Source organism: Lutra lutra, chromosome X (genome assembly GCF_902655055.1).
Source record: "Lutra lutra chromosome X, mLutLut1.2, whole genome shotgun sequence".
Classification (NCBI taxonomy): domain Eukaryota; kingdom Metazoa; phylum Chordata; class Mammalia; order Carnivora; family Mustelidae; genus Lutra; species Lutra lutra.
In genome coordinates this window covers 80489088-80633266 of record NC_062296.1, presented here as the reverse complement: position 1 = coordinate 80633266, position 144179 = coordinate 80489088, and the positions used below count along the sequence as shown (strand labels likewise).

General features: G+C 43.0%; 1 protein-coding gene across 1 annotated transcript; it reads left to right on the top strand.

The window, feature by feature from the left end:
• Positions 1 to 81094: 81094 nt before the first annotated feature.
• On the top strand, positions 81095 to 137140 carry PTCHD1 (patched domain containing 1). The gene is made up of 5 exons (XM_047716692.1): positions 81095 to 81160; positions 81376 to 81451; positions 81871 to 82222; positions 119862 to 120522; positions 132334 to 137140. Exons 3-5 carry the CDS (start codon positions 81872 to 81874, stop codon positions 133986 to 133988), a joined length of 2667 nt encoding a protein of 888 aa, XP_047572648.1. The 5' UTR covers positions 81095 to 81160; positions 81376 to 81451; position 81871; the 3' UTR covers positions 133989 to 137140.
• The last annotated feature ends 7039 nt before the right edge of the window (positions 137141 to 144179 follow it).

Here is a 144179-nt window from a genome sequence, read left to right as displayed (position 1 = left end):
TACTACTTTCTAGAACACATGCATTTTTCTATGATCATAAGCTGCAACTCAGACTTCCTCTCTCCTATGCACTCCATATTGCCTAAGTGATCTACATCCATCCCCCACAGGACCTGCTTTTTCAGACAGTGATCTCAGGTACATATTAGGAGAAAAGCAATCTGACTGTGCTCACTCATATCAGCTGTGCATCACTGACAGCCCCTTTATGGGTCCTGGGTGCTCCTGTCTCTTTTATTTATGTATTATCTTTCAATTCAGAAGAATTTCACTCTGGATACAAGTTGAGGAAGTTCAGAATACATGTAAGGCATCATACCTCTCCTCTGAACCCAGTGGCAAGTCAAGCATGAGTTTATTTATGAACCTAAAAGATCCTTTTAGAAAACAGATTTATTTAGGTATGCTTGACACACAATAACCCACCATGTTTCAAGTGTATGACTTGATAAATTCTGATGTGTGTATATTCATGAAATCATCGAGACAATCAACATTTCCAACACCTTAAAAAGTTTTCTGTCTTGGGGTGCCTGGGTGGCTCAGTCATTAAGCCTTCAGCTTGGGTCATGATCCCAGGGTCCTGGGGTCGAGCCCCACATCGGGCTCCCTGCTCAGCAGGAAGCCTGCTTCTCCCTCTCCCACTCCTCCTGCTTGTGTTTCCTCTCTCACTGTGTCTCTATCAAATAAATAAAATCTTAAAAAAATTAAAAAATAAAAGTTTCCTGTCTTTTTGTATCCACTGATCTGCTGTCACAATATGTTAGATTGCATTTCTTATTTGACATAAAGGGAATCACATAGTATAGATAGATAAGGATAGATTTTCTTTTGGATTCTTTCTATCAGTATAATCATTTTGATACCCATGCATGTTTTTTATTTATTTTTTTTTAAAGATTTTATTTATTTATTTGACAGAGAGAGATCACAAGTAGGCAGAGAGGCAGGCAGAGAGAGAGGAAGGGAAGCAGGCTTCCTGCTGAGCAGCAAGCCCGATGCGGGACTCGATCCCAGGACTCTGGGATCATGACCTGAGCCGAAGGCAGCAGCTTAACCCACTGAGCCACCCAGGCGCCCCATGTTTTTTAAAATATATCAATAGACCATCCCTTTAAATTGCTGAGCAGTATTATATGGACATACCATATTTTTCTTATCCATTCACCTGTTGATCGATATTTGGATTTTTACTAGCATTTCCAAGGTATTAGTATCAGAGGCCCTGTTAACAGGTTGCAGAGGTGAGAGACACTTCATATCATGTATTTATAACTAGGGAATTACTTACGGCTCAGAAACAATTCTCCATATGTATCTCACATTCTGGCAGGTCTTCTGAGCAACGGCATTGACAGCTTTTGTTCCAGAGTATCTCTCCAATGCTGTTTGTGTATCACAGAGCCAGGACTAGAAGGAGGCAAGCATGGCACCTAGGGTTCCAAATTAAGAGAGATACTCACCCCAATGTTTGTGTAAGTGTAGGACCAGCACCAGTGAAGGAACAACTCCTTAAATGTTGTGCTTAGGCTCCTCTCTTGCCTTACTTACCCTGGCCCTGGACCTACACAGCCAACAGTCTTGGCAGATAGAGATAGTGTTTCCCCCCAGAGCAGAAGGCAGGTGCATTTGCTCTCCAGGATTTTGAAGGTACTAGATCCCTCTGGGGCAAAGATAGGCAGGTTTGCCAACAGTCCCCTTTAAAAGACTGCATTTCCTGTGTTCAGAGCTCCTACCCTGGCTATAAATGCAGCATGTATGCAACATTCAGCCAGGCCCACCTCTGTGTCACCTCCACAGGACTTCAAGGAACTGGTACAAACATGAAGCTGATCCTGACAATTGTATCATGAGTAACGAAGTCCCTGTTCTCTGGCTGAGGAACTGGCTATTTCTTTCAGCATCTATGAAACTATGGCTGGGTCCGTTGTTACTTGCAAGTAGGGAGAAATCTCATGCCCTTCAGTTTTGTTAGCACAGAGTGATGCCAAATCCATTATCTTGATACCCAGCTGAGAACGAACTTTTAGGTAGGCACCTCCTGCATGCTCCTGGGTAAAAGGCTTGATAGATTTCATTCTAACCCTTCTGTATACTCCCTTATTGCAGTCATTTATTCACTTGGCAAGCATTTATTAAACTCTTACTACATGCCAAGCACTGTGTTATAGAAAATGGGATTTTTGCCTTCCTGGATTCACTACTTGGTGGAGACAGCAGACAAACAAAAATGGTAATTCATGGAATAACTGCTGTAACCAAGATGAGCTGTCAGGGAAGACTTCAGAGGAGGTGCTGTTTGACTTGAGTCTTAAGAGAACTGCAGGCATTTGTTGAGATTGAAGATGAGAGCTGGGTGGAGGGAAGAGGCACATGCAAAGTCATATGTATATGTATGAGAGAGAAACTTCAGTTCAGAGAATGATGAGGGAATTACTGTGGCTAAAGAAAAGTTTGTGTGTTGAGGGGGAATCAAAAGAGAGGGAGAGACTACGGGAGGAAGGGTGTGGTATTGGGAGAGAAACTCTAAAGAGTTAGATATAAAAGAGAAGGATCTGGAATGCAAATCTAAGGAACTGGGGCTTTAAGTAAAATGGGTTGTTTATTTTTTAAGTAAGGAAGTCTTTACTTTTTAAGTGGGGAAGCCATGCTATTTATGTTTATCACATTGAATTATAACCATTTGTACCAACAGAAATTCCCCCCGCTAGCATTGAGCTCCTGTGGGACTTAAAGACTCCATCTTGTTCACTCTTGCCCTCCAATTCCACCCTAGTTGCTACTCAAAAAGAAAAAAAATGATACTAACAAATGAGTTATTCAGGAAAAATTAACTTCTCCTCTCAGGTAATCTCTACATCTAATGTGCCTCAAAATATCTCATTTGTGAATAATTAAAACAAATAATGAGAAACTGTAATGTTTCTGGTATTTTGGGGAAAAAATTACCATTCCAGGTTATAGCTTACAATTTTTCTTTCACTTTTTATTACTTTATTCATGAGATGGCTTTTTTTAATCACTTTGTGTAGGATACTAATACAGTACTTATCTCTACTCTAAAATTGTATATTCTTTTTAAATATACTTCTTTTAAATTTATAAGGTACCATGTATTATTCATTGACAAGTCTTGGCTCATACCACAGATTATATATCACTTTTTCTCTGTATCATAAGTGGTCATTTAGATTGAAATCAAAATTATATTTAACTGAACTCATAGCTGGTGAGTTATTCTCTCATTTCAAACTTATTTTCTGGCCACTTGTCTCTACCAAATGTTATAGATGAAACATCTTTCATTAAAACACTTGTAGTAAGAAGCTAACATACCAATATTTGTTTTATCCTAAAATATTTTCTTAGTTCTAAAAGTTTTGATATGCTCATACTGTGGAAACCCAGGTTGAAAACATATTCCTTATTCACAAAGAAGTGAGATTATATGTAGATATATTCCACCAAAATATTAGAAACCCAAAATTCACTTAATTCCATCCTTTTTCTTTCACTTCAAATATCTTTGTTCAAATAAAATACTATTATAGAAAACTTCCTACTGATCAAAATTATTCTTGTTTTAAATGCATTGTAACACTTTAAAAAGTTCTTTTGCATATGCATTTGCCTGCAATGACAAGGACTTAAATAAGCACAGAGTCTCTCTAGACATCTTTCCCTTTGAGAAAAACTTGCATTTTCTACTGAGGGTGATCAAACTCAAATGTGAGTAAGAAATACCTAAGACAAGAGTTGATCATCGTAACCAACCAGCCACCTTCTCTTTTCCTAAGGTGATTTTGCACTCTAGAAATAGAAGCCCCAGCTTTGCTCCTCTTTCCTTGCTTCCTTCTTGAAGCAACTGTAATTGCTTCTTAAAAATAGCACTGTTATGTTGTGCCAGCTCTCACCAGTGTTAGTTACTACCACATTTCTCAGGACATTTTGAAGTCTGGCAAAATGAGGGGTAAAGAGTAACCAAGCATGTTTTATTTTGTTTTAATTAACCAACCGTTTTGTTTGGAGAAACTTGTTGGAGGATAAAAATAGTACTGGAAGTTTCATCTATTGGGAACTCAATTTGGTTCCATTCTGTAAGCACAGGCCTACTCAGGTACCCAATTGTGACAGAAGCTGCTTGAGAGTGGAGATGAAACCCAAGTCCACAGCTAGCACAAGTGAATGACCCAGCCTCAGGGGACAGTGTCCTATGATGGAAGGAAAAAAGCCTGGAGTCTTCTCTGAACCACAATGCTTCCTACACATGTCATAAAGCACCCTGAACTTCCCTCTTATGTGGAACATAGAAATAATTAGTGCTTATCTCAGAAGACCGTGTCGAGTTCAAAAGGCACAATTCAAGGAAAAGCAGTTCCTAAGTTCAATCTAGTTTGGCTTCTGTATTTTTCCCTACACACGTGTACTTTCAATATGTCTAACTTCTATACATACATACCTTGTAAAACACCAGACACACTCATATAAATAAAACCCAGATCCCCTGGGACCCCCGGCCTTAATCACAGTATTCATCTCCCCTTTCACAGAGCAACCATTACCAGTGGTTCATTAGCTGGCACGTGTTTCGTGCACCTAACCACATGGGTTGCCTGGAGAGCTCCACTTCTGTACTCTATAACCGCAGTGTGTTACTCCATTTTGTGAAGAGACTGCATCTTATGGATTTACTCTGGACAGATATTTACAGAGTTTCTTACACTTTACCCACATAAATAAGACGGAGATGAACATTCTAGTACTCTCCCTAGACACCAGATGGAGCGTGCAGGGCAAGCCCCTCAAGGGAGAATGCTCAAGTGGGTATTTTATACTTGCAACTCATGGGGAAAGCCTTTTCAAGGGGACTCTACCAGTTGGCATTCACCAGTGGACATATTCTCAGGCTTTTTTGACTGAAGTTTGGTCATCCTGATGCAGAACTGATAGCTTGTTGGTTGAAAGTGAAAATGAACTTTTCACAGGTTGTATTAAATATTTCAATTTCTACTCTGAATTCAAGGTGTACACTTTTGCCTGTGTTTCTCCTGTAAGTTTCTTCTTTTATTGAGGTACAGGGGTTTTTCTGCATTTTGGATACTAATCCTTTGTTATATATGCTAAAAATACCCTCCCCACATGTTGCCTTTCTCTCAGTTGTGTGTTTTTAAGTGTCCTTTGACTTAGAAAAGTCTCCACCTGGACCTACTCAAATGTAGTCTTTTCCTTCTATGCTTAGACATTTGTATTTTAAAATGTCTTCTACTCTTCGTGGTCATAAAGATGTTACTCCACAATTCCTTGTGAATATTTTAGAGTTATCTCTTTAAACTTAAACATCCAGCTTCTCTGGAATTATTTTTTATGTATAGTCTATTGGGAAACCTGATCAAAAAAGTCCATGACCACCTTTTGACCCAAGCACTGGACCCAGGAACTCAGACTGCTCACCCCTCCCCTGTCCTTGGAATGTGGCTTCTGCTTGCCTTTCCCATTCCCAGAGACTGCTCCAAGAATAGAGCCTTGAGACAGTGAGGTTACGTTGAAAACACCGACATGGTATCTGTGACTGAGTTCAGGTAAGGGCATCTCTCTGAACTTTTAAGATCTGGAAGGCACGTGTGGGGACCCATACATATTGCTGGCGCCCCAAGACAAGCTTCATATGAACCTTCCTCTTGCTAGGATTAAAATTGCCACCTACCACCATCGTTGTGGTGTGTTGTTGGTCTCTCTCTGCCTCTAAGAGGGCTGCTTTCAGATTACACAAAGCTCCCAGGAAGGTCATGAACTCAAACAGTCTTAGGAAGCAATCTATTTTTTCAATATAAAAGTCCTTTCCCAACAACATTTATTGAACAATCCATCAGTTCCTCACTAATTTTTAGTGCCACCTCCTTCACAGAGCTATCTTCCATTTCTTCCTACGCTGTCTGCTTGGATCCCGAGCTATTGGTCTCCTCAGGCTCCGACAGCACGCTATGCTAAGTACTGCAGTTGCACGATACGTCCTAAGCTTTGCTAAGTTCCTTTTACACACTTTTTCTGTCCGTTTACTATTCTGGAAGTATTTCAGAATGTTTGGTGAGTTCCATTAAAAATCTGAAGGATTTCTGGTATTATAATACATTCCTAAATTAATTTGAAGATAATCAACATCTGAGTGCTCGAAGTTAGTGTAGCTTGTATACACATTTTTGTATCATAAGGTTTAATTCTTTTTTAGAGATCTTTCACGTGTATCTTAGTAGGTTTTTAGTTTCACCAGGTTTCTATTTTTATTCCTATACTGAAAAGGATATTTTCTCTTATCTCTTTCATTGTTGTTGGTATAGAATCATTTTTTTTAATACTGATCTTATCTCAAAAATCCTGGCTAAACTCCTAATATATGTTTATCTTCTTGGATTTTTCTATCAACAGTCCACAAATAATCAAACTTTAAACACTTAGGAGTTTTCGCTGTTAAATTCAATTCTGAAGACCTCCACTGAAATATTAGGGAAGAGAAACCAACGTCCTCCTCATGTCCCAGACCTAAGCTGAATGGGCATACTTAATTATCAACATGAAGTAGGATGTTTGGGCATTCTTAGTTCCTATTTCCCAGGAGATTTGATCACTAATGGATTTTTAAATCTTTCCTCTTTTCTCAGCCATTGATTGGGGGTAGATGTGTATATATCGGTTTTATTTTACTTTGCTAAGGTAGCAAATTCCACTGATAGGTTTTCTCGTTTCTGACTATTCTTTAATTCCTGGTATAAATTCCCACTTATTTTATAGCTTTGCTGTTTATCCGATTTTTATTTGGATTTTCCTGTAAATGTTCATAAGGTGAGACTGGCCCACAATTTTTATTTGACTTTCTTTGGTTGTAGTTCTAGCCATAGAAAATGTTTTATGCATTTTCCTTTAAATATACTCAATGGCAAGTCTTAAAGAAAAAAAAAGGGGGGGGTTGCTCAGTCCTTTATATTTCCATCCAAGTTTACTACTAAAACTGGATAATCTTCAAGTTATTTTGAGGGAGAGGTGTATTTTAAAGAACAGCTTTTATGTATTATTGAAGTTTTTATTCATATTTGCTACTTCTTGGGTCAAGATTGTTATGCATGCACACATCTATGCGTGTATATATATATATTTACACATTAGGACTTCTCTATGCATACTTCTAGGAAATCTCTATTACCTAAGTTTAAATTCAATGACCCCTTTAACTATGTGTTCATTTGCGTATGATACCTTTCCTCATTCCAAATACTGGTCTTCCCCCAAAGATTTGCCTCGATCACTTTTTTTAAAGATGTAGCTGTTGGTTGTACAGATCCTAAACAGATTTTTCTTTTATTAAATTTTCTCTTTACTTCCTCTTTGGCTTTACTCTACTTTACTGTTTCTCTTTTACCAGTTTCTATAGAGTTCTATCTTAAATATGTTTCATTTTATTTTTAAGGCAAGCAAGGAACTTCCCTCTTAGACCTTCTGTGGTTGTCCACAAGTTATGCAATAGAACTTTTTAACCATTTAATTTGAAATAGCATTTTACTTTAGAGAACATCTGAGTTTTTAGAAATGAGGACAGTGTTCACACAAGGACAAGCTATTTCTTCACGGTTTTTAATTTTGACCTGGAAATGGCCTGTGACTGGTTTTCAGAATTTAAGGCTAACATTTGACCTTGTGCAAACCTCTTGTTTTCAAGAGTATCCTATGTACACTTTGAAGAACGTATGTTCTTTATTATGTTTACGATTCTATTATTGAGATTTTGGGGGGTTTATTTTTTTATTTTTTAAAGATTTTATTTATTTGTCAGAGAGAGAGTGCGCACACAAGCAGGGGGAGAGGCAGAGACAGAGGGACAAGCAGGCTCCCCGCTGAGCAGGGAGCCCGGTGCAGGACTCCATCCCATGACCCTGAGACCTTGACCTGAACTGAAGGCAGACATTTAGCTGACTGAGCCACCCAGGCGCCCCAAGAATTTTTTTTTTTAAACACACCTCTTGAGGCACCTGGTGGCTCAGTCGTTAAGTATCTGCCTTTGGCTCAGGTCATGATCACAGGGTCCTGGGACAGAACCCCGAATTGGGCTCCCGGCTCAACAGGAGGCCTGCTTCTCCCTCTCCGACTCCCCCTGCTTATGTTCCTTCTCTCATTGTATCTCTGTCAAATAAATAAAATCTTTAAAAAAATAAAACCCACCTCTCCATCAGATTCATTTTCATAGAGAGCTACACTGTGCTCAACTCTCCCACCAGAATTATACTTTTGCTTATTTCTTGTAATCTGTCAGTTTTCGTGTTATTTGTCTTTAGGCTATGTTGTAAAGTTCACTTAAGTTTATCATTGCTGCATGTCATCAATTAGTCCTATCTTTTTCAGATGGCCCTCCCTTTTGTGTCTTTCATGTTCGTGTTCCTTAAATTCTACTTTGACGCACCATTAAGGCAGCATTTTTTTTTAAGATTTTCTTTTTTTTTTTAAGATTTTATTTATTTATTTGACAGAGAGAAATCACAAGTAAGCAGAGAGGCAGGCAGAGAGAGAGGAGGAAGCAGGCTCCCTGCTGAGCAGAAAGCCCGATGTGGGGCTCGAACCCAGGACCTGGGATCATGACCTGAGCCGAAGGCAGCGGCTTAACCCACTGAGCCACCCAGGCGCCCCTTTTTAAGATTTTCTTTATTTGAGAGAGAGAGCACAAGTAGGTTGGAGGGCAGAGGGAGAAGCAGACTCCCCACTGAGCAGGGAGCCCAACGTGAGACTGGATCCCAGGACAACGGGATCATGACCTGAGCTGAAGGTAGACACTTAACTGCCTGAGCCACCCAGGCGACAAAGGCATCTTTCTTTGCCTTCTTCTCCTGGCATATCTTGACCCCTTTATTTTTCAAGCTTACTGGTTTTTACATCTTCTCTCACAAGCTGCATATAATTAGATTTTATATTCCAGGCAAACCCTTAACTGAGAATCTTAATCCACTTGTGTTTTTATGACGACTGAATTTCAACTTCATTCTGCCACTCCCTTATTTTCTATTTACCATACTTCTCCTTTCATTTCTAGTTTCCTGACTTCAGTTCAAGTGATCTTTTTCCTTCATGTTTTGCTCCCCCTTACTGATTAAGAGCCATAGTCCATTTCTTTACTTCTAGGGATTACCCTTAAAATTTTAGCATATTTGAGTCTTTCTTTTAAATACCGGGTTAAGCACGTACCTATTTCTTCCTCGACCACAAGACAAAAAACTTAAGCATACTTTCTCTAAATGTCACTGGAATTCTAACACTTACTTGGTTATCATTTCCTTGTAGATTATTTCTTTTTACCCACCTCTGGTAGCTTCTGTTCTTTTTTCAACTGGAGATGGTCTTAAGTTTTATACCAATGGTGTCTAGATGTTTAGTGCTTTTTTTTTTTTTAAGTCCTGCTTCAAACCTGCAATGTTTGAGAATCATACCCGTCCTTCAGTTTGCTACACTAATGCTCTGCATACCACCTTCTGCTTTTGGGAAAAAAAAAAAACCTGTGAGACAGACATTAGATTTTTTTTTCCACCTCCTTAGCTACACTGTGTTTCCTTTATTACTATGTCCATACCAGTTATGGATGTCCTACAAGATGCAGTTCCCACAACAGCATCTTCTAGGCGACGCCATTTCAGGCTTAGATTTGGCTCAATTCCAGGCTATGGCCCATATAGGAAGTCAGTTAGAATTGAAAAAAGTCATGTTTAAAAATCACCATGAGAATTTTCATGGTGAGAATGCATCATTTTATCAGCTAGCACAGACGGGAAAACGGTCTTTGGTGTGGGCAGTGAACACTAGGTTATGACTAATATCTTTATCAAAAATTTAAGGTCTCTCTACCTCTATGAGTTATACACAATTATCTATGAACACCTCTATATAAAACTCAGTCATTATATGAACTTAAGTTATGTCTAGGAAATCTTCGTTTTCTCAATCTTCATCCCTTGCTTTAAGGCCACTATCCCTCCAAACTGCCACATATATCCTCATCTTTTTTTTTTATTTTTTATTTCTTTTCAGCGTAACCATATTCATTGTTTTTGCACCACACCCAGTGCTCCATGCAATACATGCCCTCCCCAATACCCACCACCTGGTTCCCCCAACCTCCCACCCCCCACCCCTTCAAACCCCTTAGATTGTTTTTCAGAGTCCATAGTCTCTCATGGTTCACCTCCCCTTCAATTTCCCTCAACTCCCTTCTCCTCTCTATCTCCCCTTGTCCTCCATGCTATTTGTTCTGCTCCACAAATAAGTGAAACCATATGATAATTGACTCTCTCTGTTTGACTTATTTCACTCAGCATCATCTCTTCCAGTCCCGTCCATGTTGCTACAAAAATTGGGTATTCATCCTTTCTGATGGAGGCATAATAGTCCATAGTGTATATGGACCACATCTTCCTTATCCATTCGTCCGTTGAAGGGCATCTTGGTTCTTTCCACAGTTTGGCGACCATGGCCATTGCTGCTATAAACATTGGGGTCCAGATGGCCCTTCTTTTCACTACATCTGTATCTTTGGGGTAAATACCCAGTAGTGCAATGGCAGGGTCATAGGGAAGCTCTATTTTTAATTTCTTGAGGAATCTCCACACTGTTTTCCAAAGTGGCTGCACCAACTTGCATTCCCACCAACAGTGTAAGAGGGTTCCCCTTTCTCCACATCCTCTCCAACACATGTTGTTTCTTATCTTGCTAATTTTGGCCATTCTAATCTTTAAGGCAACTGCCTTCAATGTGAGGATTAAGACTTTGCAAAGTCAATGAAATCATGTCCTGTGAACACTCACCTCCAAAACCCAATTGTTTGAAGTGCTTTACTGCGTGCGTGTTTGTGGGTCTCCTACTTCCTTTGAAACAATACTCAACACAATCACAATCACGTGAATGCAGCCAAAGCCTTTAAACCAAATTGTCCTGAGCAGACAAAAGGGTTTTAAAGGGATTAGCTTTCTTTAAAACATTAGAGTTCTAGTCCTTAAAACAGTCCCTATTCTTATTCAAATTTACTTTAACAAGTCAGAAGGTTCTAAGTGCAGTAGGATTAAGATAATGCTCTTGAATAAATTTTTGAGTGTGCTTTTACATACATGAAATTTACTATTCACAAGAAGCATTTATTGTTTGTTCTACTGGACTAAGCGAGGTAAAGAGACCCTGTGCAGCCCCCATCAACAGCCCACACTGAACCAAGACTCCCATCTAGGACACTCGGTCCTGGGAGTTTACGGCTTCTCCCAGTCCAGCTTTTCAAATTACTTTGATGGGAAGTAGGTGGGGGAATCACAAGAGCCAACAAAACTTTGAAAGATTCACTTAATGACCCCTTAAAGTTTGCCACAAGAGTTCAGTGCCACTAAACTGCAAGATGCAGGTTATTGTGATCACATCCTATTTGCATTTAAACAGCCAACATTGTGGTCCATGATTTAAGAGAGATTCCACCCTAATGGGAAAATTTCCTTGGGATATCAGCAACAATCACCACCATCCAGCTTTAGAACATCTTCATCCCCTCAATAAAATCCCTCTTGTTGTTTACATATCTGCCCTTCACTTCCCTGTGCCCCAACCCTAGGCAACCACTCATCTCTTTTCTGTCCCTTTAGGTTTAGAATCCAATATGGCCTCTTGTGCCTGGCTTCATTCACTTAGGATGTTCCTGAGGCTCATCCATGTATCAGTAATTTGTTCCTTTTTATTGCTGAATATATCACATTTATCCATTCATCAGTTGGCAGAATTCCCAGCTGCTTCCTCTGTTTCCCCAACACATTTTTATGACAGGGTGGTAGCTTATGGCCCATGCTTTGAATGTTCCTTTCTAGAACTCCAAGTAGCTAAATGCTCTATAGCTACAGAACACCATATCTGATACCTCAGTTCCCTCTGCCAACTCTGACCCCCCTCAGCCACCAATCCAATGGGTTTTAACAAAATTGGCTTTTAAAGGACCATAAGACCATTATAGGACTTCATTCACCTCCGTTTTTAATAACCAACTATGAATGTGGTCATTTATTTAAGGCATTTTTCCAGCATCTGAAGATACGGTTATCATCGTACAACTCAGTGATTCTCCTGAAAGTCATGGAATGAGGTACATAAAATGGGTGCGCTTTATGGTATATAAATCATTTCTCAATAGTTTAAAAAAAAGTTAAGGAAGATAGATGATAGAACCCACAGAATGAGTCAGTTAGGTATTTATGAGATGCAAGGGAATCTTGCCAGTAGAAGCCCACTATTTGCTCTGAGCTCTGTACTGTCACTCACATGCCAAGACTTCGCCTCTCCCACAGTGGCCAAATCCATGCCAGTGGCATAAAAAGGGAACAGCATACTAGGTTATCAGAACAACTTTTGAACTATCAGAACTACCTTGGACTTATACATTTGCCACTTTTAAAGCAAATGAGATTACCCAAGATTTAGGATAGATTTAACAAATGAAAACCTAGGATACCATGTTAAATTTCAATTTCTGATGGGCAATGAACAATCGGCCAGGATATACATATCCCATGCAACACCCAAGGCATATGTAAACTAAAGTGTACTGGGTACATTCTCAGCGACAAGCTATTTATTAGTCTCTCTGAAATGTCAGTATAACCTGTATTTTATCTAGCAACCCTACAAAATCTAGTACCCCCTTGTTAATAGGGGAATATTAAAACCACATTATAAAACAGTGAGATTACACAGGCTATTTAGATACTTGAGCAAGTTATCTCCAAGAATTAGCTTTTCATTTAATGGTGCTTCTGCCTTAACTGCCTGTTCAGATATTCCATCATCCTCTAAGCGTGGAGCCCCATCCTGAACCACAGCTGGCCATGGTGGAATGTTAAATCACTCAGGTCTTGCTCCCTTCATCTCCTAATGGATGAAGTCTTGGTGCCAGACAACAAACCTGGCATGCACCAGCCACTCACGATGGTGTCAGTCCTGGCTGCGGCACACAGGATTTAATTCCTCTCAAGACAGAATCCAGTCTGGTATAGAAAAAACGTGCTTAGAACAGAGAGGAAATGAAGAACATAGGTATGCACAGGACAGCCAAGAGAAAGGAGGGAAGCCATCATCAGATACTGAGTACAGTTCTGGGACTAGCCATCCCGCCCTGGACTCTTAGATGCCACCACCTATTTGTACCCACACTATTTTATGAGAACTTCCTTTTATGGGGACACCAGTTTAAGTCAAGTCCATGTATGCTAGGTTTTTTTTCAGATTATAGATGTATTTTTATTTTTAATGTAAATTCAATTAACATATAGAGTATTATTAGTTTCAGCGTAGAGTTCAGTGATTCATCAGCCTTATATATAATAATACCCAGTGCTCATGAAACCATGTGCCCTCAATATCCATCCCCCAGTTACCCCACCCCCCACCCATCTCCCCTCCAGCAGCCCTCAGTTTGTTTCATATAATACAGAATCTCTTATGGTTTGTCTCCCTCTATGATTTTGTCTGATTTTACTTGTCCCTCCCTTCCCCTATGATCTGTTTTGTTTCTTAAATTCCACATATGAATGAGATCATACGATAATTGTCTTTCTCTGATTGACTTATCTCACTTAGCATAATACCCTCTAGTTCCATCCATGTCATTGCAAATGCCAAGATTTCATTTTTGATGGCTGAGTAATATTCCAGTGTGTGTGTGTGTGTGTGTGTGTGTGTGTGTGTGTGTGTGTGTGTCACATCTTCTTTATCCATTCATCTGTTGATGGACATCTGGGCTCCTTCCGTAGTTTGGCTATGGACATTGCTACTATAAAGATTTGGGTGCACATGCCCCTTCAGATCCCTACATTTTTATCTTTGGGGTAAATACCCAGTAGTGTAATTGCTGGGTCATAGGGTAGCTCTATTTTCAGCTTTTTGAGGAACCTCTATACAGTTTTCCAAAGTGGCTGCCCAGCTTTCATTCCTACCAACAGCATAAGAGGGCTCCCCTTTCTCTAATGCTAGATTTTAGACACAGTTACTGAACTGACTCTCTCAGGGCCTGGAATAGCAACAATGCAAAGCTAGACTCATTCATCTGCCCTGACAGCAACAGAATCAGTAAGAAATCAGATCATTCAAGTAACTCATTCACCACTTTGATTCTAAAAGCAATAGTAAGAAGTACAGAAAATTTTTAAAAAGAATCCACAGGGAACATGCAATTCTATTACCTAATGACAAACTGCGAGAAGAAAAAGGAATGCTACATGCAGTTTTATACATCTTGGATGATATTTTATTTCCCCCCAAATAGTTTCAAAATATTTGAATCTTAATGAGTATGTAATACTCCAGAAGGTAACACTATACAGTAATCATTTTATTTGTGGCCCATTTCCTACTAGTCACTATACTAATAAAATCTAGTCTTGTACATATACCTTTATTCACCTTAACCTTTTCCCTTATGACAAATTCCTAGAAAGCCAATTAGTAGATAAGACAATTGCCAGCTTTCTTTCAAGATAGGTTACAATAATTTATACTCCCTTTTGTACTGAGGATATTTAAGAGGCCTGCTTTTATAATCTCCACATCTCCCTGCCAAAGCCATCTTGCAATTTTAAGGCAAAAAAAAATCTGCTATCCTATTAGTAGCACTAGAGAACTCTGACTTAACCTTTACCCCTGTCCCACGAATGGTCTTGGTCTTCACCAAATAGCTAAGAGGAGGGACCATGGAGTTCACAAATATGAAGCCAATGTCTGCACTCCATCTTCTAGTGCCTACAGACTTCTATGGAAGTCTTTGGGGTTCCAAGTAGACATCTGACATCTGATCAAGAGTGTGAAAGTATATTGGGCCACCTGGGTGGCTCAGTGGGTTGAGCCTCTGCCTTCAGCTCAGGTCATGATCTCAGGGTCCTGGGATCGAGCCCTGCATCGGGCTCCCTGCTCAGCGGGGAGGCTGCTTCCCCCTCACTCTCTCTGCCTGCCTCTCTGCCTACTTGTGATCTCTGTCAAATAAAAAAAAAAAGTGTGAGGGGCGCCTGGGTGGCTCAGTGGGTTAAGCTGCTGCCTTCGGCTCAGGCCATGATCTCAGGGTCCTGGGATCGAGTTCCGCATCGGGCTCTCTGCTCAGCAAGAAGCCTGCTTCCCTCTCTCTCTCTCTCTCTGCCTTCCCCTCCATCTACTTGTGATTTCTCTCTGTTAAATAAATAAATAAAATCTTAAAAAAAAAAAAGTGTGAGAGTATAGCCAGCAAGACAGTCAGAGATCCAATCAAGAGCAGTGCCAATGCTTAGGTATCGGGGTTCCAAGCATGTATCACTGAATGGCCCACACATACTGGCATCTGTCCATTGGAGGATGTGCTATCGGTGAACATGAACAACATGTAGTTCAGAGAAGTAAAAGTCTAAGAGCATTGACAGAGACAGGCACTCATGAATCCCAGTACTCAAAATCCATAACGTGGTCATAAAGAAAGAAAAAACAAGGTCTTTTGTTTATTTTTATTTTGAGCAGCCAAGCAGCTGGCCTATTTAAGTCTCCAACTAGTTCACTCTGACTAGCCACCTATAAGGAGAGAGCTGTAGATCTGTTCGAATGACAGGATATACAACCTTCTTTAATAACAAAAAACAAAAATGTGATTTTAGTTAGGAAAGACTTAAGGAGTCTATAGAACCAAAAGGATTTTAAGACAAGAATCATGGGACCTGACAATTCTAGGAAGCCCAGGCACAGGCAAAAGCAAACCTTCTTAGAGAAAGAAGACTGCTACTTCGAGGCTATCTGCGCTTTGAGAATAAGGGGAACCCCAATACGAAAAGGCAGGGATGCCGTAGCCCAGAAGTCTAAGGATGATGGTAAATGCTGAGAAAGGCCTTCTGGTTGATGCCTTTGGGAGGGGAATAGCTATCGTGTGTAGTTACATAGCATTCTGTAACAGAGCAGGCCACCCGAAGTCTCCCAAGATCAGGGGGATCTACAGGATTGCTGAACACCAAGGTTACATGGCATCAAGACTGTCAAAGCCTTCAGACCCAGGGAACCCCAGCCAGGTGGTGGGTCCTGCCTGGGTCTGCCTGGCTGAGATAAGCTTGAAGTGTTTTGTAACCCTAGACTGCCTGGCATCTCTTAGTCTGGACTATTTCATGTATTGTTGTTGTTGTTGTTGTTTTAATGGGGATTTTACTTCTTAGGAAATTCTCTGAACGTTTTTAGGTTGGATGTATCACACCCCCCCCCAAAAAAAAATACAATCCAGACCTTAAGAATGGATTCTGATAGTTTAAAAACTCCAGACATTAGAGTTGTTGAAACATTAGCTGGCCCTTGATCTTAAAAGAGAAATTATACTAGCAGCCATCAATGCTGACATTTGTAGTTTTGTGTTAAGAGTCCTTATGGATAAGTAAGTCTTAAAATCTTGAGCTATTTATGAGGAGTTATTTGGCTCTAACAGGACTCTGCTACATGCTGGACAATTCTGTATTAAGGATTTTCATTCGTGTGTACCTGCTTATTCATCTTCCCTCTTCAGGCTACAGAGACCCAGAGCAGCACAGGCAATGGAACAGGAGGCCGGGCAACATTTGCTCTTTGGTAGGTCTTTCATCAAGTTCAAGTTGGTCTTTTGCCTGGTCCTTACCTTTTTCTTTTGCTGTTAAGTGTTCTTCAAGAATGATTCAACATTATCTCTGGACAAAAATAGCACTGAAAATTTAGAATCACAGCAGTTCCCTAGATATACTCACTGTCGCTCAACCAGTGGTGCTCATTCTTCATTTTCCTAAGCTCAAATTAGAAGTGTTGTAGTTTTGTATTAATACCATATGCCATTAGTATCCTTGGGCTAAATTCTTTCATTTTAATCTAATTGTCAGAGGAAGCCAAGAGAAAGACAAATTCCAATATAGAATATACTTCTCTAGATCCATTTCTGTACAAGCTTGGAACAGAATCCTGAGTTCTATTTTAATGAGTATTAAAATATGTTGTTAAATCCTTGTCTGTTGCTTAAGACCTAAGTAAACCCAAGCTGGGGAATCAGATCAAAAACCTCTCATGTAAGACAGATGTACATTCATACATGATTATCAATAGCTGGTCAACACAATTTTTACTTCCCTGCTCGGTATTCCATAGTTGAAGTCAAAATAGGGTCTTTGCAGATCAAGTTCAACCTTAAGAGCTATTTAAGACCTTTGACAATTTTCTGAAGTACTTTTTATCTCACACTGGGAGGTGGGAGGAATCCCCTACAGCTCTAGCTTTTCCTGCCAAGTTGGGAGGATCTGGCAACTTTAGGCAACATTCCTTCATGGCAACAGTCAGCTGGGTCTCCTTAGCTGCTTTCCTCTTAAGACACAGCACATGTCTCCATTCACTATAATCCTCTTTTCCCTACCACCACTCGCAGCTCACTTCCATTTATGTAACTTGTTTGCCACTGCAGATCTTTGAATTAGCCACTCACTAACCTAGGCAGAGAGGGCCTCAGGCTTTCTGACTTAGCCCTCAACAGCCACCCTCCCCACACCAGGACAATGATAATGAGGCTAAACAAGACTTACAATATAGCCAGTAGGTGTATCACCATGTAACCCATCTCCCATCTGTCTGGTTGGTCCAAGCTTAACTTCCAGGCTCAGGACTAGACCCAGAAGGTGTCCAGGTAAAATAAGAGACTAGATGGTGAAGAAACCAGTCCAAGGTCATACAGCCCCTCGAAGCTGTGCCAGGCATAGTACACAAGGGCACTTTTTTCAGGTTTTTTGTTTTCTTTTTGTTGTTGTTTTAACTCTCTGGGAATCTACTCACTAGAGGACCAAGAGACAATGAGGAATCTTCCCCAACTCAAGTATGAGGCCTCTCTAGGGTGGCTGACCTGAGGATTCCTAGGTTAGACACAGGGAGGGCATCTGCCTCCACCCCACCAGTGGATCGTCACTGGGGTCAAACAGGCTATAGAGCAAGAGGAAGAAGATTCCTGGAAGAGTCTTTAAGACTCAAATTTTGACATCTGTCACTTCTGTTTTTATTTTCTACTTTGGGTTCCAACAAAGGGTTTAAAGAACAAATCCAGCAGACCTCTGGTTATTGAGCCTTCCACTGATGCTTTTGCCCGGCCTCCGGGAGGTTCAAAGGAGAAGCTCTGAAGTTTTGCCATGAAATAAACCTTTTTTTTTTTTTATTTTCCATGCTCACGATTGCCCAACCACAATGGCATCGGACTCATGGGGTCTTCAGAGTAAGGGTAAATCGTCCCCCAGGCTGACATGAGGGTCACCTTGGTCACTTATTCCCTTATCCTAGGAGGAAAGCAAGTGAGGGGAAAAGGAAGAGGTCTAATTTTGACTGGCAAACAGAAGATGCCACTAGAAGCTGGAGGATAATCAGACTATAGAAAACAGCACACTGCTCTGCTACTCAACCTGGGGCCAGCTCACCCTCAGTATCACCTGGGATCTTGCTGGAAATATAAGTTCTCTGGCTCGACCCCAGGTCCATGCAATCTGAGGATGCAACCCAGGAGTTGAGCTGAGCAAGCCCTCCAGGTGATACATTTGTGTAACCTCTGGAATAAGAAGCACGAAGAAAACAGATCTCCACAGCATCCACACAGTGAAACACATAGGACTCCTGGAGACTACAAAGGCCCTCACTTAGTCCTTGGGTGACCTTCAGTATTATTCCATTGGCATAGGGTTCTGCTATTCACACAAGCTAGGCAAATTCGCTAGCAAAAGAGATCCCATACCGAAGGAGCGTGCTCATGAGAAAGCCACTTGTACATCTACGAAGTCACTGTAATGAAAAAAAATTTCCATCTGCTTTCAGACTTCATCCTTTTTGAAAAGTACTATAGGAGAAGGATCGACAGTCCCTTTCCATCTAGTTTCTACTGCAATGTGACTCATTTCAGAATTTCAGAAGGTTTAAGAGCAGGGATGAGACTCAATTCTGACATTCAGGGACAGTCCATCTCCCTCACCACCAGGGCTCCATCTCGCTGACCACCTGCAGATTGAAGGGGATAGAAGAAGCTACACTTCCAATTTAAGTCTATAAATAACCCCTTACAAAAGCTACATACAAGGATGAAAATTATACTGATTCATCTTACACATAGATTTCCCACTAAATTCCACTATACAAGGAACACCTGTTACAATATGAATTGCCCATTACCCGCAGGGGCATTTCATTCAAGTCCCCTATTTACACATGAACAAAGTGAGCGGAGTATAAACCTACTTGTCAAAAGCCGCAGACCTCAATAGCAGCATACGCATATAATTCAGCCTTTGTGACTACCAGTGGCACCATACTCCTCTCCATTTTTTAGTGCTGCCCACTTGGCACTAAGAGCTCTCATCACCTTCTCCAATATACCTAAGCACATGTGCTTTGAGTATGCACTCTCCATTCTGCCCAGCTAGTGGCCAACAAGGCAGTCCATTAGCTATCCAAACCTCCAACCAACTGTCAGCATTAGTTTTGTTGCTCTAACCTTGGGAATTCAAAGAATTTGAACATTCTTTTTTTTTTTTAAAGATTTTATTTATTTATTTGACCGAGAAAGATCACAAGTAGACAGAGAGGCAGGCAGAGAGAGAGAGAGAGAGGGAAGCAGGCTCCCTGCTGAGCAGAGAGCCCGACGTGGGACTCAATCCCAGGACCCTGAGATCATGACCTGAGCCAAAGGCAGTGGCTTAACCCACTGAGCCACCCAGGCGCCCCAAGAATTTGAACATTCTTGAGGTCCATGTGGTCACCTAAGAATATGATTCTCTTGACCTATAATAAGCCTATTAGCAACTGCAATTTACTTAAGCACATACTTGAAGCCCTTAAGATGTAGTCTCATTTGACTAGGAAGACCATCTGAGATTAGCTGAGTTACTCAAAGTCACACAGCTAGGAGGAAGGAGGCCTGCGAAATGGACCCAAGTTGGAGTCTAGAACCCATGCTCTTTCGACCACACTGCTTATAAGGGCCTGTCCACCTGGTTCTCCATCTCGATGTTTCAGCTATTCTGGCTTTGGGGATGGAGCCCTATTCTGAACCTGGGCAGTCTTGACTGAGGTCCTCAAACTCCACACAGGTCTTCATCACCCTCTCCCCACAATGACTGGCTGCCAACAAGGCAGTTACTTTCACCATTCAGACAACTGGCCCCGTTCACCAAAAAAGCCCTGGGGTAGAGTCAGTTCACCCAATCTGATCCACTTTCAGCACTTTTCCTAAGTTAAATGCTGGTGAGAGAGGTCTGTATGGTCACCTGCTATGGGCCAGCATTAAACTAAGCACCAGGAACATAGCGTTGAGTGTGGGGTGATGCCCATCCACCATGGAACCTCGGGCTGCCTCTCATCTAAGCCCATGTAAGACCATGGCAAACAGGGGCGCCTGGGTGGCTCAGTGGGTTAAGCCACTGCCTTCGGCTCAGGTCATGATCTCAGGGTCCTGGATCGAGTCCCGCATCGGGCTCTCTGCTCGACAGGGAGCCTGCTTCCCTCTCTCTCTCTGCCTGCCTCTCTGTCTACTTGTGATCTCTCTCTGTCAAATAAATAATAAATAAAATCTTTAAAAAAAAAAAAAAAAGACCATGGCAAACAAACATACAGCAATACTCCATATATAGGTTGATGACATTGGCTGGGCCTGGCCAAACAATCATCCCAAGTAAGACGTCTCAGGCATACACAAAGCTCTTCTGGGTTCCTGCACAATTGTGCATTTTTGTCATAGTCCATACTGTCAGTTGGAAACCCACCCACAAATAGTTTGTGGTTATTACATCAGTCGTGATTAAGTTGGAAAAAGTTACAGGCTAAGATGGAGTCACATTTACTCAGGTGGTAGCAATTGATTTTACAGGTGTATACCATGGACGAGTTCTTTCCGATGAGCATACACTACACTTGGAGCTCCTGTTAAAACGTGAATGCTAATTTACTAGATCTGAGGTAAGGTCTGAAGCTAAGGAGTTCCCTTACTCCCATTTCTAAGGAGTTCCCCTCACTCAGCTGACAGTGCTGATCCTCAGACTAGGAGTAGCAAGCTCCTAAGTGTCATTGAAATGGGCTTCCAAGGTAGAGAAAATGGAATGAAAATGCACCATAGGGAATGTAGTGAATAATATAACTTTGTATGGTGATAGATGGTAGCTATGCTTTCCATGGGGAGCACTGTCTCATGTATAAATTGTCAAGTCACTAGGTTGTGCACCTGAAATATGTAACACTTTATCTTAACTACACTCAAATAAAGCAATACCAGTACTAGAAAAATATTTAACTACCAAAAAATAAAATAAAAGGAGAAATTATAAGATACACTTGACCTTAGAACAACGCAGGAGTTAGGGGCATCAATCCCCCCACCCCACCCCGCCACAGTTGGAAATCTACATGTAACTTTTGACTCTCCAAAAAATTGCTATTACTATACAGTTGTCTGAAAGCCCTACCTGTAACAGTCGATTAACTCATATTTTGCATGTCCTATGTATTATATACGGTATTCTTACAATCAAGTAAGCTAAGGAAAAGAAAATGTTAAGAAAATCCTAAGGAAGAGAAAGTACATCCACACTATTATATCAAAACAAATCCTCAAGTGGACACATACAGTTGAAACCCGTGTTTTTAAAGCAACAGTCATATAAATAGTAACCAAGTTGTTCAATGGAATAAATATTCAACATTTACAAAGTAAAAATAAGGGAGCCTGGATTACCCACCAAAGTCAAGTCTGCCTAACACAGACAAATGCCCCATTAGAAAGAAGCAATCCCGAGATGTCAGCCACACTGGCACAAAACAGGCAAACCCTACGGTCTTAACAACAAACAGGAAGAAATCAGTACAGACAAACCCACAACTCCAGAGTAAGCGCAGTCACAAACATAGAACTAGGCCAACAGGCAGATTCGCAGATCCAGGAAGGAAACTTACCTTCTGATCTTCAGCTTCCAGAAGGAGCTCAGCAATGGAAAACAAAGCATTCTTGACCCCCAAGAAATAAAACGTCCTAACCAGGAACCCAGCAAAGGATAAAGTGTGGGAGGTGGAACACTGAGCAGAGGCCCATGTCCACACACTACGGTGAACCACTTGTAAAGTCACACCATACTGGCCCACCTCCAGGCGTCCTATTCCTTCCTAGCTGTGTGGCGCAGAATCACTAAGTGCATGTGAAGTGGCTGTAGTCATGAACAGTGGCCAAGCGCTAGGCATGCTAGTAAAACAGGCTCCCAACGTGCAGTCCCCTATCGGGAGTATGGGTATCACCTGGGAACCTGTTAAGAAATGTAAATTCTGGTAAACGAACTGAGGCTTTTGGAGGGCAGGGAGTGGGAGGTTAATACCTGGTAGTGGGTATTAAGGAGGGCACAGATTGCACGGAGCACTGGGTGTGGTGCATAAACAATGAATTCTGGAATACTGAAAATAAATTTTAAAAAAAGAAATTAAAAAAAAAAGTAAATTCTCAGCCTTACTCCAAACCTGCTGAACCAGAGACTTGGGGAGGACCCCAGCAGTTTGCATTTTAAGGAGCTCTCAGGTGATTCAGATCGTATCCAAGTTCAAGAAGAATCGTTCAGGGGTCCCTGGAAGTCAGGGTGGAAAGAAAAGACTAGGTGTGGCAAAGCCAAGTCTCTGTAAGCAGCCATTAACAAAGGTTCTTGGAAGGAGCTAGTCAAGACTGGAGCCAGTTGCAGGGGGAAGGAAATCCAGTAGAGTAGAGAGAATGTCAAAAAATAATAATAAAGCATGCTCAGGGACTAACAAAGTTGGGCGACAATATTCAAAGTTAAGAGTTTTGTCAGGGTTGAAGAATCATCCAACCATGTGTGTGATACTCATATTTTTATTCTGATAAGGAGCGAAATCAAGAGGGGTCAACTCAAAATATGCTTTCAAAAATTTTCTCACACAGTGAGAAAAGTGAGTCAAGAGACTCACCTAAAAAAAGTCCTATATGGCACAATGCGTGTGAAGATATCTTCTCAGAGGGAGAAAAACAAACGCAGTGGTCTAATGTAATCTACTTGACAAAAATACTGAGAAAGAATTGTTTTAAATATGAATACCGGGGTAGGACAAAATTTAAAAACATGTGCAGGTTTTTAATTATAGTGTTGATTCAGCAAATGCGTGTTGAACATCTACTCTTATTGGACACTAAGTATACAAGACCAAATAGAATGTAATCTCTTTCCAAATATTTGCAGTATAGTGATAAGGGTGTAGAGAAGACAATAAATTAACAGTTGACAGAGCTGCACTAGAGGGTCACCCAAGGAGCTGTGGGAGCATAGAGTTTCTCCAAAAGGCACCAAAAACCTCTTTTCGAAAGATGGTTACGTCTGCTTAGTTTGGGTTTGGAGAACGGGAGGTTGAAAGAACATCTTTAGCAGAGGGAATGACCCGTGGGGAGATATGGAGCCGGGAAATGCCTTCTGGGAAGGAAATATTGGCCACTTAGAATGGCTGGGGGGAGCTGGCAAGAGGCTAGAGCACTAGTAGGCAGCTCCTGGGGACACTGGGTGCCACCCTGATAATACTAGTGGGCCACAAGGAAAAGGAACACATAGGTGTGCCCTTCAGAAAGACCACTCTGTCTTAGTTCTGTGGTGAACGGATGGAAGAGAGGGCCGCAAGGACGGCTGGCAGGAGTGGTAAGGAAAGGTGGCCATAGGACAAGTGACGGGCTAGGACCTCATAGCTCAGGAATACAGAAATGATGCCGCTGTAAGGGGCGGCAAGGCTTAGGACAGGACAGGACAGGACTGAGACACACTGGTGCACCAGGATCAATTGGGGGATGGGCCCTAGCAATTTGTAACCAATATTAGCAACAAGTTGGGGATCAATTTCATTATTTTCAGAGACTAGAAACGATTTAAGGCTATCCCTGTAACAATGTCCTTTTTACGATTCAATCTGCTTCCTGGAGTGGAAGAAGGAGGACTTGGTGAGCCCACAGTGTATTGCTGGACATCTTTCCTGAGCAAGGTGTGTGAGCACACGGCAGGGCCGAGATGGAAAGGCACACCCTCCTTCTCGGAGCTGGCCAGATGGTCACAAGCAGCCGCAGGCTATACCCCTCGTGGCCAGGAATCAAGGTCACCTCACCTCAGGCCATCTGACCCATGTTCCAGCATATCACTGAGAGAAGGGACAGTCAGTCAGGCCACAGGCCTCTACTTCTCCCTCAAACCCCAAGGGGGAGAACTGTGGCAGGCATTGAGGAAGGTCACCTTTAGGACCCCCAAAAAACAGTGCTCTGGCGTTAGACGCTTCTAACCTTCATAACCTTTTTCTTCTTCCTGCTCCTGGATCCCTTCCCCTCGGGATTTGTATTGAGAGATAGAAACTATGGGTGACTTCGGCTTGGGAGAGGGGTACCCTTACCTTGAAAAGCCAAGCAGGGCCAGGGAGGGGTTCTCAGCTTGGCGCTGGCAGTGCCCCAAGTCTCAGGGAAGAGTAGGGGTGAGAGGAGGATATAAAGTGATTTGTCAAGATTCCTGCAAATTCTCAATCAGCTCACCAATTAGGAAAGAAGATAGGATTTGGCTCAACACTGAGGTCTGGGCTATGAAAACAGAGAGGGGATGCCTGGGTGGCTCAGTCAGTTGAGCGTCTGACTCTTAGTGTCAGCTCAGGTCATGATCTCAGAGTCGTGGGATCGAGCCCCACATCCCACTCTGTGCTGAGCACCGAGTATGTTTGAGATTTTCTCTCCCTCTGCTCCTCCCCTTGCTCTCACACACTTGTTCTTTCTCCCTGTCTCAAATAAATAAATAAATCCTTTAAAAAATGGAGATAGCACATAGCACAGGTTATTTTGATTATGTCTTAGACCCTCAATTACAGGGTACTCACACTCCCACTCCGCTCCTAGATAGCTGACTAGCACCCAGTGAGGTGTGGAGGATAGACAGCTTAATATTAAGGAATAGATAGCTTAAATGTTCTAAAGACCCTGGAGGGATTTACACTAAAATATTAAGTAGCAGTTTTTCCTGTGTGGCAGGACTTCAGGTAATTTTAATATCTTCACTTTGATCATTGGAAACTTATATAATGAATATGATTTCCATTAGTAAAAATGGAAATTAAAATTATTTAAAATATTTCATTATTTATTATCATGTTGAACAAAAAACTCAACATTCAGAAATCAGTATCATTCCACATACATATGACGTATATGAGCACATAAGAAAAGAGCAGATGCAAAGGGACAAATCTATAATAGGAAGCAAAGATTTGAGAATAACCGATCATAACTGAAAATACTGGCCATTCTATGACTCAAAGATATGTAAAATCCAACCAAATGCTACCACAAGGTTACTATCCACAGCTGAAAATATACCAGAATGTAAATTGTCATACAGAAGCTCTGACATGCTAGAATCCCATTAGAATGCACTGAATTATATATTAGCTTCCTTAGACACAAGAGCTCTAGTAGAAAGTCAGCAGCTCAAAGACTAATGGAAGTGAGTTTAGGAGCACCTGGGTGGCTCAGTGGGTTAAGCCTCTGCCTTCAGCTCAGGTCATGATCTCAGGGTCCTGGGATTGGGCCCCGCATCTGGCTCTCCACTCAGCAGGGAGCCTGCTTCCCCTTCTCTCTCTCTGCCTGCCTCTCTGACTACTTGTGATCTCTATCAAATAAATAAATAAAATCTTTTTTAAAAAAGAAGTGAGTTTAAAAATGGGAGACAATAAAATACTAATGGTTAAATAAACTCTGGTCTATTCACACAATGGAATATTACTCAGCCATAAAAAAGTACAAACTATCAACATACACAGTACCACAGATAGATCTAAAAGCATTATGCTTAATGGATGCTTAACTGTATGCTTTCATTTACATAAAATTCTCAACATGATAAAACTACATAGACAGAGAGTAGATCAGTAGTTGCCAAGCCACACAAATAGAAAGGGGTAGCACAAGGGAGTTATTCTGTGGTGATGGGATAGTTTTACATCTCAACTGTGGTTACACTGAATAAAACTGAGTAGAACTACACACACACACACACACACACACACAAATGAGTGCATGTAAAAGTAGTGGAAGACATGTAGAACTGTAGTCTAGTTAACAGTGTTTTACCCATGTCGATTTCTTGGTTTGATATTCTACTCCAGCTGTATAATATGCCACCATCGGTGAAAGCTGGAGGAACCATACACAGGACACTACATGCTATTTTTATAACTTTCTGTGAGTCTGTAATTATTTCAAGACACAAAAAATTTAAAACGTGTCTAAATTGGTACATGAATTCTATGCACATATTTTATCTTTCTTCTTTTGCAAATGGAAAATTTCTCATAAAATATTTAATAGTAAAGTAATACAGTATAAAGGTGACCACCAGATAAATTTAGTATTATAGCGTAAGAAATGCCCCTTTAAGAACTGGTGTGTGGGAACAAAGATGAAAATATAGGAGCCTGATAAAAATACACTCACTATAGAAATGGCCAAACACAAATAAAACTAGTTAACTGTATTTTTAAAAAATTATATAGCATACCAATCCTTCCTATTTCCCAAATTACCCACACATAAAAGCCTTATAGTTGTGGTTTTATTTCTGTATACAAAAGCAAAGTGTGTGTGTGTGTGTGTGTGTGTGTGTGTGTGTGTGTAGTGTGTATATAGATGTAGATATATATAAATCTATCTCCAAGTGCTGCTTGGAGAGGGTGGATAGCAAAGAATATACATTTTTTAAAGCACACATCTCTCTTTACAACTTAAGCTTGTAAAGAGAACATAGAATTACAGTGGATGGCAGAGCAGGAGTGGAGGGCTTCACAGTGAAATTGTGAAAGATAAGGAAAGCCAGATAAGCCAGAGAAGCCAGATAAGCCAGATAAGGTCCCCAGGGTAGCATGGAGGAAGAAATTAGCAGAGAGGTGCATAGAGGCATGCCCCAGAGCAGAAGGCGCGAAGGCGCACAATGGGACCCTAAAAGAGTCAGACAGACAGGCAGCAAGCATTTGGATGGAGAATTTTCATATTAGCCTGCAGAAAGCAAAATGGAAGTGCAGACATCTTATTGAAATTCAAGTTCTGCCACAGAAGCAGTCCCCTACTCCAACCCTACACACAGTCTGCGCTTGGTCCTCAGCTTGGCCCTTCTGCCCCATCTTGGGAAGGGGAAGAGTGGGGGATGTGAGCCGTGGTAGACAGACACATCTAAGAGATTGCTGGGCTCCTCTGGGGAACTTCCGGGGACTGGATTACAGGTGCCTCTTTGGAGAACGGAGTTTCACATTGACATTGGTTGAGAACAGGTCCTGTTCCTAAACATGATGCTCAGTTTCTAAACGCTGTATGTTTATAAGAAGCATGGGCAGTAACCATGAGGCCAGTTTCATTTCATTTTAGCCCTCTATGAGGCCCCGATTCTTTTTGAATGGATCTTGACAGAACCCACTGGTCTTTGGCCTCAACATAACCTAGAAATAAACAATAGGCACACAAGGAGGAATGCAACATTTAAAAGGTAGAATGGAAAAAACTAATAGCAAGAACATTTATTTAGCACTTATTAGGTGTCTAGTTCTAAGTGTGTTCAAGTGTTACCTTAGTTAATCATCACAACAAACCTGTGAGGGGGGCACTATTATTATCACTCTCCCCACTGTACACGTCAGGGAACTGAGACACAGAAAGTTTCTGCAACTTCCCTTAAGTCACACAATCCCACATGGAAAATTTTGATTAAGCCCTATCTCAATTTAAATGGGAAATGGGAAAGTGACAAAGAAATAAGAAATGGGGATTCTCCCCAAAAGGGATGATGTCTTCAATCAAATATTTGTCTGTGTTCTAGTGCTGGTATTTCCTACTTAATCCCACAACTTGAATTCATAAAAGCACTTTTCAATAAAATGTTCTTTGCTCAGAAAACAACTTCAAAGAAAATGAGTGCAATAAACCAAAAATAGAGGTCAGGGGCAAGGTAACCAACATGAAAAGAAATTTTTTAAAAAATTCTATTTTTCCACTTTGAGTAATTCAGCTTCAAACAAGCCAAAGTCTCTTGAAATCAGTTATCCTACAGCAGGTCTAGGCTACATTCCGGAAAGAAAACTCAGAAAATAACTGGCACATGCATCATATTAAAAATCTAGTGAAATGGGGGCGCCTGGGTGGCTCAGTGGGTTAGGCTGCTGCCTTCGGCTCAGGTCATGATCTCAGAATCCTGGGATCGAGCCCCGCATCGGGCTCTCTGCTCGGCAGGGAGCCTGCTTCCTCCTCTCTCTCTGCCTGCCTCTCTGCCTGCTTGTGATCTCTCTGTCAAATAAATAAATAAAATTTAAAAAAAAAAAAAATCTAGTGAAATGGTGTGGTGTTGGTCCACAGCAGTGGTTCTGAAACTTAAGCTTGTGTGGGAATCACCTGGAGAGCTGATAACAAACACAGAGACCCATTTTTGTTCAAGTGAGGCAGGGCCTGGGCCTTGGTATTTGACCAGGTTCCCAGATGACTCTTGATAAGCACAGTCTATATGCTTCTGGGTTCTGGTAAACGGTAGAAGAGTCTGGGACAGCAAAGCAGCTCCTTTGGCTGGTACAAGCATCACACATTACAGAGAGCGCCCACCTCTTGGGTGTGTGTGCTCATTGCCGCTCTCACCCACCCCACAGAACTGCAGGTTACTTGTCTGCATCTCTCAATGCTAGCTCAGTCTTGCCCAGGGTTGTGTCTCCAAAATGGAACCCAGGGACTACATATCATAATTACCAAATAAATATTTGCGGAATGAAGGAATAGATGGAAATCTACCAGCATTAAAATTATAGAATGGGAGCATTGAGGATAGTATTCAATTGTCTCTAACATTAACTCCAAATAGCATACAGCTCAAATATTGAAACATTCTTGCAATGTGTGCAGCCACTCCAGGGGTTATTTCCTTTCAGTACCAAGGAACTGACTGAATGACTTGGTAGTGATGCTGGATTCTGAGATGGCATTACGTCTTTCAGTAGGGAACCTGGGTACATATTAACCTCCTAGGATCTCCTTAACTTCTCCCTAAAACAGGGATTATTCTAGTAGTCATCCACCACAGAAGGGGTATTTGAACAAATCAGTTAATGACCTGGCCATTTACAAAAGGACCAAGTGCTTTTTATCAGAGGTTTATTATATGGTCCTGTTCTAATAATGCTGCTACAGGAATTTCCGTCATTGAATTATATGTTGTTCAAATGTAAAAGAATGACCTTTAAATCATGAAACAAATGAATTGCCATCAATTGAACAAGGGTGATCTTTTTCACAACTTGAAATAATCCAGTCTAAATAATCTAATACAAGAAATGCATACAAAAATGGCAACACACTCTCTCTGAATGGCCTCTACCGAATCACAGAGCACTTCCCAGTTCCCATGCGACACGGGCATGGTTGTTCACCAACAGGGAGTCTGTGTTGGGGTGACTTAAGGGCATCAGATTAGAAAAAACAAGATTGGCGCTTGCATTCAGCTTGGAGAGCCACTGAACTAACTGAACCTTTGTTTTCTTCATCTCTAAAGTGGAGAAAATAATTGTGTACTCCTTCATAGGTTATCAGAAGAGACCGTGTGAGAGAAGTGATGAGCTTAACGTCTGACACAAAATAAGTGTTCAATAAATGTTGTTCTGTTGTTACTGCCATTCTTCCACGCCAATCAGTGTCTAGGGCTTGGGTAAGTTAACCAGTCTATGCCTCTGCCTGTTAGCTCCCACCCATCAATATCACAACACCATCTAGGTCAGTCCTATCCTAATGGCCTGAACTGTTGGAAACACTTTCTGTCAATGGTAACACTTGAACGGGACCTTAAAAGAGGAGCGAGATAGACCAAAGAGCTTTCACACTCATCCAGGGTCTAGTCAGCTAGGGTCAAGGAAGGCTGAAGACACATGGAGCAGAATGTAGCCACCTAAGTAAGTTTTCTTTAAGTGCGGACACTTAGTTATAAAATGGGGCTGTGTGGAATGCCCTCCTGAGCCTCCCTGTCATCCTACCGATCTTTTTTTTTTTTTTTAAAGATTTTATTTTATTTATTTGACAGAGAGAGATCACAAGTAGGCAGAGAGACAGGCAGAGAGAGAGGGGGGAAGCAGGCTCCCCGCTGAGCAGAGAGCCTGATGTGGGGCTTGATCCCAGGACCCTGAGATCATGACCTGAGCCAAAGGCAGAGGCTTTAACCCACTGAGCCACCCAGGTGCCCCCTACCGATCTTCAAGCTTAGTTAGCTTTCTATACTTCCTAGACATATTTGTGTGCCTGCGCATGTAATAAACTAACAGAAAATTCTGGTAGCTAATCCCTTCATGTTTTACACAAACTCAAAGACCTTCTTCAAATCCGTAGCAGCAGGAAACATTTCCATTTTCAATATGGGCCTGCCATCTGTCCAAAGCTAGCTTCTAGCTTCTAGCTACCTTTCCCCTATGGCCCTTCCTGACCACACAGGGATGTTTCCAGCAGTCTCTCACAGCACCAGAAGCAATTACTTGCTATTTGCTAGGTGCCTGTTGTAAGCCAGGCACTTTACACACAATTTCCTTGAGGTATGTATAATTATCCCATTTCACAGATGAAGAAACCAAAGGCTCTGAGAGGTTAGGTAACTTGCCCAAGGTCACACAGCTGGTAAAGCTGAGCTGGGTTTGATCTGAGATCTGTTTGCTGCTGTAGCAAGGCCCTTGTCTCTCCCCAGTGCTTGCAGTGGGGGAGTGAAAGGATATTTTGTTTGAGGTATGTTTGAAGCATTTTCTGAGCCCACCGTGTTGTTCTCACGTCACTTTGTTTCACCATAGCCACATAAGCAGAAATTGCTTTGGAACCTGCTGTCCCTGGGCTGGGCTTCCATCCAGCTCCAAGCTGCACTGTGGGGGGAGTAGTGGTTCTATTAAATTAATATGCGCCAACACGAGTGCATCATTCCAGTCACCTGAGAATAGGAAAAGCCTTATCAAGAACTTGCTATTCATTTCAAGCCACTTTAATCCCCTCTGGTTTTGATGCAAATTCATTTCATTAATAATTAACAGTACTTGGCAACGCTTTCCTTCAGTCCCAGTTCTTGGTCAGCATTCCACTTTGCTGAACCTGAGAGAAATGAGGGTCGAACCAAGGGAGAAAAGAAAATGAGGGAGCCGGGATCTAGCATCAACCCACCCACCCCAACCCCCTACAGAAAAGGCAAGCTAGCTATCGAAGCAACAGACATTGGCATTATCTGTGAGACAGTTGGATGATCCCTGTAGTTCATCTTCTTAATATTACATCTTTAATGAGCTCATCCGTGCTTTGATAGCATGGCTTTAAACCTTCCTTTTGGGTAGATATTATAGATCAGTGGTTCTCAGCCTTGGCCAGGAATCAGAATCACCTCTAGCACTGAAAAAAAAAATCACACAAAACCTAAAGCTTAACATCCACATACCTTGTGACCCAGCAATTCCACACTGAGGCATAAGCCCTACAGAAATACACTCCTCTGTGCACTAAAAGATGCATTCGGATGCTCAGAGCAGCACACACTAGCCCCAAACTGGAAGCCGTCCAAATACCCATCAACAATCGAATAGGAAATACATTTTCACACGATGGAATAATATACAGCCTGTGAATGAATGATATACAAATTGACGCGGCGGTGTGGAGGAATCTGATATACATAATATTGAGGATAAAGGCAGGATGGAAGGAGTAGATACTGTATGATTTTATCTAAATAGACAACAAAAACGGGCAAAACTAATCTGCAGTGTTAGAAGGCAGGATACTGATTAGAGCTGGGAGATTAGTGACTGGAAAGGCCTTCCAGGCTGTTGATTATGTTCTAATTCTTGATCCGGGTGCTGGTGACTTGAATGTGTTTACTTGCAAAAATTCAGTCTAGACACTTCCGATATGTTTGTGCCTTTCCATGTATATATCACCCCCAAATATAAAGTTTAAAATATACACACATAAACCCATTGCCTCCAGCCCCGTAACCTCCACACCCTCCAGACGTACCTACGTACACACCAACTTACTTCCCCTAGGGGGCCAAATTCAACAAACTTGGGGCCCTCCCACACCCTTTTCAGAAGCTTCTCCAATAATTTGACATGAACGGTGTCATCTCAATGTCCTCAGCCCTTGCTGGCCTTCCAGCATTTGCAGTAAAATTTGGTGGGAAAACTGTAATTCTCTTAAGAGCTGCATATTAAAACATGGGAACTGAAAAAAATCAAATCAATTTACTGAGCAAAAATATCAACTGAGGGGCACCTGGGTGGCTCTGTGGGTTAAGCCTCTGCCTTCGGCTCAGGTCGTGATCTCAGGGTCCTGGGATCGAGCCCCGCATCGGGCTCTCTGCTCAGCAGTGAGCCTGCTTCTCCCTCTCTCTGCCTGCTTGTGATCTCTCTCTCTCTCTGTCAAATAAATGAATAAAAAAATCTAAAAAAAAAAAAATATCAACTGAGAATATCGTAAAGGACCTCAACTTCAGCTTTTCCTAAAAGGAGGCACAGAGGAACTTGAGCGTTTTGGCTATTGGGGCGCTAGTGAAACTGACATAGCCTGTTCTTCTACCCTGGAACAGTCACAAAACAGTAACGGCGTAATACATGGGCAAGGCATTGCTCTAAATGTATATAAATTTATTCATTTACATATCATAACATTGTTTGAGGTAGGAATCATCGTCTCCATGTTTCAAATGAGGAAACCGAGGGACAGAGAGGTTAAGTAACTTGCACACGACCATGCGCTAGTAAGCCAGAGAATCATGATTTGAATTCTAAGAGTTTGGCTTTAGAATCAATGCTCTTATCCACTTCCCCATATTCCTGTATATGCTATGTTGTTTAGTATCTTCTTCCCATTTTAATTGAACTATATTTAATGCATTTATAACAAGTGGCAAGCTATGTCCACTTGAATACAGGCATCTCTACTGAAAATTACACGTGAAATGACTGAAATCAGTAATATAGGTTTCCACCTCGTATCTGTCAGAATGGCCAATATTAACAACACAAGAAACAACAGGTGTTGGTGAGGATGCAGAGAAAGGGGGACCCTCTTGCACTGTTGCTGGAAAGGCAAGCTGGTGCAGCCATTCTGGAGAACAGTATGTTGGTGCCTCAAAAGTTAAAAATAGAGCTACCTTATGTTCCAGCAATTGGCACTACTAGGTGTTTACTCAAAGGATACAAAATACAGATTCAAAGGGGTACATGCACCCCGATGTTTATAGTAGCAGTATCAACAATAGCCAAACTATGGAGAGAACCCAAATCCAAATGCCCAGCAACTGATGAATGGATAAAATGGATGTGGTATATATATACATGTGTGTGAGAGACAGATACGTAGATAGATATGAATATAATGGAATACTACGACTCAGCCATCAAAAAGAATGAAATCTTGTCATTTGCAATGACATGGATGGAGCTGGAGTGTATTATGCTAAGTGAAATAAGTCAATCAGAGAAGACAAATACCATATCATTTCCCTCCTATATGGTATTTAAGAAACAAAACAGATAAACATATGAGAAGGCGGGGCAGAGGGCGGAGAAGAGAGAGGGAAACATAGCACAAGAGACTCTTAATGACAGAAAACAAACTGAAGGTTGATGGAGGGAGATGGGTGGGGGATGGGTTAGATGGGGTTGGGGATTAAGGAGGGCACTTGTGATGAGCACTGAGCATTTTATGTAAGTGATGAACCACTGAATTCTACTCTAAAACCAAATTGCACTATATGTTAACTAACTAGAATTTAAATTAAAATTTATAAATAAATAAATAAGTAAATAAACCATAGTCACATGTCTTCAAATAATAATGATACAGGTTTCACCTCAATTCTCTTTTTTCCAGCTTTACTGAGATATTATTGATCTATGACATATGTAGCTAAATGTGTACAGCACGATGATTTGATACACATATGTGTTACAAAATGTTTACCACAAGAAGGTTAGTTAACACCTCCATCCCCTCACATAATTACCATCTTATTGTAGCAATAGCATTTAAGATCTACTCTTAATGACTTTCGAGCATACACACAGTATTGTTCATTATAATCACTATATAGTATACATTAAATACCTGGAACTTACTCATCTTATAGCTGGAAGTCTGTAACCTCTGACCAATATCTCCCCATTTTCTCAACCCCTGAGTCCCCAGTAACCACCAGTACTCTACTCTGTTTTTATGAATTCAGTACTTTTAGATTCCTCATATAATTTAGAACATACAGTATTTGTCCATCTCTGTCTGACTTATTACACTTGGCATAATACCCTCCAGGTCCATCCATACTGTCCCAAAAGGCAGGATTGCCTTCATTTTTCTGGATGAATAATATACCACTGTAAATATACACCAAATTTTCTTTATCCATTTATCTGCTGAGGGACACTTAGGTTGTTTCCATGTCTTGACTATTGTGAGTAATGCTGAGATGAATCTGGGGGTGCAAATAAATATTCAAGATACTAATTTCACTTCCTTTGGACATATGCTCAGAAGTGGATTTTCTAAATCATAGGGTAGTTCTATTTTTAATTTTCTAAGGAAAATTAAAAGTTAAAAAAAATTTCTAAAGTGGCTTCACCAATTTACATTTCCAGCAACAGTGCACAAGTGTTCCCTTTTCTCCATATTCTTACCAACACTTGTTGTCTCTTGCCTTTTTGATAATGGCCATTCTACAGGTGAGAGGTGATATTTCAATGTGGTTGTGATTGGCATTTCTTGATGATTTGTTATGTTGATCATCTTTTCATGTACATGTTGGCCATTTGTATGTCTTCTTTGGAAAAATGTCTATTCAAATCCTTTGCCTATTTTTAAATCAGATTATTCAGTTTTTATGCCACTAGCATACACTTTTGATTACTATAGCTTTGCAATAATGTTTGAAATTAGGAAGTGTGATGCTTTCAGCTTTGTTCTTTTCTGGATTTCTTTAGCTACCCAAGGTCTTTCCTGTTTCCATAAAAACTTCAGGATTTTTTTCTATTTCTGTGAAAAATGCCATCTGAGAGCAATTTCTTTAGATGGCTTTGGGTAGTACGGACATATTCACAATATTAATTCTGCTGATCCATGAATACAGAGTATCTTTCTGTTTATATATATCTTCTTCAATTTCTTTCATCAGTGTCTTATAATTTTCTGTATACAGATCTTTCAATCACATCCTTGGTTAAATTTGATGTTATTTTACCAAAAATAATAAAATACTTTGGAATAAATTTAACCAAATATGTCACTGGGATTTTTTTCTTTATTCTTTTTCAGATAGTTCATTGTCTGTGTGCAGAATGCAGCTGATTTTTTAATGTTTTGTTTCCTGTGACTTTACTGAATTATCAGTTCTAACAGTTTTTTGGTGGCATACTTTCAGGTTTTCTGTATATAAGATCATATCATTTACAATCAGAGACAGTTTTACCCCTTCCTTTCTGATTTGAATGCATTTTATTTTTTAATTGCCTGACTGCTCTGGCTAGGACTTCCAGTACTATGTTGAATAGGAGTGATAACAGTAAGCGCACCTGTCTTGTTTCTGATCTTGGGGGAAAAGCTTTCAAACTTTCACCACTGAGTATCATATTAGCTGTGGGCTTGTCATATATGGCCCTTCTTATGCTGAGGTATGTTCCTTCTATACCCAATTTGTTCAGAGATTATATCATGAAAGGATGTTGACTTTTGTCAAATGACTTTCTAGTGTCTATTGAGATGATATGATTTTTATCTTCCATTCTATCAATATATATAGTGACTCCTGCTCTCTTTTGTTTTCCATCCATTCACTTTGAACCTATGGGTATCCCTAAAGCTGAAGTGAGTCTCAGGAAGTCAGCAGTCTCTGGAAGTCTCTGGAAGGCAGCATGAGCTTGTTTTTTAATCCATTCGGCTACACCTTTGAATTAGAGAATTTTATTCATTTACACTTAGAGTAATTATTAATAGGTAAAGACTTACTAATGCAATCTTACTAAAAATTTTTTGGATCCTTCTTAGTTCCTTTGTTCCTTTCATCCTCTTTTGCCGCCTTCTTTGTGAACTGATATTTTTCCATATTGGCATGCTTTGACTCCCTTCTCTTTATCTTTTTTATATCTGCTGTGTGTTTTTGTTTTGTGGTTATCATGAGGCTTACAAAAATCTTACAGATATAACAGTGTATTTTAAACTGATGAAAACTTAACTTTGACCACATACAAAAACTCTACCTTTTTACAACCCACCCCATATTTTATCTTTTTCTGTCATAATTTACCTCTTTTTATATGGTATATCCACTGACAAATTATTGTAGCTATAATTATTTTTTAATACTTTTGTCCTTTAAACATCTTTGCTAGAGTTAGGTGATTAACATACTACCATATTACATTATTAGAGTACTCCAAGTTTGACTCTATACTTACTTTTATCAGTATGTTTTATATTTTCACATGTTTTTATGTTACTAATTAGTGTCTTTTAATTTCACTTTGCTAAACTGGCACTTCTTGTTAAGTCAGGTCTGGTGGTAGTATTCTGTCTCAGCTTTAGTTTGTCTGGGTAAGTCTTTATCTCTCCCTCATTCCTAAGAGACACGTTTGCAAGATGAATCATTTTTGCTTGGTAGTTTGTTTTTTTCTCCCAATACTTCAAATGTATTATCTCATTCTCTCCTGGTCTGCAAGGTTTCTGCAGGGAAATCCACTGATAGCCTTAAATGGGTTCTTTTTCATGTGAAATTGTTTTTTCTCTTGCTAATTTAAACATTTTCTATTTGCCCAAACTTAGACAGTTCTACTATAATGTGTCTTGGAAAAGATCATTTGGAGTTGAAATTCTTAGGTGACCTGTTAGATTCATGAACATGGATGTCCAAATCTCTCCCTGGATTTGAGAAGTTCTCATCCATTATCTCTTTAAATAAGCTTTGTACCCCTTTCTTCCTCCCTTCATTTTTTGGGACTCCAATAATGCATAGACTCATTCTTTTATTTTTTTTTCCTTTTTTCATATTTTTTAAAATTTCTTTTCAGCGTAACAGAATTCATTGTTCATGCTCCACACCCAGTGCTCCATGCAATACGTGCCCTCCATAATACCCACCACCTGGCTTCCCCAACCTCCCACCCCCCGCCCCTTCAAAACCCTCAGATTGTTTTTCAGAGTCCATAGTCTCTCATGGTTCATCTCCCCTTCCAATTTCCCTCAAATCCCTTCTCTTCTCCTTCTTTTAATAGTGCCCTTTAATCCACAAAGGTTTTCTTTGCTCATTTTCATTCTTTTTTTTCCTTTTACTCATCTGCTGATTTCAACTGATCTGTCTTCAAGTTCACTAATTCTTTCTTCTGCTTGACTGAATCTTCTGGTGAATCTCTCTATTGAAATCTTCAGTTCAGTTGCTATAATTTTCAAATCTAGGATTTCTGTTTGCTTATTTTTAACAGTTTCTATTTCTTTGTTAAACTCGTTTTGTTCATGCATTGCTATGCTAATTTCTTTTTATTGTCTGTTTTCTTGTAGTTCATGGAACTTCTTTAGGAGGATTATTCTGAATTATTTGTCAGAAAATTCACAGATCTCCATTTCTTTAAAGTCAGCCTTTGGAGTTTTAATTCGTTTCCTTTGGTGGTGTCATGTTTCCTTGTTTATTCATAATCTTTGTGGCCATTGGTATCTGTATATTTGAGGAGGTAAACAACTCTTCCAATCTTTACAGACCAGCTTGGCAAGCAAAGCCCTTCACCACTCAGCTGGTCCAGAGACCCTGGGTGGGCCATCTACTGTTGTCAGTGGGCTGGCTTGCTGCTAAAGTACTTGGGCAGGCAGATCTTGGGCCTGGGCCAGCAAGTGGGCAGGCTTGGTGCATGGATACTCAGGGACCAGTCTGATTATGTCCATGGGGTGGGTCTGGTGCTAGGCCTGCCAGGGATCCTGGTTCACAGGTACCCACCTGGATCCTATGTTTACAGGGGAAAACTGGGAACTTGAGACCACAGAAACTGCCCAGACCTGCAGAAGTTAGCTGATGCTGAAATATACCAGGAGCTTCGTGGTCCTGAAGCCACCCCATGTTATGGCAATTGGCCAGCACTACAGAAAGCTGGGATCTGGGGTTTATAGGAATCCAGTGGAAGCCCAGTATCACAGAGGCTGCCTGGCAGCCTGAGTTTGCAAAAGCCCATCAGGCCCATGGGTCCACTGGAATCGGCAGGTACTGGGGTGAGCTGGAACCTGATGCCAAAGACACCACTTGGCTCCATGGGAGCCACCTGAGGCCATAGTAGCTACCAGCAGTTGCTGGAGCCAGCATAGACCAGGGTGAGATGGGGGCCTGGTTTCCCAGAAGCCTACTGGAAGCCTACATCAATTCATCAAATGTTGGAAGAAAAGGGCAGGTCAACCATGAAACAAAAATTCCCTGACCTCAAGAAGTGTAGGTATTCATTCATTAGCAAACAGTGAGTGATGCCTCCTCTGTGGTAGGCATTGTATTGAGGCAGTGGACCTAATGGTGAGCACAAAGGCAAGGTTGAAACCACCAGGGACCTACCTCCTCATCCAAGAGAGACTGATTCAATACCAGAGGAGTTATTAGAAGTTATCGCTACACCACAAAAGTATGTAAGATAGAGAAGCATCCTAGTTAGGGAGATCAGGGAATGCTTCCTTGAAGAAGTGATGACAACATGAAATCTGAAGGATGAGTAGGAAGCCAAAGGGAAGGTGGGTGGGGCTACAGAAAGAGCTTACTATGCATGCATAAATAACTGTAATGCAAATCAGAATGAACAAGTACTATAATAGACATAAAAAGCACAATAGAACCTCAGGATCTTGTTCCTTTTTCATTATATAAATCACATAAAATTATCATATTTCAAGTATGAAGCCAGAAACCCTTGCATTAGGTTTGTAATTGTTCTCAAAAGGCTGGAACACAGTAAGACAAAAGCTCTGCAAGACAGGAATTAGAAATACTATTTTCAAGTCAGCAAATATTGAAAGATTCAAGACATCAAAGTGAAATGGGAAATAATGGTATTTACCTTTTCTGAAGAAAACTAGCAACAAAGAAGGAAAAAGAAAAGACTAAGATGCTAAAATCATTAGTCACAGAAGGCCAGAACCTCCCTACTTCCTCACCCACCATTGCTGTGGCTAGTTCTATCTGAAAAGGAAGGACATCTCATTAGGCCAAAAGACCTCATGCAATATATGAAGAATTTGGTTAAGTGAAAGTTCTGAGACTGCTTGATAGGCTCAGAATAAATCCAGATGGAAAGAATGAATAATCTCTGCAAGTCTAAACCAGTTCCATAACAACTCTTGATGTGGCCACCTTCCAAACCGTTCTCTATGTGCCACAATCAACTAATGTGATCTTTTTTTTTTTTTTCCTCAAAGATTTTATTTATTTGTCAGAGAGAGAGGGAGAGAGAGCGAGCACAGGCAGACAGAATGGCAGGCAGAGGCAGAGGGAGAAGCAGGCTCCCTGCTGAGCAAGGAGCCCGATGCGGGACTCAATCCCAGGACGCTGGGATCATGACCTGAGCCGAAGGCAGCTGCTTAACCAACTGAGCCACCCAGGCGTCCCAACTAATGTGATCTTTTGGAAATATAATTCTGTCATGGGCCACATACACCGTACCAAAAAACCCCACAAAAACAAACAAACAAACAAAAAACAAAACAAAACAAAAATCCACAAAACCATCAATTCACCCACTGCTCATAAAGTAAAGATATATAGCTCCTTAAAGTAGCCTGCTGGTTAGCCCAGGGATGGGTATTAAGGAGGGCACATATTACATGGAGCACTGGATGTTAATGCAAACAGTGAATCATGGAACACTACATTAAAATGGCGTACCACGGGGCGCCTGGGTGGCTCAGTGGGTTAAAGCTTCTGCCTTCGGCTCAGGTCATGGTCTCAGGGTCCTGGGATCGAGCCCCGCATCGGGCTCTCTGCTCGGCAGGGAGCCTGCTTCCCTTCCTCTCTCTGCCTGCCTCTCTGCCTACTTGTGACCTCTGTCTGTCAAATAAATAAATAAAATCTTTAAAAAATAAAAAAAAAAAAAAAAATAAAATGGCGTACCGTATGGTGAATAACATTAACATAATAAACAATAAAAATAAAGAAGAAAAAAAAAGTAGCCTGCCAGTGCTGTCTGGTATAGCTTCTTCCAACCTCTCCAACCCTATCTTGTACCCCCACTCACTTTCTCCCTGTGTGTTTCCCCCAATAACAGCCTTCTTTCAGTCTCTCATATTCACCACGGTCCTTGTTACCTCAGGGCCTTTGCATATGTTGCTCCTTCTAACTAGAATGGTCTCTTCATCCCTCGCTTCACCTAGTTGATTGCTACTCATTCTCTAATTCTTGGCCCCTGTTTGAGACAAACAAACCCTGACTGCCTTAACTCTCCCTATTACAAGCTCAGGTACCTCTTCTCCATGGCATTTGTACATACATCATCTTGACTATTCGATTAATGTCTGCCAGGTCCTTAAACATAAAGGCTGGAATTTTGTCTGATTTTCTTGACTTTGTGTACACAGTCCCAAGCATACTTGCTGACTCATAGTAAGGGCTTCACAAATATCCAGGGTATGAATAAAAGGTTTCATGGAGCTCTTCCAGTTCCTGTGAGTCTTTGGTTAACCTATCACTATGCCTCCACATCACTCGTCCAAGAACCAAGTATAAACAAATATATTTTTAAATAACAGTATATTCATATCACTGCAAGAAGCATGCATGAAGGAAGGCAAACAAAAGTTGAGGATGGCTTGCTCCTCTAGTCATATGGCACATTCTAATCATCTTGGTTTCTTTGAAGTCCAGTCCAGTCCAAAGTCTTCCAGTGGAAATGAGAAGGAAATAGATATTTAGCAGCTTTAACGCAATGTCAGTCAAATAATATCACAGCTGTAACTGCATGTGGTACTTCTTTTATATAAACCTAACATGTTTAAGGAATGTTTTTCCCTGACATGAGAAAACACTGAGTTCTTGCTATGAAGTGCAAAGAAAGGGAAAGAAGAGCAGGATTCCAGAAGGGCCTCTGCTGTTGATAATTTACATTTTAGACTAGTGTTTGTTTTTCTCTTTTATAAAATTAAACATAATTATCTGTACTCCCTACCTGTCCCATTGGGAGCTTGAAGGAATTAATGAGATGATGTTTGTAGAGTGCCTGGGGTCCCTTGGATACACTATTATTAGAACCGTTGGGTAAAACATTGCTTTCGGTAACCCATGGGGTGACATCCAGATAAGCAAGGCTGACACCAGAAAAAAATGGTAAAGTGAAATGTTAAAGACAAAGTGCTATTTGATGATTTTTCAGAGATGAAAAGTCATCCTTTCTTTCCGAAACTGTAACAGCACTCTCCCATCCGGTAGCCACTAGCCACCTATATGCATTTAATTGAAACTGAGAAACTGAATTTTAAACAACCTCCCATGACCAGTGGCTTACTCATTGGATAGTGAAGATACAGAGCATTTCCATTATCAAAAAGAAAAAAAATTCCAATGGACAGAACAATAAATCTTGGAGGGTCCTTTCCTATTGACGCTTTGCTTGTGAATTCTGCTGTGTGACACTTTTAAACCCTCATCCAGAGTAGGGGTTTGGAACTTTATCAGCTAGGAGAAAAATTACTCATAGAACGGAAGATACATTGTTCTTAAAAAACAAATGGTTTCCTTTCAAACTCATTTGTTTTGCCTTTCATGCCCTGTCTCTGCCGGGTCAACGCTAAGAATGTGGGCGATGCAGAAGGGGTTAAATGGTTCTCATTCTTTCCCTGTCTCCTGTTTCTCAGGGTCCTATCCACATACCAGCACTAAAGTCTGGGCAGACAATAGACTAAACCCATCGGAATAACCGCGAAAACAGAGTTTCGCAGCTAAAAACTGCTACCTCCACTTGTCCGGAAGATAAAACATAGGCCATTAATATATTCTCATAGGGAATAAATCCCCTCTGGTATGAAACACTGCTGCATCTCATTTTTCTCTTTAAACTATTTTAATCTTGTTGGGTTGGGGGTGGGGTGGGGAGCAGAAATGAGCCCAATGCATTCTAACTTTGTGTGGGTGTCTCCCCAGCTTGGTTACCAAAGAAACCATTATGTTCCATACTCTTCAAATAATGGCTCTACTAGTGCTCTAAATACTCTCTTCTTTTCTAACCTGACTTCGCTGCAGATTTAGAGCCACCATCTGTTGGCCAGCAGAAGAGAAGGGTTTCTGGAAATGCCATGGCCCTTCACACACTGTTTTAAGCCTCGGTCTGCTTAAGTCTGCTTCCCAGGCCAGGATTTCCCAAGCAGAGGCAGGATGCTGTCTCCAGGCACCACTGCGCCGCCAAACCACATCAGTAAAAGGTATTTGCAGCCTCCCTGAGGCTGCCAGAAGCCTCCTGCCACCCCAGGCTGTGAGGTTTCTCTCCTGCTGCAGTTGCAAAGGCACTGCTGCTCCGTCCCTGAAGCGGGCCCGTGGAATGTGGCTGTGAGGTCGTCCTGGGCACCCGAGGCTGCCCTGTCACCCTCCCATGAACACCCACTGCTTGTCTCTAGAGCAACCAACACAGCAGCTGGGACCACCTGTTCCCACGGCTGCCTGGTTGGGCTGTGGCCTCCAGAGAAAAACTCTCACTTCAAAGAAACCCCCCTGGGAGCCCAGGATGCTAATGTCCCTATGGGGTTTTCTAGAAAAGGACTCTGTTGTCAGCCCTTACCAACATTTGCCATCCCCCGCCTGCTTCCCGCCCCCCCATGCTTTATTGAGATATTACTGACAATATGACATTTGTAAGTTTAAAGCATACGATGTGATGACGATATACATATACATTGCAAAATGATTCCCACAGTTAGGTTAGCTAACACTTTTATCACCTCACATAATTAGGGCATTTTCTTTATTTTGTTTTTGTTTTTTGTGGTGAGAACATTTACGATCTCTCTTACCAGCTTTCAAGTACATAATACATGTACTAGCTATGGTCCCCATGCTATTCATGAGATCCCTAGGACACATTCATTCTATGACTGAAAGTTGGCACCCTATGACCAACTCCTCTTGTGTACACGGAGGCACGATGCACTTGGCAAGTTCCCCATAAGTCTGTGGCAGCCAGGAATGAGGGAATGAGGTCTTTCTGTAAACTCCCAGGTCTCTGTAACAAAGGGTTCTGAGCTACTCTCTCAAGCAGTGTGGCTACTCTTTTGGAGGTTTTACATAGATGTTAAAGAGCTTCCAAATTTCTCTGTTATAGGCATCTAAGTATAAATCTGGTGAAATTTTGCAATCTGTTCAACCACAAGAATGTTACTGATTGCAACTTAAGAACAAGCAATTATTCTTAAAGCTAGTCGTTGCTTCCACCAAGGCAAACCCACACCCCTGCTTATAAAACAGAACTTTAAGCAAGAGTCATCCAAATTATTTGGATGAAGCAAACATCCTACCCAGACAAGCGATTTCTGCATACCCCTGTACCTTTACTTATAAAGCACATATTCTATTACACTAGTATATTATCACATTACAAAACATGCTTCCAAAATTGAAACATTAAATACATTAAAAATGAAAATACAATATTTTTGAAAGTATGCTTAATTTCTGTTCACTTATTTGAGGTACAAAAGTTACTCTTGCTCTCACTGGCAAAATATGAAATTTTTGAGAGCAGTATGCTCATTTTCTTCTTTTCTTAATTTAGTTTAGTTCAAAAGTTCTGCTAAGTTCCGTTAAAGCTGATTCTTGGTTTTAAAGTTATGTCAGCTCACAGAGAGAGAGAAAGCCTCCAAAAATACAGATCCTGAAGTAAGGGTCATTTAAGAACCTGGTAATAGCTGCTATAAAAATCTAATCTTTAAAACTTTCTATCATAATAATATGTTCTAAAAATAGATAATATTTATGAGCTCTTAACCAGGTACATGTAAACTTTAGTATGTGGTAACTCCCTGAAATTCCATAGATGAGCCACAGGACCACAGTCAGGACCTCTTCTCCCTCAGGATACACGATAGGAGACCAAGTAACATAGAGACCGAGCGTGGGCATCTGCATCCATCTGGGTATTAAATACTAGCAGTCACCATACTGTGAAAATAAAAGTACTGGGTGCCTAATTAAATTCGAATTTCAAATACCTGACAAATACCACTTTATGCCAACAGGGCATACTTACACTTCAAAATTGTTGTTTATCTGAAACTCAAATTTAAGTAAGTATCTTGTATCTTGTCTGGCAACAGTAAATATTAGAAAAGCTTAACTTATTTCTTCTCTTTTTGTCCTTTTTTTTAAACCTAGTGTAAATATAGATTGGGGTGCTAATAGTGTTTTCCTGTATGCTTAGCAGGGGAGACCCCCTTCTACAAAGCTATCCCCAGAGTCTGGACAAAGCAGTAGCCTCCTCAAAGAGCTAACACAGCCAGTGCTGATTAAAAACACACCCCCGGGGCACCTGGGTGGCTCAGTGGGTTAAGCCGCTGCCTTTGGCTCAGGTCATGATTTCAGGGTCCTGGGATCGAGCCCTGCGTCGGGCTCTCTGCTCAGCGGGGAGACTGCTTCCTCTCTCTCTCTCTCTCTCTCTCTCTCTGTCTCTGCCTGCCTGTCTACTTGTGATCTCTCTCTGTCAAATAAATAAATAAAATCTTTAAAAAAAAACACCCCCTTTCACTCAAGTTCCTTAAACTATTCCCTCTCAACCCTCTTACTACACTTTCCTAGCATCCCAACTCAGGGCAATGATTGACTGATACTGAACCCTCCTTTTTCTGGCCAGTTAAGTGTATTCACGGGCAGAGGAAAATTACAGGTAAAGCCAGAAGAGGTTTGGGCCACAGGTGTGGATGTGGGTATAAACTCGCCCACCCTTGCTCCACCTCTGGTTTCCAGGGGTACCCTTCCACCCCCACCACCATAGCCAGTATGCCGCGATCAACACAGAGAAATGCCCTGATTCTGGCCTAAGGAGCTCAATAGGACATGGGGTTGGAAGATGTGTCTTTGGGCATGAATGCTGTAAAATCCTCAGAGGTAAATTTAACACGACCTTAAAATGACTTATCATTCACACTTTCCTGCATACTTTGTCCAACATCAACAAAGCATGGGAGACAAGCTCTGGGAAAATCCGTGCAGCCCATCTTCGTGGCAGCGTGACGGCTGAGGCAGAGGTAATGAAAGGTAATGAAAGAGCCTGCATTCAATAAAGGGTTCCGGGGAAATGTAGGGCAAGAAGATCTAGGTTGTTCCAATGCAAACAGGTTCCAAAGAGCCATAGCATCGTGAGTCCCTCTCTCTCATGAAGGAAGCAAGGGGTGCTAGGTGACATTAGCCAGGAATGTTGTACTTGACAATAAAGAACACTAATTGGGTGGGACGGAGATCTGAACGAGAAGAGATGATGGCTAGACCCGAAAAAAACCTTCACATGTAGTGATCCGACCATAAACAAATATGTAAACAGCACATCTCTACTCATCCGCTATGGTAAATCTTCATCAGTAAAATGCTATACCTCACATGCGCCCATGCATTTTTATAATACATTTTTTTAACTAAATTGCTTACATAGATAGAGGCCACACACAAAATATTTGTCAGGTGCCCCCACACATTCTAGGGGCAACCCTAATACCCGGCAATCCCAAAGTTCTCCCGTGTGGCCCTAATGGTGTGGTTTCAAAATGGTGCGTAGCCTCGGGATAGTTTCACAGCCAAGGTCATTCTCTACATTTAAGGGACAACAATTACTGAGTGCTGGCTCTGTGCCTGCTACTGTGCTTGAGGCTATGCATACATTATCTCACTGTATACTCACAGTAGGCCTGGGGACAGAGCAAGCTGCTTTGTTTTGAGCCACCCCAGCTGAGGATACTGTGTTAAGCAGCAATATAGCACTCAAAGAGGTTAATCCGAGCTTTTTGTTTTATTCATTTGCCCCGAACTGCTGTGAAGCAAGCAGATCTCAGATCTTTTCATCTCTCCTTTACAATTGCAGAACTTACGTCCTAGGAAGGAACAGGAAAGACACTGGCAAGAGCAGGCTGGCAGATTTCCCAGAAGGAGGGGTGAAGACTGCAGAGGCAGAACGAGAGGCCTTGGACGCCAGACTAGATCCAGACCGTGCCGTTGGACCACCCTGCCTCACTAACAAACGGGAAGTTCTGCAGTGACCTGACTGCCCAAGGGCCCCACAGAGCCTTAAATGTGCCCAGACCCGGACAGCGGCTTTTCCTTGCCTTGCAGCTACACATGTAACGTCCCCACCCGGGTCATCTGTCCCCTGTATCATTGAGCAAACCTTCATTCTTGCTTTTCATGACTTTTTTCAGAGGCAAGAGAGTTACAGAGTGAGTCTGGGCTCTGCAAATGCATCTAGGCCAACTAACATGGAACCAGGGGCCGGTGACATGAACGGCTTCTTCATGCATTCCAGCCAAGATCTCAGTGCTGCTTCCTGCCAGCTCCCTTCTGGCAGAGAACGCAGACGGAGCCTTTCTCCCCTCTCACGTGACCTCAACCAAGACAATCCAAAAAGTTCCTCGTTAGTGCCTAGTGCTGGGAAATGGGGACTGCTTCCCAACAAGTTCACATCGCACAAAAATCTCCAGCGTGACAAGAGACAGGGGAATATTAGGAACTTTGTCCTTTCTCCTCCTTGCCAATTAGTGCTGACCTTTATTTCTAAGGTGTTTTTAATTCAGTAAGACACAGGCCAAAGAGAATAGAAGCCAATTTAGCCAACTTATAATAACAATGTTCCTGTATAATGTGTGTGTGCGTGTGTGTGTGTGTGTGAGAGAGAGAGAGAGAGAGAGAGAGAATGAATATAAACTAAAGGAGGAGTAGAAGTGTCAGTCACTATTGGTCTCCCTGTTCATTCCTCTACAAACTGAAATGTTTAGGAGGGATCAGAAGATCAGAAGATACAGCAGGGAATGAAACAGACAAAAATCCTCAAAGAGCTTATGTTATAATTGTGGGGAGAAGTGCAAGAGATTCACAACAGATAATATACAGAAATCACATAATATGTTAGACACTGGTAAATGACTTGGAGAAAAATAAAGCAGGGAGCCAAGAATGAGGAGTACATGTAGGGAGATTATTTTTAAAGGCGGCGGGGGGGGGGGCTTAAGGAAGACCTTAGTGAGGACAGAGAAAGCAGCATTTACCAAAGTTCTTTGCCCGAGGAAACTGGCACAGAGCAGCTCACAGAAATTAGGAGATGCTGCTTTGAAAAGTAGTTTCAGCTGAGGAGAAGTGTACCAGTTAGGAAGTATTGGACTGCTAGAAAATAAAATATCAGTGGTTTCAATAAGATAAGAGCTTTTTCCTTTTGCATAAAAGAAGCTCGAGGATAGGCACTTCAGAGACATAGGACACCTCCATGTGTCATCCGGGACTTGGGCTCCTTGTACCTTTCTGCCTCACCCTCCTGAGTTCCTGGCTGCCATCTTCTTCCTTCCTTCCCTCCCTTCTTTCCTTCCTCCCTTCTTTTCTTTCCTTTCTTTCTTAAGATTTTATTTATTTATTTGGCACACACAGAGAAAGAGAGAGAAAGAGAGATCACAATGGGGAGCAGCAGGCAGAGGGAGCTGGAGAAGCACTTCCCAATGATGAGCAGGGAGGATGACACAGGGCTCGATCCTGGGAACCTCAGACCATGAGCTGAGCCCAAGGCAGACACTTAACCGACTGAGCCACCCAGGTGGCCCTGGCTGCCATTTTCAAGCATGCTTCAGGCCAAAGTAGTTTCTTTATCACCAACCATCACACCTGTGTTACAAGCAGACCTTTGCCTCTTACACTGTCTTCCCATAGGTCTCACCCAGCATGTTTGGCCTATGTGTCATTGGCCACCCCTAATAATAAGGGAAGCTGAGAATGTATTTTAGCCAGAACGTAACTTCTCATAATAAGATAAAGCTTTATTTTTTATTAACTAAAAAAAATAAAGAAAGAATGGCAGTTAGCCTTATGACTGGGGAAAGGAGGGTAGTTTGGAAGGAATGTTCCAATCTATAAAACGGCAACTTTCTATTCTAACACAGCGGATAGCACAGCCTCCCAAAGACTGCAACTGAGGTGGCAGAGCCCACAGTACCTGCGGGGGCCTGTGCTTAAGGCTTCAGGACACAGAGCCTTTAGGAGCAAGATCACTACACCCACAGCCCCTGGGTCCGTGCCCCACTGTTTTGCCTCTCATCAAATCACAGGCCTTTAAGTTTTAAAGAACCCGAAAGCTCTCCTGGATCAAACCCCACCCAACACTTGGATCCTCCCTCACCATTCCACAAAGATTTCCATCCAGCAGCTCATATCAAACACCTACAAGTAGGGACACCTGGGTGGCTCAGTCATTAAGCATCTGCCTTTGGCTCAGGTCATGATCTCGGGGTCCTGGGATCGAACCCCGCATCCGGCTCCCTGCTGAGCAGGCGGCCTGCTTCTCCCTCCCCACTCCCCCTGCTTGTGACCCCCAACCCCGCTCCCCGCAACCCCAGTCAAATAAATAAATTCTAAAAATCTAAGAAAAAAAAGTCTTTCCCTGACTTACTCTAATGACATTCCATCCCTACTAGACACTCCCTAGCACGTCACTTTACGTTCCTCAGGAATATACGCTAGTTAAATCTAACTTGCTCATACATTTGTTTTCTTGTTCCTTATTACCATTACTAAGTTCCATGAAGGCAGAAACACTGATTCTTTTGTTCCCCCCCACCTCCAGCACCATAGTGAATGGCACATGGTAGGCCCTCAACAGTGTTGAAGAAATAATGTCATTTGAAATGCCCCCACTCTCCTAATCACTCTTCCCTGGACACCCCACAGTTTATTATAAGCCCTCAAACAGGTTCCAAGAAATACAACTCAATTCTTAGAATTGTATCAGTAGTGAAGAACAGCAAAGCACTTTTGGGCATTACATAATAACCCCTGCCCTGGTTCAGTGGTTGATTTAGAAAATGAGTTTTTGATAGGACGCCTGGGTAGCTCAGTTGGTTAAGCGTCTGCCTTTGGCTCAGGTCATGATCTCGGGGTCCTGGGATCGGCCCGCGTTGGGCTCCCTGCTCAGCGGAGACCCTGCTTCTCCCTCTCCCTCTGCCCCTCCCCCTGGCTCATTCTCTCTCTCTCTCAAATAAGTAAATAAAATCTTTAAAGAAAAAAAGAAAATGGGTTTTTCCATATGGATTCATAGATCCATTTTGAGAATTTTCAGGGGTCAGGAACCCAGGTCAGAGATCGCTGCCCCATATCCTGTCCTTTAATGATAACTGATTATGAGTCAAGTCTCCAACAGCCCAACAACTGAGAAAGTCTCCCTAAAACCAGCTTCAGATACACAGGTGTATATTGGGGGAACACCTCAAAGCCAAAATTCTTACCATATAACCATTCTTCTGATTTTAATGTTGACTTTCTATTTTTAGAAGTAATCTAGATTTTAGACTTTTTATTGCATATTGTTACAATTTTTTGAGGTGCTACAGAGACTTTTATGCATTCACAATACATCATTTCTCTTCCTCCTGGGCATATAGCTAGATTATTGACAGGAGGGGCCCACAAAATGTGGGTGGAAGTGATCTATATACCACACGATGGAAGGGGACTGGGTCCTTGAATGATTGAGTGGAACAGAGTCACCTACACCCTCTACCTGAGTTGGAATGTGACATCAGTGAGAAATAAACTCTCCTTGTACTAAACCACTGAGATTTTTTGAATAGTTTGTTATGACACTTATCCTACCCTGATTTACACAGAGGAATAAAATAAAGACCCTGCAATAATAATAATGTCAAATTTTCAAAGAGAAAACAATTCAGCTTTTTACAATCTCAGCCACTGCAGCTGTTATGAATAATGTAGTTTTTACATCAGTGGGTGATGAGCAGAAAACTTGCAGCTTCCCAGACAACATAAACATAGTATATTTGCTCTTCAGGTGCTAGAAATGTGTCTGACTACACATGAAAGAAATATTTTAAAAGGGTGGCTTGGGGAAAATGCTCAACATGGAGAGAACAAAATTTTTCCAAAAAGGGAAACAACTCAATCTGGTCCCAAAGCCTTCCCCAGGCTCTCACAGAGGGACATCAAAAGTGAAATAAAATGTCTGCACTTATTCTGAAATTTAAGGAACATTTTTTCATGAAGGTAGGGTGCTATTTAGTTATTTAATTTAATTTACTTATTTTTCTAAAGTGATTTTTTTAGAGGGAGAGAGAGAGGGGAGGAGGGGCAGAGAAGAGGGAGAGAGAGAAAGAGAGAATCTCGAGGAGCCTCAACACCCAGTGGAGAGCCCAGTGCAGGGCTTGATCCTACAACCCCGAGATCGTAACCTGAGCAGAAAGCAAGGGTCAGACACTTAACCGACTGAGCCACCCAGGCACCCCAAGTGATTCTTTGTATTCAAGGAAACTGTCCAAAGTCTTTATCCTGCACTCTTTGGGGTTCATAGGATCCAACTGAATCACTCTTCTCTATGACCATCACCCTTCAAATATTGCTGGCTAACACTATATAGTCAGGCCATTAGATCTTCCTACAAATCAGGAAATTCTATGCAATTTCAGTTTTTCTTACAGACTTCCTACCTCTCCATATATTTAGTTAAGAATAATAGCAATGAGGGACGCCTGGGTGGCTCAGTTGGTTGGACGACTGCCTTCGGCTCAGGTCATGATCCCGGAGTCCTGGGATCGAGTCCCACATCGGACTCCCAGCTCCATGGGGAGTCTGCTTCTCCCTCTGACCTTCTCCTCGCTCATGCTCTCTCTCACTCTCTCTCTCTCAAATAAATAAATAAAATCTTTAAAAAAAAAAAGAAGAATAGCAATGAACAGTAATGAGACTAGCATCTGCAGTACACATCAGATTTAACTAAAAGCTTTCATGTCCATTATCAAGTTATAATACTTAGTAATACTCTACATAACCCATCTCTGTTTTCCACGTGTGGCATTTGTAAAATTGTAATTTCCCAACTTTGTAATGTTTCCTGGACTACCACAGCCCTACTCACTGATTACATGCAGTAGTTAGTATGTATTATAATTTTATTCGTAAAATATGGATGTATTTTACCAGAAGAGCAAAAGCATCAATTATCTACATCAAAAATTCAACTTGCAATGTTTTTCTAAAAATATACTCACTGCATTTCTACAGTTTCTTTCTTTGAATCCTTTGTTTCTCTTATCATTTTCAATATGCCCCATTCGCTTGTCCAGTAGTATCAAGTTTCCAGGTTTCTGGCCTCTGTTGTGGAGTCCATGGCCTGCAAATGTTCAAATAAAGCAGAACTATAGAAAAATGATTACATGAGTACAGAAGAGAATGCTATCTTTGGGTAGTGTGATTGCTTTCTGACTTATGTTCATTTGGATTTTCCAAGGGTTTTTTGTTTTGTTTCTTTCTTTCTTTTCTTTTTTTTTTCTTTTTGCATTGAGCATATAATTCATTTTGTAAGTAGAGAAAAAGTAAAAGATAATTAACCATAAAGCATGTCTTTGAGCCATTTAGCTTTACTACCTCATTACATATCAGAACTGGTTTTGGTTCATTTTGATCTTAGTTGTCTCTTGCCCTAAACTTCATACCAGAAAGAAATGATACAGCAAAAGGCACTGCCTCCAGCAGAATCCTCTCCCCTCCAAAGAAGACTGTTTAGAAATGAACATTTTTTGAGGCACCTGCTTCCTTTCAATGGGGATGACAGATAAAGTTTGACCGAGAGAAATGCCAATCATGTTATGAGGCAGATGAATTAGCTTTCTAATATTTCTTTCCTGACAGTAAATCTTGAGTTTTACGCCTATGCTTAGCAAAATATTTTTAGAAATATCGTTTGTTCAATAGAGATGATGCATTTTACTACTTTTTAGAGCAAACCATTGATTCCTATCACCATGGCATTAGGTAGGCCTCACAAATCATCCCGGCATCTGCCCTCAGCCTCAAATAAATCATTGACAGAGTGGGAAAGCAAAGGGAAATGCCAATCGGAACTAAGGGGCCAAGAGGAAAAGATTGTGCAGTATCTCTGTTTATGAAATTTCCTTTCTCTGAAAGTCTTTGGATATTCTCATTTCTTTTGCAACTTCCTCTTGAGAACTTCTCTCATGAAATATATTTTAGCATAATACAAATTTTCCCAGCAGGTATTTTTGGGCGTTTGAAAAATTCTATACAGATTCTCACTAAATATAATCCAGAGTGAATCTTTACATAATAGGTCAAGCAATGATCAACAGAATGTATGGACCTTACATACGTGTGTGTACACATACACACATCATTATTCAGTGGCTCAATTTTAAGTTCCTACCTTTAAAAATTACCCATTCTCCAACTAAAAAATTCTCATCTACTTTGTTTACATTCATTTTATTATCAGGGAGGCCTGGGCGAAAATCTTTAGATATAGATGAACTCCCTCCAAGTTCCTCAGGATTATCTCTCAATTGCTGGAGGCTTCCTTCCTGGGCAAAGTAAGTTTCTCCGCATTTCCTCCCAGTTTATTCCATAAAGGTTTTCTCTCCTCAGACCAGGGGAATATACTTCCAGGGCTTTCTTAGCACAAAAAAGAAAGAACAGGGAGAGATGGTGGCCCTCGAACCCAGGACCCATGATTAGGCAGCCCTGCCAAAGTCAGTCTTGGTTCTACAGTGGTCTCTGCTCCCGATCATGGAGATTTCTGGCTACCAAGAACAAGGTCTCGCCTTAAGAAAGTTTAGCTAGAGCATAAAAGGATTAGTGATCTGTTCAGAACCCAATTCTAATAATTTCACTTAAATACAATTATTTTCTGTTATAATATTTCCACAGAATTTCACAGTAACTTTATTCCCAGCGACAAAAATAAAGGTGGAAAAGAGAAAAATAAATCAACACAAGTGTGATCCACAAATCAAAAAAGAAACAAAATTCTGATTAGTAAAGGGGAAAGTCCTACTGCAGTGGTATTTGAACTTGGGTAGGATAAACTGCTGCTGTAAATAGTCTCCCAGACACATAACAGTTCAAACACAATAGAAGTTTATTTCTTGCCCTCAGCATAGTCCACAGTATGTTTCCTGGTCAGTTGGTGGCTCCTCCCCCATGTGGCAATTCAGAAATTCAGACTCCTTTTGTCTGTGGCTCTGGAATCCCCTGGACTTTGTAGTTACCTGCCCCCAGCTGACAAGGAATGAGAGTTATGTCAGAGCTGCCTAAGGGAGCAAGTAACAAGTACCTTCCACTCATACTCCATGGGTGAGAACTAGTGGCATGACCAAACTTAACAGCAAGGGAAGCTGGGAAACATAATCAAGCTGTGTGCTCTAGAAGAAATGGAAAAATAATTTGGTAAACAGCCAGCAATCTCTGCTATAACCAGTCCATATCCACCTGTTTTACTCATTTATTTCTATTTTTCTTTATTCATTTATTCATTCTGGAATCCCTAACATTTTTGTTCAATACCTATCAGGGCAGACATTTGATAAAATGCTCAATGAATGTTGCAAGTCAGGAAATAAATCACCGTGATAGGTCATTCTATTATTTATATTTTAAATATGGTATGTTATGTTATCTTTTTATATAATTTTATGTTTAATATTTAATATTACTCTACTATTAAGACAGTCTAAACCTTAGCCTTCCCTATTTTAAAATTCCAATCCCATCTTTGATTCAGTCTTCCTCCCATCCAGGCTGACTAGTGGCTCTGGAGACTTGGAATGGGGGAAGGGGGTCAGACCAAAGTGAGGGGAACTGTTCTCTCACACACTGCCTTCTTCCCTCCTGAGGGATGAGGTGGCGGAGTGGAGGGAGAAAAGAAAGAAGAGTTCTTTTCATGTCTTCCCTCTCCCTTGTTGGTTATAATCACAGTTCCCTTCTGTGGTGAGGTGAGGTAACCGTCACTTTTCTATTGGTGTCACTGTTATCCTGTGTAAGCCTGACTGCCCTGAGTTCCCTCTGCAAGGCAGGAATTGAAAATGCTGGCTCTCTGAAGAGAGAAAGCACATTGGTTCTTCAGAGGACCCCATGGGAGGTCTCCCCTGAACAGTGCCCTGGAATGGAAGATCCAATTGAGGTTGGCCTCTTTCTCACCCGTGCTTGTGTCCTCCCCACAGTGACTTGCTCATGGGACCCCTTCCCTGGGGGGGTGCAGGTGCACAAACAAGAGAGTTTATGTTCTTGCCACCTTCCATGGCGTCCACGCAGGCACAGCCAAGTCCCACACTCTTGCCACGCCAGAGGGTAGAAATGCTGGCATCACCTGGCACCTTGCCTCTCAGTTCTGACGTCTCCTCCCTGCTGTTACTCTGTGCCCCAGGATCATCATCCCAAAGGGATGAGATGCAGCAAGCCCTCTGCTGGCTCGGGGGCTCAGCGATCTTGGTAGAGGAGATGATCTTACTCTCAGAATTGGAGTGGGGAAGTTGAAGCGGTCCTGCTACCTTCAGTCTTGAAGAAGGAAAGAGACAAACAAATTAGATGCTCCATGGCAGGGTAGAGGGTGGTGGTTGCCGCTCCCTGAGTCTCTATTTGCCCCCCACAAAGATGTCCTCCCACCCTATAGACACATTTTGCCTGACAGAGGGGAAGTCAGCAAAGAGAGGAGGGCACTGGTGCCTGCTCTGTGGAAATGATGCCTCTCAGCAGGCCAACTCTGGAGGAGGCCGCTGCTCCTTTGGATTGGTAATTCTCTGAACTTAAAATTCAGACGGCTTGGTGCCTTTTGTTCTCAGATGTGGGTTCTAGTCAAAATTCTGGGAAAAAGTCTACTTTGCACTTCACACCATGACTCTGAAAGGATTTCTTTGTCAACCAGAGCTTTGACATTTAGGAGCACTGAATGTGATTGCTGGCTGTCTAATCTGTGGGGTACCTCCAAGGGAAAAACAGCAGTCCCTTGTCAAAAAACGTAACTATTCTGTACAGATCGTTCCTGCCATCCATCCAGAAAAATTGCTGACCTTTATATATAGCCCTGCAAAAAGCAAAATCTTGAGCATTTTCACCCAAGATGTTTTATCTAGGATAAACATAGAAATATCTATGTGTAATCCACCTAGCACATGCTTAGAAAATACCACTGAATTGGCCCAAATTATTAGGAAGAAATGAAGCTTTTAATTGCTGCATGTAATTTGACTAGGAACTCTCCTCCCTTTAATCCCTTGGGAAGATACTTGCTAAGAAAAAAAAAGTGTTAAAACTGCTCCAAAATCAGTTCTGAGAAACCCCAAATGAGATCCACGATTTGAGGTTCTAATCAGAAATTGCTTTGGGAAATAAAAATTTTGTAGAGCAACATATAATGGGCTAGACAAACACACCCCTCACACACACACACACAGTATATATGTGTATGTATATGTATATACACACACATATATAGTTCTGTGAGTGGTGGAGTTCTGTTTCAAATTTTGCCATGTCACTTTGCCATATAATATAATCCATGTGGGAGAACTTTAGTTGGAGCTCAGATCAGAAATGGCTCAACCAGGATCTACATGTCCAGGTTTATATTAATGAGGTGAAATGAAACACCGTGCTCTCCACCCAAAGAGAGAATAGGAGATAGGCAGAGAGGATGCAAACGAGGATGTCTGCAAAGTTGGCTCTGGTTCCCCTACGAAGCATATAAAGCAATGTGGAGTGAAGGAAGATGAATGATTTGGGTCCACACTCAAGACTACACTACAACACAGCTGTGGACAGGAGGCCAACAATTCAGGAAAACCTCACCTAAACCGAGGTCCAACTTGCAGCAGCCTCAGCCGGTTGTAACCCAGGGGGCCCCTGAATTAAGGGACTTTGGTGCAGCAATGATGCCCCCAAAAGCTATGAACTTATTAATAATATAAATATATGGAAAGACTACTGGCCTCCTCCAGATGACCATGTGTGTGGAAGACAGCGCTGATTAGCTACAGAACCGCCCGCCGTAGCCAGAGTGTCTACTGGGGTGAAGAACGTGAGACCAGCACTGCAGGGGGAAGCACTGAGGGGGAGCAGCTGGGGGGGTGCATTCTGTGAATGGACCCTGTGAGTCCTCCACCTTCCAGTAGCCGCTGAAGACCTCACTTCGTGGCAGCGCGATAAAGAACCAATATGAGAAGCAGAAAGGACACTGGGGGTCACTGGAGGTCAGCTGGACTCCTCCTCATCTTACAGTTGAGTTCATGAAGTAACAAACTATCGCTGCTCGTAATGACAGCCCTGGGTCTTTAAGAGGCAGTAATGATTCTATCGAAAACCTATGTTGATGAATGCTACCGAAAAGTAAAAATAAATGTAATGGCATTTACACACAGAAACTGAGATGTCCTAAAAACAAACAAACAAACAAACAAAAAAACAGGCTTTTGCAAAATATCTTTCTCTGATGAGGTCAGATCTATTGGTCATTATGGTAAAACTTGGCAATAACATTAGCAGAGGACATGGAGCTTTTGCAAAGTCCACCAGTGCTTTTCATTTTCACACCCTTCCTGCAAAATTACCAGGATATGTATTTGGTACAATTATCCTCACTTTATCCATCTCACTGAAGCCACTGAAGGTCAACAGAGCCACTGTTAAAACCAGAGTCTCCTAACTAACGACCCCAGGGAACTTCTTCCAGGTTTCATTCCCTGATAGCTTCTTGAAAAGTGATAATGGAAAAAGTGATGCTGGCATCTAAGAACAGTTGGCCATGTGACGCCCTTTATGCCTTCATTCTCTCAGCAACTATTCATTAAGCATCTGAATCAGTTAGTCGTTGCCACAAATAGCAATAACAGAGGTATGAGAGATTAAGACTCACTGTCAAGTGCTTTCCAAGCTTTTGGTCTGCCGTCCAAGCCTTTGGCCGCTTAATATTCCATTGGCCAAAGCAAGCCATATAGCCAAACTCAAAGACAAGGGGCAGAAAAACAGATTCTGCCTCTTTAATGGGACAAACTACAAAGTCAGAGACCAAAGGATGTGGATACAGGAGGAATGAAGATTGGACCCATTAGCGCAGTCTACAACAACACCTACCATATTCCAGGCGCTGTGCCAAGCACTGGGGATACAGCGCTGATCATCACAGAAGCTGGCCTCCTGGTGCTTACACTCAAAACCTGAAGATTAAACTTCCACCCCCATGAACTCCACTGCAGCCTGTTACAACTGTAACCAAAATTTAATAATGAACGCAAGTCTACCATCCCTTGTGGCATTTTGCATTTCCGGGAGGAATAAATGCTTTGAGGGATTATCTATTATTTTGAACTCCTTTCACCACTGCTCCCCATGTATTGTCATACATTATCAAGATGGTCTCCTCTGATAGATACATTCAAATTAATAACTGAATTTATTTAGAGAACCAGTCCAATAGCTCTTCTTCGTTCTACTGGAAATGGGTCCATGTTGAGAATCCTCCGGTAGGATGGAAAAGCCTTTAGGAAGCTGAAGATCTGCATTCCAGTCTCCTCCCTGTAAGCGTCCTGTTTGCATCACAAAACTGTTACTTAATTCAAAGAATTCCTGAGAGCCATGTCTGTATCAGTCTCAGGGATCAGGGTTTTTCCATCTAAAGATTCCTCTAACTCTCCCAATAACATTGTGAGTAAAACTAGTGCAAGATTTATCGCATATTCAACAAATGGTTATTAAAGCACTAATTATATGCCAGGCACTAGGCCTGCCAGATGAGAAATATATATATTTCTGGCCATCCAGGAGCTTAGTTTCTATTAAAGGTGACAGACCTGTGAGCAATACAATTAAAATATAATGAGGTAAGAGTCTTTATAGGAGACAATACACTTTACAACATTATGCAAATATAAGGTATTATAATCATAGCTGTAGGTCTCAAAGACCTCATCCTGTTTTCAGAAGCTGCCTAATTTATCTACAAGGAAATCTGTGGTACTGAGACAATTTAAAGCCGATGGAGAAATAACCTGACCCAAAACTATATGCCACCACCATTTCCATCTTTCTGAGAAAATCCAATCAAAAAGGGGGGGAAAGCATGATGCTTGCCAGCTCAGCAGGTAAGTGACAATCTTTGGGGATTCAAGAGAAGACTGAAGAAACAGATGTATCCAGGAAAGGGAGTATGAGAAGAAATTTCAAAAATCCCATAGACTGAGGGAACTCAGGGCATAAACCTAACGAATGGAATTAAAGTATGGCGTGATCTCATCTAGCTATTGGTTCTAATTTCTTTGCTATGAAATCAAACTCTGTGAGATGTGAACATTAAAAAGCAGTTATCAGGGCCCCCACTACACAACCATTTCAAAAAATAACCAACCCAAATATTTCCCCTTCTCCCTATAACCTTTTTCTCTACTTCTTTCATTCCTTCCCCCCAAGTACTTCCTAAAGTAAAACATGCTAATTGCTGGCAGGTACAAGATGACATCAGCCACTGAATCAGCTAATCTTATCAAAAACTGTCCTGACAAATAGGAAATGTTTTTAATAAAGCACATACCCTTAGACGTAAACAGAGTTATTCATCACAAATTTAAAACCCCTGTAAAGGCCAATCACTGATGGTTAGAGATGTTACTCAGAATATCAGTGCTACCATCTCAGTACTGCTTTCATTAAATGACTTTGCCAAAGTTATGAAACCTTCCTAACTCCATGAAAAATGGGTGTCTCTAACAATACCATGTATAATTAAGCATATATTGCTGTGCGGTTGGAAAATTCCATTGTCACCTGCATCAGCCTCGAAGATCAATTTGCATACACGGATCAAAGGGAACCTTACAGCTTGCTGGTTCATTTAAAAGTGAACCAGGGATGATTTTAAGACCTTATTAAATCCCTCAAATTCATCAGAATAAGAGTGTTTTGACTTGTAAACAGCCAAGTATTTTTTTTTAGATGACAATGCACATTTTTATTAAAATTTTTTTTTAATTTTTTTATTTTTTCAGCATAACAGTATTCATTATTTTTGCACCACACCCAGTGCTCCATGCAATCTGTGCCCCAGCCAAGTATTTTTTAAGGGATTATGAGGGAGATGAATTCATCTACTGCTTTGGTTGAACTTTTCTGATGTGTTCATTTTTAATTCCTTATCTCTCTCAAGCCTCAGTATCCTTGGATCTTGTTCAGATTAATGATGTATTTTCCAGTCAAATCAAAATGCTATTGTTCTGTTCCATCAAACATGCATGGCTGCAGCCGGTCCTCTTGGCCAGAGCCGAGAAACACCAAGGCTGTGTGGTCAGAACCAAAGCCTCCCCGGCTTCATTTTGTGCAACATCCTTCTGGAAGGCCAAGCAAGGGCCAGCCCAGGCGGGGGAGTTCTTCAGAGCTAGGACAGAAAGCAGGAAGGCAAAGCACAAAGCGGAGTAAAGGACAAAGGCCCACTCCTGTTGGTGACAGAGGATCACTGTGACTGGCCTTTACCTACTACCCTGACTGGCCTTTACCTACTACCCTCCCACCTTGCCATGAGCCCAGACCAGCACGCTGCAAGCCGAGGTGTCCCAATGCCCATGCCAGCTGGCCTCCAGTGCCACCAGTGGGAGATGGGAGATGGAGGATCTCCCAAAGGAAAGTGGAAGGTGGGAGAGGGACTTCGTCCTTCTTGCCCAGTCGCTGTCAGCGCCATTTTGAAAGCAGGCTCACCTTGCACCCCCAAGGTGCCAGAGGACCAGCCGTCTGAGCTCCCTTACTCTTGGGGCCGGGCCACTTCAGTTTTCCCAGGACCCACCACATCACCTACTTATGGGCTCCAGCAGTGGGGCACCTGCTCCATGGAGACCCAAGCACCCCCCCACACATACACACACATAGTCCTTCTCACTCTTGTCCTCCCAGCCCCGGGTGGGAACTACTTCTTGCTACTATTCTTCTATGGCTTCCCTAGATTTCTCCTTTCTGCTCTCGGGTCTTGTGACACCTGTGTGATGAGTTCCTATAATGCAAAGCTTCCACTTACATTCCGAGTGTAGTTTCTTTTTTCCTAAGTAGACCCTCAATGATATTCTCATCAAGGCAGCAACGGTCAGTGAAAGAAGAAAGTGGATTTTTCCATTGCAGATGAGGGATTTGGGAAAGATCAATATGTTATTTTTAGAAGCTGTAGAGGTGATTCTGATAGTATCACCATCCCTACTATTATTCTCTCTGCCTTTCTTCCTCCTTCAACTGTAATGTGGTTTCCAGGCCATCTTACAAGGGCGTGCTGTGGACATCTAAAAGTGGGTCCAATGGAAGAGATGTATTCGAGTCTTCAAGAAATCCCTTTACCCAACAGCCCCCTTGGTCAGTCCACCCAGTGCAAACGTGTGGACAGTGGAGATTTGTAATGACATTAGACCGTGTACGACCACACCTCCCTCCCCTGTCCTCACCTGCCAGTTATGGCAGGGGCACACGAGGTACTAACCCTCACAGAAATCAGAGGCCACACATGTAATCAAACCTATACTCTGCCACGAGGACACAGTCGACCCCACAGAGAAGAACACGAAACAGAACCTCAGCATGGAGCTTAGGAAAACGTTCCCTGCCCTTGAGAGTTGACAACCCCATCAGTAACTGCACTTTCCAAAACAGACAGAACACCTTCCACGCTGGCATAGAACAGAGCCCAGAAAGGAATTCAAGCTGAAAGAATCGTTTAGAAAGCTGAAGAAGACGCTTGAGTATTGGTTTTTACACACGAATGCCATAATTATGTTGTTATATCTGTAGCATCTCTTTATTTCTGTGTTTTGATCATGTTGTACTTTGATTAAATATGAACCAACAAATATTTCAAGAAATGTAGGAAGATGATTCCCTAAATAAATAACTTAGGTTTTAAAAAAGATCCCCTCTAAAAATTATTAATGCGGTGAATCGAGGTAAGCACTTAAAAACTAAGCTCAAGCAGACGCTGACTGCAGCGTTTAGCTTCCCTTTCTGAGCATCACTGAGCCCCTCATGCCCAGAGCTAATATGACCTCAACAAAATGAAGCCAGTCTTTGGCTCAGTGATTTAGAGCAGTGGGGGGAGTTGGGAATAAACGCTAATGGTTTTCAGGCGAACCCAAAGCACAAAACAAGCCAGCCAAAATAAATACTGTTTTTCCGTACGCTTCCAGTTGGCATTTGTGTGGCAGGATAAGGCCTTACCCTGATAAATAGTTTTTTGAATTAACAGTCCTGCTTCGGCTTACCTTTTCATGGGGGGGAGAAACACAGGAAATCATATAAAGGAGAGAGAATAGAAGACAAATGTTTCACAGTGGTTCTACCTTATATACCAGTTGCTTAGGCTAGCTGCTAGCCCATCTTCAGTTCTTCTCTTTACTTCCACCTGCCTCCAACATGCACACACCCAGAGCTCTGCACATCAACGTTTTCTCCATTATTTACTACTCTTCCTCTCAACTCTTCTTCATTATATGTCTTTCGAGTAGGGCTAGCATAAACCTAATCTGTAGGACGACATTCAGTGTAACAGCTCCTTGACTTGTACGAAGCAGGCAGAAAAAATGTTTTTGATAAGTTTATCAGATTAAATGCATTCATATTTTCCCTAACAATCGGTGGAAAGTTGTACCGAACATATATAAATGTGAGGATGAGTATTTCTCTGACAACTGTTTTGTAATGTCTTGGAGATTTCTTAAATCTGCCTCACACCCAAGACCCTGCAAATTTATCTACAGAATGAGAATGGAGCTAGAGTTGACAGGTGTAACATACTGATTTGTATTCAAGGCACGTTCCTTCTCCTTTGGTCTACGGGTCTGTATTTGCCGAAGAAATGTTTATGTCCTGAACATTTGTTATATATTATGTGTCCTACTTATCTATCGGAGTCATCATCTATCTGAACTCATAAGCGTCCAGCAAAATAGTTAACTTTTTTGCCCCTCCCAACAATGTGGTGCACACGGAGAGAGCCTCAGGATAGCAGATACAGCAGAAGCTGCTGGCACCCCACCCATGTGCTCTTGCCATTCATTATTCCCTTACATGCCCGTGGCTTTCCCAATAAGCCCCTGTGGCCTTCTACCTAAAAGCCTATTCCAGCCACAGGAGCATGCTCTGTCCACACATGGGGAAGGCTAGAAGGGCCAAGAGCTAACACCTCCCCCAGTGGCTGTCAGTCAACCAATGAAGGATGCGAGTGGGAGGACACACCCGCCCCGCTCCCTCCCCACTTAGGTAAAACAACTCTAAACCAGGGTGCACACAGTCTTCGAAAGGCCCACGACAGGACTGAGCAGCAGCCACCCACAACAGTAACGCTGTCGTTAAGGTGTGTCTGTGTAGGCTCCCTCCTCTCCCCTGTCTCACTCTGCCCCTCCTCTACCAGGGCTTCCTGGGCCCACTCCCAAGGAGAGTAGTTGCATCCATAGATCATCTCAAGGTCTGCTTATGAGGGACTCCATACTAAAACCACTAGACAAATGCTTTCAGTGAGATGCATGGCCTTTCAGCCCTACAAACACAAAAGATGGAAGGTTTCATATTTAGGAATAGGGAAATAAAAATGACCTTGGAGCTTTGTTTTCTAAACATGCCACTCATTTCCCCCACAGGAAGTGTAGCCAGGCACCAAAATCATACTATGTATAACTACTAATATAATCCTGCTTCTGACCCATAGACCACTGAAGTATTCTGATAATGAAACGCCTCAACTAAATCGGGGCTTGGGCTAGTGGCATTGAGTCAAGCCCCCAGCATAGACATTGGTAATACTGCCTACACAAATGGTCCCAGCTCCTCAGTCCTTGTACCACTTCCGAGCCAGGAATTTACATAGAAGCTGTATAGAGTCTCTTAGAAAGAGCAGTCTGTTGGGGAGGGGATGTGCTATGGTGAGCGCTGTGAATTCTTTAAGACTGACGAATCACGGACCCGTACCCCTGAAACCAATAATATATTCTATGTAAGGAAGGAAGGAAGGGAGAAGGAAAAGAGGAAGGAAGGAAGAAAGGAAGGAAAGAAGGTAGGAAGGGAAGGCAGTCCAACATTCCAACCCTTTCTGTGTGGTGTTCAACATTATTAAAACTATTTGGTGGTCCCGGCCAAGGCCAGATAACAGAAAAGTGCACAGAGGCCACAAGGGTGGCTGAGAGTCACCAATTGACTGGATCAGGCATCAAGGACCCAGTTTGGAAGACAACAGTCTCAGAGTCCTTTGGGAAGCTGACAGTGGAATGGGTCTCCACCTACAGTACACTCCTGATTGAGTCGAACACTGAGGGATATTGTTCACCCCTGCACTTTCAACAAATCTTGTTGTACTGGGCTAGGCACTGAGGACTTGAGGGAGAGCAAAATAGACCCATCCCTGCCTTTGTGAACTTATGGTAGAGTGTGGAAGACAGAGATTCAACAAGGAGGCATATAGGTAGATAGACACCTACAGAAGGAATATCAAAACAGTATCAGGAGTCAGAATTTCAGGGCAAAGGGGATGTGGCAGGGGCTGGCTAGAGGAAGTAACAATGTGTGAAGGCCCTGAGGGGGCAGAGAAGGTGAATTCTTTCAGGGAATAGAAAAAAGGCCAACGTGGCTAAAGTAAGAGTAAGGCAGAAACAGATGGAAAGAGAGAGAGGGTCCTTGTTCAAGTTTGTGCTCTTCAACCTAAGTGCTATAGGAAGCCACTTGAAGAGGACTTCAGCCTGGGACTTTCATGATGCAAGACCTAGGAAAGAGTCCTTGCCAAGGCCAGCCACAGGACTGAAGTGGGCAGATAAGTCTGAATCACAATTCCATGGATTTCCCAACTTTTAGCAGATGGCACACACAAGCATAGAGACAAAAGAATGGGGGGAGAAGAGAGAGAGAGAGAATTTAGAACACTGACACACTGACACGTAAGTATGCAACAAATATTAGCTACTGAGGGACTCTTAATAGAAAAGCCCTTTCTTCCTCAAGTGAAAGCTCCAGCTTAGGGGTAAATCTTTACATCCCCTACCATTGTTCTAGAAACACTAGTGGCTACTTGATGATTATTAATTAAATTACAACTGAACATTAGTTTAACAGGTGTTCTCAAACATAACTGTTTACTAGAAATACCTAAGGAGCTTTTAAAAATAATGAACCTTTGACACCCCCAACCAATCAAATCGAAACCCTAAGAAGATGGGGAGTAGGTTTGAGTACTTTTTAGAACTCTCCGGTTGCTTTTCTGTGGGACCAGGTTCTCTCAGCTTGGAGAACCAGGGCAACATCGTCACATGATTTAGTTTATTAGTGAACACCTAGCCAGGCTGTCACCAAGCCAGGACCCAAACAGAATACAAGAGAGGTAAATTGAAATTGAAGTCAGGACGAATGAGCTCAGAGCCTGCTCTGGGCTGGGCACTTGTCATTCGTTGTGCTTTTCAGTCTTCAAAGAACTCTGCAACCTAACTCTTTTCATCCCTTTTCATAGATGATAAACAACTGACACTCAGAAGCAAGTTGCCCAGGTGACACAACAAATCAATGAGGGGGCCAGGATTCAAGCTCTAGTCCTTTTGTGTTCCACACCCTACCCTCTCTCTATGGCCCTCGAGCCTCGTATGGCTTTCTAAGGAAGAGTGTATGGTTACAAACCTTGAGAAGCCAAAAATGAAAATGGAGACCTAGAAGGTAGTGGTGTTGAGATGGGTCATAGGGCAAGTCTCAGAGGACACAAGAGGAACCCTACAGAACTCACCATTTTCCCCATGGACAGTGCTGCCAGTTATGGCAGACCTCTAGGTAGCCTTCCCTTACCCAGCAACTGCTCCCCGCATGTCTGAGGAGTCATCCCTGATACTGCTCTTCCTCTCATACATCTAATCTAATTCAATGCTAAGTCCTATTATCTAAGTCTCTAAAATATCTCCAGAATCTGGGCAGTTCTCACTGTCTGCACAGCTACGAGGCAATCCAAGGGGCCCAACTCCCCATCAGGAGACTGTGTCTGCCTCCTTCCCACTCTTGACTTTGACAGTCTGTCCCTACCCAGCGGCCAGAGCTACACAGAGAAACAGAAGTCAGAGCATGCTGATCAAGCAGGCTGCTCTCCTTAAAAACCCTCCAGAGGCTTCCCATTTCAATCCAGCCACAGTCCCCACTCCTCATGGTGACCTTTGGAGCCTTGCCAGCTGTGGGCCTGCCTATCCCTCTGGCTGTGACTCCTGCAATGCTCCCTCTCACTCACAGTGGCCTTCCATGTGTCCCTGTCCCCCAAAACGGCCTGCTCTCTTGGGGCACTGCTACACGCCATTCCTTCTATTTGCAGCGCTTTTACCCTGATCTCTGTACGGCTGCTTTTCCTTACTGGGCTGTCAACGACAATGTCACCTCCTCAGAGAGGCCGTGCCTGACCATCACAGCTGAAGAGGCCCCCATCCCCACCTTGCTGGTCATGAGTCACGCATTCGGTAATTACTTGCTTACTGGTGGACATGCTTTTAAAAGTGTAACTAACTGCATCCATGGCCAGAAGGATTGTAATTCTTTGGTTGGAAATTCTATTCATCACACTCTGTTTGTCATGCTCCTCAGCCTTGAACTCTTCGCCAGTCCTCATTCTCAGCTTGCAAAATGAGAATAATGATTAACATGAGTCTTGAGGTGACCTTCTGACTGCGGACTTGATGTGTATTAGCAATTAGACTCCCAGTGCCATATTCAGAAAGAAGGACGACCCAAAGCCAAATCTTTTTCTTGCACCTTTCCCTTTGTGTTTGATGTTGGCTTTTCATTTGCATTTAGCACATTCAGGGAAGAGGCAAATAAACATTACACCGGCTGACACTGTATGAACGCTTCAGATCCAGTCAAGGCAGGAAGGCTGAGAGCAAATCTTCACCAGAAGCCCTCCCAGGCTTGGAGCAGACGTTAAGTCCATTAATCTCCTGCAAGATAACCAAGTCCACTGCCAATAAAAAATGAGCAGCACCATTTCCTGGACTTGGCATTATCTGTGAGTCCAAACAGACCCAGAAAATGGAGTGCAGCTTCTAGTCCAGGCCATTCACAGAAGGATGGATAGAGCCCCCGTGGCTTCAGTGTGGTCTTCTGCACACCCTCCTTAATTGTAGCATTAACCAGCCATTGGGTCTTCTCCTCTTTCCTCCTCTCTGTAGCCATGAGTTCTAAAGCTGTGGACCCCCATGAAGTCTAAGAGTAGCTTTCAGGAGGCCCATGACTTGGAAGGGAAATTTTTACCTTTCGGGTTTTAACCCCTAACCGAAATTTGGCATTTCCTTCAATTCAACATAGGCAGGAAACCTCAGAAGTCCTAACAGTGTCTGTGACTTTGTCCCCAATAAAGCTCACAGTTATTTTCATATTTCACATCTCAGTTGTTGCAGCTATCTCAAAATACTATTAACACTCTTCATCGCTTCAAAATTATAGCAGTTGTTAGAAATGTTGCTCAATCTTGCTATTTAACATGTTAATAAAGAAGCACATGTATCTGTCTATCACAAACCTGGGTACTTCTTTTAAATTTTGATATCCGTATTTCAATATAGTAGATTTTTCATTGTTATCCTATGTATTTTGTTTTACACATGTAAAATCAGTTTTTGAGAGGGAATTAATGGGCTTCCCCAGACTTCCAAAGCCTAGCTCCCCCATTAGGTCACACAGTAAAGTGGCCAAATCCTCTCACAGATACTTCAGAGAAGTTTTTGTCTGAAGCAACTTTGCAACGAAGATCAGGTTTATCCTGTCTTCCTGTGATGCCCCACTCTGTGTCACTGTCCCTAGCAGTGTTTCTCAGCCTTTCCGGACCACGCTACCTTTTCATAAACATTCATGCCCACGTTTAATATTCTCTGAAATGCAAAATAAACACTGTGATTAAAAACCACTCCATGGGGCAAAGTGCTGCTTTGTTTTAAACCATCACATGCCAACTTAGCCAGAAATTCTGATTCCCTAATCTCACCAGTGACCCTGGTTGAGAGTCCCTTCTAAAGGAATGCCCTTGTGAGAGGACAGTAGAAATCACCCTTGTCCTTGGCTACCCTCTCCAAGGTATTTACTTCACTAACCACCTTATTCTTACCTGAATCTCAGGCTAGAACAATTTGGCTTCTCTCATTCCTGGCCAGGGAGGGAAGGATGAGGGTCCCATTGTTGTGATGTGGGCAATTTCTTTTTTCTTTTCATCCTGAAATGATAAGGTTGGGGTTTCTGGAAAAGTATGCCAAGAAACTAAAGGGAAAGGCAGAAACCATGAAGAAAATGCCTAAGTCTAGATCCAACTTGTCTTCAGAGAACAGATTTCTTATCCCAGGTGACTACAGTCTGGCTTCCCACTAACTGGCCCAGCACCAATCACTGGGCACTCGAGCCCCTGTTATTTTCCTCCGCTCAGGCTGGCTGCGATGCGAGGCTTGGCAAATCTGAACCTTACCCAGAGGGAGATTATGGTTGGCACAGCTTCTAGGCCTGGCAGGAGACTCAGGCCCTGCTAATGTCGGCTTCCTGACTTCTTTCCAGATGTGTGCTGAGTGAGAAGAGAAAGAGGCCAATGACAGCATGGAAGTGAAAGCCAACATCTGAGAGAAAGGGCGAGGATCTGGATTCAGGGCAGAGGTAAAGAAATGATGGTGGAGAGGAGAGACCCAGAGTCATGAAATGAGCAGTGTGGGGGCCCAGCCGCGTGTCCTTCCCTTTGGTTCCCCCTTGAGGCGGCTACTGGTACTGCACCGGGTCCCTGTACCCCAGCTCAGGCCACAAGTAGCCCCAGCAATTCCCCATGTGCCCCCAGCCCCCCAACACAAATATCCTAGTTCTTGCTTGGTCCTCCCAACACTCATTTACAATCCCCTTCTCCCCTTACTGAGAGGCTAAAAGTCCTAAACTCTCTCAACCTCTCCTGATTTTAGGAGTGGCCATGTGCTACAGGTCTAGCCATGAAGACATAGGGGGAATCTGTTGGGGGGCTTCTATAGAAAACATTACTTTTCTTATTGAAGGAACAGATGTAACTTCGTCCCTTTTCCCTGTCTGAAGTGCATATCTGATGTCTAGAATTGTGAATGTTATATCTCAACCATGAGGTAACAAACATGACGAGAAGGCTGAGAGAATGGGAGAGATGCCCTCTCTGACATTCCTGAACCACTAAATCGGTGTCCCAGGGGCTAATTCCAGATTCTGGACTATGCTGGAAAAAATCAGTCCCTTTCTTGTTAAAGTCATTCTTAGTTGGGTTTTGTCACTTGCAAACAAAAGCAGTCCTAACTCATACACCAAAATAAATAGCCCCCTTCTTCCAATATTCATCCATTATTCCAGGTAACCACACTGTTCCATTCCCAAACCCATCTGCTGTGAGGCCTGTTTCCCTACCAACCCTTGAACCTACACAAATACTGATGACACAGGTGACGCCTCGTGGCTATCACTGCTAGCTGGGCTCAGATTCATTGTCAAATCCAACTCTCCTAGCTCCAACCTGTACAACATCCCAGGCTTGTCTCATCACCCAACTCCCCATACAGTCTCCACAAAGCACAGCTGCAGAGTGATCAGGTATGAACAATTCTTGACCTTCACCTACACAGTTTATCTTAAACCCCACCCCCACTCCTCCATGAAGTCACTGAAAGTCCAAGGCATTGCTGGGCATGTTCTCAGAAAGAGAGAGCCTTGTAAACCACAACCCATCAGGACACCAAAGGCTGACCTCTCAGACATGATGGTGCTAACCAAGGTGTTTATGATATTTAAAAGGATTCTCAGCATCCCCTTTCTTCCAAGTGGAAAATAGTAGCCAAGTGATTCTTCCAAATTCAAGGATAATTACCACTGCCTCTGTTTTCAGAGTTATCTTTAGGTTGCCTTCTGCCTCTGGCCTCTTCTTATGTATTTACTTCCTTTCTACAATTAGAAAAATCTGTGTTTACTAATTTCTAAGATGGGATTGATGCAAAGCCATCTGCTTAATGAGAAAGATTCCTGTATACATGAGATAATCAACAAATATGGCTCCAATTAATGATTTTTCAAATTACTATTTAAATATTGACTTGGACTGTGCCCATATGATGTCAAAATAACTGATTTGCATGTGAATATTTCGGTCAAACAATTATCTGTTTTGTCTACATAGCTCCAAATAATGTGGTTGATTGTTGTTCTATTACGAAATTGGATTGACCGGTGATTTTTGGCATCATAAAGCATAGCCTAGATTCCTTTATGAGTACCAGGAGATCAAGCTAGAGAAATAAAAAGGTATTTCTTCTCTTTAAACTCCAAAGGACTATTAATAATGAAATATTACAGTTAAGGGAATTTTCACTAAGAAAGTATCACCTAATAACATTAGTTAATAGTCTTTCCTGTGGGATTTTGTTACCACCTTATTTCACCTTTATTGTTCTATAGGGCAGTTCATTACCATGGCTTGAATGACTCTACTGCTTCAGGTTAGGCAAATTAAACAGAACGCCTACCAGACTGACAATAAATAGGGAGATGAAGAAGTGGGGGAAGTGTCATGAACACAAACGTTTCAATTTTCTTTTTCCCATTCCCCAGTTTTCCTTACCAGCCACTGGCCAGAGTGGAATGGATGCAGAAATGTAAGGTGGAACTAGAAGGAGTAAACTGGGGAGGGTGGTCTGAACTGGAGAAAGCGGAAGAAGTGAAATGAGCAAGTTTCCAAGTGGTCAGAACAAGACCCAGTATTGTACCTGGGGCACTGGCCCCTGCTAAGTTCGAAGCTATAACAATGGTCAGCACATTACATCTTTGTGGCCTTGCCCAATTCCCTCTCAGTCTTTCACCTCCTTTTGCCCCTCTCTCCTTTCTTTCCTCTTCTCAGTGTAAAATAAGAGACCATCACAGTGGTCCCCATATTCCATCTTTGCTGTTCCAGGGCTTAAATGAATCTCCCCTTGGGAGGGGGCGGGACATCTGACTCTTGATCTCAATTCATGTCCTGATCTCAGGGTCATGACTTCAAGCCCCACTTTGGGCTCTACACTGGGTGTGGAGCCTACTTAAAAAAAAAAAAAGAACCCCCCAAGTTGGAGACTTTATGGAAGATTTGGCTTTCCACAGCAAGATGTGGACATTGCAATCTGAAATTGAGAATTCCCAAACAATGAGCTAAGTAATACACTCATCTAGTCTAGTATAATTTCTAGATAATCTCATTATCCTAATTCTTATTAGGTTATGGGAATTTTCAACTACATTCTAAGATGTTAAAGAAAAGTATTTCACCAAAAAGAATTTAAAAGGAAGACAAATGAAGAAAGAGACTGCAAAGGTTTTTGTGAAACTAACATATAACAATAAGTAGAGAAAAAATGATTATATCATAATGATTAAGACAAACAAACAAACATAAAACATTGCTGGTAAGAATGTAAAATGGTTCAGGTCCTTTTGTAAAACTTGGCAGTTCCTCAAAATGTGACGCATGGAGTTACCACAGGACCCAGCTCTTTCAGCAGTAGTTATATAGCCAAAAGAAACAAAAACATAGACCCACACAAAAACTTGCACATAAAGGTTAACAGCAGCATTATTTATAAAAGGACTAAAAAATATTTCATTAATATGGTCTCCTATTTACAGTGTCCCGACACAGGTGTCAGTGGAAGAATGAGTGTCTAATAGTATAAAATATAGGTGCCTTCAATGTGATTGCTAATTGTATCAGTTAAAGCACACACATGTGAAATGTGTGTGTGTGTCTGTGTGACCTAACAATGTATAAGGTGTCACCAGAAATGGGGCTTTATGTATAGACTATGTTCTTTGGTCCCCTCCAGGGATGGGTTCCAGAGAATCAACAGAGGGGAAACCGCAGGTGTGCATTATAAAGATGAAGTGAATTGAGATGAAACAAAGAGGGAGGTTTCTGGGGAATCTCACCCACGAAAGCCACACATTTCATTTTCCCAATCCCCACTTCTCATTGATCTCCTTTCCTTCTCCTCTAGATGAAACTGCCTTAGGTAAGCAACAGCCCTAAGCTATAACTCAATTCCCTTTGAAGCAAGGACATTCATCAATCCATGTGAATCACCATATTATGGGTTTGACCTGATCAGTTTTCACCTCCACCTTTTAAACTCCTCCAGGCCACTGACCTCTCTTGTCCAGCTCTCATATCTAAACCTTTACATTCAACCCTCCTTTGTTGTAGCTTAGAGCTTAACACAGTCCGCGCCCCCATTGCTTTTTCCTCACTCTGACAAGAGGCTCTGATCTCCAGTGGAATTTGATAAAACACACTAATATCTCTAGGGTTGTGTATGGTTTAGCATAGTTCTTTGGAACAACACCGTGTCTTCAGAAATCAAGAGGCAGTATCTTAGCTCCATTTTGCAATCATCTAAGTCCTGCCAATTCTATGTTCTGAAAAACCTATCAACCCTTCCTTTTCCATCACACTGGCCTCTACCTTGCTTCAGGCCCTAATCTCTTCTCATCCTGATTATCATCATGACCTCCCAACTGGTCTCTTTGTTTCTAGTCTTGCCCTTCCTTTATCCAGCTTCCATGCGGCCACTGGAATAACTTTATAGAACATGAGCTTGGCCATAAACTCCCCCGATTCAAAGCCCTGGAATGGCTTCCCATCACCTTCTGAGTGAACACCCAGCTCCTTATGTAGTCTTACAAGACCCTTTTGAACCCAGTTCCTGTCTACTTTTCCCAACTCTCAGCCTATCCATTCTGAATTATTAGTAGTTCCCAAAACAAGCTAAGCTCTCTATCTATCCCAACCTTAGAATTTAAAATGATATTTCCTCTACCATGAATACTCCAAGCAGCCTTGAATATTCTTTCCCTGCATGGGGGGAGGGGGTGGGTAGCTAATTCTCTTCTTTTTCAAACAGCTTTACTGATGCTTAATTTACACACCATGAAATTCACTAGGCTAGACTACTAACCTTTCAGACTCCATTTGGATGTCATCTCTTGTTTTTGATTGAGCTCCCTCAAAAATAGATCTTGAAACAACCTGCAGGTGGAAGTGGTTTATGTAGGAGGGGATTCCCAGAAAACAGAGTGAGGGCATAGAGATGGGAGATGGCAAGGAGAGAAAAGCCGACAAAGTGTGTGTTTGAGAGTGGATTACTGCTGTGGGGAACTAGGGTGGTCAGCTCTGCGGGGAAGTCTTTTAGAGCCTGCATGAAACACATCTCTGAGTTGTCCCACAGAGAGGCAAAGAAATTGGGGTACTTATTTTCCCGTTCCTCATTATTTGAGAGTCACTCCCGGGGCTGTTAAGCCCCCTGACACTTCCAGCCTACCCCATGGCCAAAGAATATCTCAAACAGAGAAAGGCAGGAAGCCCTTAGTGTATATAGGAACCACCTAGAATGAACATGTAAGCCAAGACGGTGAGGATGGAGGACCAGACAGCATGTCCATATGCACTCTCCGAAGCTTTTCCGACTTTTCCTACTTTTCAGGTTGGGCTAGGGGAACATTCTCACTGTCCCATAGCACCGATGTCCTTGCCACACTCCGCAACTTTGTGGTTTCATTTTTTGGCCTCAGTCCACTACACTATGGACTCCTCAAAGGCAAGGCCTTTATATGCCTTCACGCTCCACATTAAGCGAAGTGCCTTGGACCTCCTACCTGGCCCAATAATGTGTGAGGTTGTTTCAAAGCACTTTATATTCATTATCATATTTTACACCCGCAAATCTCCTTACCAGAGAGAAAGCATCATCATCTTTATCATTCTGATTTTATGGACAGAAAGCTAAAATACAGTGATGAGACACAGCTAGGTGAAGGACCACATTTGCTGATGGCGAGGCCAGTGGCCAAACTGCTTTAGTTTCTGCTCCTTGGCGCACTACAGGGAGTAATGGCATTCACCTGAGGCTAAATCTTTCAACCCATGGTAGAACAAACTTTTCCATATCTAGAATAATCCACTTTACAATGTTCAGAAGATGCCTGAAGGTGGAAGCAAAGCAGGCCTAGAAATGCTGAGTCCTGTGCTATATCTGAAAAAGGAACTTTTGATTTTTCTCTCCTCTCACTTAGCCTCTCCAAAGGACTGCTTCCCGATGTAATTTTTCTACAATTCTAATATTTGTGAATATGTAAATCAGATTTTACTATGAATTAATTCACCAACATAATGCCATTCACTGGAAGGAAGTGATCAGCCATGGGGAACAGAATGCCTTGTAGCTCTGTCATCTTTAAAAGTCAAAGCAAGAAGTACACAGTTCCAATAACAGAAGGGATGAAGTGCTTTGTTCTTAGGTTATGCTCTGGAGTACAATTTTTAAAGGGATTAAATATATAAACATCAAAGAAAGACTGCCCTGAAGCTGAGTTGTATCAGGAAACTCCCTGCTTTTTTATGTCCCCTGTGTTCAAACATAAGACAATGGATCTGGTGATTATAATGGTATCTATTCACTTTACACAGTAAAGTAAAGGAAGATAATTAAAGAATTTTTCCCTCTGCAGTATAGTGACTATCACTAAAAAATGAAAGAATTTCAAGAGGCATAAGGTCAGCCTATTTGGTTGCTTATTTTATTATGTATTTTCGAACCACTTAACAGTTTTCCATTTTAACATTTTGAGGGATTTTTCTTGGTAGAAAAATCCAGACAAGGACTGCAGAAGTTTTACCATCTGCAAAAAGAGTGGGTTGGATTAGATCAGCAAACACTTTGGGTTCCATTACAATATTTTTGTTGGTCCACAGAACTTCTCTGAGGAATACCAACATCAGACATTAATCCAAACACTGAAAAACCGATTAATGGATAGGAGGTCACAAAATTGCCACTTTACAACACTATTATATGAATAGGAAATACAGAAATAACATAAAATTGTTTATAATATTCATAGCATATTATGTTATCTGATTAAGATGTCTTTGATGTATTATTATACTCAGTCAAGGCATTTTAGGAAAGGAATTAAGTCAATCGTGCTGAGAAGAAGAATGAGTGAACAGAAAAATAGATTTTGATATCAGATAGCCTAGATTCTATTTATACTTCCATTGAAGTGTAACCCTGCACAAGATATTTAATCTCCTTAATCCTCAGTCTCCTCTCTCTTTAAAATGGGTTTGACAATTCTTAATAGCCCATGGTAATTTTGCAAATTACAAAGTTAACATATGGGAAAATGTCTAGGGTTAAATTTATTTATTTATTAAAAGATTTTATTTATTTATTTGACAAAGAGAGAGAGGGATCACAAGTAGGCAGATAGGCAGGCAGAGGGAAAGGGAGAAGCAGGTTCCCCACTAAGCAGAGAGCCTGATGCAGGGCTCGATTCCAGGACCCTGGGATCATGACCTGAGCTGAAGGCAGAGGCTTTAACCCACTGAGCCACCCAGGTGACCCTAGGGCTAAATTTAGCACATAAAATCCATTAAAATGTTCTTTCCCCCATGTTCTATTCTTTCTATAAGTTTTCTGCAGAATTACTCCAAAAATTCAAGAGATTATTTGTTAGAGTCAGTTCTTTTGTATCCCTTTAAATGTCTCCCTCCCCATACAAGCACATCACAAAGGCATAAATGTATTGGGCACAATTTTAAATATGATCTTATTAGATTAAGTGTCCCACTAATTTAAATATTTTTCCATTTTAATTGGCCTGGCTTAGGAAAAAAATTATCAACCCCCTGGATTATATTATTCTAAAGAATCTTTTTAGCTCTAATTTTTCTCTAAAAGCAATTAGAAGTGATGAGGGTTGGAAGGGGGAGGAGTAGCTGGGTTTAAATGGACCTGTCCCTGGTGCTGAAAGTGAAAAATGTACCTAAACTCTCCTCATTTAGGTGTGGTGGATGGAAAGCTAGTTTAACTTAATGAAAAAACCTGAGTTGCACTTAGTTTGATATCAAGAAAGTGGTATACTCAGGATTTCTCAAAACTTTAAGATGATCCCAAGGGAAGAGAGAAGGGGTCCTCCAGCAGTTCAGCCAAGTGATCAAAAGGCTGTAAAAAAAAAAAAAAAAACCTGACACATAATATCATAAACATGTAGATATCTATAACATTAGATAACAAAGATGTTCAAGTCAACAAGATGCTAATTCTAGACTAAAGGCATTCTAAAACTAGAGACTAACCATATATCATCTATGCCTTTTTTGAGACCCCACACCATTGTTGTGACCTCTCTCCTCTGGCATTTCCCTTACTCAGGTTCATATTTTAACCCTCAGTAGATGTATCCAACCCTAGTAAACTAAAAATTCCTCGAGGGCAGGGAATCCCTTGCTCTATTTCTCAAGTTGTTGACTACCGTAAAAACTTAGTGCTGGGGCTCCTGGGTGGCTCAGTGGGTTAGGCCGCTGCCTTCGGCTCAGGTCATGATCCCAGGTCCTGGGTTCGAGCCCCACATCGGGCTCTCTGCTCAGCAGGGAGCCTGCTTCCTCCTCTCTCTCTGCCTGCCTCTCTGCTTACTTGTGATTTCTCTCTGTCAAATAAATAAATAAATAAATAATCTTTAAAAAAAAAAAAAACTTAGTGCTAATTGGAATAAAATTAACTCCATTTAGTTAAATTAATCAATGTTGTGTGCCATTCAAAGAAAGCTTATTAGATATATGGGCTGGGATTTTTAAGAGAACCCTGAAAGATGGAAAGATTTTGGAAAGTGAAGAGAAGGTAAGGCCATGTTTTATGTTAGGAGAAAAAAGTAAAGCACAGATTTGGACCTGGATGACCACAGACACTCAGCTAGTGTGGTCCAAATGTCTCTTTCTGAGAGAAAGACAAGCCCTAAGAAACTCTTAAGGATAGATGGGTGGGGAATGGGCTAAATGGGTGATGGGCATTAAGGAGGGTACTTGTTATGATGAGCGCTGGGTGTTGTATGTAAGTAATGAATCACTGAATCCTACTCCTGAAACCAATATTACACTGTATTTTAACTACCTAAAATTTAAATAAACAAATAAATGAATGTAAGAAGGAAGGAAGAAAGGAAGGGAGGGAGGGAGGAAGGAATCTTTAAAATCCCATCTACAAAAATCTTAAATTTTTGTAGATGGGATTTTAAATTTTAAATCTTTAAAATCCCATCTACAAAAACAAAACAAAACAAAAACAAAAATGTTTCTCCCTGATTGAGTGCATGAAATAGCCCTCTCTGAGTCCTGAGTCCTATATTTATTCAGGAAAATGATTCTGCATGACTTTTTTTTTCATTATGTGATGATAGATCGCTTTTTTAAAAGACTCATGATGATATTGACTGAGTTGGCGGAACACCCTGAAAAACACAGGTATCCAATTAGCACACTTTCCTTTAGGATGGCACAACACCCAACCCTTAAAAAATATAAGTGTTACTGAGATTGGAATAACATAAAGAAGTGATAAGCACACTATCCTAAGTGCCACCCTAAATTACAGCTGTCCAAAGCATGATCCTGCTACATATAGTGATGTCCTGGTTGACATCAAACTGTTTAGATTTAACATATATGCATGAAGATACTTTGTTGTTTCTCTGGCAGAAAATGGTAGTATGATTATTGAAAGCGATGGGTGACACACTTGTTACACAAGAGTAGACCCATGTTTCTAACCTTATCAAACCAAATACGATTTTTTTTTTGAGTCCACACTCCCTCCACACCATGATTAATCTCTCTGGCATCTCTGAACAGGACTGAGCCAAGAGACTTACTTCAAATAGTAACAGATGATAAGAATCCCCTCCCAAGTGAGAGTATTTCATTAATTTTATCAACAAATTTAATCCTGGTGAAGTAATGCCCTTGTCCCTTCCAATTTAACAATAATTATAAAGTCATCTGTATGGAGCAGTCTACTTAAAAAGTAGTGGTGATATTTGACCTTAAGAAAATAGAGATGTAGTCAGAGATTTATGTAAAGGATGTTCATCTCAGTCTTATTTATAACAGCAAAAATTTGTTTTTAGAGGGGCAGAGGGAGAGAGAGAATCTTAGGCAGGTTCCTCGTCCAGCACACAAGCCAGATGCGGGGCTAGAACTCACAACCCTGAGATCATGACCTGAGCCAAAATCAAGAGTCAGACGCTTCACTATCCGAACTACCCAGGCCCCCCCAACAGAAAAAAAAAATTTTAAGTGCCCAAAAATAGAATATAAGTTAAATAAATCCAGTTTTAGCCATGTGGTGGAATTCTATGCAGCCATTAAAATGTTTTATGGCAATATTAACCAACATGAGAAAAAGCTTATGATCTATTTAACAGGAAAAAATGCTTATAAAACAGAACATTTACTATGACTTTCAGTTTCAGGAAAAGTGTATAAATACTTAATATACATTGCCTAAGCCCTCCTGCCAAAGACCACCAGGAACACACCAGTAGTTGAATGAGCTGGGTTTATTTTTCCTTGTAGCCAAGGAGAACATGCACCATGGGGAACTGAAGCGCATCTCAATAAGAAGGGGTTGGGTTTGTGTGTTAAGTAATTTGGGGGAAAGTTTAAGGCAGTGGGGCCTGCTGTGGATTGGATGCTGTCAGGAAGCAGGGGTAGTTTTGTGATTGGGTGTTTTAGCAAATCTGTATCTAAGAGAGAAGACTAGACCAAAGCTAAAGCTGAAATTTAAAAAAAAATTTTAAAGACAATAATCAGTCCTATTAGCCAAGATAGGGGCTTGTTTGGTCATTTTTGAGATTTGGACAATGTTCATGCTTTATCTGTGTCCAGACATGATTATGGAGTGGTCTGAATTTTGTCTGGATCCATCACAGTCACCGAATAACCTTATCTGACATCAGTGTTCAGGAGAATAGTTTTTATTCAAAAGGAGAACACGGAAGCTTAGTTGGGAGTACCAGGGCAGCTCCTAGCCACACCAAGTCCCGAGTGATAATACCAAGCCAGCTTCGGGATGGCAGGGAATGATTTTCTTTTCCACACACACATATTCAAGAAAGACTAGAATTATGACAGATGTCATTAACTAGGTACTTGTGATATTCCAGACACTGTTTTAAGTGCCTTACATCTTTAAACCAATTTACTCCCCACAGCGACTCTACGAGATAGGTACCATGAATTATTCCCATTTTCCAGAACAGGGAAGTATGGCATAAGGAGAAGTTACTACTTACCCAACCTATCACAGTAAGTAGTGGAGCCTGGATTCCACTTAGTGGCTTTGGAACCAACAGCCTGAACCTCTGCATTAGACTATCTCTGTGTACCATAAATTATCACGGAGGCTACCTTTGGGAGGCAGTGCGAGTAACAGGGCTATGGAGTCGTTTTGATTCTTTCTGTTTCTAGTTCTTATTTTCTAAATTTTCTACAATTAAAATATATTAATTTTTTATCAGAAAAAGGAATTAATTAACAAATGTACTAACGGAAGCTCTAGTCCCAAGGTCATTGTCCCAAATACAAACCCAGGTCTTTGGTGGTGGCCACACTCCCCTGAACTTCTGAATCAAGAGAAGAAAAATCAAATCGGGAGGAGGCAACGCCCCCACCCTCTGGCTCCAGCTCAAGTTAGGTAATACTAACTGAATTTCCCGCAATAAAAAGTGGCAGCAAGATCCACTCTGAGGCCGTTCGGTGTCTGTGAATTAAAGCAGGCGGGGTGGAAGTTGCCCCACATATACATCAATAGGATTAGGAACAGAGTAAGAAGGACTAGAAGCAAACGCCTGGGTCTCAAAGGAAAGGCCTCTCGGTGCGGGAGAACAACATACCCGCCCGCCCTTCGCCCTCCCCGGCCAGCTGAGCAACGCTGGGCTTCCCCCGCTCTAAGATTCAGCCCAGGCGCTGAGAAAGGGGATGCCTACTCTTCAGCCTGCGTGAGCGCTCACATTAAAAGGCCGAAAATTCTAGGGACCGGAGTGAACCAAGCTTAGGAGGGAACCATTTGGAGGGACAAAGACTTCAGAACCAAAAGAGCTTCGCCAAAATGTTAAAGGCTCCCAAGGAGACCTGTCGGTTGGTTTCCCTTCTCTTACTTTCGTCGCTGCGCTGGCATCAGGGCATATGAAACATCCCTGTTCGCTCCCCGCGCCAAGACCGACTTCAAGCCTCCAGAGAGGTGCCCACCCACCAGCTGCCGCCCGCTCAGCGGCAAAGAACTGGGCTCGCAGTATTTCCCACTGCTGCCGCACCCCCCCACCGCCCTTTCCGCCTTTCCTTCTGCCCCGGCTGAGAGCCACGCAGGGCATCCACCCTGCCATTTAGCACCTCGGCTGCGCAGTGGTGGGTGGTTTCCCAAAGCGTGTGCCCTCGCAGCCACTTGCTCTTGCCTCGCCAGCTGCAGGGGCACAAGTCAAAGAGGCTTTTCCCTCCGCGATCATCGTGAATCAGCAAAGCGCTGCAGAGCAGCGGCGTCTCCTCAAGCAGAAATTATGGTGCTGGGGGAAGGGCATAAGGGTAGTGTTGCAGGGGGATTTCTAGCCCCTCCCAACGTGTCCCTCCCCGGGAAGTCGGTACTGGGGCGGGGGTGGGGGAGGTGTTGACTGGAAGCTGCTGTTTGAACCTAGGCGCCCGGGGGAGCCTCTGGAAACGGAGATCGGTGTGGGGAATACAAGGGTGAGGAGAGAAAGTGGACTAGAGTACAGATGGGTAGAGGACCTAGGGAGCAGACAGAGCAGAGCGGGTGCGCCCCCGGGGTGGGCAGCGCAGCAGTTGCAGGTGCTGATGAGGGAATGTAGAAAGGAGGGTCTGGTGTGGGGGAAGGGAGGAGAGAAACCAAAAACGGCGGCTTTCCCAGCCCAAGACTTCCTGTTTCTAACAGGCAAGTTCCCAAGTTCAGTTTGAGAAGTGAAGGGCCGTTTGGCATTGGGGAGTCTGGAATGGGAACGTTAGGGGAATACCTCCCTGAATCGCATTCTCCCACCCATTTCTCTCTCCCTCTCCTCTTCTCTCCTCCTCCTTCCAGTCCTCCTCCTCCTCTCCCTATTCCGTCTTCCTTCTTCTTCAGTATGCTTGTCCACGCTCCATAGTGCGGACTATACTCCAGGGACCGCGCCTCCAGTCGCCACCGCCTCTTCTTTGACCTTTGGCACTGGGAAGCCAAGCGGGAGGGACAGGAGGCGTGGAACGGAAAAACCGAGCGTTACGAGCGCAAAACCTTGGGACCCCCCTCACCGCGCACCGGTCCCCACCCCCCTTAGCCGGACCGAGCGCCTCAGTGGCCCAGACTCCGAGATCCGGCTCGGTTTGAGTTGCAATGGATGCACCCCGGGGCTTAGAGCGCACAACGAAACGCGCTAAATTATACCTGTGCGTGGCCGTTCCCGCCGCCGCCGCAGGTCTATCCCCGGCCCGAAGCCGGCGCCCGCCTTCCCGGGAAATTCTCTGGAGGGGGAGTGCGAGGGGAACCATAGTGGCTGCCTGGTAGCTCAAGGCTGGCGCGCACACGCACACGCCCAACTTTTCCGAGACGTCAGCGCCCCCCGGGCTCCCCCGCGCCCCCTGCGGCTCGGCATGCTCGGAGACCAGTATCTCTCCAGGTCTGAGATAAGGTGTCCCCCACTCCCACGCTTGCGTCTTTGAGAATGAGAGGGCGGGGTGTTGGAGAGAAGGGGAGTAACGCTACGGATTCCCGGTTCACAAACACTCTACGCCCGCCCGCAGGGGCGCCTGCTCCAGCCCCGCCGCCACCAGGTCCCCCAGACCCGCCTGTGACGACAGAGGGAGGAGGAGGAGGCAGGGCGGAGAGCCAGGAGTCCGGGAGCTCCACCGACTGACCATCAGGACCCGCACTTTTGCTATTGGGGGCCGGGGTGGGCGCGCAGGTTGAGGGGCGCACAGCAGAACTGCCCAGCCCCAATACACTCTGGAGCGACCCTAAATAAGGGCGAGAAGAAAGAGACTCCCCAGACGCCTTTTGGGTGGACGTGCCCCAGACGCACACTCGGACCCCGTGGTCCCGCGGCAGCTGCAGTGTTGGGGATAATTTAAATGGCTCTTACTTGAGAGGAGGCGTGATTTCCACGTTCGAGCGTCTTCGCTCCCCACCCCCTCTCCGCACCAGCCAGTGCGCGCCACCACCTGAGCCTGGCGAGAGCCCGGGCGCACGCAGTCTTCAGCCTCCTCCTTTCCGCCTCTGGGGGTACTTGGCTCTGAGCGGGTCCACCCGACGCCCCCCGGGAGAACTCTTTACTTTTTGTTTGGAAAATCGGGGCCATTTCTTTATTCATCTCTGGGTCTCCCCGGAGGAGGACAGGGGAGGGGAGGGCGTGCGAGGCGGGCCGGGCCGGGGGAGGGGAGCGCGGGCAGGGGAGGGGACTGGGTGTAGCCTGGAATTCTCCGTCCTCGTGTTCCTAGGCTGGCGCGCAGAGTCTCCCCGAGATAGCGCCGCCGCCGCTCCCCGCGCCACCCCGTCGTTGGCCTTGGGGGTCGGGTGAGTGGGGTCATGACGCGCCGCGGGGGCTGCTCCGGGCCCCTCCTGCGCTGAGCCGGGACGCGGCCCCGCCGCGCGGAGCCCCTCGGGCTGGGAGGCGGCGGGGGGTGGGGAGGGCGCACGGGGTAGGGCGGGGTGGGGGCGGCGCGGAGGCCGCCAGGCTGGGGGGCTCTCTGGGCCGGCGCGGGCGCGGGCAGGAGGGCGTGTCTCCGGCCCGAGGGGACCTTCCCGAGGCGCGGCGCGGGACTCCCCGATGGTGGTGCCGCGGCTCCGGGAGAGCTCCGGGTCTCGCCTCCGCCGCCGCCGCCGCCGCCGCCGTCGCCGCCGCGGGCGCCACCACCGCCGCCGCCGCCGCCGCCGCCGCCCGAGCCCGCGCCGAGCGTGCGCCTCGCCCTCCTCCCGCGCCCGCTCTGCTCTAGGATGCTGCGGCAGGTTCTGCACAGGGGCTTGAGGACGTGTTTCTCCCGGCTCGGCCACTTCATTGCGAGTCACCCGGTTTTCTTCGCCTCGGCGCCCGTGCTCATCTCCATCCTGCTCGGCGCCAGCTTCAGCCGCTACCAGGTCGAGGAGAGCGTGGAGCACCTGCTGGCGCCCCAGCACAGCCTCGCCAAGATCGAGCGCAACCTCGTCAACAGCCTCTTCCCGGTCAACCGCTCCAAGCACCGACTCTACTCGGACCTGCAGACCCCCGGGCGCTACGGCCGGGTCATCGTCACCTCCTTCCAGAAAGCCAACATGCTGGACCAGCATCACACCGACCTGATCTTAAAGGTGAGAGGGGGGCGGGCGCGGGCAGCCTCCGCCGGCGCCGCTGCCGCGGCTGGGCTAGCTCTGCGCGGGGGTCCGGTCTGAGAGCGCCGCCTCTCCCATCCCAGGCGGCTGCCGCAGGGGCTCCCCTTGCACCGCGCGCCCCTCGGAGGCCTCCCGGAGCCTCCTAGCCTCCTGGCGGGGAGCGTCCGGGTCCGGGCCCTGCCCTGCCCTGCCCTGGCCGCTGTCGCCGCCACCCCGGCAGCTGCTGCAACAGTTGGGGCGGCGGCAGCCACGGTACTGTGGTCGGTGCGCTTGTTTTGGTCGCAGTGGTCTTGGGGATAGGGAGGCTTGGGGGTAACTGGGCCAAGAAGGAGCAGAACAAGAGAAGACATCTAGAAAGTCCTGGTACTTGAAAACAAAATATTACGCTTGGGGGGGGGGGCGGTATTCAGAGACCCCTCTCCCCTGTCCCCATTCTTTACTCTCTTCCTCTGACCTCTGGAGTGATTTCAGAAAGGCTGCCCGGAGGGCCCGGGAGGGGGCAAAGGAAAGAGAGGCGGGATGGTGAGGAAAATGCCTCCTACCCACCCAGGAATAAGTGTGGTCCCTGGCGAAGACGCGGGGCTGCCCTGCTGCCCTCTCCCCAGAGCGAGGTGGCCATCTCTGTCTTCCTGGGTAGGAAAGGATGTCTGTCATTCGCAGTTATTTTTGTCTTGCACAGTAACTCCCCTCTTCCGAAATGCAAAAACTTCTTTGGGAAAACAGGGATTCTATTAATCCACTTTTCTTTGGGTGCATTTGGGTGTGAGGGTGAGGGGCAGAGCCAAAAGGGTGAGGACAGAAGCCAGGTTGTGTGGCGCTGAGAAGAGCACAGGAAATCTAGCAGCTGGTTAGAGGGTGACACTTGTGGAAACAGGTTGTGCCGTCAACCCGAGGTGGAAATTTGATGTGAAAAGTGAGGTTAATGGTGATAACTTTCAGGAAGTTCCTAAGAAAAGCAGAGGAGTGAGGACTAGAGATGGAAAAGTGGAGACCTTCAGAAAGAAAAGCAAAAATAGGTGAGGATGTTCCATCCAAGTCCCTGGTGGGAATTGTGGGGCTTGTTTACTTAAGGTGCCCCTGGGCGGAGGGTGACGACAACCAGTCCCAGCTGGAGCCCTGGGGCAGAGGCACGAAAAGGGCTGGTTTTGTGAGGGTCTCTGGTCCAGATCCGGGATTAGAAGAAGCCAGTTAGATTTCTAGTCCTCTTATGCCACTGGGAGTCAGCCAGTGAACCTGGGGAAATCTCTCTTCTTTCCCTCTACAGGTAACCCTCTATATCCCTGGAGATATGTTATGTTATTTCCTATGTTATTTCCCTCCCTCTCTCTGTTGATGTGTTACTTACCGGCAATTAGTAATGAGGGGAACCCGACCAGGGACCCAGTAGAATTAGGACCTTCCCACGTTGGATGGCTTATGATATTTTAAATGGCATACACATCATCACAGAACCTTAGTAACAGTGGTCTGGAAATATTTGATTTTCTCATGATTATGTTTCCAATATCGAAGTGAGGTTGTTTTGTTTTGTTTTGTTTTTTGGTCCCGATACTTCAGTGAACATATTCTGACACACAGAAAAATACTGCCCCAAATGCTTTCCCAAGAAAACACGTAGTAGTTTCATCGCTGGCTTAAGGAAACTATAATTTAGCCAGTCCTGAAGCTGGAAAGCTGCCCTATATTTTGATAGATGATCGACTAAATGATGTTTCTCTTTGTATTTTTCCCCCCAAGGTGATGTTTCCACTGGCTTCCCCCCCACCCCCAACAAACCGTCACGCCACTGTGACAGGCAGTCACCAGTTACATTCACTCTCAAGGTTAATGAGACATCAACAGGCACATCAGACCTCTTTTCAACAGGATTGTTTCTCTCCTATTTGATTTTGATCTGTTCAGGACACAAAACCGTATTATCAGAGAAAGTTGGTACTGGAGAGAAAGAGGGAGGCTGTCTTTGCCTCCATGGCTAAAGGGCAACTTGAAAGGACAGCGGTCTTGTCAGTAAATTGTTTTCGGATTCAAGATGGTTTTTCATGTGCTAGGTGTCTGGGGAAAATCAGAACGAAGTCAAATAGTGGTCAGAAGCCATTTCAAGCTGATGGCTCTCTGGTCAAATGAATTCATACAGTTTATAAAAACTGAAACCTAGAAAACTGAGGGAATTGCCTCAATTTTATATATCCATTTTTTTCTTTCTACATCTAACTCCTATATCTGGACAGTTTGGAGGTGGGGGACAGAAAAATGGACCTCCAATAGTCATGGTAATATGAAGTGGGGGAACGATCACTTATTGTCATCTGTCTTTCTTTCCATGAGATGAAGATGTGTCCTTTACAAAAGGTGTTAAGAGTCAAAGAATCACTGCTTCTGACCTTTCTAGTGTTATTCTGATACTTCGCTGCTGACATGAAGGGTAGCCCTGACAGCTAACATTATATACAGCACCATCCAGCTCCTGCCTATTCGATGGCATTGCATTTGAAAACGAAGTGAACAAAACATAAGCAGGGTTTTATGAAGGCTTTCTCAGGTCCCATTATGAAACCAGAGGAAGTACCTTGCAGGGCTGTGTCCTTTACTCCTCATGGTTCTCTGTGGTTGGACCCATTTTATGAAGGGGATCATTGGGATATTAGTCCAGCTACTTTCTGAGCAAAAATAGAATGGGAAAGGATGATGACCAAAAGTACAAGTCCAGGTTGATTTTTTTGAAATACAACTGAGAGTATCAGCAAGAAAAAAATCTAAACTGATCTTATTAGGAGAAGCTTTCTCAAATTTGTGCAGGTGACATGGTTGCCATGCTCAGACTGTGCAGCATAGATTTCCACCCCAAACTATGAGAGGGGTGACTATCCCTAGCAATGATTTCCTCTGAGGTCTGTGAGGCAAAGAGGTAATGTGGGGTGAAGGAGGGGTGGGACCTGATATTGCTAGTAAAGGATCAACCACTAATTTCTGGACATCTCTAAAAGTCTCCATTTCACTAGAAGATTAAATTTAGCTCACTATTATATTTTAACAGAAAATCCAGGATGTTCATCTCAGAGCAAATTTCAGAGTAGCGCCTCATGAGCTTTTATAAATTTGTTTGTTCTTGATCACCGAAAATGAAGGGTAAGAAGGTCTTGTTGGTAATTGATCTAGGCTGTGACCAAGACACTACTTGTTTTTATCCCAGAGTCATGTGGTAGAATGAAGAACCAGCTTAGCACAGTCCTTACAATAATAATATCACCTTTATATCACTCTGTATGTTAGAAACACACAGTACATTTAAATAGAGCAAAAACCTCAGGGTAAAAGTGCTGTGATCCCATTTTACAGAGGAGAAATCTGCTCCTTACAAATTCACTGAATTGTCCACAGAAAGAAGACAAGGACAGAAACAGGACAGGACGGGGTTTTGATTCCCGGTCCAGTACTCTTCACGACAATGTACTGCTCCCCATATGATAAACTACTTGAATGATTAAAATGTACATTTTTTAAATCCAAATGAAGTATACTTAACTAAAGTCTCATTCCCATCTCCCAGTGTCATCTTAGCAGTGATAACTGGATGGTGAGGACATTTTCTTGACCGATTCTGTCTGGTGTCAGTGAAAATCCCCATAGAGAAACTCTAAATGCCCAAAGTAAAGCATAAGATACTTGGAAGTAACAATACACAAAGATAGAAAGATAAAATGTTTTACTGGCATAATCTCTGGATGATTGGATGAAGCTATTTCCTATCTGAGCACAGTTCACTGTCCGGGGAGATTCAACTCCAGTGCCTCACACAGTCCCTGGCACATTGTAAACCCTCAGTACTTGTCAAATGGACCTGCCTTAGTTCATTCAGACATTTATGTGATGGCTAAGAAGACTCTATAGAAACTACCTTGAAATGTATTTTCAAAATGACTTGTTTTTATTTTTGCAGTTTCTAGGCTTCTCTTTTTCCATAATACCCTTCTTCTTTCCTTGATAACCTCTGTAGTCCTATTAAAACGTATGTCAGTTTTCAAATTGTGTGGGGGCATTTCCTTTGTACAACTTCTTCTTCGAAGGAACCTCCTAGGATATTTTATTCCAAACCAATGGAAGGACACATCCTCATTATGCAGACATTCTTCCGCTTATGGAGGAATCTTATTAAATTCAAATATTGAGTTTCAATTAAAAAAAAAAAACTTTTTACGTTTAAATACATTAAATAGAACTAAGTCACAAAACGAGATTAACAGCATTTAACTTGGAATTAATTAATTCAGGCTTTCCAAGAAGAGCAGCAGAACTGCTCGCTTGGAGTCATGAAGACCTGGAAGCTGGACCCAGATTCCAGTTGTCTTCAAATACTGTCTCAGCACTAGTAGTCACTACAGGAAGAGCCATTGTTCCTCTCTCTACAGTCTAAGGATGGGCCAATTCCAGCTGACTTTTGAGTTCAGAAGGAGTTTTTTTTTTTTAATTTAATTTAATTCTTTTCAGTGTTCCAAAATTCATTGTTTATGCACCACACCCAGTGCCCTATGCAGTCCATGCCCTCCTTAATACCCACCACCAGGCTCACCCAACCCCCCACCCCTCTCCCCTCCAAAACCCTCAGTTTGTTTCTCAGAGTCCACAGTCTCTCATGGTTCCTCTCCCCCTCCAATTTCCCCGAACTCACTTCTCCTCTCCTTCTCCCTATGCCCTCCATGTTATTCCTTATGCTCCACAAGAAGGCGTTTTTATATTTTTAAAATATTGTAACAAAACAAAACAAAAACAAAGAATATGAGGCAGAGATGGCATATGGCTCTCAAAGCCTTAAACTATTTACTCTGTGGTTCTTTACATCGAGAAGTTCCTGTACTGTCTTCCAAACCCCTTTACTGGAGCAATTTCCAGAAGTGAATACTGTTAAATCACGTGGAAGGCAGTGGTTCTCACCCAGGGGTAGTTTGGCTCCCCAGGGAACACTTAACAACGGTTGGACACATTTTTCACTGTCACGATTGGGGGGACGGGGCTGCTGTGGGCATCCGGTGGGTGGAAGTCAGGGATGCTGTTAAACATCCCACACACACAAGGCTGCACCCCATAGCAGAGAATTATCCGGCCCCAAACACTGCTTGAAGGGGTTCCTCCGTGTTTCTCTGGCTTTGTTAGGGTTTAAGTTTTTTCTGCTGCACGGATTACGTCAAATGTAAAACTGCCAAAGAGAAGTTCACGTCTTACAGAACATCGGCTGGAGACAAATACTAGGACCTCTTGAGGAGATGCTTTCAGGCGCGGTCGGGCAGAGATCAGATTCTCCAGTGTTATCTTCCCCAAGATGCTGTTTCCTTGCTCTCCCTCACACCTCTGTTCTTTATGGTCTAAAGCCAAGAGCCGCCCAAATGGCAAAGCTGTTCCATTGACCCTGGCCTTGAGACCTGTCTGAGTGGCCCTGGCTGGCAGGCTGGATGGGCGAGCTGTAGCAGTGGTCCTAGTGCACTAGGAGGGGTTCCTCCTGACAGCGTGTAAGCACCCCCCACCCCCAACCCCCACCCGCTGGAGCGGTGACCTCCTGAGGAGGCAGGAAGCAGTGCTTTGTTGCCTGGTCCAAGTGCTTGGCTTTTTGGAACACAAAATGAGAAAAGAACAAGCTTGTATCCAAGGAACAGTGGACCAAAGGCCCCTGGGTTTGGAGGCCGCCTTAAAGGTCACCTCTGCCAATGCTGACACTGGAATCTGCTCTTAGCATCTCAAGGTGCTTTTTCTGGTGACAGGTGCCATGGCCATTGGAGCACTCTGTGAGCTCTGTGAGTGGCAGGTACTCTGAGAAAAGATGGAGTCCGAGCCTGAAGGGGTAGTGTGTGTGGAGCTCCTGGGCCAGCCACATGCCTTTTGCCCTTTATTTGGGCACTAGGGGAAAATTAAGGAGAAACTGAAATGACTCTTCACTCTCCTTTCGTCTCACAGGAGGTGCATCCCAGTGATCCAAGCACTGTATCCTTCTAGGGCGGTCTGCCTTCTAAACACACTTCCATGGCGTGAGTAGCAGCCTTGAATGTTTGCCCGGCTTGTCTCCTTTAGATTTGGGGAGCAATCTCTTACCTCCCCAGGCAGATAAGCACTGGGCGCAAATTTGGGTAAACCGTTCATTCACACTGAAATGTACAAATAAAGCTGTAGCGGGAGAGGAAGCCCACCTTCTTGATGCCACATAGTACCTTGATAGATGCCTATTAGAGTAAGAGAAGCGCGATCCTAAAAAATTCACACAAAAACAGAACCTCTCAGGAGTCACCAGACTTACAAACCTCACAGAAAGAACAGCTGAGCCTTTAAGGGGTGACTCCTTCCACTAAGAGAAGGAGAAGGAAGCTAAAAGAAGCTGTCTGTTTCCTGCCTGAGAGGGCACAGCATCCCCTCCTCCCCCTGCACGGGAGCCAGGAAGGCACAAGGGACCAGGGAACGTGATCAACTCTGACTTTGTGAGATGCGCCATCTGGTACCTGACTTTGGGGCTCAGTGTGAGCCCCAAGTGATACTTGAGATAGGCTCGAAGCAGCCCTTTGAAGTCAGCTGCTCGGTGGCACATCTCAGCAAGCAGGCCTGTCTGCCGTGCTGCCTGTGCCGCTGCCACAGGCCCGGAAGGCCGCAGAACTTCCGAGGACTCCTGCCAGACTGATTTAATGACCAGCAGGGGAGGTGAGTAATCTCTAACCTTTAGAAGATGAAAAAAAAAGGGGGGAAATCAACACAGGTTGTTATTTCATACGGGAAGTCCTGAATAATATGCCATGTCTTCAACTTCAGAATTCATATTTTGAACAAAAGGATGCAATGAGGGATGAGGGAAGCTATTTTTATCTTCTTGCTCTCGAAGAAATCCTCCTGAGAATATTGTTTCTGGTATTTTGAAAGATCCCCATTGTTAGGTCTTACACTTTAAGTTTGACTTGTGGGTTCCAAGTATAGTCGAGAGGAGGATTTCCATGCAAGTGGTTAGCTTGGGAGGTGATATCCAAAAATCCCAGTAAGAAAGTGGGGACATGAAGCAAGGGAGTGGCGGGCAGCGGGTCAGGGGAGCCAGGGGTCCACTGCGGGCACCTGGGGCTCGGTGTGTCTGGGGATGTGTGAGAGACACTGTAGAACACATGTCCAAGTTACCCCACCAGTGGGTGAGGACGCCAGATATTTATTCCCCAATTCTCCAGCCATCATCAGTTGGTCCAGCTGCATCTGGGGGCACTAAATGAGCCCGACAGTTCCAGATGCTGTATGTGCCCCCTAGAATCAGAATTCTCCTTGTTGCTTTATGAAAGCCTCAGGCAAAGAGCTGCAGGTGTTTACAGTAAGAGGACTTGGCATGCAGAGGGAAGGGGGAGCTGAGAGCGTGCAGGTGGGGCCCTGACAGCGGCTGTCTGCCCCAAGGGTCTTAGCCCGTCTAGGGTTACACGTCTCGGAGCTCAGGGCTCCCATTCCTAGGCCATGTTCATCCTTTCACTCAACAAAATGGCCATGACTGCATCTCCACGAAGCTACAGGCAAGAATGATCCAGCAGAGCTGTTTCATTATTCTCGAATCTGAAAACCCATTTTCATTTTTAGTTCTGCCACTGGATGGTGGTAAAGATGATTCCCAACAGGGCTTGGACACCACCAGGACTGGGGGGTTTCTATGCCAATCCCCCAGGAGTGAGTGGTCTCGATCCAGCCACTTTTCATGAATACAAGAGAAGTCCACAGGCTTCTTCTCAGAGCTCCATCTCCACACGTGGACACTAGTTGCTCTCCTCCCTAGAAATGCATTCACTCCTTACTTTGGGTCCAACTCGCATGCTTCCTACTTTGCGAGACCTTCCCCCATTCATGGCTCCTTCCCTCCCTTAAATCTATCTGGCTTTCAGTCATGTCCACATTCCTTAATGCTTAACTATACCGTTATTACATAATGTGCTGTATTGTCACCTGATACTCTCTCTTAAATAAGATCATAAGCTCTTCAAGGGCAGGAACAATGTCTCCTATTCCCAAATTTCTCCTAGAACCTAGAGTATGCCGCAGGTAGTTAATAAAATATTGCCAGTTCATGCTTTATAGGATGGAAAATGTGCTCTCCCTTCTGTGTTGATTTATTTTGGTCACACTAGAACTGCTAATTTCTCAGCATTGAAAGTGAAATTCTTTTGCCCATTTTTCCATGGGCACCACAACTTTGCCAAATGCCACAGCTGCGCCAAATCCTAATTGTCTCAAGGGAAAAAAATGCATCTCTGCTATAGCATCATTATTATAAGTACTCAAAAAAATCTTTGTGACATTCAATACCTTACTTTTGTGAGGTTCCCATCATTGCCTCTTGTCTTTGTTCTTGTTTTGGCTTGGCATCTAGGCCAGTGGTCATGCTGAGTAAAAGGTGAATTGCTCTTGGACTCTTTAAGAGGCCAGTCACCTGGACACCTTGGGAAAACACAGATTCCACTTCAGCCCGGGGTGGGACCCGCAACTCTGGATTTCTAACAAGCTCTCAGGCGATGCTGCTGGGCGGTAGAGTGCAGGCTGAGTAGCAAGGCTCAGACTTAGTCCTTGTGAACAGAACACTGGATTTAGAGTCAAGGAAGCCAAGCTCAAGTCCCAGTTTCCCTAACTTTGAGACTTTGAATAAGCTGCTGACACTCCGTGAGAAGCAGGTTCCTCATCCGCAATAGCATCCTCTGCACCCACTCACGGTAAGGGCACACTGAGACAAGGTATATGACGGCACTGTGTAACCACAGCCTTCTGGAGGCTATGTTATCATTATGGCTCTTGGCCTTGAAAATGTCTGTTATTCCTTCCTAAGTGCCAATTCCTCCAGAGCCATCGTCGTCCATTGAGTAAACAACACATGTAAGCTTTTTTTTTCCCTTTGATCCAGCAGGCCATAATGGGTGCACGTTCTCCATTCTTGATACTCAGATTGGCAATTTGTTGGTTTTTAATGACTCCATCTGAGTCGTAACAGAAGACTGGATTCATCCTACTGCTGAACACGCAGCTCCTAAGTTCTTGGGCAGGCCGAGCTGTCAGTGGGGACGGGTGGATTGCATTTTGCCCCCATCAAGGTGCTTCCTTGGGGTTCAGAACCTCATCTTCATGCTTGACAGGGCTTCACACTCAAAGGAAGCCTTCACTTCCTGCCCAGGGAAATGTCTTTGGAATTAAAAGCTCTGGGAGGCTGTGGGCTCCCGCTTCAGTGTTCCCTTCAGCACTCCTCACAGCATGCCAGACCGGGATTCTCCAGCTCTCTAGGTGAGACAGTTGATAACTCTCCTCTCTCACTTAATTTACATGACTACAGTGTTTCCCTGCGAAATCTTGCCCACATAAGTAGATCTGCAAGCACTTCAAAGGGAAAGGTGTCGTCAGAATTGCCAGAGACCAGGAGAACCAGGCAAAGTGATAATTGTAAAGCCCTTTGAAACTGTGAAATGTAAAATTTTGCTGACTGGGGTTTTTAATCATTTAGGTCAGTGCATTTCCCTACCTTCCCCTTTCTAAAATTTCTTTTATGGGATTAAAAAAGAAATCTATAATTATTTAGGATCAAAATCAAATCCACCAAAGAAAATTCCCTTGCCTACCTGGTTCTCTACAGCCTGAACTCTTCAAATGGAACTAACCACAGTGTAAGTGAGGATTAGTACTTCTTCTCAAATTTGAATATGCTTTCTAATTCCCTGGGAATTTTATTAACATGCATATTCTGATGCAGCGTCCGTCTGAGACAGCAGGCCTAAGATCCTACACTTCTGACAAGCTCCCAGGGCTGCTGCTGCTGGTTTGAGAACCATGCTTCGTGGACCCAAGGAATCTTTGTGTATCCTGACTTATTACTCAGTGCCATTTATTTCTGTTTTTTTTTTTTTTTAGATTTTATTTATTTATGACAGAGAGAGATAGCAAGAAAGGAAACACAAGCAGTGGGAGTAGCAGGCAGAGGGAGAAGCAGGCATCCTGCTAAGCAGGGAGCCTGATATGGGGCTTGATCCCAGGATGCTGGGATCATGACTTGAGCTGAAGGCAGATGCTTGATGACTGAGCCGCCCAGCTGCTCCACTCAGTGCCATTTAACTGCCTCCATATATATTTATTTATTTATTTATTTGACAGACAGAGATCACAAGTAGGCAGAGAAGCAGGCAGAGGGGGAGGGGGAAGCAGTCTCCCTGCTGAGCAGAGAGCCCGATGCGGGACTCGATCCCAGGACCCTGGGATCATGACCTGAGCTGAAGGCAGAGGCTTAACCCACTGAGCCATCCAGGCACCCCAACTGCCTCCATATTCTAAGGAAGGGGCTCTCCAGCTTGAGCAGGGTATCCCCTGGAGGGTCTGTCCCAACACAGATTCTGGGTCTCACCCGAGTTTCTGATTCTCTAGGTCTGAGCTAGGGCCTGATAATTTGCATTCCTAACAGGTTCCCAAGGTGATGCTGTTCCCGTTGGTTCAGGGAACATACTCCAAGAGCCACTTCTATAAAGTTGCTTAGTAATTAGCTGCCAGGTCTAGTTCCAAAAATACAGTCTCCCTGTCTGTAGAACCCAGCCCACAGGTATAAGCAGGTGCAAGATGTATTTGCTCAGCAGTTAATTCTGAATGATGCTGCAACAGCTGTTGTGTAAAGGCTACTTCGTAAGTAGGAACCTTTTAAGTTTTCAAATTAAGGCAAGTGTATTGGACAGAGAGGCGTGCTCTGATGCCTGTCTGCAGGGGCTGGAGTCTGGGGGGAAGGGGCTGAGAATAAGAAAAGACAGTCTGAGATGGAGCGGGGGTGGGGGAGGACACAAAAGCCCCCCTACCCACGCATACGCTGTAGATGTTATTGCTACCATCACCATGTGATTGCCCAAGTTTCCTTTTTCCAGAGACTTCCCACACAGAGTCACCTGCCATTTGCTTTTGCAGAAACTTTCTTTTACATCAAACCAGAAGGCACAGTGGGTACAAATAGGAGCTGCATGTTGCGTTTCTGAGGCAAGGACCCAGCTCTGTGGTTGCCAGAGGCGAGATATCCACCGGGAGGGCCCTGACAGCTACTGTTCAGTTTCAGCTACTGTCTGAAGTCAGTGCTGTTCAAGAGAGTTAAAGTAGAGCTGGAGTGAAGTTCAGTAAGTACTGGTTTGGGCATAGTAGAATAACAACTTCAGAGCCCCCAAGTTCCACATTTGAGGCTGGAACTGTTAACGTGTCCTTGATCAAAGTCACTTAACCTCTCTTCAGTTTCTGCTTCAACATGTTAAGAGTTTGGAAGTTGTCACTCCCATCTTTACACTAAGAAAAACAGACAACCTGAAAATCAGTGACTTCTCTTGGACACAACAGAGAACAGGAAAACTGTCTTCCCAAAATCTGTAGAAGCAGGCACATCCATACAGACATAGTCACAATCTGCTTACCTGAAGCAGAAGGCTCCAGTATAAACACTTAAATGGTATTTTGATAAATTGATGGAGCCTGAGTATGAACTAGCATGAGAGTGAGAGACTCCTGGGAGCTGCAGCCACTGTCTTTATAGGGGGAGGAATCAGGAGGCTCATATTTTCTTGGGCCTCATCTCCAGAAGCCCCACCAGATTCCCAAGGTGAAGATCTGGCAGGGAGAGGTGGAAGAGTAATCACTGTGAAATCCACCTGATCTTCCCCATAACAAAGGCTTGCTCTGTAAAGAAGAGGATTTTGCTAGAGCACAATTCTGAAATTTTGTCCTAGGTTCCTTCCCACCGAAGCCCCCTTCAGCCTTTCTGTCTCACCTAAGTGGGGGGGAAAAGAGTCCATATGTGTCAAGACTGCAAGGAAATAGACTAGAAGTGCTACATCCAGGGAAGGAAACAGAGGACGATGTTGGGGGATGGGTACTATACCAGTGAAGAAATATTTGTGAAAGTCCTGCCCAAAACACAGGCCCATTAAAGACTTAAATTGCATCAGGAGATTATCATATAGCATTTCCCCTCCCTAAATCTTACCACCGTATCAACAAGTTTCCAGTATAATAATAGTAGATTTCAGCTGCAAGACATAAATTCTCTCGAGAGGGAGTACTTTAGGGAAGTCCAAAGTCAACAGTATAAACAAAAACTGTGACAATTGAGGAATTTGAAACTTCTGGTACATATAGCCACAATAAACATTAAATACATCCTGACTCCTAGAGTAACGTAAGTCCTCACTGTAAAGGCCCATTTACCTCTGTTAGTATTAATTGATAAAACATGAACAGCTTTGGAAAAGAAAACAAGGATGTCAAAAGAAAAAAATATAGTCTAAAGAGACAAAGGAAACACTGGTACCATACTCAGATATGACACAAATGTTAGAATTATCAGATAGCAAATTTAAAATAACTATGATTAATATGTTATGGGCTTTAATGGAAAAAGTAGACATTAAGAACAAATAGATGATGTAAGTAGACAGAAGAAAACCCTCAGGATGAATCAAAAGGAAATGCTAGAAATTGAAACTGTAGTTAGGAATAAAGAATGGTTCTGATAGACTCATCAGTAGACTCAACACAACCAAGGAAGGAATCAGTGAGCTTGAGTACAAGGTAATAGAAACTTCACAAACTGAAGGACAGAGATACAAGAGTGAAAACTCCCTAGAACATAAAAGAATTGTAGGATAACTTGTGATCTCTCTCTGTCAAATAAATAAATAAAAATCTTAAAAAAAAAGAATTGTAGGATAATATCAAAAGTTATAATACATGAACAATTAGAATGTCAACAGGAGAAGAGGGAACACAGCCAAAAAAGTATTTGAAGTGATAATGGCAAAGAACTCTCCAAAATTAATGGATACAAAATTACAGGTCCAGGTGGCTCAGAGAACCCTAAGGATAAATACCCATAAAGCCACACTTGGGCAAATCATATTCAAACTAGAAAAAAACAAAAACAAGGAGGAAATCTTGAAAGAAGCCTGGTGTGGGGGGCAAGGGAAGGAACACTGTGCATATAATGTAACAAAGATAAAAATTATAGCAGACATCTCATCAGAAACCACACAAGTAGGAAGACAGTGGAGTGAAATATTTATAAAGAGTTGAAAGAAAAAAAATCTCACCAATCTAAAATTCTATATCCAGCAAAACTATTCTTCAAAGAGCAGGAGATAGAAAAAAATTCTCAAACAAAAACTGAAAGACCTGTCCTGCCTGTTCTTCAGGCAGAAGAAAAATTATATGGGTCAAAAACTCATATCTAGGGGCTCCTGGGTGGCTCAGTGGGTTAAAGCCTCTGCCTTCGGCTCAGGTCATGATCTCAGGGTCCTGGGATGGAGCCCCACATTGGGCTCTCTGCTCAGCGGGGAGCCTGCTACCCCCTCCCCCCATCCCACCTGCCTCTCTGCCTACTTGTGATTTCTGTATGTCAAATAAATAAATAAAATCTAAAAACTCATATCTACAAAAGAAGAGTGTTAGAGAAGGAATAAAAGGTGAAATAAAGTCTTTTAAGTTTTCTTTTTCTTAATCTAAAAGGTAACTGTCTAAAGCAATAATAGTAACCATGTATTATGTGATTATAACCATTAAGTGGAATGAATGTCAGCCATGTCACCATGGACAGGAGGGAGGAATTGGAAATACTCTATTATAACCCAACTGTACTACACATAAAGCATTACAGTATTATTTGAAGATGAACTTAGCTATAAATATATATTGTAAGTACTACAGCAACCACTAAATTTTTTTAAAAGAAGTAAAACTGATATACCAAGGAAAGAGATAATGTGGAATAACTTAAAATTCTCAATTAAAACCAGATGAGGCAGAAAAAAGAAGGGGGGAAAAGAAACAAAGAACAAATGCAACAAATAGAGAATAACTACAACTATGGTAGATATTAACGCAAGTGTATCAGTAGTTACTTTAAATGTGAATGGTTTATGCCAATTAAAAGACAAGAGTGACTCAGAGGAGACCAAGAAAAAACAAGACCCAACTCTATCTTGTCTATAAGAAACCCACTTTAAATATAAAGACTGATGGGACGCCTGGGTGGCTCAGTTGGTTAAGCAGCTGCCTTCGGCTCAGGTCATGATCCCGGCGTCCTGGGATCGAGTCCCACATCGGGCTCCTTGCTCATCAGGGAGCCTGCTTCTCCCTCTGCCTCTGCCTGCCATTCTGTCTGCCTGTGCTCGCTCTCTCTCCCTCTCTCTCTCTGTGACAAATAAATAAAATCTTAAAAAAAAAAAAAAAAAAGACTGGGGCACCTGGGCGGCTCAGTGGGTTAAGCCACTGCCTTTGGCTCAGGTCATGATCTCAGGGTCCTGGGATCGAGCCCCGCATCGGGCTCTCTGCTCAGCAGGGAGCCTGCTTCCTCCTCTCTCTGCCTGCCTCTCTGCCTACTTGTGATCTCTCTGTCAAATAAATAAATAAAATCTTTAAAAAAAAAAAAGACTGAGACAGGTTAAGAATAAGTGGATAGAGGAAACTATACCATGTTAACACTATCAAAACAAAGCTGGAATAACTATATTCATTACAGTTGTGGCTGACTTTGGAAAAAGGAAAATTATTAGGAATAAAGAGGGCATTACATTAAAGATAAAGGGATCAATTCTCCAAGACATTAAATCCTAAACATGTATGCATCTTACAACAGGGCATTAAAATACACGAGGCAAGAAAATGATAGAATTGAAAGGATAAAGAGACCCATTGTTATAGTTGGAGCCTTCAACATTCCTCTGTTAGTAACTGTCAAGTTAGTAACTTGACAGGGCAAGCAGGCAAAAAATCAGTAAGTATACAGATGACTTGGACAGAAGGAAGTGGCAGGATGTTTAATAATCTGGGGAGAGTCATGACTCAATTTTTATAAGGACAACTCTTATAGAAGTATAGGGGTTAAGTTGGAAAAGCAAGATGTTGGAGATAGGGAGATCCCCTCCTCCACCCAGAGAACTTTTGCTTCAAGTCTGTAAGCAAGAGGTTTTGAATAGGATCACTATAGGAGAAAAAAGGACCTAGACTAGACCACCATTTTCCAAAATGTGTTTCAGGAAATTTTCCTTTGATGTTGCAAAAAAAACAACAACAATGACAACAACAACTGGATTCTGTGACAAAATAACATTGGGAAACAATGTTTATGGTATCTCCATATCAGATCCTCCATACTGAATGCAAATTAGCATATCAAATGTTTTCAGAGGAAATCTATTTAACTCTGTCCAGCTCAGAATTTCCCAAGTTTATTTGGTCATGGGTACTTTTTACTTTTTTGGTGACCATTACTAACATCCCAAGGAACTAATATGCTTCAAAACACATTGAAAACACTGTCCCTAAAATTGGGAGGTGCAATTAATAGGACTTGATGTTCATTGGATGTGTGAGTAATCAAAGGGGAAAAGGTGACATTGGCCTAGAGGTTTCCCACCTGGGTAAGTAGAAAGAGAATGCTGTTAACCATAACAGGAAGCAGGTGGGAGAAAAATCTGGAGGAAAAGATTCTGCTGTTGGATATATACCAGTTGAAATAGTGCCATAATATGGATTTGCAAATCTTTAGGAGGCAGCTGGAAATTCAAATCTGGAGTCTAGGAGAGAGGTGAGGTATTGATGTGAACCTGTGATTGGACAGCATAAAGGTGACACACCAAACCATGGCCGTGGAATTCATTGCCTAAGAAGAGTGCATTTGAATGTGAAAAAAATCAGAAGTGCCAGAGACAGAATCTTGAGTAATATCAGATCTAAAACGTAGGCAAAGGTAGAGGAGTCAGACAGACACTGGAAACCCAGGTTAAGAGGTAGGAGAGAAGAAAGTCATGTCATGAAATTCCTCATGGCAGAGAGGTAGGGTTCAGATCAAACCACATGTATTTACTGAGCACATTTGTTTGCCAGGCATATGGTAGAGGATGCAGCAGTGAAGAAAGCACACCCACGCTTTAATTCAAAGGATTCCCTTTGAAAAGGTCAAGATGCTTAATCATCTTAGATATTTTTAAAGTATTACTTTGACCCCATATTATTGCCTTAACTGTAAGTATCTGCTAGGAGTTAAGAAAGGGAGGACTGAAAAGTAGCCGTTGGATGTACATGCTTAGAAGTCATTGTTGAGTTTTGGTTGAGTGCTGGGATAGAGTCTAGTCTGGAGTGGTTTGAGAAGTGAGTGGGAGGTGAGGAAATGAAGTTAGCAAGCATGAATCACTCTCTGAAGTGTAGCTGGAGACAGAAAATGTAAAGAGCTCCTTACAGAAGGGGAGATGTGGCAGAAGCTAGAAGTGATGTGGGGTCACTGAGGCCTTTTTTCTTTTTTAACATGAGGGAGACATGAGTGTATTTCAAAGCTCATAGGAAGGAACTAGTAGAAACAGAGGACGTATTAGAGGAGATTAACAAGACTAGGAAGAGGAAAGGAAAGCCAGAATCCAGTGGAAGAAACAAATCTTAGAGGGAGGGTCATGGTCTTGATTTCCACAGGACGAGAGGACAGAAACGGATGTGGTGTCAGCAAGTTGAAGGTAATATCTAAGTGATGGCTTGGGTTTTCTCTGCAAGACAGAAAATAAGGTCGGTAGCGGAAAATGCAGCTTGTCAAGCGCTAAGGAAAGTGAGTATTTGTCTAATATCTAGGTGCTTGGAAGCCAGGTGACAAGACAATGAGGTAGTAACAGGTAGTAAATTGGAAGCCATCTCTTGAGCAGAATTTGGGTTTGAAAACCAAGAGTTTTACTTTCCCTTTTGTCTCAAGATGGGCAAAAAGTATAGAGAAGAAACTGAAGTGCAAGGCAAGTTAAGAAAATTCACATTGGATAGCTCTAAATTTTAGAAAAACAACACAGGTTATGTAGAAAGAAGTATTTCTCTTTTTTTAAGATTTTTATTTATTTATTTGAGAGAGAGAGAGATTGAGAGAATGAGTGGGAGGAGGAGCAGAGGGAGAAGCCGACTCCCTGCAGAGCAGGGAGCCCAATGTGAGACTCCATCCCAGGACCCTGAGATCATGACCTGAGCCGAAGGCAGATGCTTAACCTACCGAGCCACCCAGATGCCTGAAAGAAGGATTTCTTAACTCTAAAAGTTGGTTGGTATTTGGATGACTCATCAAAGGAGACTGACATGACCTAAAATGGTTCAAACAGAGGTTGGAGCTGTGACCTCCAAGGGTGACAGAGTCTTCAAATTCCATCACATACCTAAGTGGTTCTCAGCCCTGACTACATGGTAGAATCACTGGAGGGATTCACATATACCAGGCCTTGGTCTCACTCCCATAGATTCTCATTCTATGTGTCTGGGAACAGGGTGGCCTCCTCCACATCCAGATTGGCAACAACAGCAGCGGCATCCCCAGTGCGGTGTGAGAATGGCAGAATCCCAGGTTCCACCCAGACCTACTAGATCAGGGTCTGCATTTTTACAGGATCCCGTTGATTTGTGTACACATGAAAATCTGATATATGCCGGACTAAAGCGTAGTCTAGAGTGGGGCCAGACATGGGTACTTTTTTAAAGGTCCCTGGGAACTTCTGTGCAACCACAGTTGAGAACCACTGCTATACAGAAAAAGAGATACTTTTAAAGCTGTATTTAGCTCATGTGATAAAATGTCAGCGCATTCAACGTGCAAGCCCACCCATACAAACCTGGAGAAATCCAAATAAGACCCGTAGTTAATAGCAGTGTAGCAAAGTCAGTTTCATGGTTTCGATCATGTGCTTTCATTATATAAGAAGTTATCATTGGGGGAAGCTGGGTGATGGATACATGGGAACTCTGATGTATACTGACATCTTCTTGTGAGTCTTAAATTATTTTAAAATAAAAAGTTAAGAAGAAAGCATTTTAAGCAAAGAGAAAGCCTGCCTGGGATAAGGAACAGCTGTTCTCCATCATCATCTAAGAAATAAACAGGCTCTGTCATTCATTCGGAAGGGAGCCATTGGAGGATTTAAAGCAGAGGGATGACAGGTTTGAATTTGTGTTTTGGAAAAATAAATCTGGTGGCAGTTTGGAGGACTGACTAAAAGCAAAAAAAAAAAAAAAAAAAAGTGAGTTAGGAAGCGGTGTCTGTCGTCCAGATAGATTATCAGGGCCAGAACCAAATCAGGAGGAAAGGAAATGGAACACAAGAGGATGGATTAGTGAGATTTAGGAGGTGAAATCAACAGGATTTGTTGAGTGACTCAAAGACTGTCAATGCCGGCTGTGTGTATAGGCCCCCAGGAAGCTTTTTACAATACAGATGCCTGAGCCCTCGCCAAGAGATTCGGATTCCAAGGGGTGAGGCTGGGCCCAGGCAGCTGAGTTTGTAGCGTTCCACAGGTGGTCCAAATGAGCAGGGTTGAGAGCAGCTGGCTCCGGCTGAGGAGGCGGGAAGTGCAGGGTAAACCTCACAGGTTTTCAATCCAGTCCTGCCGCTAACCAGCAGAGGAGGAGGAGGAGGCAGCAAAGAGACAGCCAGGATAAATTAGGGAGGTAGCCCTTCCTCTTCCACTTGTTTTATGTTGAGTAAAATTGTAAAACTTGGGAGTTAAAATGTATAAATCCATAATCCTTGCAATCTAGCTCTCTTCTTGTGCCTTACCAAAGCAAATCTATTTTTAGTTCAATTGTGTCATCTAAACATCACCTTAGCTTATTAAACACAACTTTCTGTTAACCCCAAATTTTGAAACACTTATACAAAGAAATCTTCAGGAGGCTGGGCTAAGTGCTTTGGGAAAGAGGTGAAATTCCTTGTTTTTGACTGCTCCTGGTCCCCCTGCAGACTCTGGAAAGCCCCTCCCAAACCTCTCTCCTAAATCCACCCAGATACTCTTTCCATCTTCCTCCACCCAAGTCTTTCCTGTCGGATGGGTTGGTTTTGCTCCTGTGAGGCTGTGTTTTGGAATCCATCCAAACTCTGCAACAGGTGTGGAGTGTGGTGTTGGTCCCACTCTCTTGTTGGCCTCAGGCCAACGGAACCTCTGAAGTCAGCACTCTGGGCTACTAAACCCCCAGACTGCATGGAAGGTGTTCTGGGAGCATGCACCAAACTTTCAGAGCCGCAAGTGGGAAGCAGCCGATGGCTAACGGACTGTCTTTTACAGGGTGACCTGCCAAAGCCACCAGTCTGCTCATTATAACAATTTGGGGTTTCCCCACTGAGAGTTGCTTGCTGCCTATTGGGAGCTGTCTTTATAAAGTTGTGTGCAAAGCGCCGTGAAATGCTTCCATTTCAAAATGGTCTGCTCTTTAGCATTTCAGTTTTCCCCTTTAAAGGCTTTTTTTTTTTTGCCCATTTTTTAACTTAAAAAGAGAAGTTACAGAACCCGCTCATAACCATTATAAAAGCAGAGAAGCACATCGCAGAGTTTAACTATTCTTTTAAATGGTTAATGTGAAAAAAATGTTAAGGTACAGGGATACTTCTTTGTCCTTCTAGTCCATCTCAGCTTTCTACTAGCTTTGTTATTTACAAGGTAACAGAGTAACACGTAAGCTCATCCATTTCTTAAATGAATCTAAACCTAGTTTGCAATCTGCAGGCTTGTTTATATTGATTCTGATAAAGCTACTAAAGCTTGGGAAAAGAGTGGAAATGATAGACTGAGAGTTTAAAAGGCTCTTTATTCCTAACTCTAATGTCTTGTTCTTTCAGGAGCTGCATATATTAATATCTGCCCATGTATTCCCCTGAGGGCTGGGCTGGAAAAGCATTGCTATGCTATTTAGTTTTCTGTGTAAATTGCCGCATCTTTACCATTCCACATACAAGGACATATGCTCATTGTACCCGGCATCTTTTCCAACCTGTTCCATTTCCCCTTGTGTGTTTGCCTTTTTGTTTTCTTCCTCCCCACCCCCGGCCACCAAGTCTTGGCGAACTAGCTAGTACTTCTGGTCAATCCAGTCAGTCACAGTATTTAAGCAGGTTTCAGGACACAGACATGGCACCTGTTTAATGCACGCCGGTGACGGCAAGGTGACTGAACGAGAGAGTTCGTTGGCTTGTCCAGAATGTGTCTGCCTTGGGTACGGTGTGCCTGCAGGGTGCGGGGAGGAGGGACGTAACAAAGAATAAGGCTCAAAGAGCTGAAAGAAGATGTCCTTATGATGTGGGAAGTGATGACAGATGTGTCCCCATGCAGAGGACCAGCGAGGACCTCATCTGCTTTTCCAGGGCAGACTTCCTGGAGGAGGTAATGCGTGAGTCAGGCCCGTCACTCCTCCCAGTCCTAACAACTGGAAGGGAGGGCTGGGGACCGGGGACTTGACTGCTCGCTCAGCAGCCCTTTCCAACGCAGCCCACTTCTTACAGCTGCTGGGCTGCAGCTGCTCCTCCCTCAAATAGAGGACGGGGCTCTGAAAGGTGCACTGCAGATCCTCCCTGCCGCACGTCAAATAAGGCACGGCAGAACGTCGTGACAGCAAACTTTGCCATCACGCCCCCCACCCCGCCGCCAAAAGACACATGCTGCTTCTCACAAAGAACAAAACCCTCATGTCAAGAAATAGGCAGTTGCTGTATGACAAGAATACCACTAGTCAGGCAGGAAGAATATGGGATTTCCAGGCATTAAATGAAAACTATCCCGTGTTTCATGAATAGCAACCCAGGGGGGAAAGTGCCAGCTGCTCTTTCTGACTGAGGCAGGGAGAGCTTCCACCATTTACTAAGAACCCGTGATCTGCTCTTCTGCCAGGTGCTCTCTCTCCACTGTCTCACTCAGAACTCACCAACTCTTCTAGATAGTAATGCCGTTTTGATGATGAGGAAACAGGCTCAAGAAGGGGACTCTGCTCAGGGTTATCAGGTGGTCACTTAGTTCGCTATGAACACAAGTCTGTAGGACCCCAATGTCAGGTTCTTTCCAGCATACCAGGCTGCCTCTGGAGCTCTTCTTTCTGGAAGTCTTTCCAGTCAGCCTTAATTGTCTTGAGTTAGATCTTCTCCTACAACTCAACAAGGAAAAAACAAAACAACCTGCTCTCTGAAGGGGCAAAAGGCTGGAACAGGCCCTTTGAAAAAGAGGACAGCCATGGGGCTCATGTGATTGATTGTGCAAAGGGGCTTCACTTCAGGCATCATGGAAAGGCAAATCAAAACCAAAATGAGATACCAGCACACACTCACCAGAACGGAAAACATTTCAAAGGCTGATATACAAAGCGCTGCTGAACATATGGGACAACTAGGACTTCCACCCATTGCTGGTGGGAATGTAAAATGGTACAATCACTTTGGAAAACTTTAAATACAGGCTTACTCTGATCCCTGAATTCCACTCCTGGGTCTATCTACCCACCCTGTGCTAGCCTGAGACTGGCGCCCCCTACTGGTTCCCGAGAGCTGAGCTGGCATTTCTCTTCTTTTTTTTTTTAAAGATTTTATTTATTTATTTGATAGAGATCACAAGCAAGGAGAGAGGCAGGCAAGAGAGCGGGGTGGGGTGGGAGGGGGGAGCAGGCTCCCCGCCGAGCAGAGAGCCGGATGTGGGGCTTGATCCAGGACCCTGGGACCATGACCTGAGCTGAAGGCAGAGGCTCAACCCACTGAGCCACCCAGGTGCCCCTGGCATTTCTCTTCCTAATTCACTTCCCCTAGGGAGCCTGAAATTGGGCCCTCAAAGCTGTTTTTATTAGAGAATTCACTGTTAAACATGTAGCAACGTGCCACTATATATACCTGAAAAAAAGTCTGTGCATGTCCACTGAAGGATGTGCACAAGAATGTTTGCAGCTCTTTTATTTATAAAAACCCCAACCTGGAAACAATGCAAAAGGTCCTCGAACAGGAAAGAACAATGACCTCTGGTATCCTTCATGCAATGAAATACCAGACGGCAAAAAGAAGTAATAAACTACTGACGAGCACGACACGGATGAATCTCAGGAGCTGTGGGTTGAGTCAAAGGCGGCAGATGCAAACAGCACTGATGGCTGCACAGATCAGAAGCTCCAGAAAGAGCAAAGTGAATCAAAGTGCCTAGAACTCAGAACAATTGTGCCCTGGAGGGGTGACAGTATTGACTGGGAAAGGAGCTGCAGCTGTCCTGTTCTGATCTGAGTAATACTTACATAGGCATGCACATCTAAAATTCACTGAGCTGTACTCTTCCGATGTGTATACTCTGTTATACCTCAGTGATGAAGAGTGTACACACACACATTCTACTCAGTGATCCTATGAATGAGGTCGAAGAGTTAGACTACCAGCCCAGCAGTGCAAAGCATCTAGCCATGGTGAGGAACGACAAAGAAGAGGGTCTGAATCTTGCTGGACGCGTCAGCCCAGTTTTCCTGACATGGGACACACTGCCATCATGAAGCCTGTCTGCACCTGTCCCACAGTGGGGCCGACGCGTGAAAAGCTGGCTGCCAGCAGCACACGCTCCCCGGGCACATCACTGCCTGGGAAGGAATCCAGTGAGCACATCAGCTGTCTCTCCCACACAGAGACTGCCATCACAGCAGAAATCCAGAAATGTAAAGATAGGGACTCTTATCCAACTTGGGCAATATTCCAGCATTTGCCATCAACAGAGAACACTGAAGCCTGGGACCTTACCTGCTGACATACCCCAGAAGGATGCAGAGAGCCTGCTGTGTCTCAGAGTGGGTTTTTTTTTTTCCCCAAATAAAGTAAAAGTCAAAGCAATGCCTACTTCTTTTCTCATCAGCAAGAAGAAAGAGGAGAAATCATGTCATCTCACACTTCCCTGCTCTCGGCAGGATGCAGGCCTAAGCCCTTCTTGAGGAGTTATGGTGCCTTCTTGGACCCAACATGTGATTGGCTTCACACTTGAATGAAAAGACTGGACTATATCCCAAAGGAGGGGGAAGTGCATCTACATTCATGAACTTTTCAGAGCCACCTGAGAAATACTGTTGTGTACCTACTGTAGGCAGCTGGGATCATCCCCCAAAATGTGTCCACCATCAAAGAGGAGCTCAAAAAATCCTAACTTTACTCCCCATTGGGTTGTTTTATTTTGATATAACCATATTTGGGTTTTGAGAGGTTTTTTGGGTGGGGGGCTCTAAATATTTTTTTGAATATTTTTAAAATATTTTTTTAATTTAAATTCCTGTTAGTTATTAGCATACAGTGTACTGTTCACTTCAGGTGGACAATATAGCGATTCAACACTTCCGAACGTCACCCAGCGCTCACCAGGACCAGTGCCCTCCTTCATCCACCTCACCTGTCTCACGCAGCCCGCCCACCCACCTCCCCTCTGGCAACCATCAGTTTGTTCTCTAGAGTTAAGAGTCTGTTTCTTTTGACATAACCCTATTTGAATAGACAGGAAATTAGCAGTTGGTTTTAGAATGCTTTAGTGTTTTGAGAACAGTAGGAAACTCTAATTCCAGAGGCTTTAACCATTGTTAGACATTATCTTAGCTTGGGTTCCCGAAGAAGCTGAACTTGAAACAAGAAATCAAGTAAAGGTAGTGTCTTCAGGAAGTGAAGGGCAACCAGAAAAGGGGGGGCGTGAAACAGGGTAGCAAGACAGAAAGGAGAAGTAACCTAAAAGAGTATGTGATCAGGCAGGCCATGGCTGGAAGTAAATGGAGCATACCCCCACTGCGGAAGCTCTGGGAACCAATTTAAAACACACTCACCCATGAATCGTCCCACCCATAGGGAGGGAAACTGGGTATTTCCATGCCAACTCCCATCTGTCATTGGTTGAAGTCTGTTCCCAGGGGGTGTTAATGCCCCAGAACTTCTGGTCTGCCGAGCAGATGGCAAAGTGGGCTCTCTGACAAAGAAGCATGGGTGCTGGCATTTGCAGGCAGGCAGGTGTGCTCTCAAGAGGTAAGCACTAGAGGATACGAGCAGGATGCCAAGTGCATCTGCTCCAGAGGAACTTGAAGCAACTGGCCAAGAACTTCTGAACCTGTGTGGTCTATGACTGCATTTTAGAAGTGTACATACAGAAAAGTACAAGACCACACATCAGCTGGCTCTGTACATTAATAAATCCACAGTTGACAGATGACACATTAATACCCAAACCTAGGAAATGGGAATCAAATGTTGAATCAGTATCATGGATCTAAATTCTGTCATCAAATTTGAGTGTGCTGGCTTATTCCCTGGGCTAAGGTGTCCAGATCTCTAAAAAGGTAGAGACATCAGTGTTCTGCCTCCTTCACGCCAATATATACACTGTGGTTCAGACCTTTTTTTTTCCATCTCCCTGCCTCTGCTTTCCAGCTTTCCCACTGGCTGTCTACCACACCACAGAGAGAGTAATCTGCCCACAGTTCTGATCGTCTCATCCCCTGCTTGAAACTCTTCATTGGCTCCCAGTTTGCCTGGAGGACAAAATCTGTCTCTCAAGTTTAGCAGACAAGGCCCTGTGTGATTTGGACTTGGTTTGCTTCCAGCTGTCCTATGTTCTCCCACCAGCCTGAACCACTTCTGTTTCCCCTGACATCCATTTTGTGCCTTTCAGACTTTGCCCAAACTGTCACTACTGGTACCATACCCCCATGCCAAGCCTCTGCCTGTAGTTAATTTCTCCTCATTCTTCAGGTGCTAATTTATAAGTCAGTTCCTCCAAGAAGTCTTCCGTGGTGCCAGCAAGGTTGCCATAGATGCCCCTTCCCACTTCTCCTGTCTTAGAATTCCACGCAAATCTTGTAAATGTCTTATTGGTGTCTGTATCTCTCAGAGTTTGAATGCTCTGCAAAGGCAGAGCCCTATCTGTCTTGTTCACACAGCTTGATAGAAGATTTACTAATAGCTACTAAGAAATATTCCTTGAATAGGTGAATGGGAAGATCTTCCCCCATCTGGCCCCATTTCCTCTCCAACTTGTATTTCACTGCGCCCCTCCCACTGCTATACACATGCTGTGTGCATGCACTTGTATACACACATGCCAACATACTGGTCTCCCTAGAGCCCCTGCACACCCTTTAGCTGCTTCTCTCATGGAACTGCAACATTTTACTTCATTTTGTGGTTTGTATATGCTAACCAATTCTGAGACTCTGCCTGGAGTCCTTCCACTAGATTCTTAAGTTTCTTGAGGGTAAAACTGTCTTGATGTTCTTAATCTTCCTAGGGCTTATTTAATATCCAACATAGTGTAGACACTTAATACATGTTGAGTAAATGGTTCATTGCTATAATTGGTGATGAAATGGAAAAGACTTTCTCCCAACAAAACAAAAATGCTCCGGCCTCCCACCTGCTGCCTAGCACAGACTTCACATGTGCAAGCCTTGAAAAATTTAATCAGCCAATCTGTGAGCCATTGCCAGCATTAAAGCAAGACAGAATCACCCAGAGTGACATCTTTGGACATGAAAGCAATCTTCGCTCCTGGCTGGGTGAAACCATGTCACCGAGACAACCGAGCGGAAGCCATCTGTCAATTCCAGCAGGGCTGGTGTGCTTAGGGCAGGTAGACGGGATGTTCTGAAGATGCTATAGATGCACTCCACCTCTGCATGGGCTACATGAGAGCTGAATTCAGCAAAACATCAGAGCCTCACCATGGAAGGAAGTGGCAATGGTGGGAGGCTAGGAAGTAGTTAGAGGCGGAAGTAGTTTTCCCAGATTCCTTTCCTGGAAGACTGGTGACAGGTTAGTGTTACCTGTAGTCAAAGTCCAGGTTCCATCAGCAGGGATGGATCTGCAAACCAAAGGATGGCCATCTCTGCGCACTGTGAGGCATCAGTGGATGACATCACATCAGTGCTCACATCCTCTGAGACACTCATAGATAAGGAGAGTATCCTGCTTTGCTTGTGATGGTCCCACACTATGCCTGGTGTTTCTGTGAAATTAACAGTGCCCTCCTGCACTCTTAAAAGTGTTTCAGTCTGCATGATAAATTATATGATAACCCTACCCACCGAGAGCATTAACTTTGCGGGGGGGGGGGGGGGCGGTACAGAATCTTCAAATAGACATGACATTAGATGTAGGTACATGAGAGTTTTTATATTAGTCTCTAAACTTTGTATTTAAAAAGAATGCCCTACAAAAACAGAAAACCAACAGCTATACAATAAAAATTCAAACTACTCTAGAATGAGGTATAATACATAATTATTTCAGTACCTAATATCTTACCTAAAGTGCTTCTCTGCTCTTATATTTTTTAGATTATAGTCTAACCATATCCACTTATCTAATGAGATCAGCCATTTGTCTGCAGTGTGTAAGCAACAGGACTGAATTCAATGTCATCTGTTTATGTAAGATGGAAATGATATGCATGTAGCACAGTAGCCTTTGGGCTACAAATGAGGTGTCATTCAGTGTCACCAGAGAAAATATAAATCAGCAAGAAGGAACAAACACAGAAAGTTCAGTCAGTACATCTTTGTTGGATTTCCCCTCTGTGCCAGGGACACAGCATGGAGTGAAAGAGAGTCTGCTCTCATGGAACATATATATTCTGGTATTAAACAGCCTTGGGGGAAGGGTGATTACCACATCCTGCAGTTATCCCCAACTTTAGTCTAGTGTTTTACAATAAATTCCCAAATTGCCAGCCCTTTCCACTAGTATGTACTGTAAAGTACTTTTTTCTCTTTTTCCTTCTGTGTGTGTACGGGGCAAGAGGCAAGCAGTCACACAGGAAACATGCAAGACAGAGAGGACGCTTATTTGGACTGATGAAAGTCTCATCTCTTTAGACATCTGTCCTCATCTCCAGCCGATCATACATGTCTGTCATTGGTAATGGGGTTGTGGCTTCTCCCTGAGGTTTCTGTTGTAAATATCTGGCATTGGCTGGGCCTCAGTGTTCAGTACTTGAGTCTCGCTGCTTCTGCTAGGCTGCTTTGTCTTGTCTGACCCCTTGACTTTGCTACATCAGCACCCCTTTCAACTCATAACTGCTGCTAAACATCTCCCACTGTGGCTGGATTGTGCCGAAGCCTAATATCCAAACACAGGTTCATCGCTATCCAAATGGCCAAGGCACAGAGATGAGGGTGTGAAGTCTTTACTCTGCCAAAGGAACGCTCATGAGGGAACAATGTTCCAAGCCCAGGATTTAAATGTGGGCTGATCCACATCCTACACCTTTGACCAGGAGCAAGTTATTTAAGCTCCTTGTGGCTCAGTTTCCCCACCTGTGAATGTGGATGTACCATCTACCTCCCTGAGCGGCCACGAGGATTAAATGAGGTAATAGATGCAGCATTCTCTGCATAAAACCCAGCATGTAGTGGGCACTTCAAACCTTTTAGTTTCCTCCTTCCCCACTCCCCCTGCCACAGTCCCCTGCCTGATCTGATGGGCATGGTGATCGAAGTAGGCAGCTCACCTGGAAAAGGTGGGATGGTGTCAGGCTGGAGCAGATCCTGGATTTGGAAGTGCCAGCTTTTAAACACATACAACCCAGCTGTTCTCTTCAAATCTGTGTATTGCATGCATCTATGCCTTAGTCTCTCAGTGACGATGTGAGCAAAAATACGTCTTTACATCCCACTGAATATGCTTTTCAAGAACAACTGAGAAGCAGTTGTTTGGTAGTTGTTCAGTTAAAGAAAAAAGAAACATTGGGGGGGGGGGCGACAAGGCAAAACAGAGGATAGAAATGGGGAATTTTGTTTCTGCTAACAAACCTATACAGGGTGCCACTCGTGGGTCAGGGATGATATCAAGCAGTTCGCATTCAGTTTCTCATTTATCCTCCAGCAATCCTACTAGACAGGCACTTATGGTCCCTGTAGGGCCCACTTCACAGATGAGGAAAGGGAGGCACAGAGAGCTGCTACAGCTTAGTGTCCAGGATGACACAATTACCAAGTGCCCAGGCCAGCATTTGAGCCCACGCAGACTATGTTCACCAACCCAAATTAGGCCACCAACGTTAGCACTTCCCAGAAGGGTCAAGGCCCGGGGAAACTGAATCACAGACACCATCACAGCCTTGACTGTTGGCTCCAAAAGGCCTCTTTGCAGATCCAGAAAAGGAGGGCAGCAGAATCACTCCTGTGATTCTTAAGGGCAGTAGTTTTGTTAGAAAAGCTTGATAACAACAACAACAACTATATATATACATATATATATATATATATATATATATATATATATTATTTGCAGTGAAAAAGTGCAGTATCTGGTAATAGACTCGTTGATGAACTATCTCTGTGATCAGTCTCAGAAAGCTCATAGTCCATCATTCAGGACTGCCATCACCATGACATCAGGTGGAACTTTTTTTCTTGTGTCTTCTTTTATAAAACATAACTTACACTGTTCTCAAACTCAGTGCTCATGTTAAACTTAGTAAATCGTTGGAAGAGAAAAAAAATCGCCAAAGAATTCATCCAACAGAGACATTTTTTCATAATTTTGTGGATTTAACATCATTATTAATTATTTATAGGTTCAAATATTTCAGGGATGTAGGTTAAATGGTGTTTCACTTTTTTTTTTTTTCGTAAGCCGAAACTGCTCTAAGTGTGACTTCTGGCTACATGTGGGGGCTCGTCATGCAGTCTTGTTTGTGGATGTGTGAGACCTTTCCCAGCCCAGAACTCCTGTCTTCTTCCTAAAAGCGTGTCCTGATACCATGAAACTATAACTTGGAATCTAAATAAGATTGTCTAGTGTGCCAATGAGGGGAGCCCTGGTTCCTTCAGGACTCTTGGAAAGGAAGAGGGGCCAAAGGGCGGGGAAGAGCGGCCCCTCATTGAAGGTCAATTAGGCGAATTACATAAAATTGCCACAACACACAACCACTTTGTTTCCTACACAAATGGCAATTCCATATGGCTTAATCCAATAATAAATGCCAGCGCAGACACCTTTTCTATCTTCCCACACTTCATCCTCCTAATGACCCTATGACCCCACTTTACATATAATGAAATGGAATTAAATGCATAAAGACATTGTCTGAGTTTGGGTTCCTCCAAAAGTTGACCCAGAGTCAAGGACTCGATACAAGGAATCTATCTGGAAGACAATCCCAGAAAGCACCAGTCAGAGAATGGCAACATACAACAGGGAAGGCAAGCAGTCAGTTATCAGGCCCTTGTCAAGCTAGTTACCCTCTAGGCAATGGCAGCCTAATCCTGCTGGGAAACTCTGCAAACCAGTGAGGAACACATGCCACGGAGTCACCCCACCTTGGGGATCGGGAGCTGGGGTATTTATACACGAGTTGTTTTTAGTCAGAACTCCAGGCTGCTTAGGATTAAGGCAGTATGTTACTGCCCCAGTATTCCCGCACCGGCCTGAAAGGCGGGCCAGAAGGCGGGCCAGTGTACACTGAAGTCATGAGAAGACAAGGGCAGGGCCCAGCCATGTCTGCTATGGTCCCAGAGGTAGCACCAACAGAGGCAGGATTTGCACCTGTGGCATTCTGACCTCATAACCCATGTCCTTCCCACGAATGCACAAGATATTGTCAAAACCCAGGAAACATCAGGGCCTGCAGGATGATCAGGAATCAGTTCTAGGTCAGATGTGGACAGCTGTAAGACGCTCAACAGCAGAAATACCACCCCGGGCTTCCCCTGCTGCGTAATCACTGCAGTCCCCTTTGCAGAGCCCTCTAGAGTTTATAAAATGCATGCACTCTATGACTTCGTTTGGCCTGCCTCTTGCCCATGACAGACTAAAATCCAGTCACTCACAAGATTATTATATGCATATCCACTCCAGAACTACTGAGCACCTGTGGTAGGAACTGTTTTAGGTAGTGGAGATGTAGAAGTAGACCCAATATGCAGACATGCTGGTGTGGTTTAACTCGTCTTCCAGTGGGGACAGCAGAATAAAGGGACACAAAGAGATGTGTAATGCAACATCATGTCATAGTTAGTGCCGTGAAAAACTGTGAGAGAAAATGATGGTGATGACGAGGCATACTGGCTTTTAAAATGGCGGGGGGGGGGCGGTTAGGGAAGCCAATTACATCTGAGCAGGGAAGGGAAGGAAGTGAGACCGTGTGGAAACAGGACAGTCCTGGCAGAATTAAGAGAGAGACAGGTCATGTGACTAGCACATGGCAAGACACGTGAGTCCCAAGATGTCAGCAAATACAGCGTACCATCTTGTTGGCTACAGTCAGGACTTAGGTGTTGGCTCTCACTGCCGGGAGGGACCACTGGAGGATTTAGAGCAGGGAAATGGCATGATGTATGTTCTTGAAGGCTCATTTTTAAAAAATTTCTTTCTAACTCAAGTGATCAGCAAGACATAAAACCAGGATTTAAATTCACGTCTTCCAACTCCTGATCCAGGGCTCTTCCCACTCAGGTTCATGGTCATTTTCCAGACCTGGATGTCCTTGGTACTCTGTTTTTCCTGTCCCTTGAAGAGTTACTTGTGCTCTCCTGACCAAATCTTAACACTGCTGTTACATATTCCCCAGGCATGTGGCTCTTTGGGACTTCTCTTTATCTCTTGGCCAATCACCTTTAACATTCTCCCATTTCTGTGAGCATCCTGTCCTCTTAGAGATATTCACCAAAACTCATGACACACAAATTTGCTCTACCAGAGCTAAATCCTGACCGTGAAAGTCAAGTGAGGACATTGGGATTAAAAGATAACCACTCTAATCAGAAAGTTTAACACAACACATTTCCAGGGGTCTGCATGATACCAAGGAATTTTTTAAATTAAGACCGCCTAAAAATTTCCCTCAGACTCTGGAAATAGAGGGTACCAGACCTCTGCATCACCACATTGTCTTTCTCCTCCAGACCAACATGGAATTGGGCCAAAGCTGCAAGGAGATATTATACTTGTCTTTTCCTTCATCATTACTGTTTTTTGTTTCTAAAATCTCAGATTTATTTGCTGCAGATCAAAAGCTGCATTGCTTTTTCAGCCAAGGCTGCAAAGACAAACAGCCTGTGTGGACAATTACAACGTGGGGCTTTCTTGGCTGCTTTAGTGTCAACACCAGCAACAAGAGTGTTTACCCCCTGCGTTAGACGAAGAAGAACAACAGACACATCCCACTCTCCCAGAGTTCCACTGGCACGATAGTATCCATAGAGGTACCCATTTGTCTTTTGACACTAGAGCAGGCCAGGCCAACAGCGGGCACACATGTATAGAAGAAGCGTGTAGACAGATAGTCACTTGTTTGGCTACATCTACAGCTTAAATTTGGTGTCCTCCAAACATGAAATGTTTCAAAGGCAGAATGATATTTCTGTTCACTTATTAAGGGATGACTAACTTGCTTTTGGCTGCACTACAAATGAATCACGGTAACAATCCCCAACTTGCGACTTCTGGTGTTCTGATGTAATGCATATCTATTAAAAGAAGAGGAAAGAGAGTGGGTGAGGGTGAGATCATGCAAAGACAGAACATAACACCGAGGGAGCTAGCGTAATTGATGAACTGCTGAGACCAAATCCATCCACTTTGAGGTGCTTTCTCGTGTCCTGGGTGAGGATCCCTTGCCAATCAGTTCCTACCCATTTACAGTTGCAGAATATAGACCCAGATTAAGACATGGAACTTGGAGGGATTTAACGAAGGAAAGATTTCATTTGGAGGTGAAAAGCAGATATTCCTTGAAAGCATTTTTAAAGCAATTTTGATTTAGTGTCACTTTGAAGGTAAGTACTTGGAGGCAAATGATGTAAGTTAGAAAAGCTAATGACCTCCCTTTTTAAAGTGTTTTAATGGGGGTGCCCGGCTGGCTGGCTCAGCTGGCAGAGAAGGCGACTCTTGATCTCTGGGTTCTAAGTTCAAGCTCCAAGTTAGGTGTAGAGATTACTTAAAAATAAAATCTTTTAAAAAATTGTTTTAATGAGCACAGCTCATTTGTAACCCTCAGAAGGAGGGGGTAGGAAGGTGAGGCAAGGAAAGGAAGACGACTGATAAAGGTGGACCATCAGACTGACTCCCCCTAGGGAGCTGGGGACCCTCACCACCTGCCAGTCTCTCCTCACAGGCAAGGATACTGGGAACCGCTTGACGCATCTCCTAGAGCCCGTTAATTGCCCTGCCTAGCAGAGTGGCTTTCTGGCCTTGAGCCTCCCCCTTCTCAATAAAAAACAAATACAGAGAGGAACTGAAAGGTATTGTAGAAGATCCTGTGAACCCACAGGTATTTTTCCTATGTTAATCACCACTCAGGACCAGACACTTCCTTCCTCCCAGATCCCTTCTGTACTCTCTACAAGGTGCCCCTGCTGTCTTCTGAGGAAGATCTCAGTGTGCCAAGGAGAGGCAGAGAGGAAATTAGACTCTGGCCTGTCGTGACCGGCAGCCCACACTGGCTTTGTCCCAGGCTCTGGCAGAAGGGGATTAGAAGAGCCAGTGCCTCCCCAGAACGGGAAATCACTCAGAGAAGGGAGTCTTGTTTTGCCTTTTTTTTTTTTCCAGTAAACCTATTTTCCCTACCCTGTGGTTTTTTTTCTGGGTTTCATCTACTATGAGATCTGTCATTGACCTAAAAAGAACTTCGGTGTGTTGAAAAAGCATACTTCAAGCAGCTACAATAAATCTCAAATTGGTATTTATGAAGTTAACTTTCTCTCACCCACATCCGATTGTATAGTATGTGGATGTCACTCATCCTAGAATTATGTCGTGTTGGAACCAAAAGGGTCTGTCCATAAAGATTAGCTAAACCAGCCTCCTGTTTTTTACTGATAAATCTGAGACCTGAAGGAATGACATTCCTAGGGTCTCTGGCACTCCCACGGAAGCAGCGGAAGCCAGACTTGAAGCCAAAACTTCTTATTACTGGATTCCACTCTGTCCCACAGCCTTTCTTCTTGGTAAGCCTGTCTGTGAAAAGGTTTATTTGGCAGCTACAGAGTCTGGAAGGAAAATAAGAAAAGGCAGTAATCTCCAAGCCCATCCCCTTCACTACCTGTTAATATTGCCACGTAATGCTGCCATCTACAGATGAGGTTTGGCTGTTAGGAGTATGTCTGGTCTCTCTTAATAGGCTCCAGATCCTCAAGCATGGCCATCCCACAGCTCAGTCACTGCCATGGCCAGTCATGTGAACCGGGTGAGCTCACAGTGCTTCACCCCTCCCCAAATCCTCTTAGCCCTCATTCAAAGTTGTGCTGGGCTATGGCCACACATCTCACTGCCCCCAAGATCCTACCTCTGCCCTTGACTCACTGGGTCAGCGTAGGTGACCTATTGACATCCTTGAGGCCTCAGCTGTTCCAGCTATAAAATGAGGATAATCATTTAATCATTCCCATCGAGTCTTATATTGAATAAATTTTTAAAAACTGTAAAGAAAGTACTTAGCAGACTAGTTACAATTACTGTTATCATTCTTAACCTGAAGGGTGATGAGCGCAAAGAAGCTAACAATTGAAATGGTATGGTCAGAGTCTGGGAATGAATCTCAATCTAACATTCAGTTCTGGCCTCTTTGGCAGCAAATACAGAATAGAAAATATTGTGATCAGGATTGACATTGGATTGGGCTTTACTAGCACAAAGTGTTTGGCATTGTCTACTGTTAGAATATTCCCTTTGTTTCAAAGGTTGTATCTCTTCAGTGATTTTCCATGTGTGAGCATGAGCACATTAAATTCAGGGAAATTATCCTATTATTGGCAACATGGCAGATTTGATGAGTATTTATTGAATGTGTGTTGAGTGAATAATCTAGAATCTATACATAGTTACGGAAACATGGATTATGTGTTGATTCACATGACAGATTCAGACTATATTAAGGTCAGGACTATTACTTTGTGTCACTTTCCCTTGTTTTTTGGTTTTTTTTCCCCCCTGAGGTTCTCCTACGGAACTAAATAATAATCTTGCATGGTTGGAGGTTGTCCATTTCATGGGATGGAGGTGTCTTAGTCACCTTAGTCACCTAAGGTTTTCCTGGCTCGCTTTCCCCTTTCTGGCCCCAAGAGAAAACATTAATTTAAAGGCAAAGATAAAGTCACTAGAAACCTGTCATTTTCACCTTCCTTTCCCAGTGCAGAAATTTAAAGTAAGTATACAGGGGGCAAAAAAGAGCATAGGTTCCATCTCTGGCTTCCTTTTTGCCCTGGGAATATATCTAAGGACACCTATTAATGTGTATGCTGTCCTTAGTGGGGCTCCCTTAGGAAAGTAAATCAGGGCATTCTAGAACCCTAACAGGGTGCTACCCAGGCAGCATGTGCAATGTGCCTGCCGACAGCTACGCACATGGCCAAGCACACACACATGTGTATGCTTGATACGCGGTCATAAGAACCAGAGATCAGAACTGAGGAGTTTTGGTTCTTCTCCATCCCTCCTATTATCTTCTCACCTCTTATCTCACAGTAGAATCCCACAGACGCCTCCTGCCAGGTGGGTGGCCTCAGCCAACACCCCCTCTCTGGCTGCTTTGTCATTCAGCAGCTCCCTGCCACTCAGAAGCAAGAGTGACACATACTCTACCCACCTCTCCATTGGAAATTCAAAGCAGCTACATCTCATGGCAGCTCTGGTGCTGAGAATTCAGAAACGTTCCTTCTCAAAAACTTCATTAAGGTCTCCTTTCCCAAGTCTCCCTCCTACGATCTGGTGGTATAGGAGTTAAGAGTGTCTGCTTTCTTCAGTCTGTGGTCCCAGGGATCGGAGCAGCAGATCTGCCGAGTTGGCAGGTCACGAAATAGTTTCTAACTCCCCACCCAGCAGGGCACGGTCGCCTTAGAGAATAGATGGAAAATATCCCCCTTGCTATAACTGGGTCCAGCCCTGTGGCTTAACACCATCTTATTTGGCAATCTTTTCCTCTTGACATATTTAGTAATCATTCTAAGGGAGATTTATTAGACTGTTCGTAGGAACAAACAAAGCACTAAATTTTACACATATGCATGCTTTCAATACCACTCCTTTTCTAGCCTATTCTGAATCTTTCCCCAAAGTCTTTCTTCAACACTTATCAAAACCCTCTTGTCTTTAAATTCCCCTTGGTTCTTCTCTCCCCTAAAGTAACTTTGTATTTGGGATTTTTTTTTTTTTTAGTTAGAAGTTCTTGTAATCAAAATTCAGTGGGCCATACTTAGAGAAGAATGGATAAGAAGACACATTCAAAGTTTAAAAATCACTGAAGACATTTTGCTCATCATTAATTCCAAAACACCAAAGCAAAAATTTAGCAGATGGTAAGAGTTTTGTGGAAATAATATCTTAGGTATCTCTGGGAGATCGTGTGTGTGTGTGTGTGTGTGTGTGTGTGTGTGTGTGTGTGTGTGTATGAGGGAAAGAACTCAGAATTATTTCAGCCAAATATAATATGGTGACGTGTTTCCTGAACCGAAGGGTTGGTGCCCATGAGGAGATGTGGGGGAGGGCACACTGAGAATTAGGTTTAACAACTCTTTCTCTGTGCTAACTAAAGGACTTTGACAGCTGGTACCCCTCCGACATTTTCAAAAAGCATAATAAATATCCCACTCACCCTAGCACAAGCACAGTAAAATATCTTCACAAATAATCCATCTGGGCAGATTTAAGAGAAAATATATCAGGGTCATGGAGACTCTCAGAAGGTTATGACTTCCAATGGCATAGTCACGGTGTGGCAACTGGGTGTTAAAGTTTATTCCCTTTACATATGAAATGTTTTTCTTTGTTCATTAGATACAGAGTGACTATCTCTGCTCCTGCAAGATCCCACTCAGTGCTAGGCACAGGCACACTCATTACTTAACACTCAATTACATGTCTACCACTGGCCTTGTGTTGCCGACTGGACTCATTTTACAGAGAAAAGGCCTAATTTTCTCACCTTAGACTGTAGAATACATATACTCCTACATATCTGAGCTTGAGCACTCGTGATTTTTTAGGCCACCTTAGCACTTGGGCAGTGCAAGCACCAATTCAACCATTAGTTGCTAGCAAGAACTTTGATTCAACTACTGGCATTGTTAACCTAGAAGTCTGAGGTCGTGGGCCAGGAGCACAAATTCTGGAGCCAGGCTGCCTGTCTCTCTCTTTTACTATGTGTGCGACCTTGGGCTAGCAACCATCTCAGTTTCCTCATCTGTAAAATGAGCCTAGTACTTGTACCTACATCATAGTCTCTTGTAAGGGTGAAATGGGCTAATCTGTGTAAAAGGCCTAGAACTGTACCTGGCATATAGTAGAAGCTGTTAAATGAGGGCTTGTAATACAAATGTAGTGATCCGAAGGGACACGTGCACCCAAATGTTTATAGCAGCAGTGTCCACGATAGCCAAACTATGGAAAGAACCTAGATGTCCATCAACAGATGAATGTATAAAGAAGATGTGGTATATATATATATATATATATATATATATATATATACAATGGAATACTATGCAGCCATCAAAAACGAAATCTTGCCATTTGCAATGACGTGGATGGAACTAGAGGGTATTAAGCTGAGCGAAATAAGTGAATCAGAGAAAGACAATTATATGATCTCTCAGATATGAGGGATTTGAGAGGCAGGGCAGGGGGTTGTTGGGAGCAGGGAAGGAAAAAATGAAACAAGATGGGATCAGTAGGGAGACAAACCATAAGAGACTCTTTTTTTTAATATTTTATTTATTTATTTGACAGAGATCACAAGTAGGCAGAGAGGCAGGCAGGGAGAGAGAGGAGGAAGCAGGCTCTCGGCAAGCAGAGAGCCTGATGTGGGGCTCGATCCCAGAACCCTGGGATCATGACCTGAGCCAAAGGCAAAGGCTTTAACCCACTGAGCCACCCAGGCGCCCCACCATAAGAGACTCTTAATCTCAGGAAATAAACTGAGGGTTGCTAGAGGGGAGGGGGTGGGAGGGATGAAGTGGTTGGGTGATGGACACTGGGAGGGTATGCGCTATGGTGAGTGTTGTGAATTGTGTAAGACTGATGAATCACAGACCTGTATCCCTGAAGCAAATAATACAAAATATGTTAATTAAAAAATAAGGAATTTTTTTTTAAATGAGAGATTGTGTTCCCAGTGTCCACTTTGATCACAGGTGTATAGAGCTTGGACATGGCAAATGTGACTTGAGGTGAGGTGTGCAGAACAAATCCCACTGTGCTTCCTTAGCATGACCACCATATATCCCCCCCCCCAGACTCTTGCAGTTCTGTCTCCCCTTCCATATAAGCAGATGAGGAAAGCCGGAGAATATGAGGTCCTTCGAGGTGAGCCTCTTGTCTTTTATGGCACCAAGTGACTGAATTGGATGGGGAAGTCATTTAGGGGCCCTAGAGATCAGCAGCAAGGGATCGGCCTCCACGTGAAGTTGTGCCTTAGTTCACTTGGTACATTACATCTTCAAGACGGTGGTCGTTAAGTGAGATTTTCAGACACTTATAGACCAACTGAGTCACAAATAAAGAAGAGAACACGTAGAAATAATGCTGGTGCTTTACACCAGTGCTTCTCAAACTGTACCTTTACCAGAATCCTCTGGAGAGCTTGTGAAAACCCAGATTCCTGGGCCCTACCCCAGAGATTTCTGATTTACTGGGTCGGAGGTGGAACCAGACAGTTTTCACCTCTGACAAGTTCCTGGGTTGTGCTGATGCTGGTTTTGCATCCTTGTTACCTGTTTCTATTGTAAGTTTATAACATTTCATTTGAACTGTTCAGCTTGAAGATGACACAAGTGACTCCGCCACCCCAAATGGACATATTTGAATCCACAGAGTTAAGGTCATGCATCAAGGTCTTATTTTTGGTAATAAACTGACTTTCATTTTTTTCTCCCATAGTTGCATGCGGCTGTGACCAGGATCCAGGTCCCGAGGCCTGGTTTTAATTACACGTTCGCCCACATATGTATCCTGAATAATGATAAGACTTGCATCGTGGATGACATAGTGCATGTCCTGGAGGAGCTAAAGAACGCTCGGGCCACCAACCGGACCAATTTTGCTATCACATACCCGATCACTCACTTAAAGGACGGGAGGGCAGTGTACAATGGACACCAGCTTGGAGGCGTCACTGTGCACAGCAAGGACCGGGTAAAATCCGCAGAGGCCGTCCAGCTCACCTACTACCTGCAGTCAATCAACAGTCTCAACGACATGGTGGCTGAGAGGTGGGAGTCCAGTTTCTGTGACACTGTCCGACTGTTCCAGAAATCCAACAGCAAAGTCAAAATGTACCCTTACACGTCCTCCTCACTGAGGGAAGATTTCCAGAAGACCAGCCGTGTATCAGAACGTTACCTGGTCACCAGCCTGATCCTGGTGGTCACCATGGCCATCCTGTGCTGCTCCATGCAGGACTGCGTCCGCAGCAAGCCCTGGCTGGGTCTGCTCGGGCTGGTGACCATAACCCTGGCCACGCTCACCGCGGCCGGCATCATCAATCTTACCGGTGGGAAATACAATTCCACCTTCCTGGGAGTCCCTTTCATCATGCTAGGTAATTACCACCCTTCATTTTTTTATTTCCTCCTGCTGCTGGTGGTGACTGGGTTCCTAAATGGCAAAGAGTAGCCACCTAACAACTCTGTTTTGTTTATCGTGTCTTCCTTTTGCCCAAAGTCCTGGGACCAATTCTGTAATGTCCTGGCCATTGGCAAGGGGCAACCTTATTGGGTAAATGTGCCAGGAGTCCCAAGCCATGGGTCCCAGCCCTGGTTCTCCAGTAAGTAGCGGTGTGGCAATTAGATGATATGAATCTTCTCTGGTGCTGCAGTGTCTTCGGTGGGGCTTCCCCAGAAGCAGACCCTGACACAAGGATTTAGATAGAAGTCGTTAATTTGGGAGGTGAGCCCAGGAAGCCTCAGCGTTGGAGTGAGAACACAAGTCAGGGAAGGAAGACAACTCGGGCTATGTTCATGGGCCACTTACTGCTTTAGGCTCCAGTGGCTCAATCCCCCAGGGGACCTTCGAGAGACTTAACAGAACACACCTCAGAGAGGTCCTCCTTGAGGGATGAGGAAGCTGTAAGCTGGCCCATGTACCCAGAAACCTATGTACGAGTCACTGACAGCTCTCCCCAGGGAAGACTGAGCACAATCCTGCAGCCCCAAAAATCCCTCAGGTGGATGGTGTTTGTCATGAGAAGACTTCCGTGAGCTGCGAAATAGTGAATCGGAGGGCACATAGGTTGGGCACTGACAGGGTCTGCTACCCTCAGTTTCTCCACCCTAGGGATGGAATGGAAGTGAATATCACAAAAAGGGACATGATAAATGTACAAGAATTTTGAAAGCAACAAGTGTGAAATAAATAAGAAGGTATCTTTTCTTCCTGTCCTTGCTATAAACTCAGGAGAATGTTTTAAAATGATGGTGTGAGAATCCCAGTCTATTCTCTCTTAGGGGCTGTGAGAATTTCCTGATAGAGATCACAGTGAAAACAAAGCCAGAGTGGTTCTAGTACAACACCAGTTGCTCTGTTCATCTGGTATTGAAGATGGCATACCCAGCAAGCCTGATGACAGGGTTCCTGCAGGCCAAGGGTTCCAGGGGCTCGCTTCTCCCTTTTCTGTGGCCACTTCTCATCAATTCCTTTAGCAAAATTAAAATGTCATTTGGAATCAGATACTGACATGACAAATGAAGTGGCATTTTTCACTGAATGAGAAAGAACTATGGTTGAGTTCATTAGAATCCCTAATGCCCAGTTCAGGGGTAGCAGAAGGAAAGAAAAGAATTTACTCAGGAGACCTCAGCTGCAAGGTCACAAAACAACATGCTGCCCTCCAGGCTCTGAGGCCTGTGGGAATACAGACCTGGGCAATAAAAACATATATGGTAGCTCAAGAGAAAGGGGGCACTGCAGAGACCGAGCAAGTCGCACATTCACCAGGTCGCTTTGCTCATTGCCATCAAACACAACACAGAAGAGGGCTGCCATACTTCCTCCTGAATTCAGTCCATTAAGAAGGCAGCATAACTAGCCTCTTGAACCCCAAGACGATGTGAGCCGATGGTGGGCTTCATGTTGGTTCTTTGAAGACTCAGTGTCACTGGGTAGTAGCTTCCATGGACGCTTGAGTCAAGGTTTCTTTAAATGAACATGTTATACCCATGATTAGTCCCATGCTTGGATTTTATCTTTTGGCTTTTTGTTTGAAAAATGCAGTGATTTTTGTTGTGATTTTTTTTTTTTTTGTGGGAGGAAGAGAAAACAGAAATAAGGAAAGAGCAGAGAACTGAAGGAAGTGGGTTTTTAAGATCAAGAAGAAAGACTGTCAGAGCTAGAAAAAGGACCATTGGCCCAGGTTTGATGACACTTCAAAGTGTGATTGGTGAGGCCAAAGGATGACTCAATATTTAAAGCTTCCTAAAAACTAATTGCATTAAGTAAAATAAAACTTCAATATTTAGAGCTTCTTAAAATTATTTCTAAGTAAAACAACATAGCAATAGTCAAAACTTCTTAACATTAACCTCACCAAAAAAAAAAAAAAATCGATTTCACCAAGTAAAATGAAACGGAACATCTGAAACTTCTATAAATTAACTTTATTAAGTAAACTAAGTTATGATATTTAAGATTTCTTCAAACTTCTTTTTGTACTTCCTAAAGAAGTTTTAAACATGGTAAATCAAAGTCAGCACAAAAAGGAATATACCAGCTAGGATCGGTGCAAGGAAAGATGTAAGAGATTGGATGCTGTTAGCCAAGAAATGGCTTTAGAAAACAAATCCAGAAATAGTAGCGCCGCAACTCCACAGAGACCGAGGATCACTGAACTTGACGTCAGAGTTCAATTCAGAAAAATCTGGTGTTCGTGGTGAAAGAGACCAAGTGCCGCAGGTACCCAATACTCTCTTGTTTGCAATTTGTGAGGAAAGTTAAATGCATTGATTTGATGGCAGTTTTCCCTGCTAACAATCAGTCTGCAAACTTCCTGTACATTTTCAGCCCAAAGAGATCTCAAATTACTTAGTCACAACAAAAGAAGCTATGCATTTTAGTAGCTGGGGCCCATCTGCAATAAATAGTTTGCACCATGTAATGGGTACTTAATATGCTCATAAAGCCAACAGTGCCTGGATTTAGGATGGTTTAGGTTAGGTTTAGGTTAGGTACCCTTCTGTGTTTCACAGATAAACTCTTCATTCTCAGAATTTGATTGTAAAATGAAATATAAGCAAGAGCATGTTCATAAATGCTGCATTAAGAGCCCATGTTTAATTCTGGATTTTTGATGACCAGTCCCTAAACACCAATAAATATTTCAAATGACCAAGAAAAAATGCGGTGCTAAGGGTTTTGCATTATGAGTCAATAAACTGTTCATCCAGTTTTAAAATCTGCCTGTCTATAATATAAAATGGCTATGCCTAAGCTAAGATTTAAGCAAAACTTCTTGATTTTCCATGTTATATAAATACAATATCAAATTAAAATGTAAAACTATGTGGCCTCATTTAAAAGGAAAAGCATCTTAGAAAAAAAGCCTCTATACAGATTTCCTTGGCCAACAACAGGTCTATAACGTAATAAACATTATATTTAAAATTCAACAAACTAAACATTCTCAGTGTGATGCCGGTCACATAAGGCCAGATCCAGCCAAATGCCAAAATGGCAGTAGACTGACTTAGAATGGAAAATTTTAAGACCACGTGTGTCAAGCAGTATTAACCTGACAAAATTCCAGAATAGAAAAGAATTTGGATAAACTCTGAGAGTTCGCCATAATGGGATGTGACTGTGTGTTTCTAGCCAAGACGATACGTGACATCTCTGGCAATAAGAATATATCCTACACAGATGAATCATTTTGACAATGATGTAAGCATAGATACATCATGATTTAGAATGTTTTTAATCAGTGTCATGCATATTAGACAATCCCACTTCTGCCAAAACCCCTGTCCATATGAGTCAGATCAGTTTATTCAGAGCTGAAGTCCTTAAAGGTCTACTTCATTATAAATGTCCATTGACATTTTTTAGTTACTATAAACTTGGAGAAGAGTTTGTCTCATCCATACCCATTATTCATAAAGTATTACCCTTTCTTTCCAAACTATATTAGTATCAGGTACTGAAGTATTTGAACTGCCATTTGTAAACATCGAACACTCATCATTTTAACCTGTTATGGAACTTCCTTTAAAGGATGAGGCTTTACACCATTGCCCTCCAGTTGGCTATGATTTAAGAAATTGGCAAAGATTTTGTGCATGCAAGCTCTCTTTACAGGCTTACTATTTGCACAGCTTTCCTGGTCAGATACAAATCAGGAAGGGAATGGAATGTTGGAGAATATAGGAGGGAACAGAAGGAAGGTTTCTTCCTTCTTCATGTGGAAGGTTTGTGACTTCATGTATATTCTGACCAGCTGAAAGGAGAGAACTAAAGTTGTGGTGAAAGAGAGTTTTGGTATTAGTTTGTACATGGGTTGCTTTGCATTTACCAAAATACAAAAGCCATGGAGATCAGATGAGCCAAAAAAAATATTCTTCAAAAAAATATTCCTCAAGCCGTTTCATAACAGATTGCTAACCACTATATGATCACAGTGAGCTACTGGGGATTCAAAGCTCTTTCAAGTGTTTGGGACTTTTGAGAAGGTCAAATGCCACATCTGGGGTGCCCTCCTCCTTCTGAATTTTCAAGCCTGGCCACTCAAATTCAAGGATAGGAAGGGAAGAAAGGATGTAATTAAGTGATAGGAGGAGAATAATAGCAGAGGCATTTGGTTCTTTTCAAGTATATTCCAAGATTATCTGTATTTAACAGAAACCAGAAGATCGGTTCAGTTTTCTGAGAATTTTTTTCTCATCTGATGCCACCTGGAATATGATGCAGTATAATGAGTTTAGGCTTTGAAGAGGTGAAAGTTCTCATGCAGGAAATTTAGTTCTGAGAAATCAGAATTCTTAATTACTTTTGCTCTAAACTCAAGCAGACCTGAAAGGTTTTGCTTTCTGGTTGAGCATTCTGGCATGTTTCTTTCTTCTTCTTCTTTTTTCTTTAAGTAATCCCTATGCCCAATATGGGGCTTGAAACTCAGGACCCCCAAGATCAAGAGTCACATGCTCTCCTGACTGAGCCAGCCAGGTGCCCCATATTCTGATATATTTCTAAAGCCGTGAGACATGCGGGGTGAGGAAATCAGCCAGATAATTATAAAGTTCGAGCCATAGGAAATTGCCAATATTTAACTGTTTTTGACCTACAAAATTGGTACAAATAACCAGCCATTTTTGAACTAAAAAGCAGTAATTTCTTATGGTTCAACCTAATACATTATTGTAGAAGTCCATTATCTGCAACAATATGACAGTCTATATGACGGAATAGAATGCTGTGGAAATACTCTGCTTGGAACATTAATCACTAATTGGTTCAGTAATTTCTGGAGGAAAAAAACCCTAGTTGATAAGGGTTTTATTATTCTCAGTTTTGTTTACATGTGATTTAAAATAAGACAGTAATTCCATATAATAGTTTCAAAGTTTTTTACCCTGGGTATCTTTTTTGTAATGTCCGGTAGTTATTTGGGAACTAATTTACAAGGAGATTGTGCAATCTAGTTTTGTGGGTAGTTCTCACCCTTTTATTATGCCTCACCAATCATATTCCATTAAAGGGTGAGTGGGGAGAAATAGTTCTGGGGGAAATGGTACAAAACGTGTTCTATTGTTCTATTCTTAACCATAATGGAGGATGAGAACAGGACTGATGGCTCAGGTCCAGGAATGCAGAGCTCAGTAAGGCAGAGGAATGCAGTGACTCCTCCTCTTTGACCCTAGTCTTGGTACAGTCTAGGTGGTCTAGCCCCACCTAGTCTAGGGACTGGGGAAATGGCAGATTTTACAAAGGAGAGGCAACAGCAGGACATTGACCTGGTAATAATAGGCTATGGAGAAAAATACCTAGTTTGGTGTTGCACTGGGCCAGCATCTCAGAAAGTCACTGCTGGGACCAAGTAGTAGTAACCAAATGGGTCTATAGGAGCTCACAATGCAAGAAGATACACAGTCATTGTCAAGGAAATTCTGAATTTCACCTAGGCTACTTCAGTAGCCAAAAACCAAAATGTAGATGGAACATAAGAGAGAGATTCTAGCCTCTTCTCTGCACTGATGGTATAGTGGAACTAGCATTTCTCTTCCTCACCAGCAAAATAACTTTCAAATCAGCCTACTATCCATCATATGTGTGTGTGTGTGTGTGTGTGTGTGCATGGTATATATCACATCAGCTATATTATATGTCATATGTAATATGATACATTATGCAATAAGTTCATGTGCATACATATGCATTTCACATGTTTATAACATTATATAGCATATATTTTTTGAATATTTGAATATAAATACTATATATTTCCCTATTATATAGTATATATTCACACATTTTATATGTAAATATATAAAACATATTTGAATAGGATATGACATATATGCATATATTTATATATTAAATATGTCGCCTATATGTAAAGATATTACACAATGACCATAGCATATACTGCGGGGCCCATTTGCAGACACTGATTTCATATAGTGCGTGCACACACACACACACACACACACACTCAGTATCTAAATACCTTTCTTTCAACAAGGAAAAGCTATTTGCATATTCATTTCTTGGACTCTTATTTGCAGCTCTCTAATGAAGGAAAAGCATTTCTCAGATTAAAATCCAATGCTGTGATTAGAATTGCCAAACTGTGACAAGTCTCTGGTAGAAAGCATAGGATGTGTGTGTTTGCCCTGATGTGTACATCCTTCTTAACTTAAGCACAGTATACCTTCCTTAACTCTCACTCTTTTTTTTTAAACATTTTTTTTAAGATTTTATCCATTTATTTGACAAAGATCACAAGTAGGCAGAGAGAGAGAGAGAGAGAGAGGAGGAAACAGGCTCCCCGCTGAGCAGGGAGCCCGATGCGGGCTTCGATCCCAGGACCCTGGGATCATGACCTGAGCCGAAGGCAGAGGCTTTAACCCACTGAGCCACCCAGGCGCCCTTTAACTCTCACTCTTAACTGTGACACAAAACAGGCTGGGATAAACCAAACAATTCAGCATAGAAAGTAAATGTTTATAACTGGCAAAGTGTAAATGTAACCCAATTAATGAACTTCCCCCTGAAAATAGATGTTACTCAACCCTGACATTCATACATCTTAAATTTCTTCTCAAAAAAACCCCCAAATCATGAATTTACGGGGATGCCACTGAAAGAAAAGTATTTTATGAACGTGAGCTACTTAGTGAGGCTCATCTAAGAGTAAAATATGTTTTAAGCAGATTTTGCTCACACAAAATCATCATACTCTGTATTCATCATACTCTGGGTCTTCTAGAAAAATGTAGTAATTTTATTTTCACATAAGAAATTTGGCACTGCCCAGGCATGCTATAAATGGTTTCATTGTCTCTTTATATTAAATGTTTTTACACTGAAACTAAAAGATCATCCACCAGCAAGCCATCCCATTTCACCTCCTCATCTTCTCAGCTACTCCTTGTGTTCTGGAACTCCAGATGAGGAAATCCTGCTAGTATGGAAAGGATGAAAATGTGAGTAGTGCCCAAAGGCATCAGCCTCTGTGCTATGTCTGTGCGTGTCGGGGAAGGCAGGAGAATCTGGGCTTGGAGAAAAATCTGTCCTACAGAATCCAAATGCACAAAATAGATCAATTTGCTTGTAATTATTCATTGGCAAAAAAATAAACAAATCACCCAGACTGCCTCTGATAGCAAAACCATTACATACATTGAAAATATGATTTGTTTTATGAATAGCTTTCCCAAAGCACGTCTACTGGGTAAAGCTGGGTTAGCTCTCAACTATTCGTTGGTAAATTCCTGCATTAGTGGATCATAAACAACCCTGAAGGCTTTGGTCAGGCCCCAAAAAAGGGTCTGGGTAAGGATGAGATTTGATCTGCGAGTGTTCCTGAGCCTCACCCTAAGTGACTGGAAGATTAGCCAGTTGGGGTTTTTCCACCATTAGTGCTATTTATCACTTGTGCTGTTTCTCTCCTCATGGCTCCAAAGCCTGAGAGTCACGTGTACATACAGATATAAAATCACTTGGAAAAGCAGAAAAATGATTAGCCTAAGTCCTCTAGTATTTGATTTTACTAGATGATAGTCCCAAAGTCTACTGCTAATAAAACGTAAATTGCACTCCTGGTACAAATTGTATCTGAATGTTGGCAAAGAACTCCACTGTCCTCACCCCAAGACCTGGCTAAAAGCCCCCACTGCTTCAAAGTGTTCACTCGTGAATAATCAGAACTTGGGCCTGTACGTGTGACACATACTGACACCCATGGAAGTATACAGACTTGCAGTGTACCGAAATAGAAACAAACATCTTGCATGTGCTTTTAAAAGACAAGTGAATACTTTAAAAGCTTCTTTATCTTAAGAATTTGATAGAATCAATATGTGTGGTTTAACAGTTCCCTTTGGCAACTCTTCAGCCTTAAACACTGTGACTGTAAGAGAGGGAATCCCGTGGGGTATCCATTGGTTTCTGGCGTGCTCACCAGGATAGTCTTTACTTCCAGGTCTTGGGCCATGGACCTGCCATTGTGACATTGTGTCCCGTCTCCTATAACCACCACAGGCCCTCTGGTCACCAAAGGCTAAGTCTGTTTGGAACTTCAGGTTTGGGTAACTCCCTACATGAGTGCTGCTACAAGGGAGTGCTCGTGAACAGGCTTGCAACTCGGGAGATGGATAATGGTCCCTTGCTAGAATGATGCTTTGCACCAATGACATACACCCCTTGGTCAGATTTGATAGAGAGGCTTACAGAGTTCAGACTTCATAGAGAAAAATTTAAAAACTACAATGCTAAGAAGACAGCAATATTTTTGCTTTTAAAGCACCTTTTAAAAATAGGGGAAATGACAGCTAAACCTCTGAAAAGTATCTTCAGTCCACATGCAGTATCTGTTTGCCTACATCTGTGCGATCTGGCCTCAGAGTCCTGCTTGCTGGACCCCAGCCCCAAAGCTAAGAGGGTGATGGATGATGGTGACACTAAAGAAGGGAGGCACCTGCTGAGAGAGGAAAGTGAAGAGGAAAGGAACCTACCAAAACCTTTCTTCCCTGCCTTTCCTTGATTTCACCAGCCTGTTTCTGAAATGGGCTATAAAAGATAAAGCCAGGGCTGGCTGGAAGAAAAACTGCCAAGGATTTAGTCTCTGTGAAATCCACCTACCTCTAATTTCCTCTTTCCTGCCTCCCCACCCCCCAGACTGAAGGGAAGCTGCTTCAGTACACAGTACACTATCCCGGAGGGGTCTGCATTTGTAAGAACACCCTCAAAGGCCAAAACCAAAGGGAATTTGGCTATAATTATGGGCAGAGTAGGCATTCTGGGGGGCTGCGGGAGCAGGCAGGGTATTCCTCGTGTCCTAGGACTCCTAGAGTATGACTCTCCTTGAGTCCAGGCCAGGAAACAGATACGCCATCATTCAGCTTTCCTTTAGGGTCACAGACTGACCTCTTCAACATAATTACCAGCTGTGAATCAGGTCTAGGCACAGCGAGGTGCTCCACGCTGGTAATCCCTGGGGGGCACCTCCAGCTATGCTGGCACTCATCTTCCTCTTGACTGACTGAATTTCAGGAAGGAGGCCCAGTTATGGTGTCCACAGTTGTCCCTGAAATCCAAAGAGCTCTTCAAAGATACTGCACACTTCCAATTTGGAATTTAGGGTGTAAGCATCTGCTAGAAATGTATGGCTTGAGAAACAAGAATCTGGCCTATCAGGAAGGATGGTGGGGGCCTTTAGAGGCAAGAACAACAATAACTAGCAACAAATTCTGAGTGATCAAGTGGAACAGATTCTTTCTTGGGGCCTCCTCTTCTTGCCTCTGCGAGTGTCTACATGCATACCCCTGTAGCGAGAGAAAAGAAGGAAAGGTATAGTTTCCAAAAAGCCCCTAAGAATAAAAGGAAAATTCTCTCTGGAGCTGCCCCGAGAAACAACATCATATGCAAAGAGAGTCAGGACTCAATAAAAATGATCAAACTGTAGAAGGACAAGGCATTTAAAATGCAGCAACAGAACTCAGGAGACAAGCTCACAGTCTATTTCCAACTTTCCTTGAGTCTGATTATTTTCATTCTGGAATGAATGTTAATTCCAATTCCTTTCCTCACTTAGCCTCTAAGACTACTCCAACAACATTGTAAGAAATGGGATTCTTAGGGTATTTTTCAACAAGAGTCAGAATCAGATAATGTCATAAAACATCACATTGACTTAGATTTAATTTAAATTCTACTATATGACTAATTGTAATCCTGCTATACGCATTCTTATATTCTTAACATATTTAATGACTCAGTACTAAAGCCCTGTTTTAAAACATTTTTCTTGTTTCTAGCATATAAACACTGTTTAAAAAAAAAAAAACCACTCCATTTGCCATTTTCAGTGAAACTTTAAAGTGTGTTTTAAGTCCAAGAGAACTTAGTCTACGTGGCCGCAGATGAAATGATCAGTATTGTCTGCCCAGGGTGCACTTGCCTTGGAGGGATTAATCCTCTTTTTACTCTCATTGTCCTGGAACAAAGGTCAGTCAGTCCTTCCTGAGAACAATGTGGAAACAGACTTAATAAATAGTCTTCCCTTCGGAGACTAGACATTGACTTTCTAAAACATAATTAACAGGATGCCAGTCAATGAGTGCACTTTTGGCTGCATGTCTGGGGAGTTCAGGTGCCTCCAATTTAGGGGGCCACAGTGCTAGTTATCAGGTTGACAGTCCCAACCTGCCCTCTCAAAGTGGCTGCAAAATGATGCCTAGTAAATTCAGATAAATGCCAAATCCTTCGGAGAAAACAGGCCTGTATCACGACTACAAAATGGACATTCAGGTGTGAGAGCGAACAAGACTTCACAATAAGGACGTAAATGCCACCCTGGGCATGAGGGAAGGTGTTCACCCAGTTACTGAACACACAAGAGAACAGTGACTCACTTCACTCAGCACTATGCTCGGCCAGAGATTTTTAATTCCTCTTTAAAAACAAAACTATTGTACCAGCGGGTAAAGATTTTATTCTTCTCAATAATGGGATTGAATATGCCAAGGCATAGAAGCAGAAAATTAGATCTGCTGATCCTAGTGCCAAGATAGGGGTGACTGAAAGCTACAACAGGTCACTTCCGGTGGCTTTTCAGTGTCGCGAGGGCCTGGAAACCCAGGGAGAACCATTGGGAGAGGGTCTACCTCCAACCAGGAGAGGTGGGGGAAGGCAAGCTAGATCCAGCCTCAAGCAGGAGAATGGAATAAAAACATGGGCATTTTCCATACCTCTGCTATTCCCGTGCTTCTAGAGTACTAACCAAGGAGGCCAAGGCACTAAGTAGTTAAGGAAAAGGTTATTGATCTGGGTCTCTTCCTCAGAGGCTATTGCCAAATAGTGCAGAGAAGCCAGCAGGGTCAGCCCCTGCTTGATACGTCATCTACGAACAAGCAAAATTGGTCAAACAGGTCCCTGAAGACAAAACGCAAGCTATACACCTAGAAGCAGAAATTTAATTTTTATCAGTGGCAGGGAGAGCTCATGTGAACCGTGTTGCAGTTTCTATCTTTCCTATTCACTCAAATTCAGTGCTACTTATTGTGCTTCCCTCTGTGTCTCAGATTTATTGTTCCCTGGACTGATACTTGGGGGTGGGGGTGGGGGAAAGAGGCTGTGATTTAGGTTCCTGTCAAGACTCAAATTAAATATAGTGCCTCTTTCTCTCCCTAACGCCCTCCATTTGGCCAAACATAGATGAGATGATGAGACATTAACTCAGAACCCTCTGCCCACAGCCTTCCTCTGTGCTGACCTCCAGCCAGACTTATGGGGATGCCAAGCCAACTGATGAGTGGCCAGGAGCTTTCTCTGGAGTGTTCCACCGAGCAAGGGAAACAAAAACTCTGCAAGCTGCCCCAACAGCCCTAACCTCTCGCTGTATATAAACCCCAAGAGACAGATGCCAGTCTACTCGGCTTTCCATAGGCAAAAGTCTAGCCCACATTCTTGAGCCAGAAGGGAGCAATGGAGATCTTAGCTCCTCGATCTTCTCTTTCACTTGCCATTAACATTTAGGATTCACTAAAAGACAGGGCTCTCTTCCATGGGAGAAATTCTTGGCATTCACAATCTGTCACCACCAAGGCTGGTTTTGACCCGGTAGTTGCCCATGACCAAGTCGGTTCCTCTCTTGGAAGAGTAGTTAGTCTTTTCAATTTTTTGATCTGGTCTTTTTCTGCCCCCTCAGGTCATGGATTGTATGGGACTTTTGAAATGTTATCCTCCTGGAGGAAAACTAGAGAAGACCAACATGTTAAAGAGAGAACTGCAGCAGTCTATGCAGACTCCATGCTCTCCTTTTCTCTCACCACTGCCATGTACCTGGTCACCTTCGGCATAGGGGCCAGCCCTTTCACGAACATTGAGGCAGCCAGGATTTTCTGCTGCAATTCCTGTATTGCAATCTTCTTCAACTACCTCTATGTACTCTCGTTTTATGGTTCCAGCCTGGTATTCACTGGCTACATAGAAAACAATTACCAGCATAGTATCTTCTGTAGGAAAGTCCCAAAGCCCGAGGCATTGCAGGAGAAGCCGGCATGGTACAGGTTTCTCCTGACAGCCAGATTCAGCGAGGACACAACTGACGGCGAGGAAGCGAACACTTACGAGAGTCACCTATTGGTATGTTTCCTCAAACGCTATTACTGTGACTGGATAACCAACACCTATGTCAAGCCTTTTGTAGTTCTCTTTTACCTTATTTATATTTCCTTTGCCTTAATGGGCTATCTGCAGGTCAGTGAAGGGTCAGACCTTAGTAATATCGTAGCAACTGCGACGCAAACCATTGAGTACACTACTGCCCAGCAAAAGTACTTTAGTAACTACAGTCCGGTGATTGGGTTTTACATATACGAGTCCATAGAATACTGGAACACTAGTGTCCAAGAAGATGTGCTAGAATACACCAAGGGGTTCGTGCGGATATCCTGGTTTGAGAGCTATTTAAATTACCTTCGGAAACTCAATGTGTCCACTGGTTTGCCTAAGAAAAACTTCACAGACATGTTGAGGAATTCCTTCCTGAAAGCTCCCCAATTTTCACATTTTCAAGAGGACATCATCTTCTCTAAAAAGTACAATGATGAGGTTGATGTAGTGGCCTCCAGAATGTTTCTGGTGGCCAAGACCATGGAAACTAACAGAGAAGAACTCTATGATCTCCTGGAGACCCTCAGGAGACTTTCTGTCACCTCTAAGGTGAAGTTCATTGTCTTCAACCCATCCTTCGTGTATATGGATCGATATGCCTCCTCTCTGGGAGCCCCCCTGCACAACTCCTGCATCAGTGCTTTGTTCCTGCTCTTCTTCTCGGCATTCCTGGTGGCAGATTCTCTGATTAATGTCTGGCTCACTCTAACGGTTGTGTCCGTGGAGTTTGGAGTTATAGGTTTCATGACCTTATGGAAAGTAGAACTGGACTGCATTTCTGTGCTATGCTTAATTTATGGAATTAACTACACAATTGACAATTGTGCTCCACTGTTATCCACCTTTGTTCTGGGCAAGGATTTCACAAGAACTAAATGGGTAAAGAATGCCCTGGAAGTGCACGGGGTAGCGATTTTACAGAGCTACCTCTGCTATATCGTTGGTCTGATTCCTCTTGCAGCTGTGCCTTCAAATCTGACCTGTACACTGTTCAGGTGCTTGTTTTTAATAGCATTTGTCACCTTCTTTCACTGCTTTGCCATTTTACCTGTGATACTGACTTTCCTGCCACCCTCTAAGAAAAAAAGGAAAGAGAAGAAAAATCCTGAAAACCGGGAGGAAATCGAATGTGTGGAAATGGTGGATATTGACAGTACCCGAGTGGTTGACCAAATTACAACAGTGTGATAGAGTCTGCTTGTTATATTTTCACCCTAGGTCTTATCGAGAGCAAAGAGATTATGTTAATGAAACAAATTCAAAGTTGTTCTTTCTTTTTTAAGAAACAGACATTGCCAAAGTAAAGGACAAGGGGGGAAATGGGCATTGCATATTTTCAGTCTTTTAAACAAAAGGACTGCTACCAGAAAGAATTTACACACACATACACACACACAGACACATCTCTTAAACTAAGATCAAATAGAAGAAAGCTTATTAGCAAGCAGAATCCTATTTTATTCACACTGCAGATGTTGCTGGTATTGTGACAAAAACCTACTGATTGAAAGGTCAGCTGCCAAAGCAGAAATAGCTTTAAGCGTTGTTCAAACAATAAAGCTTCCAGAACTTCTGCAGAGCAGTAGCTCCGGGCAGAGTCTATGGTTTGAGGTCTTAGCTGTCTCATCTAGCTCCCCAGCACCCCAAGGAGATGCTTTCAAAAGTTCTAGCCAGCAAAAGCAAGCCACAACCTTGGAAGTGACCCATGGTAGAGTGGCCATCACCCATGGAATGAAATTGAGTGATTCCCAAATTCGCCCAGGTGAGGCAGTTTTGTTGTGCAGAATGAAGAAATCATAGCCCCCCATCAGCATACTTTGACCATGTGTATGATTTGGTGAATACACCTTTAAACCAATGACAGCTCCAGCACTGCGGAGTTGGAGCGATTCTATTTTGGAATATCTTGTTGCTTGTCACCAAATGGATCTGCTTTATTAGTTACAGCTCTTGGCAGGAGGCTCCGGGTACCCAAAGCTGCAGAGCCAAACCCAAATACCTGGCAAGATGAAGGAAAAGCAGGTGTCTACTTGAACCCAGAGGCAGTGTCTCCATTTTAACAAAAAATATGGCCAACTGGTACAGCTGTTTGTGGTCTGACCCTACATGCAGTGTTTGTGTGGCTGCCCAGAAGCAACATCTGCTTGTGCATAGCTGAGGAAGGAGAAACGAACCCTGAAATGGTCATCTGCCGTAACATTTCAAGTGGCAGGGCCAGTCTGCCTTCGCTATGAGACATGGCTGCTCAGAGACGCAGAGGAGAAAAGGAAGTTCTTTGGTGAGTGCTAAGTCCTGAAACTGAGAAGCTTCCTAGAAGTGCAGGCAGGGAGATGAAGGACTGAAGGCGAGACAGATGGAAATGACTGGAAGACGTAATCACCAATACACGTTTATCAGTGATGGTGGTCAAACGTTTCTGCTAAGCTGGCTGCACTTTCATCATCCTGGTGCCCCCCACCCCGCCCCCCACAAACCTTCGCTGGTGCCCGTCCAATGCACTGCGCGGCCCTTCTGTACATTAACGAGCCTAGATGTTTATACTGTTGGTCACAGTATTTACAGGCTCTAAACAGAAACAACTTTGACTGGAAGAGGCTGTGTATGTTGCCCCAGACCTCTGCATTTCTTTATGTCTATAAAAATGACGCTATTTCCTGGTCACATTTGAGGCAAATGTCTACAGTATTTTTCCCTTTTAGAGATGTAGCTTATTTAGACATCTATAGTGGGAAGCGCTTCCCAAAAGCACCTTTGCTCTCTGTACTGTGCAACTTCCCCATCCTCCGCACAGGAGGAAACTGAGACCTAGGAGAGTAAAGCGACTCAGCCAGGGTCACACCGCTAGAGGGTTTCCATCATTTTAGCATGCCTAAGACAGGGCAAACCACTTTAAGATTTTCCCTTAAGAGGGCTATTACTCCCTTCAAAGTACATTTCCAAGGAAAAGAACATAGGACTTTATTGGCCACATGGCAGATTTTTTTTTTTTAATGTCTGGGTAATGTTTGGGATTTTGGTTTGCCATTGTCTTTCCAAACAGCAAAAATGCCCAAATGATTCCAGTGTAAATGCACCAAGTGCAAACCTGTGCTTTCTATTTCCTGTACTGTCGTTCACTCAGTTCTCAATACGTAGCTAGTGCGTTACACATTTGTTCAGTCTCTCCTGCAGACACACTAAGCGATCATACCAACGTGTTATGCACTCAACTAGAAGATAATGAGCTTTAATCTGAGGACAAGTACAGTCCTCGAAAAAGGGCAAGTTCGCATAATAGATCTGCGATCAATTCTCTCTCCAAGGGGCCTGCAACTAGGCTATTATTTATAAAACACAGCTGAAGAGGGGATTGGTTTTATTCTTAAATCATATGTTGCTAAATCATTTTCTGAGCAGTGTGTTCTAAATCAGCCATTGATTTAGTGTCGGCCACGTGGAGCACCTCGGGTTAAAGCGACTCCACAAACACTGATACAATACACACACCAATTAAATGGATTTTGCTGAGAATTTAATCATTCAATTTGATCAACCAGAATGACTTGCTGTGGAACTTTGTTTTATGACAGATAGTAGTTTCCCAACTTGATTGAGTCTCTGTATACCTTGGAATATTGTATTTTTAGACGAAGGGCATTTTCAACCTTGTCAACTTCCCTTTTCAGCACTTGAAATCAAGGCTTATGGAATTCTGACTATGGAATGATTTTTTTTTTTACTAGGGGACTCTGCATGCCAAGATTTATTGTTTATTGTTAGATCATTATTATTTACTCGTTAATTATTATTATTTACTCATTAATGATTACTGTTCTGAAAGCATTGGGTTAGCCCCATCATGGAGAAGACACTTGAGAAGCAACTCCAAATCACATCCCCATAAAATTTAAGTCTTTATCTTTACTTCATGAAGTTTTTCTTTTTCAATTGCTATAAAGAGGGAAGGAACAAGCCTAGCAAACACTTGCAAAAGTTTTAGTTTCAATTAATTCCAACCAAGACATTAATGTTCACTTTACCAAAGAAACTTATTGGTTGGTTTTGAGTTGGTGTTTGTTTACCAAAGAAAATATTCCATTTGTCAAAAAAATTTCTCCTGGTCAACTAAAAAACTGTGATACTTGGGTGTTCTTGACCAGTCATAACGAAGAAAAGGAAAGGGTCAGGGTGATATTCCTTCATTGAATAGAACTCTGCAGAATATGTAAATTTACAAGAAGCTTGGGGTTTGCAACAAAGAAAATGATACTGAAACACGGCATTATTGTTTAGCCCCATACCAATGGTCCAACAAGTACCACGAGGGCTCCTTGTGCTAAAAGAAGGCCATTTTCTCCAAACCCTCATGAAACTCCCTCTTTATCGTTCCAGCTCCTAAGTTTTGGTTTGGTTTGGTTTTGGAGTTTTGGGTTTTGTTCTGCTTTGGTTTGGTTTGTAGTGTTTATTTGTGTTTCCTTGTTTTGCTCCCGTCTTTCCTACCATTTTTACCCCCTCAATCTTCACTCAGAAGAGAGATAATCAGATGCCATCCTCCATGGCTATGGTTATGTTTGCAAAATGCTGCTCTAAATGAGGCCCTTAATGACCCTGTTATTTTAACTAACCACCACCCAATTGTTCTAAGTGGCACTCCGGGACCCCAGTACCACTCTCCTCCAGCCCCAGCAGTGGAGCGTGGCTGTGTCTATCTCAAGAACAGGTGGGTTGGACAGCCACGCTGGGGGTGTGGCAGAGGCAGAGCCTCTTGAACACAAATGGTATCCTCCTCACAATGGCTTTATTCCTTTGGATCCTATTAAAGTAGCCCTGCAGCTTGTAATAGTGTTTGAACTCTGTGAATCTGTTTTCTCATCTGTAAAATGGGGATAATAACAGGAACTGTCTCTAAATTCAGCAGATACATACTGAGTGCCTAATACCACCCAGATACTATTCTAGAGACTGGGGATAGAGCAGTGAACAGATAAAGTAAACCTGCCCTCAGAGAGTCTACATTTGATTTACTGTGAGGGTCAAGGGAGATGATGTTGAGAAAGTGTTCATGGCAAGGGCTGGTGTAGAGAAGAAACTCAAGACATTATTTATAATTTCTCTGTCCCACACAGTAGCACTAGGGCCCATGATGTAAATAAAGCTCAGAGAAGTAAATTTTTGCAGATTTGGGCACAGAATTAGGGCTATATGAAGATGCAATTAGTTCTCCCGGTCATTTCAGGACATTCAAAATTTGGCTGGATCACCATTCAGTGGGGCAACTGTCAAAAGGACACAAGCTCTGGATATTGGGGTTGGATTGTAATCCTTTAAAAAAAATGGGATATAGGCACTTGGGGATGAGAGTCGGGAGGGAAGGCCACTTGCTATTTAATTACTATGCCTGACTCGATTGAAGATATTTGAACACTCCTGCTGGGAAATTTGCTTTTAAGTTTGTTCTCCACAAAAAGCACCAGGTATCTGAAGAAAAAGTTCCCATTTTTTAAAAGCATGGTAAAGCTGTGACACGGAGGAAAATATTAAATTAGTACTAGTGGATTCTCTGGCAAAGACCTGAGGATGGCTGCAGCCAGCACATGGCAGAGTTCCTCCCCGTGGTGGTTACAACTGTTGATTTCTGTTTCCTGCCAGTCCACGAGCAAGCAAACAGGAAAGTGAATGAGCTAGAATCCTTTCATCTGAATAGGCAGTGTCAGGATGTCTTCCCCAGTCTTGCCCCTCCCCTACCCCCCTTCTACCCAAGTGATCTGGTTGAAGTCCTCTTTGCTATCTACAAGGGTACCATGCAAGGAAGAGGAAAGTGAGGCAACTAGAGAGCTATGGCCTCTGTGCAGATTTTCAAGTCAGATTAAAATTAGCACCACAAGCAATCAGAAGAGCTTACTGGGTAGGGAAAGAAGGCTTCTTCTCAAAGTACAATAAAAGCAATGTATACCAAGGAGGCAGCCCACAGAGTAACCTTGGTGGAAGGAATGCTGTTGCTGTGGAATGTGCCAGCCTCTTCCCCCTCCACAATGTTGACACCAGTTGAATCACTGGATAGAATTACACTTACTCCCTCATTTTTCACCTGAGAAAACCGAAACCCAGAGAAGTGAAATGACGTGCACAGAGCTAGTTAGAAGCAGATACAGGACTATAATTCAAGTCTCCTAGCCTCAGTCCTTTTTCCATTCTGCCACTTTACTGCCAAATTCTATGTATCTAAATTATGGGGTCTTAACCTGGGGGCCATGAATGAGTTGGTGGGAGGGCAGGACCCTGAACTCCCTAAAATTAAATTATATGCAAAAATGTGTGTATATGTTTTAATATGTGCATTTTTCTTAAAAGGAGAGTTCATAGTTGTCATCAGATTCTAAAAGATGTCCGTGACCCAAAAAGGGTGAAGAACCACTGTCCTAAATTAATAAAGACCTCAATGGGAGTGTGATTCTGGTGTCCTCATTTTGGCTAATGGGCAATCAAGAGTTCCTCAACCACTTTTTCTCCAAGAAGCCAAAACTGCTTCCAAATATTGGTACCTTCATGCCCATCCAAGTGCCTACTTCCATTCATTTATTCTTCATTCATTCATCTGTTTATTTATTTTGCATATTTATGTTCCAGCAGCAGCTAAACATAATCTCCAGGGAAGAACTGGGGAAAGGACTCCTCTGCCTGTGCTCTTCTTGACAGAAAGAATACCAGGTTGCTACTACATTCTCACTATTGCAACAAAGTATATGTAGCCTCAAAATTACAGTAAGCACAGCCCACACACATACATATACAGAGGGGGCATCCAGCGAAGCCAACATATGAAAGTAGGTCCTGTCAATGAACCGGGGTCAGAAGAACCTACTTCCAAGTTATATAGGTACCAGCTGTGGGGCAGCAATATACCACATACTTAGAAGGGCTGATCCCAGGCAATTCTGAGATGTCTACACGAGGCATGCATGCACACACTTGGAGCAGCTGCCTCATCAACAAACAAGGAGAGCATGTGTCTCATTCATCACGATGTGTGTAGCAGGCAAATAGGAAATCATGGCCATGGACATATGGTTACATTTAAGGACAGGTGTGTCTTGGACACAGATAGGCAAATAGAAGCCCAGTTTTCTTGACTCCTAGCCATAAGCTAGATATAGTGTACATTGATGGAGGAAGCTGGAAAAGAAATGACTCTATTTGTACCTGTTGGTTGTACTTTCTCTGGTATAACTTGGGGCACAATGGAACATACCTGGGTTGTCCTAATGGCATTGCTTGGGGAATCACCACTTGGTCTTCCCTGAAGCACAAAGAAGGTAGCCAAACAGTCCATTTATATGACACCCTGCCCAGCCATGATAAGGGAAGCCTTCTAGGGAGATGGAAGAATATTCATTCCACTTTGTAGCATCTGATGTAAAGTTAGAAGACTTTATTCATTGAGATATCTAAAGTGCTTTGTTTACTTTCTACAAAATGGCAAAGACTCAGCCTATTTCCATTTTCCATCCCAGTTCATCATTGGGAAACCAGGATTCTCTTTGGCAAAACAATATACTTAATTTCCAGGGTGAGCCCTCAACATGTTTAACTCGGAATTTCCGATCTTTATTCTTTAATATCCTGCCAAAATTGACTCTGCATCCTGTCCAGAATCACCAAGTCAGATCTCATGATGCCTCCTAGGACCATGGATGACTACTCAAAACTGGTAATCATCTGTTGGGTCTGCTTCGTACACACACACGCACACACACACACACACACACACAGTGTGTGTACACTCAACACACCCATAACACATGTACAACACAAACACATATACATCCATGCACACACATAATGCATGCACACTGCCTTTTACAACATACCTGACACATCTTAAGATACATTAAAATGCTTTAGCAGCCCCAGCCCTGTGGTTCTGTGGTGCTTGGCAAGCCAAGGTCTTCAGCTATCTGCAGGAAACCATAAAAAAATTATCTTCCCATTCTAGTTGTTTCCTGTGCATGAGTATGTTTGAGACCAGCCATACAGTACACTTAAAAAAAGAAAACCAGGGAAGTGAATGTTTCTTAGAATTTACAAATTACTAACAGTTCTATAGCAGGAAACTGCTGATGGAATTCCCTAAGTCATAGGTGAGAACAGCAGAGACCCAAAACCACAGAGATTACTCCCAATGTCTGGAACTGTGGAAATTTATCTAAAATTTTTCTTTGTGATCAATACAAGGGGAAAAGGACTCGGGAGGAAAGAGGAAGGACATACCAGGTGATCACCCCATCTTAGCAATTCCCAAACTTAAGAAGGACTAGGAATTTTCCATTTATCCCTACCATTAGTTTGATAGGAAAGCCAGTACCTTTCATCCACTTCAAGGAAAGAAGGTGCCATCCAGGGAAACCTGGTAGTAGGAAACATCTGTTCGGGAGAAAAGTCACCAAAGTAACAAAACTATCCAAGACCAGACACTTACAGTGCACACATGCACACACTTGGGAAGTGGACATTAAGAAGAGCTGGGGAGCAGAACCCTAGCAGAGTTCCTAAAATTTAGACAGAATGTAGAAGGAAAAAAGTAGTGATTGGGAAGATGAAACAAATCAAATTTGTGCAGAAGGACTGAGAATATAAGCTGCAAATCATGGAGTTGTTCAGGAATCTCTGTAAGATAAAATATGGAGCCTGAATCTGTACTTTTTAAATAAAGTCAAAGGACTCCACATTTTCTTTTGCATTCACAGCCCATAATTTCTCTTTAGTAACTTGGTAAGGACACATTCAGGTTCTATTTCTATTGTCTATGATCCCATGTTCAACCACCCACTCCTGCTTGTGTATTCACACTCCAGCTTAGAGCCTGTGAGCAGAATTATTGAATGCCAGGCCCAAACAAGGAAAGTTACAGCTTTGGTTTAATAGCTCCTTGGTCAAATCTCTCTCACTTCTCTGAATGTGCAAATGTTTCAAAGCTGTAAAAAGTGTGTCTAGACACCCAATGCATTTAACTTTTTTAACATCAAAGATATCCCCTCCCAATAATTATTAACAATGACATAGTCATAACAGTTAAATTTCCTTTAGTCCAATTTTAGTGAGTGACAAAAAGGAAGCGAGTCCCTATCAAATATCTAGCGATGTTAGAAAAGATCCTCACCTTAGATATAAAATAGTTTAAGTGACAAAATGTGGTCCTTCTCTTATTGTCATCACTGATGAAAGAAGTTCCTGAAATTGTGTATTGTTTTGTACAGTTTTGAGCTAAATCACAATGAATTTTTAAGTTGTATCTATGGCGATTAGTCATAAGATCACATCTTGTCAGTCAGATTAATCACTAATACAACATTTGGTAATCTGATCTTTTTCTCCAAAAGCAACCCCCCAGCATTATGTTATGTTTCCCAGTTCTCTAGTTGTGTTTCTTCATACAGGGCAAGTAGGTGATTTGGGAAGTAATAACCTGTTTTTAAAAAGATTTTATTTATTTGAGACAGAGAGTGAGAGAGAATACAAGAGTAGGGTGAAGGGCACAGGGAGAAGCAGACTCGCCACTGAGCAGGGATCCCAATGCTGGGCTCTATCCCAGGACTCTGAGATCATGAGCTGAGCTGAAGGCAGCAGCTTAACCAACTGAGTCACCTAGGTGCCTCTAGTAACCTGTTTTTAAACTAAGAAAGAATATCCAAATCCTAGAGTACATAATCAGTTCAGGTTGGTCAGTTTTGAGAGAGATAAGCATCAAAACCTATTGGGAAAAATAGCACAGTGGCATCCCCACCTTGACAAAACATGGGTCACACCACCTTTGATCCATGACAGGCACACCCGCTTGGATGGAATCAATTGAAAACTTGCCTAGAAAAATTTCCCACAAAGAGTTAAAACACTTGTCTAATAAGGGACATTAATAAACTATACTTTTTACTTAAAGTCAAGATATTCTGAAGATGTTTAAGGAAAGTCAATGTAACAAGTGACCAGCTCTTCCAGGGAAAAAAATGATATCCTCTATTTTGTACCACTTGAGTCTCTCTGACGCCTAAAATATGTATTTACATCATCCCACAGCTACACAAAAACAAAATCAGCAGGGAAAACTGTCCCACTGACGATTGGCAATCCCACAGCTCCTCTCCATCTGACCAGCTTTCACCAGAGGGCAATATTTCAGGCTTACACATGGAAAGTATAGACTGCCAAAGCCCCTAAGCTACTTAGCATATTAAACCTTGAAAATGGCTCATGACAAATCATGGGAGTTCTTAGTTGACTGTCCTTTCATATTAAACTCCCATCTGCCAATGAAGCATCCTGTTTCTAATCTTGATCTCCAATTCCAAGTGTAAAGAAGATTTCATATTTATTGCTTTCACTTTTTCATACGTGTTTTTAATTCTCTGATAGACACACACCAAAGAATGAAATGGCAATGAGCCAGGGGAATATTTTCACTTTTGTTTTTTTCCTTTTCTTTCTTTTTTAGATCCCGATTATTTCAATACTCTTTAATAGCAACTAGTATGTGTTCTTTCTTGTTTTATCATTTTTTTCAAATGAACAGTCAAAAAGTTTATATAACTTAATGTCTTACAGATACAGGAGATAAAGATTTGTTTTTTTGGTTTGTTTAGCCAGCAGATGTCTTTTTATACAACTTTGTGTATTGACTTAAAGGTCACAATGTTACACCTCTGTCTCTAGAGAAAGAAAAACCCATTTCCTGGTCTTAGTTTAATATATGATCATAAACAGGACACAAAACTCATAGCAGGAAGCACTCTATATACCTACATGCCTGAGCTTAAAGGATGTCAGTAGAGGCCTAAGAAAATATGTTCAGCCTTTCCCTTCTGTAGCATTCTGGTTTTCTACAGGCATTTGGGGTTGAGGAGAGAGGAAATGCTGTATGTAATAGTTGTACGTCAACACTGGTGCATAGAGGGATGAGAAAACCCTGAAACAGGGGTAACAAGCAGTATATATGAACAGGGTGTCAAATCAATTGTTGGCGGGAGTAGCAAGTGGGTTTTCATTTTTTAGTTTATTTCACAGGGTTAACTAAATGGATGCATTTTGTCACTATGACAAAGTTTGAATCCAAAATTACATGTCACAGGTACCAAATTATGCTATTGACTTCCTAATGTAAAGGATTGGAATGATTTCAGATTTTATCTCAATAGTTCTGAGCTGGGAATAGCAAAGAAGTTGCACTTATACTCCTGTCTGTTAAAATCCTTATTTAGCCCATTTCCATGGAAACTGAAATCAGATCGCTCTCTCTCTCTCTCTCTCACTCACTCACTCACACACACACACACACATACACACACAGAGAAAAAAAACCTGTATATAGTTTGGTGTGTGCACACATGTGTCTGTGTCTGTGTGTGTGTG

Excerpts from the sequence above, each read along its gene's own strand:
- PTCHD1 (XM_047716692.1), top strand. The coding sequence starts at position 81,872 with ATGCTGCGGCAGGTTCTGCACAGGGGCTTGAGGACGTGTTTCTCCCGG. Across the intron at positions 82,223-119,861 it reads ACACCGACCTGATCTTAAAG|TTGCATGCGGCTGTGACCAG; the intron begins GTGAGAGGGGGG and ends TTTCTCCCATAG. Across the intron at positions 120,523-132,333 it reads AGTCCCTTTCATCATGCTAG|GTCATGGATTGTATGGGACT; the intron begins GTAATTACCACC and ends CTGCCCCCTCAG.